The 142,639-nt window shown below is 44.3% G+C and overlaps 7 protein-coding genes across 11 annotated transcripts; 2 read left to right on the top strand and 5 right to left on the bottom strand.

The window, feature by feature from the left end:
* Positions 1–74,801: 74,801 nt before the first annotated feature.
* cdk13 (cyclin-dependent kinase 13) lies at positions 74,802–83,398 on the bottom strand. The gene is made up of 14 exons (XM_047023337.1): positions 81,377–83,398; positions 79,929–80,504; positions 79,644–79,802; positions 79,370–79,509; positions 79,071–79,241; positions 78,767–78,956; positions 78,545–78,601; positions 78,184–78,285; positions 77,921–77,998; positions 77,653–77,769; positions 77,405–77,536; positions 77,067–77,263; positions 76,504–76,950; positions 74,802–76,357 (listed from the first exon to the last, which is right to left on the bottom strand). The coding sequence occupies exons 1-14, from the start codon at positions 82,498–82,500 to the stop codon at positions 75,660–75,662; spliced, it is 4,188 nt and encodes a 1,395-aa protein (XP_046879293.1). The 5' UTR covers positions 82,501–83,398; the 3' UTR covers positions 74,802–75,659.
* A 309-nt stretch (positions 83,399–83,707) lies between these two features.
* On the bottom strand, positions 83,708–88,632 carry ralaa (v-ral simian leukemia viral oncogene homolog Aa (ras related)). Of its 2 annotated transcripts, none has more exons than XM_047023340.1 (5): positions 88,460–88,632; positions 87,059–87,308; positions 86,718–86,926; positions 86,404–86,578; positions 83,708–86,256 (listed from the first exon to the last, which is right to left on the bottom strand). In XM_047023340.1, the coding sequence occupies exons 2-5, from the start codon at positions 87,170–87,172 to the stop codon at positions 86,134–86,136; spliced, it is 621 nt and encodes a 206-aa protein (XP_046879296.1). In that variant the 5' UTR covers positions 87,173–87,308; positions 88,460–88,632; the 3' UTR covers positions 83,708–86,133. The 2 variants fall into 2 exon arrangements, with proteins under 2 accessions (XP_046879296.1, XP_046879297.1); XM_047023341.1 differs by having other exon boundaries at positions 87,059–87,214; positions 88,460–88,618.
* A 535-nt stretch (positions 88,633–89,167) lies between these two features.
* zgc:111976 (uncharacterized protein LOC553663 homolog) lies at positions 89,168–93,996 on the top strand. The gene is made up of 16 exons (XM_047023338.1): positions 89,168–89,223; positions 90,717–90,792; positions 90,889–90,949; positions 91,118–91,250; positions 91,347–91,375; positions 91,457–91,528; positions 91,650–91,724; positions 91,816–91,892; positions 91,974–92,039; positions 92,113–92,224; positions 92,348–92,472; positions 92,605–92,735; positions 92,820–93,015; positions 93,132–93,227; positions 93,333–93,435; positions 93,578–93,996. Exons 1-16 carry the CDS (start codon positions 89,221–89,223, stop codon positions 93,960–93,962), a joined length of 1,740 nt encoding a protein of 579 aa, XP_046879294.1. The 5' UTR covers positions 89,168–89,220; the 3' UTR covers positions 93,963–93,996.
* A 1,335-nt stretch (positions 93,997–95,331) lies between these two features.
* On the top strand, positions 95,332–110,353 carry LOC124470201 (F-box/LRR-repeat protein 7-like). The gene is made up of 4 exons (XM_047023970.1): positions 95,332–95,756; positions 97,624–97,713; positions 108,058–108,663; positions 109,489–110,353. Exons 1-4 carry the CDS (start codon positions 95,720–95,722, stop codon positions 110,223–110,225), a joined length of 1,470 nt encoding a protein of 489 aa, XP_046879926.1. The 5' UTR covers positions 95,332–95,719; the 3' UTR covers positions 110,226–110,353.
* An 86-nt stretch (positions 110,354–110,439) lies between these two features.
* On the bottom strand, positions 110,440–115,654 carry LOC124470202 (TNFAIP3-interacting protein 3-like). The gene is made up of 10 exons (XM_047023971.1): positions 115,377–115,654; positions 115,152–115,285; positions 114,565–114,670; positions 114,265–114,339; positions 114,048–114,113; positions 113,699–113,827; positions 113,432–113,560; positions 112,999–113,067; positions 112,569–112,694; positions 110,440–112,460 (listed from the first exon to the last, which is right to left on the bottom strand). The coding sequence occupies exons 2-10, from the start codon at positions 115,271–115,273 to the stop codon at positions 112,320–112,322; spliced, it is 963 nt and encodes a 320-aa protein (XP_046879927.1). The 5' UTR covers positions 115,274–115,285; positions 115,377–115,654; the 3' UTR covers positions 110,440–112,319.
* Positions 115,655–116,474: 820 nt separating this feature from the next.
* Positions 116,475–121,788, bottom strand: LOC124470039 (ADP-ribosyl cyclase/cyclic ADP-ribose hydrolase 1-like). Of its 3 annotated transcripts, XM_047023712.1 has the most exons (9): positions 121,376–121,788; positions 121,144–121,199; positions 119,525–119,592; positions 119,290–119,425; positions 118,763–118,845; positions 118,205–118,278; positions 117,745–117,831; positions 117,330–117,413; positions 116,475–117,210 (listed from the first exon to the last, which is right to left on the bottom strand). In XM_047023712.1, the coding sequence occupies exons 1-9, from the start codon at positions 121,585–121,587 to the stop codon at positions 117,153–117,155; spliced, it is 858 nt and encodes a 285-aa protein (XP_046879668.1). In that variant the 5' UTR covers positions 121,588–121,788; the 3' UTR covers positions 116,475–117,152. The 3 variants fall into 3 exon arrangements, with proteins under 3 accessions (XP_046879668.1, XP_046879669.1, XP_046879670.1); XM_047023713.1 differs by lacking the exon at positions 117,330–117,413; XM_047023714.1 differs by lacking the exons at positions 117,330–117,413; positions 117,745–117,831.
* A 385-nt stretch (positions 121,789–122,173) lies between these two features.
* LOC124470182 (ADP-ribosyl cyclase/cyclic ADP-ribose hydrolase 1-like) lies at positions 122,174–125,857 on the bottom strand. Of its 2 annotated transcripts, XM_047023948.1 has the most exons (10): positions 125,683–125,857; positions 125,096–125,148; positions 124,813–124,936; positions 124,551–124,677; positions 124,182–124,320; positions 123,663–123,745; positions 123,377–123,450; positions 123,156–123,248; positions 122,895–122,981; positions 122,174–122,741 (listed from the first exon to the last, which is right to left on the bottom strand). In XM_047023948.1, exons 1-10 carry the CDS (start codon positions 125,805–125,807, stop codon positions 122,648–122,650), a joined length of 999 nt encoding a protein of 332 aa, XP_046879904.1. In that variant the 5' UTR covers positions 125,808–125,857; the 3' UTR covers positions 122,174–122,647. The 2 variants fall into 2 exon arrangements, with proteins under 2 accessions (XP_046879904.1, XP_046879905.1); XM_047023949.1 differs by lacking the exon at positions 125,096–125,148 and having other exon boundaries at positions 124,813–124,894.
* Between the last annotated feature and the right edge of the window lie 16,782 nt (positions 125,858–142,639).

Below are 142,639 nucleotides of genomic sequence, written 5' to 3'. Positions count from 1 at the left end.
AATCACTTCTTGGACGTCCGTTCAGGGAGAGAATCAACAGACTGCAGTGCTGACTGTGGTCGGGGAAGGGTTAGGGATAGATTATGGTTGGATCAGATTAGATTTGGTTAGGCTATGCTAGGCTAGGCTTGGGTTAGGGTTAGGTCAAATTAGTTTAGGTTTGGCATTGGATGTCGATGTGCTGATGATGCTGTTGAGATCAGAGCTACAGTTAGTTATACTAAAAGCACTGCCACCTTAAAAAGAAACACATTGCATTTCACCCCACATATTTTACTTTACCACTTACCTCCTTGAAGTACATGTATTGTTTCTTGGCTTGGTAGAATGGTTCGATTAAAGTGCACCACCTGTGTTTTGAAAGAAAAAAGAAAAACCTTGACCTTCTGTCTGTATTTGAACATGCAAGTAGTTAAAGATGGTGCATAACTCACCTCGGGTCTCTACACTCTAAAGGATTATCACTTGAAGAGGTTTACAGTATTTTCTTGACACAGGGGCAAGGATTATGATTTGTGATTGAAGCTTGGGTTTGTTACCTTGCAGAGCTGATTTGGGCATCTCTGTATAGGAATCCAGATTCAGACATGCTCAGGACAAGACATGCAATAATGACACTTGACATTCAGTGGTAATACCAAAATACAGTCATCTGATATCTGTTTTCATTGAGCATGAAAACATCCTTGAGTGAAAATACCTGCCTGAGGGATGCCACATCTGTGAAGAACACCGTGTTATTCATAAGAAAAGTGACTGTTGCTGGCTGTCATGCTGGGTATAGTTTTTGAATATTTGCATCAGGCTTGGCCCGGCTCTTGCGAGACAAAATGCTGCCAGGTAAATATCCTGAAAAATGCTGCACGGATGTTCTAAGTGTTGTATCCCACAACATTGGTTGATGACAGGCCTTTCACAACGGCACTGTGAAACTTGACGAGGACGGTGTTTCTCAGTCCAGCTGTGTTTCTTTTCTCCCTCACAGCCAGTTTGCTGAGAAGGCCCAATTACAGGTGTTTCTCATCCTCTCACTTCGCGCTGAACATATGCTGCCCTTTGTGTGTCCCCAACTGCTAGATCTGATGTGTCGAAGAAAGTAAACCAAAGTCTGTTCATTATAAAAATGTGTTCCCCTCCAAGAATGTGCACGTTGGTACACAGGCATACATTCACACACCTTTCTCATTAGGTAAGCTTCACCTTGCCAATGTACTGACTCCATGCCACACTTCCATCTCACATAGCATTTCTCCCATCCAATTAATACAAAAACAGAGGAAGCTCAAGAACAGGAATTGGCCTCTGAGTGTGAACCCAATTGTACTCAGTGACACAGAGCTGGGTATATAACGCACTACGTTATATTCTGATGAACAAAAATAATTAACAGCGTACGCAAAAGGTAAACAGAGTCACATTTACAAGGTAACCATGCCGACACAAGAATACTCTCTCTAGAATAGTCTCTCTTTATATAAATACGGTCACATCTGCCGTGCTTCTGTTGACAACGACATTCATGTGAATCTGCCAGATCATACTGGTGACATTCACACTTGTGGCTGTTTCAGCTACGCCTGCCTACTGAGAACCGAGGTGAACTGGTGACTGCTGACCATCTCATCACACAGCTGGAAGTCTTGCTTGATGTCAGCCAGACATTTAGCCAGAAGAACGAGAGAAAGAGAATAAGCACGAGCGAGAGAGAGAACAATCCATTTTTATCTCACAATGTAAACACACACACACAAGCATGCCATGGCGTCACACGGAGAAATGAGTCTCTACCTTCGTCCCATTCTGCTGTCCTTCCCTCCAGCGCAGCCAGGAGCAGTGGGCAGCTACATCAGCCACATCACAATCCAAGAGCTCGCCTGTGCCCTGGCCAGATCTGCCAATCTGTTTAGCATGTTTGTCAATTATTAGTGGAGGGAACCCATATGAACAAAAGTCCCAGCAGAGCACCCTCCTGAGCACCGACAAGGCCCAAAAGAACATCAATTTTCCCTGGACCCCGACTGCAATCTGGACCATGTGGACCTCGTAATGGTTCAAGATAATGAGTGAGATGGAGTCACACTTAAAGAGATGACAAATGCACCGCCATCAACGATAAATGCCTTGTTTAAGTTTTAGGCACAGATGCTAAACAATTTAAGCACTTTGTCAGGTCGTAGGAGCATGAAATTGGATTGACAAAGACTTGGAGCGGAATTAATTGGGTGTGGCTAAAACAATATCGGTCTGTTGGCTTTTAATGTGTTACTTAAAAATCTGTTTTTTAAGTAACACTTAAATGTGCTCCTGTATGTTTATATTTCAATAATTTATTTTACCAAACACTATATTACATGAAGAGTTCATGGTCATTATGTAGTATTTTCTGAACGCTCTATGAAGCAAGGCACTCTCAATTTTGTGAACATTTGACGACTTCTTTGTCCTATCCCATATCTTTCCATCAAGTACATTAAAGTCAAATGAAATTGTGTACTGTTTACATAATACACCTGAAACCCAAAGTGTTCTGTTGGCCCATAATGCACCAAGAACAACATCACATTCTTCTCCGCACATGTTTGGAGATGGAGATGCATGCCGTTCCTGATTTGAGAAGCATTGTCTTTTTAGATGTGAAGGAAATGACAATTGCAGTACACACTATAGTTACCTGCTTTAATTTGATTCAAAGGATAAAGTGCATGGTGTCAGATGAACGACAAGGGGGATCTTTTTAAAACATTTAAGGATAGCATGAACTATAGTTTGATATGGTAATATACATTGATGTTTAAGAAAGTGTGATGATCTTTTTTGATTGGTTTCATAGCTAACTCTCAGTTAACATATAATGTTCTTTTTATTAATCTCAATATCCAGGTGATGCCTTAATGTCCTGCAAAGTTGAACTCGTACCTTGAGACTAACGACCCAAAAAAAGCCAATTACTGGAAAGTTAAGGAGGCACTTTTTTTCAATTAGCAAGAGCATTTTCTCATAGGTAATTAAAAACTAAGCTGAATTATTCATGCAATTAATCAATCATAAATGTAATTATGATTCCTCCTAGTACCTGGGGCGTCACCAGACGAAAAGTCTGTACAAACATAATTGTGAGCCAAATGTATTCAAAATTGAGTTGCAATGTACAACACTTGATTGAAGGCTGTGCTGTTCAAATGATTTTCATGCAAACCTCCAAAATAACTTGGATTAGTGGTATGTGATACACATGTCAAATTACGTTTTACATTACTACTATTATATTACTATTCTAGTGCATCTGACCTGATGGGTGTCATAGCAAGTGCCTTGGATTTAATTGAATGCAAAGCCTTGGTTTGATTTCTTTATTGCCGTCTTCTTGCAGATGAGAATGCAGTGTCATTGGGTTCACTTTTCTGTAAAAGTCTGTGTTTTGACGATGAATAGTTAATAATGTCAAACATACTTTAACAGACATTAAATTGTAGTTCTGACTACCTTTATAATAAAAACAATTTTTCTTCTATTTTTGTTATGGTACATACATTTTTACTGTGGTGTGACTGTAACAAACTTCTTGTCATGTCAATCTCAAAGCCAAAGCCAGTTCTAACTGCCCATAATATTCACTTTTAAAATATTAATATTCATACAATTATGCACTGCACATTTAAATGACAAAAGACACTGCAACGCTACAGGGATTGAGTTTGTCTCCAATGTTAGGCACAGGGACTGGCTTTATTAGGAGTAGAGAATGTATTGATACTAATAGCAGAATTCCCTTACCCAGTCTGACTAATCACTAATGAGTAGATATTCTCTATAAAAAAGTAATCACTCTTGAGGAAACAGATGCTGAGAATAATTGTTTAATTTCTTTTTTTGCATAAGTTGAGCAGCACATTAAAACATTATTCAACAGAGAGTTAAGTCTATAAAGTGCATTCATATTTTATTTTTCTAAACACTACCATACCAAATACTTCCATGTCACAAGAGATGTGGATTGGGTCTTATGTTTCTTTCCAGTTAGAATCTCACAAGTATTCTCTGTAACTCCAAAAGTGAATCAGTGAGTAGACTGTTAGACAATGCAGCTTTTAAACTAACTTTACTGTAGTTTTAAAACAACTTTGACCCCAGATTTAAGAAAAAAAATAAAAACAGTTTTTGCTATTTCTACATTGTTTAATGACAATGCCACACATGTGTAAATGAACCATTTACGATAAGTGCAGTTTAATGCCAAAAATCTTCTTTAAAAGGATATTCGGCTTTTGATGACAGTTGGCAAATTGTAAACAACAAAACAAATAATAATAATAAAATAAAAAACGTTTGTTAATTGCATAGATAATTACACAAAGTAGGCAGAGATAGAAACACTCTTCCACATTCCCCTGAACGTGACCTGGATGAAAGTGACTTGCCTGCAGACTTGCTCTGATCGTGCCTGTAAAGCAGCATTCTTCAAAGGAGATCACAGGTGCAGGAAGGTCGGGTAATTAGATCTAAGAGCTACGGCGACCATCACTGTTCAGTCAGCCCTGCTAAGTCAGGGTACTTACTGCTTCCACTTCTACTTACACAGTAATTGCTACCAAAGGGAGCATGGACAGTTCTAAAATGATCTATTTCTCAACATTTTGAGAAGACAGTAATATACTGGATCTCAGGGGCTTACTGTGAAATACTAAGTCAGTGTTTATCAAAAACATTTAGATACTGTGTTGGATTGACAAACCAGCCCATCGGTAATGTACACAGTTGCCAGTTGATGATGGCAACGTATGTATTACCATCCTTGCAGGAAGCTCTGCAGACTATTGATGGAACTTGGAATGACCCAAGTTCAGTTTTACGGACAGTTTTACTACCAAGGACTACAGTAGATATTAGCAGTAATCCTGTACCTCGTAATCTTGACTGACAACCATTTGCTATTCATCGTATCTTGATCCCTTTATCATGGTGTAAATAGCTTTTGTTTGAAATACAAGGCTTTACTTTCTCACACAAAGGGTATTAAAAGCCTATCTTTTTTATATTCCTCCTCACTCGACAATATTCTGCTTCTCTCTCCTGGTGTTTTGTTTACTCCCTACTGGGCCTCTCCTGTGTCTTCTGCCATGATGAAACACTCATGCTGCTCTCAGCAAAAACTCCTTTTGCCTTACAATGGAGATTCAATTAAGAAGCTTTAGAAGGTAGCATGATCCTTTGACGGTCCCCACACTTGGGGAAAACTGGATACAAACATTGCTATTGCCTCCCTGGTCAACAAGGTCACGGTTAGGTTATGTCAGTTTCAAACTTTTCTTTGTCGGCAGCTATTTTAACAAAAGCTCATGTAGTCCTCTTTATGTTGTGTGAAGTAGCACAACTTAATTATTCCTCCCTCCTCTGAACCAGTTGTGGCATCCCCTGGAGAGCCAGAGCTTTTAAAGCAAACTTTTCAAGGACAGTGAAGGCAGAGCTGAGAATGAGAATAGAGAAGCCTGGTGGTCCACTGACTGTTTTGGCAATGAGACATGTAATTAATTCTTTTCTTTGTGGATGCTGCTGCTTGTCTGGCATCCCAGTGGCTCAGCACACCTTTATTATTTTGCCATTAGTGACAACTTGCTATCAATCACAGAGACTTCTTCCAACTCTGAGATACTTGAATATGGACTGCTCTTCCTCTCCCTCAACTATGAGTTATTGCCTCGGATATGCCTGGGGGAACCAGGAGTCATAAACAAATGAAAGGAATGCAGATTTATAAAGATTGCATTCACAAGTCTTTAAAAAGTCCTGCCAGTCTAGACCTGGACCTGACGCGAACACACGACAGGAGCGAAAAGGATGAAGTCCATTGTCTAAGTTTAATGAAGGTACAGAGGACCCTCTCTTGAGTCTGAAGTTTTAACTGTAGTCGCCAATGCCACAGAGAGGTAGAATAGAGGGAGTCTGTGAAAAGAGCGACAAAGAGAGAGTACAGACATATTTTTTTCCCCCACAAAGACCTAGCTGGTAAGGTTGAAAGTAAGCTGTGATAAGGGTTCTAAACGAGTAAGCCTTTGCAAGGACTGGCAATGTGATGAAAATTCAATCACAGGGGGCAGGGAAAGACAGATAAGCCCAGAATATAATCACACTTTTATTCTTGCGGCAACAACATGACAGAGGTGTCAATCTTGCCATCGCAGCTATTAATTTTTCAAATGTCAGACAAATCAGGTTTGCAAAGGTTTCAATTTCTATTAATGTCAGCAGAGGTGTCCGTGTATGGTCTTTAAAATGTCTGCTTTTGCAATATTGGTGTGCCTTATCTCGATCAGTCATGTACAACAAGGGGTTCTGTGCATGTCCTTTGTGGTTTATACCACACTCAGAGTTTTCACGTTGCCTGTCTGGGAAATAATGCACATTGTGTGTTTCAGACCACAAAAGAGTGTACAAAATGTGTTTCTTAACCAATGAAAACAATCTAAGGCAAAACTAACATCTTGACTTATTTAGAGTTTTTTTATATTCCATTTCCTTCAATATATACAAGCCAAAATTGAGATCCAAATTGCTGCAGGAATGGTGGTCAATAATAAAGTCCTTTTTTATTTATTTTTCAAAGTGCAATCATATTTCAATCTGCCACTAGGTGTGAATAAATTCAAGGTGCTTTGTGCTAATCCAAATTTAATTAGTCTGCTCCATGGTAGTCAAGTGCCAGTGCCTCGGTAGATTAACATAGTACAAACACCTATGCTACTTTCCACTTATCACCAAATTAATTAGGAAGCACTGAAGGTGTGTCCACATGTCTGACATAACAGACACAAGACAGCAAGGTCTCAGAATCTTGGGGGGGCTTTCATACAGAGTGGTGACCCAGCAATGACCAAACAGTGGGTTTGAATCAATCAGACACTAACAGGACAATTCTGCTGTTCCTCCCTGCAGCTGGTTAGGGTCTGACCCAGAATCAGCTTGGAAGGAAACTACACTGCACTCCACGTCTCTTCAAATGATGAACTTCCACAATGGGCAGAGTTGCACTTCACAGATGAATGTCAGAATTGGGATATCTGCCCATGGTTTGGTCATTTTCGAAGAGCTTTTTTCAAGTGATTTAATTCTGTACAGCACAGTGGAGAGAGAGAGAGGTCATTTCCTTAGGCTGTCTCTGGTCCATCGTGATTAGATTACAGACAATTAATGTACACTGTAGTCAACAGGAGGGGCCAGGCAGACGCCTGGGGTAGAGGCCGTCACAGCGCTGTGTGTGTCACCTCTTTGAAGACCAGGAGTGGACTGACCGGAGCTAGTTCATGGCCACATGGCCCGTCTCTATTAACAGTTAACTTCTTCTTTGGTGCCTCTTTCTGGTCAACCATTGCAGCACATGACACACATGATTCATAACTCACCTATGTATCAGATATATTTGGGAGAAAAAAAAGTGAAAAGCATTGCTGAGCAGTAATTCAATAGTTTTATATATAAATGAGAAATAAATGAGATTTCTTAATGCACGGTGCATCTTCAGTGTATCTGATGTCATCCATGGAAGATTTGTATACGCTACAACACAGTAGCTAACTTTCTGTACCCTCCTGTAGCTTGCTACACTTGCTTGTGGAACTTGTCACCTTTGGTGTGTAGAGTAGAGCAAAGAATCTGCGGAGGTTGTTTCAGGTTGGCAGGAAGTGCAGAGAGTTTCAGTTTACCTGTTTGACGGTCTAAACACAGGGTTCAAACAAAGGCTTTTGTTACCAGAAACCTGCAACTCAACATCCGTGTAGCATGTCTATTTAAACAGGCAGTGCTATTTAAAAATAAAGAGAAAACAGCCTGGACAGTAGGCCTATAAATATGGTCTTAGATTTACCCTCTTGTAGGTTTCCTCTCCAACCCCAGTTGTAACAAACAGGATCCAGCTTGTCAACAAGCTAATCAATAAAAACAGGTGTGCTGCTTATAAGGGTTGGAATGAAAAGCTACAGGATGGTATAGCTGTCAAGTAACATGGTTGGCAAGCCTTGGCCTGCATAGTTTAAATGTTTAAACTCTAAAAGATTAAGTCAGAAATGTAAATGTCTGGATGCCTGATCCTGAATGTTTACTGCAGATGGGAGCTCCAGCTGTGCATGAATTCTGGCAAACGATGATGCATTCTGACACAGGACAACTCCACACTTTCTTGGTTGCATTTATCACCGTTGCTATATTTACACAGTACGCGAGTCGAACAGCAAATCTTTGCTTCCTATCCTAGTCAGGATTCTTTAGCACCCAGCACTCCGTATCTCCATTTGTTTACATGCATCAGGGCACGTCTCGACTCCGGCTTTGTGCGAAGCGCCAGTGAACCTTGCGCTTATTGCTTGGCGGACTTGGATCCTGAACGACCGTCGCATGTCTGCCAAGCCTACGCCTGTTCGGCGTGGAACTATAATGAGCTCAAGAGTTCCCAGAGAGGGTTGTCATAGTTGCCTTCCAAGCCGTACACCTGGGCTGGAGGGTGGCACCGAGGCCGGGGGTAGCTGGGCGGAACACCGGGGCTCGGCAGAACCGGATGCCTGCAGACCATCAGCAAAGTTTAGGTTGTTTCAACTGCTCAGCACCACGGCACAGGAATACACACACACACACGCAAACACACACAAATAGGCATACATACACACTCACACAGACACACACACAGAGACAGGCACACACACACACACCAGCCAGCCAGCCGGAATGGAAATAGGCAGGCCGCAGCCAGAGAGATTATTGCACAACCATGAAACATTGGCCAGCGTTAGCTGTCGACACATTCGATCCAACAGAGGCTATCTATGAGTACATCACATTACCTTTCGCGGATGTTGTTTTTTTTGGATGAATAAGCCTCTGTCTCGGGGGACACATGCTATGTAAAATCTGTGTTTCATCAGCATCACAAGACAGTGCCCACAAAACTATCCGTGGCATCAAACAGACTAATTCATGAATGATCTAATGACAGACTATGGACATCTTAACTCAATTTAACAGGATCATGGTTAGATGTACATTTGGGCTTGGTGGTGCAGGTGGACGGTGTGGTATTAGACTATTCATCGTCTATATTTCCTCTCTCTTTCCTCCCCCACTCCTTCACATGAAAATATGTTGCCCCCTCCCAATGTTGGCACCCCCACCAGAACAAAATGAAATTATAATTTTACAAGACTCTTAACAATGTGGTCAAGTGGTAGAGTATTGATTGAGGAACTGGCACACTTTAATGACTTGGCTTTCCTCATGTCATAATCATGAACTGCCTCACCAGTCTTCCGTACTCCCCAATACAACGACAGCATGCTTTAGTGGCCTGAAACAAATAGGTACAACATAAATAGGTACCATCTGAACCTTAATAAAACAACACAAGCATACAGTGTACTTAATAACATTTTCCACAAGACAAAGCGGATGTTTTCTTTCCTGGGCCAGGACAATTACTGTTCCGAGTGCAACAAACGTGAAATGACTGTCAAAGTAATTAAACTGGGAAAGTATGAGATTTTAATTTCAATACTGTGTGTTTCAATCAGCCATTTGTAATGTAGTAGAAAAGCAATATGCACCAAAAGCATAACAGCAGTGAGATAAAAAAAGTAACTTGTTTTCCGTCCTTTTTTTTCTGTTCCTCCGAAACAGGGACCCTGAAACGGGTTCCTTGTGTCCACATGACAATGACCTTTACACTGGCAATTTGTTTCCGTTGTTGTCTCCTATCTTCTCTCCACCTGGTCATGAAACATCATGCCAATGGCCTTTTCCTTCCAAGCAATACTATCACCCTCTTCCAAGACCAACAAGATTTGTCATTCACCCTTTTTTTCTTTCATTCCTTTCCCGTTCAGTGCTAAATCCTTCCATCTGGCCTAGGGGTGCATGTGAAGAGAAAGCCAGAAGTGAAGACAAGCATCCAGCTATGTCAACCTGCTGTGCCAACTGCTTTGTGCCAACTAAGACAAACCAGAAGGTTCTCATGTTATGTTAAAGTGTGTTCCCATAGCCTTGCTAGACCTTTTATGTTATTGACATGTTTTGGAAAAATGTTATGATAATGTTGTCTCACATCCACCAAAAAACTAAATTAAGTTAGTTTTGTTTGCTTCTGATAGAAAGTGGATGCATGCAAATACACATGTCAGCTATTAAAATGTCTGATGAGAATGATTTAATTCAGCAATTCACCTTAGGGCATATAGGATGTATCTTCAACCTATAGTAAAGTAACATGATCCTAATGTTGTAATGACAAATTGTCATGCAGGTGATATTAATGCTTGGTAAAACCTAAACGTACTCTTTTTTGTCGAAGTCAGTTTGATGCGGCAGATGTCAGCTCTCAAGTCTTATATACCTCAGCCAAACGTTCCAGGAGGGAATTTTTGCACCACAATCACGCAATCAAGTTTGTTGTCTTGCACCAGGTTAATGTGCCCTTCAAGCTTACGAGATGCTTGTTAGGGAAGTTTGATGCCCGAAGGATGGTGGTGGGGACGGGACGGGGGTGGTCGTTCTATAAGTCCTTTGGAAGCAATTAAATCACCTTTGGTTGAAGAGCTTATATAAAAGCTTATACGTTACCGTGGTGGATGAAAATCCAGTTAAAAGTGTATTAAATTTCTGTTGTGCCAGCTTCACATTTGCTATATATTTATCATTCTCCATTGAGAGCACCAATCAATCTTTTAAATCCACATAGATATGAATTAATTCATCTGGCGCTGATGAAGGTGATACAAACCTCAAAAGAGACTTTCATGAAGTCAGACTTTGAAATATCACCTTTTAACGTCCATATTCAGACCCAGGTGGTAAAAACTGAAAAAAAGTATACTCCACTGCCAACAAAGTCACTAATGTTTTTCTTTCTAATAAAAATATTTATTAATAAAATCTTTGCTCCACTGTTTTTACACCACCAGAGGGAAATTTGCTTTGTCTCCATTTTGCTAAGCATGCTGTCAAGAGAGTACAAACACTGTAGAAAGTAGCAACAATTATCTCCTTACAGAGAGGAGAGAATGTATACACTGAAGTCAATCAGAGTCCAGGTAATTTGATTATCTCAAAGCCATACATTTTGTGTAAGGAAAGTACGGTAGTTATAAGTATAATCAAAACCATGTTTAAGTATGGTCCTCTTGACCTATGCTTCACAGATGAGAACAATACCTCTCCAGGAAAATCATAATCATAATTAAATAGAAAATAAATGTTCTGTTCTGAGGTGTGTTTGTATGCTCTTAAAAAAAATGGCCCTTTCACATTGGACAGCCATATTATACTTACTGTGCCGTGAAAGATAGAAAACATACTTAGTTTGTTTCTGTTTCCAATTATTGCACTCTTAACCGATATCCCTTAGGAATTGATCTTTTGTTTGACTGCTAACTAACTCAGACCTAAGTGACCTGAACCTGAACCTGACCCCAAAATACTCTCTGCTTGAATTCTTCAGACAATACTCTTACTGACCTTCAGCAACTCCTCATGGAGGAATTAGCATGACCTGTTGTTGTTGTGTTCTCTCTAATCAAGTCCTCATACATATGAATGCTGAATATGAACGTCCTTTGTGTGGATATGTATTTCATGTTTCATGTTTATTCAGTATTCTTTGCTTAGAATGTGAATTTACTGACACTGCAGTTCTTTCTACTTCAAAACACAATATCAACAAAGATTTAATTAATTTGGGTGGAGGGAATCACCTCGTCCAGAGAGACAGATGCAACTCATAAGAGAAGTGAGATTAAAAGAAAAACAACTGCATTACACAGTCCCACCCCTAAGGAATAAAAATAGTTTGAATTGCAACTGTACTTTCAAAACACAGTGTTGTCTCCTTTCTAACTTGGGATTTGCTCTTTTCTTTCTAGTGCTTGTAGAACATATTCATGCCCATTCTTTTGAATATTTCAGCTTTACATCTGAACTTCTTCTTGCTCATACAATTTAGATTCCATTACCGCCAACACTCAGACAAATATTCTTTGTAATGTAATCATTTACATAAACAATAGAAGTGTTTTGTAATTTTCAAGCTTTTTGACTTGCAGTAGTAATGTGTGAAGAATGTGTGTTCCAGAAATGCATTGTACTGTACTATCCTGGGTTCTGACACATTGCATGATGTATATTCAGATTACAGAAATGTAATCATGCTTGAGTTACCCTGTGGGATCAACGTCAAAATACATACCTGTGTACATAAGTTGTTCTGCAACATGTTATTATAATTCATAACAAATAAAGGCTTGTTGTTTTTATGCTCTTCAGATTACGCTGAGGTATATCAGTAGAGACATTACGTAAACAAGAGGATGTACAGTAGGCTTTAAGCTGAAAAGCGTCATGTAAAAATCTTGCTCAACACTTTACACAAAGCGAACATTACCATGCAACGTAACAATAGAAAAAACATTGCATATACTTTGGAATGGCTATGTAATTAATGAATGTTAGTGTTATAGGTGTGCTAAAGAGGGGTAGGAAGGGTAGGTGGATGTTGAAACAGGGGCAGTTGAAGGTTGTTACCAAAACAAGATTATTGTTAACATCCACTTACGTAAACCTCATGCTCAACTCCCCCCATACCAAGTTTTAGCTCTATAATATACTGTAGAGTTGCGCTCAACCATATTGAAGTGTAAATGGTAGTTAATGTAACCTTAATGTAAAGCATTGTCAACTGTTGTTTGAACTGATTACCCTACAAAGAGCTATTTCTTCATTATTTTGTCAACAAATATAAACTACCACTATATTAAGGGAATACCGTGAGCATTGCTCTACTGTCTATGTACTGTACTTTCTTCTTCTTTGCCTCTCTCTCACCTCTTTTCCTCCATCTCTCTATGTCCTCCTCTCTCGCGTCTCCACTCATCTCTCTGTCTCTCTCTTTCTCTCTCCCTCTCTCTCTTTCCCCCCCGCCATCGCTCTCTCATTCTCTCAGGGTGTCTCTCTCTCCAGACAGACTGATCTCTCCTGGTACATCAGTGCCTGTCTGTTAGGGCTGTCTGTCAGACCCTCCTTCTCAGCCAGTTCTGTTATCTCCACTGAACACATGTCCACCAGCACTATTACACACTGACTGCTAATGGAGCACAAGACTGAGGACCTCCCTCTCTCTCCCACTTTTCCTTTCTTTCTCTCACTCTCTTTCTCTCCACCCCCCCCCCCTTTTTCTCTCTCCTTCCTGGCTCTGTGTGTCAAAACCACTCCACAAACACATGTATACACCCTTGTACACAGACGCACTCACATCTCAATGGGACAAAATGTGCCTTTGCCATGGGACCGTGGAATATGTTTGCTGAATTATAAAATGTTATTTTCATGTAATCCAGCACGATTCTCTCTTATTTTGGTCGAGACAAATAAAACCTAGTCCAAATCCTCAGCGACGCATCAGAGGGGCTGGTCTCCTAAGGTTGGGACAGATTATTTGTGGGTGTCACCATGACCTCGGTCTGAACCAATCAATCAGGTTACACTGGGCCTGCTCACTGTCACCTCGTCATAATCTAGCAAGGAGAGCTATGGAAACTGGACCACAAAGTTCCCCTTTCACAAACCAAAGCCCCAAACTTTACAAAGCTTCCGAAAAGGCTTAGAGAGTCAACAAAGTGTCAGACTGGAGGCAGGAGCAGCAACTGGTAATTTGTTTGTGTGGATGGTGTGGCTGAGGTGAGAGAGAGAGCTAGAGAGATAAAGAGAGAGCGAGAGCAAGAGAGCAAGAGAGCAAGAGAGCAAGAGAGCAAGAGAGCAAGACAGCGAGAGCGAGAGCGAGAGCGAGAGCGAGAGCGAGAGCGAGAGAGAGAGAGAGAGACAGAGAGAGAGAGAGAGAGAGAGAGAGAGAGAGAGAGAGAGAGAGAGAGAGAGAGAGAGAGAGAGAGAGAGAGAGAGAGAGAGAGAGAGAGAGAGAGAGAGATGATAGAAAGACAGAGAAAAGAGTCTTTGATGTCCAAAGAGGATATGAGGTACACTGAACAAGGTACAGAATATTAGCATTCCGACATGTTCAGACTGCACAATCCTGTATTTCACAACGGATGCTTTCCCCATGTGAAACCTGAACTCAAATCATGCCATTCAGGTTGAAGTTCGGGGTCCTCCTCATTTTGCATCTTTACAGTAGAAGAAATAAACCATTGTTGTAGACTTCCACAGGACTGTGTTGTGAGTTAGCAACAACCTATGCTTGATACAGCATAACTGTAATACAGTAGGATTCATCCTCCTGTTTTCTGATGAGCTCTCAGGAGCCCCCTGAAGCATTACCCACAGGCTGGTCTAACCAAGGCCTTTGTTGTGATGCAACTCTAAACTACTAATTTCCGTGTTGAGCTCAAACATTTATCTGCATAAACAAACGTTTCTTCATTGAATCATTTGAACCCTGTAATGGGAAGTTGTGACTGGCTCCCAGCTGATCAGGTATCAGGAGTGTAAACAAGTTTGCTTTATTTTGTGATTATTGCCGTTGCAATAATAATAGCAAAGAATGACATTTTCCGGGAAATGTATTCAAGTTTAACGAAGTGGCACCAGGTTAGAGTTAGGGAGGAATTCAAATGTCTAACCCATAGCTGAACAAGAAAAATACCATTCCAGAATACCAAGTATTTCACCAATGGTGAATGCATCTTAAACATTTTTTTAAAATGCCAAAACTCTGCAAATAATTTGCAAATGATCCACTTATGTTATCCAAATAGCTCTGCTTGTAGAAATTCTAGTTGTTTTGGGACTGAATTGAATGACTGTTTTATGCATTCTCTCCACCATGAATAATACAGATGGAAGGGTCTTTTCGCTGCTTTGAACACACAGGATTGACTAATGAGCCTTCTAAAGGAGAATAACAAAAATCATTCTTTTGGGCCTGGGATCTCCACAGTGAATATGGCCGCTTGCACTACCCCTAACCCTTTGCATCAATACTGATGCTAAGTTTTGTTGCTTCATCTCTGAAGCACACAGTCAGAAGATACTTTAAGAGAAGTCATTCTCCGCTCCATTGGCAGTGTCTGCCAAACGGCCTCAGTTCCAGAGCTTTCCATGTCATAAAAGGATCCTTTATCCTCAGATAACTCGGTATGCCCTCACAGTGTCTGTGTGAAGCCCGAGGTGGAGAGTGATGAGCCTGTGGGACAGTACAGTACTGGATGCAGTGCGGTCTGGAGAAGATGGTTGAAGTCACTCAGTTGAAGGACATTAGTCTGCTCGTGCTGCAGTCTCTGACTGGGGGAGCAGATAAGTCAGATGGAGATTCATGGCTGCCGCAGGGAGGAGAAGTGGCCATTAGTTAAGACATGATTTCATCCGGAGTGTCAAACCCATTGTGCAGACAATCGGAAAAGCATCGTTGATCAGCATTATCCTTGATCATTCTTCCATTCGGAAGGCATCCCACATCTTCTCCCTAAAAAACAATGAAAGTCCACAAATCAAGGGTTGTCTGTAGTGCTATTTCAAGTAAAGAGCGTTGGACATGTGGTTTAGGGATGGGGTAGCTCAGTGGGAGAGCATTTGACTATAGAACAAAAGGCCACAGGTTCAAATCTCCTCTAGATGTAACTCAGGCAACAGTGTTCAAGGTTCAAGTCTTTTATTGTCAGGTACACAGAACAACACAGACTGGGCACTGAAATTCTTAAGACAAGACAACGCAAGCACCTGGCATAACGTAACATATAAGTACACAGAACATAATCTACATCTATGCTAAGCTTAAATAAGTAAACTTCCTAAATATACAGATAACAATAAATAATACACTATACTAACGCTAAATACTAAAACGTCCTTAATATACAGATAACAATAAATAATACACTAAACTAACCCTAAATAAACATAAAACCGATTAGAACTCTATAACCTATTCTAACCTAGGTGGAGTACAGTGAGTTTAATAGTGCAAAATTACAGATAGCGCAACCAGCAGCTGAAAGTGACAGTGTGTAAGTAACTATTAAGAGGTCAATCAAGGACTATGTTGATGACCATACAGGAGCCTGATGGCGAAGTACAGTGAAGTACAGTAGTGCAATGTTACTGATAGTGCAACCAGTAGCTGAAAGTGTCAGATAAATTAGCACATTTGAGGAATATACAATGAAATATAACAACCTCTTAAAAAGTTACAAAAACATTTGGGCAAAAAATGCCCCGGACCCAAAAATGATAAAAGTATGCAGTACCGTTGAAAAATAGCCTACACGTCGGAATGTGTTCCTGTTACTTAGCCAAGCTGCTGTAACTTCAATATTGTGGATGTGGATGGTTATCCACTGACCTTCCCGTGAACCTCAACACACTGAAGGGCAAGAGCACTTTAACTAGATCCAAGCCATGCTATCAATGGAGGAATATGTTTTTATGATGGCGTCCAACATGATTTAATGTTCCCGTAAATTTGTTCTCTGAGTGATATTGTGAAGCACAAAAGAATCTGACACAGCCCCCACTCTGAGTGAGCTGTTTGTCAAATATTCCCATAACTCTGACATGTATGTGCGTCACCGGATGAGTTATGACTAGATGTGATGGAGATAAAAAAGCTAGTGGGGGTGGTCTCCCTCCTCTAAATCATTATACTAACGTTTCTACCCTGAACAATACAATAGCTTCCCTCTCTGACTTGCTGAGTTTGTACACAGAGAGATTTGTCTGTCACTATGTTATTTTTGTTTAAAAAACAAAGTTGAGCCTTTCAGCCTTTTTCACTGACCCTTTTGTCACTCTGTCTTGCTCCCCTTCTTCTTCGCCTGTCTCTCTCCCAGTCCATCTTTCTATCTTTCTCTTTGTCTCCCCTGCTTAAACATTCGCACAAACAGAGATGAGAGTGGATGTTGTGACAACCAATGATGTAAACTAATTTTTAGCTCACACACAGAGACAGTTTACATGCAATGGCAAATATGACTACAGAATGTAACTGTTGACTGACTATACTGTGCTATACTGTATGTATAACAGTTAATTGAGTGTGGAACATTGAAGTATCAACATTATGTAGTTCTACACACCTCGCTCCAAACAAACCCCTTCAACAGGAAAAGCTGTTCCCTGCCCTAGAATATATGTTACAGACTGGTAAATATTTATGATTTGGAGCATACTGTGGTGGTATTGGCTGTCATGCCGCTGTTTGTTAGTCAGTTGTGTTCCTGCGGGTGATGATAACAACAAGGCCAAGTGATTCTCTCTGGCAGCTGGGGCACTACCCCTTTCCTCCTTCTCCCTACTCCTTCCCTTCCTCCCTCCATCACCTCAGTATATTAAACCACCCTCTGGTCCTGGAATCAGGGGAGAATAGATTTGGGAGACTGTATGTTCTCCCTGAATGAGATCGTGACTGAGAATAATACTGTTCAGTGGTGCGCTGCAGCCATCTGCACTGTTGTGCGCAACCATATTGATTAGTTTATTCCGTGACTAATGACCACTTCCCCTCCCTGCGATGACTAGCTGAATCTCTATCATAGAGTCATACTCTGCCTTCCGCATGCCTTTGACATGGGAACGGGGAACCCAAATATGGCTGGACCATAGAGGAATTCTCACAGATCCAGTTTCAGCCACACAAAACACGCTAGCGAACAACTTAAAGAACCGTTTCTGCATACAGTACACATCACCTAGAGACACCATCTCCAGGGTGTTAACCATCCAATCATACACAAAGAATACTAACGAAGTTGGACTAGATCGTGGTGTTCTCTCTGTGCTCCCCGCACAGTAACCTGCTCAAGAGCTCCAGTAAGATCAGCATACACCTACAACAGCTCTACAATCCCATGTCTCTTATGAATGTGTTTTCCAGACTTTTCCTCCCCTTGACACCCAGCAACCCTTAGTGAATCCCCCCAGGGCATCTACAGCACTTTGACTCTGCACCTCTGCTGTGATACCGGCATTTTCACCCGCTTGCATATCTAAAACTAGTCTGGTGGGTGAGAGAGGGAGGGAGAGCGAGAGGGAGGGAGGGAGTGAGGGAGCAGAGGGAGAGCGTGAGCGGAAGTGTAATTGTTGTGTTTTTCACTTCTGGTTCTCACATCATCACTGTAAATGTGTTAGCTGCTGATTTAAAATCACAAGTCTTTACAGATGTACGTTCCAACTGTAGACATAGAGCCCCAGGGGAGAGAGAGTTTTCCTCTAACTGGTTGATTGTTTTGTGTCCGTCTGCTCTCAGTTTTTTTTGTGAGCCGTGTCGCGTTGGTTTCACACACTGATCTCTATACAGCTCACATGTTTGAATAAGTTGGTTTAATGTTTACATACACGTCTATACTAACACAAACACGCTTAGTCTCCACGAGACAGATGGGTGTTGACAAATTAGAATCCTTTGCAATCTGATGAAGTTTTAATCACAACACCAGTGGTGCACAACGGCAGAATAAGAAATGAGTTCTGATTTGAAGGATGCTCGCCTCCCTTTTCTGTGACGAGGGAGAGAACGAAGCGGACAATCATACAATGGTGTTGATAACTGACTGATGTGATGGTGATGACCCAGTCTGTGTCATCAACCCTCCCAGCACATCTTAATTCACAACGTTCAACAAATCAGTTGATTAGTCAAGGGGACACATTTGCGTTGGCCCTGTCTGTTCTGTGTGGTTGTTTTTATCTTGGCCCAGTACTGCAAGGTGAAGAACAAATTTTGAAAAGTTCAACTTTGTACTTTTTGGGGGTTCTTGTTTTGTTCAGACCTATCTCTCTCCATCATCTGCTATTACTCATAGTAATGTGTGTCTAGTCCCGCCATCTGATACCAGTACAGTAAATCCATACTGGTGATGCTGTGCTTACATGCCACACAGCTGTAGCGATCCAATCTACCCCCAGTTCTAATCAGATAAACCCGAACCGCCATCTATGCACACAATGCCTCCTGGCCAGGATTTGAGGTTCTAATGGGCTGCCAACATTCCAGAACCATGAGGCCCGGAACACCCCACATAGTCTGAATGCTGTCTTCACAAGGTGCTGCAAATATTGACGGCACCCAACAAGTTTGTTATTCGACTCGGCCTTTCCTATTTTCTCGACAGAAAGACATACACTCAATGAGGGCTGTGTGACGTTGCTGGCGGGTAACCTAAGCCAGCCAAATCAGGTTCACTTCCCAGATCAAAAACCTGGCTCAACTTGGTGCCGTGTATCCATCAGAGAATACAGTGAGTTGAGCCTCTGCTTAGGAATATCTGAATCGCAAAAAACACTTTTATCTGGATCTCTGGAGCTCTCCATCCCCCCAGCCGTCCTTCCCCCTCCACAACACACAAACACACACACACACACACAAACACACACACACACACACACACACACACACCACCACCACCACCACCTTGTTTCCTCATCCATGTAATGCCATTCTCGCATAATCAGTTGAGGATTTAATCTTGCCGAAAGGTTTCAAAACAAATGGTGCGCCAGCCGTCTCCCGTTCTCCATATTCATCCATCTTCCCCTCTTATTGAAAGTCATTCTGTGAGCCCTCTCCACTCCCCTTCAATTCAATATACATTTAATTTGCTGTTCCTCTCTATGCCTTTAGAATCTTTACACAGACTCCCAGACAGGTTATTTCAGCGATAATGCATTCATTTTGAGAGGAAACTATCAAATCAATCACAATTCCTGATAAACTCTTCTTCACCTCAATGTGTTTCTGGCTGTCAGCTGTGCACATCAGTGGGTTCGTAATGAAAGGTGACAATGAGGAAATGCTGATTAGGAAACAAAGGTATATATAGTCAAGTGTCAAATCGAATGAAAGGTAGATTGGTGTACAATCACAAATTTCTTGCAATGCTGATATTCACTTTAAGAACAGAATACAACACAGTTTTCCCTCAGGCACGACCCCTCGCAAACACACTATTTAATTGTAATTGATCATGGTTGTCAGTATCTTAATGTTGGTCAGAAATAACCTCATCGGAAAAGCTTTATGTTAAACATCTGTAATTTTTTTTATCTTTCTTTCACACTTTCTCTCTAATGCACATACACATATATACACATACACACACACACACACAACCCCACACAGTTAAACTATGTCTCAACATTTTTATCTTGAATTCAGCACTTGACAACCCTTTATATCTATCATCCATTCTCATTAAAACATCATCAAACACTAAAGTCTCAAAAAACAAAGACATTTGAAAAATGAAATGCCATCTGCGAGTGCAGTTGAAAACATTACGTTACATTCCATGGCTAAGACAGATTTCACTAAACTCATTTTGGGACAGATATTCAACTCTTTCAGGCTTAATCACATATCAGCACTCAGCAATGGTTGTGCCGTCTAAGATTTTCCATATTAATTATGGATTTCATGGTAATTTCCCTAATTACAAAAATGCCTGTAGTAAATCTTCATTATGGTTTCTGGGTTTTTGCATGGTTATTTACTACCATCAAAGCAGCTCCAAACACTGTTTGTCTCTGCTAAATATTTAAAAGTTTAACTAAAGTGCATATACCGTCTACAAATGTCTTTTATTAGCAAGTTGGGTGTGTGTCCAGTCTTAGATTTTATTAAACATTCTGAATCAAACATACACTGGTTATGTCCCAAAATGTTAATGTATATTTTATTTTCTCTATGTATAGTATTCTAAACTGGTAAGTCCAAGCTTACAAATATTACCAATTTTCCAGGACAGTTTATTTACATTTACATTTATTAATTTAGCAGACACTTTTATCCAAAGCAAATTCCAAGAGAGAGCTCCAAACATCACGGGTAGCCAAAACATGAAGCATACATTGTGAAAAACCAAATAAGTGCCAAAGGCAAGTACCACAAGAGCATGAGTGTAAATGTAGAAAAGCAAGAAACAATAACATATTTAACAGTGAGTACAATAATTTAAATCAGTTACAACTAACCAACAAGAGCAACAAGTTTATTATCATACACCACAAAAGAATCATGCTTTTAATACATTTCACAAAATCACCATTAATATTGGAACTAATGACTACTCTGATAATAATTACTATAAGTAATGAATGCCAAAGTGTTGAATATGGAAATTAAAGTAATTTTTGTTTATGCAAGCGCAGAGTAAACTAGGCCTGTAAATGAACATGAGCACATCTATAAAAACAATTTAGGATTTGGTTGTGTAGTATTGTAAGTAAGTAAGTAAAGTTTATTTGTATAGTACCTCTCGCAAATAAAATCACAAAGTGCTTGCATTGTGAGCGACAGTTTAGGGATCCGTGAAATTCTAGTCAAATTTGAATAGTTTGAATGTCCCTTCTTAAGGTAGGCCTACCGCTACCAAACCTGTATGGACTCTTCACAACCTACTTCGCTTTCACCTTCTGAAAAAACAAATGGACAGATACAGATAAAATTCCTCTACCCAACCATAAACTCTCTTCAAAAGTTAAGTTTCTTTAATAACGTGCCACAAGAGTTTCTGTTTTACTTTAGGTGATTCTTTGAAACTCATCTCATGATGTTTTTTTCTGGTTCATGGTACAAGATAATTAGATGTTGTCGCCGATCGGATTTGAGATAGTTTGATAGCGTTGATGATGAGTTAAAAGTGAATTGAATACTGTACAGTTGGTGATGAGTTTAAACTGATAAGAGGATCACAAACTTTATCAGATGTTCCTTCCTGATATTGCTGGTGTATCGACGTGTGTCAGAATCTAATCATAGTGTAATGGTGTCTCATGAACAGCAGACTGATTAAAGACGTCTGCAATGAAACGTTTATAAAATCAATTAGAGAAATAGACTTAACTCCAAATGAAAATTACATGAAGCCTGTCTAAGCCGTGACTACAAAGCAGCTTTGATTAGAACATGTCCTCAAATATCTCCTGAAAAAAGTGTCAGACTGGTAGGGTGACACGTCAAATGAAAAAGTATCCTACAGGTTCGGAAAGACACTGTGGATAGGCAGGCAGCAGGTATCAGCAACTAGCAGTTAGCAGGTAGCAGGGAGCAGTTATTAGGTTGCAGTTAGCATGGAGCAGTTAGCAGGGAGCAGGTTGCAGTTAGCAGGTTGCAGTTAGCAGGGAGCAGTTAGCATGTAGCAGTTAGCGGGTTGCAGTTAGAAGGTTGCAGTTAGCAGGGAGCAGTTAGCAGGGAGCAGTTAGCAGGTAGCAGTTGGCAGGTAGCAGTTACCAGGTAGCAGCTGGGAGCAGGTAGTTGTTAGTAGGTAGACCTGTGGCTTGTGTAGGCCCACACATTAATGTGTGTTGTTCAGCCAGAGTTTCCAGTAATCCCCATTAGCCTGGCCAGGTTGATCTAGCACAGCACATTCCATAATGTATAAAAACAGCCAGCAGAAAATAAATCGAAATTATTGTTTTCTCAGCCAGTTTTCATGCTTCTGTTCCGGTTTTAGTATTACTGGCAAAGGACACGATACATTATTATCGGAGTTTGTATAATTGGGACCTTCTCATTGTTTCATCAATAAGCATGGTAAAATCTTTATTTCTTATTAAGAATTGAATCTGTGAATTTAGAATGAGGTTATAGCTGCAGGCAGTAAGTCAAGATGAATATGCTGGTTAGATTAATTTTAGCAGACCTGAGCCAGGAAACAGAACAAATTGTCAGTACATTTAGGTGCTTGCTGAAGACGGTTTCTTAGATTCCATTTTGTAAATCTGTGCTACACTTTACAGGGGTCCTCTATCCCTACAACATTGGACAACTGAATCATCGTAAGACGTTGATTTGTTTGAAAAGTAATAGAGGCATAAACGAAGACGCAAAGGGAGGGAAGCCAGGCAAGAAGTAAAAGAAAAAGAAAGAACCCCGGAACGAAAGACGAACGAGTTCTGGAAAGAAAAACAAAACACTGATGTGAAGAAAGACAAAAGGGATGGAGAGAGGGGTTAAGAATCATCGGGGGATCCAGAGGAGTGACAATCCTGTCTGATCCCAAACGCTGCCCTTAGATCACTCTCCCCAGCTGATGTCAGCGCATTGAAAACACCAAAACCTCCACGGGACCACGCTTCCCACTGTGATCCTGAGGGTTGGTGGAGACGGAGGGAAGATCTGAAAACTGCATTCACAGAAGAGAGAGAGACAGAGGGGGGTGGGATAGGAGAGAGGGGGGAGAGAGGAGAGAGAGAGAAGGGAGAGCTCATTTAACATGCAGAGCGTACAGTAACTGAATAATATTGTCATCAAAGGGCCTACCACTGGTCTTTTTAAATGCACGGTACCACCGCTGATAGTGAAGGGGAAAAAATGATTAGTCTGCATAACATTTTGAACGTGTGTAGGGTCAATAATACACAGTTAACAAGGATTTTATGAACTAATCCTAAACTTATTCTTGAGCCAGGATCACCACTGGATGTGTTGATGGTTTGCAACAATATGCTTGAGTTATGTTATTGCACAGTGAGAGAAGGTAAGAGAAGGCCAGTGTATATTGTGAGAGTGTTCTTACACAGAGCCAGTGTCAGGAGAGAGAGAAAGAGAGAGAGAGGGGGGGGGGGGGGGGGGGAGAGAGAGAGAGAGAGAGAGAGAGGGGGGGGGGAGGGAGAGAGAGAGAGAGAGGGAGGTCCTCAGTCTTGTGCTCCATTAGCAGTCAGTGTGTAATAGTGCTGGTAGACATGTGTTCAGTGGAGATAACAAGACTGGCTGAGAAGGAAGGTCTGACAGACAGCCCTAACAGACTGGCCCTGATGTACCAGGAGAGATCAGTCCGTCTGGAGAGAGAGACACCCTGAGCGAATGAGAGAGCAATGGCGGGGGAGAGAGAGAGGGAGAGAGACAGAGAGAAACAGAGAGAGAGACAGAGAAAGAGAGAGAAAGAGAGACAGAGAGAGAGAAAGAGAGAGAGAGAGAGAGAGAGAGAGAGAGAGAGAGAGAGAGAGAGAGAGAGAGAAAAGAGACAGAGATGGCGGGGGAAAGAGAGAGTGGGAGAAAGAAAAATTGAGATGCTTGAGAGAGATCAGTCGGTCTGGAGAGAGATACCCTGAGAGAAAGAGACGGGGAGATGCGGGGGAGAAGAGAAAGGGTAGAAAGAGATACTCAAATGTAAAAGAGGGAAATTGCCTGTTGTTAACATCATTACATTGTTACATTTGAAACTACTCATGTTCTCGGACCATCACATTGTACAGTACAACAGCGTCATATGAGCGCCCCCAAAAAAGCTGTAGCTCTAAATGCAGCACCTTCTGCCATTATCGGTCACAAACATAAAGAAACATCGGACCCAGATGGTTAATGTCAAGGGTAGAGGCAAAGTCAGAGGGATGATTCGGGATACTGTAAAAGACGCCATTTGTCACTGTTCCGCATCCCATTACACCAGCTCCAATCTCCAGCCACAGCGTCGCATTCTACAGGGAGAGGTGGAAATCCTCTTCTCTACAGCCTATTACAGGCCACATAATCTCTCTCACCACAAAGGCACCATGCAAAACTCAATTTCTCTTCTCACAAGCGCCTTTCCAAAGAAGCACGGTGGAATCCGTTTTTTTTCTCTCTCAATATTCTCATGATGTAATCGACGATATCTCGTGAGAGAACATAACGTGCTCGTGTCACTTGGGAGATTCAAATGTTGTCTGTTTTTGTTCCTGCGATACAGGAAATCCAGCTGCATCACAAGTAATCCCGAACAGCACAGCTCGTCTCTAACTTAAATTATTCCCCCAGAAATGTTAAAGTTACACTCAACGTGGCCAAATGAACAACTTGAACACTAACAGTGAAAGATCCATGCCGTATTGATTTCTCCTAGCAAAACAGCATTACACATGTAGATTTTGAAACAAGTTTCTCACTGGTCTCATGTAGAGCAGTTCAGTCTATTGAATAGGACCCGATCAATGGGCAGATAGAGGCCCTTTGTGCCTGCAGGCATTGGCATAGCCAGGGAAGATTCTCTGATGCAGCACTTTCCGTATGAGGAGAACAATGTTGCTGACAAGTGTTTACTGTAAAAGGGCAATGACATATTGGATTTTAGGTAAACGGTGATGTAGCACTCTTTAAGTCAGTATTGGCACTTTGAAAACCGTTCTTCTTTACTCTGTGAGTTCTTCATAACACACAAAGAGGCGGCACAGAAGTGGGTTCCTACTCATCAGGGTTCTATTGTGTCAAGTGTCTTGTTCTTGCAACATAAAGTGACTGACCAGTCCATTGACTACTACCTACTGTCTCCATTTGCATGGAAACATAACATCACATAATTTACTAAACAACCTTACAGCTATCATATTATATTTGGTGATGAAGTACATCCAAATCCTTTTTGTCTTTCAGACAGAACCATTGGACAGACTGATAAAAAAAACTACGGAACGGAACAAAACTAAAAACAGGGAAAGACTTATCTTGAAGATAAGGGAAGCCACACTGGTGAGGAGCAACTTCCAAACATTCCAGGGCACCCTTTCTTGTTGAAAATGTAAAAATGTTGATAAACACTTATCTTGTTGCCACATGGATTTGGATGGATTAAGTCAGTGTGTTATTGCTGGCTTGACTGAGGCTCAGGCCACGGAGGTTTAAAGGACAGGTGTGGAAAAGATAAGAGGACAGACATGGCACTACTGGCCTCCTCAGCAGACAGGTGGCCATGAGTGGAAAGGTCACTCGTCCTCACATGGTGAGTCTCCTGCAGGAACGAGCCAGGGTCCTTCCAGTTTGGTTAGATCGAGAGAAACCTTAAATTGAATGGATAATGTCATATATTTTCAAAGACTGTTCTTCAATCCTTTAATAAGGATGAACTTTGATAGCACATACCAGGTTCAGACAGACTGCGTGGCTGCTCCACAGCGTCCAGACTTCTAATCCTTCCCACTCTCTCATCACAGCAGGTTCCAAAATCAACACCGTTTTCATCTTTGTTGGTGTTGATTAGGTAAGTTGGATTTTTTTCCCACACTGATGAGATGTGGAAAAAAACTATAGAGCAAGAAAAACCTTGTCCACATCCCCATTGACAACTCCCTCACACAAAGACAAGAAAGAAATATCAGAATTAGCATGCAATGTTTTTTTTTTATCCTTCTATTATTTACTAAACAATCCTGTTAATGTGTTTTACATCCCTATCCTCCTTAAACAGGATGGCTGTACAGTACAGGACTTGCAGTTTGCCGCTCAGCTAATGAACCACCATCAACAGCAGAGTTATACATCCTGTTTTTTTCCATTCAGTGTGGTGTGTGTATGCCAGTGCTGAACAGTGGAGGAAGCCTAAGCTGTGCTGATGGATCACAGGGCTGCAGGCGTCCGGGGCTGCAGAGCCCCCGCGCTGTGCTCCGTCCTCTCATGCCCTCAGCCCATGGGCATAGGAGAGTGCCACTACCAGAGCTTTATTGGAGATTTTATCGTCTCCGATGCACACACACACACTGACAAACACAAACACCGACACACACACACACACCAGCATATACTGGCACACACAAACACATACAGACTAGATCAATCCTAGTTCTGTAAATAGGACTATGACTTGACTGGTGGCATATTTCCGGCATGATGAAAGCTTTGTACAGCATTTGTATTCTAAAATCCCTCATCTTCCATAGAGGAAAACATGTGTTGTTTCAGTGGTAAGATTCATCTGGGACACAGGGTGATGGGAATTGGAGTTAGACTTGGTTACGGCAAATGTTTCCTGACAAAACAACACAAGGCTGCCCCTAGCTTTCAGGATCCCAGTTTTGTGGCAGAGAACGAGCTGTGATGTGGAGCTGCACTTGAATCAAGCAGTGTGTCATGGAAGGCCACGGAGGATCATGCATGTTTAAGGCTCCCATCGTAGTATGTAAGAAGTCGCACGGACATGTTGGGCACAAGAGGTACTGGGCCTTGGCCTCCATCTTATTGTTTTCCATTCAGCTCTGAAAGAAGGTTCCTCATCACCAAATGCAGTTGTTAGGTGATTTATAACACATCTCCAAAGCCACTTTTGCACTAAACCTAATGGAACTCCAATGATCCCTATGGACATCCACATTTAAATTCCCCTTCGGGTGATTGAAACATCTCTTTGAATCTTTTTTTGTTGTAGTCTTGCCAATTGAAACAACGCCAACCTGTAATTCCCTGCTCTCATCTAGATTGCCACACTGACATCAAGTGAAACAAGTCCATCACTACTGCCTCCAATGGAAAACTGCCAGATTATTCTATTATAGGAACACAATCCTGAAGGAAGGAGTACAGATGACGCTGCTGTGCCTCACTTGCTAGGGAAAAGAAACAAAGTGGTGAGCTAGCAGTCCAGGTGTAAGACTGACCGCTATACAGATCATGCCGTGATTGTACAAGGAAATGTAATTGAATCATTAATGTTTAAGAAAGTACTGCAGAATGATTTGAGAATATACTGTCTACTAGGGATCTTGGTTGTTAGTAGTTCATTAAAACATGCCTTTAGGTCATTAGCTGGAATCAGTCTTTGTTTATACTGTCCGTTGTTACAATCAACCAGAGCCTGAAATTACAACCTCTCTTCAAACGTGAAATCCCAAGCCCAGAATAAGCCAAAGGCTAAAATATTAAGAATACTTGGCAAGGTTGCCTTCCTTGAATCAATCTGAGATACCCACAAATTTTCTTGCAACTTGCAACTGTAAGAAACCCCCAAATAAAACAAGGTGTAACTGAAGTATTGATGAAACCAAGAGAACCTTCCAAATTCAAGCTGCTGAGTTCAGGTGTGTCCATCTCGCCTTTCTTCCAAGGCCCTACCCTATGGTGCCTTCAATATCTCTCAGTGAACTGTTATGGCAGGCCTTAAATTATAAGACTTTAATACCAAGTACAGACTTCCTAAGTGACAAGTTTTCTCCAATCAGGGTGTGCCATTCCACTACAAAATCAAAATCAAAGCTATGGCCTCTACAACAAACACGGTGTATAGTCATCCTGCGTCACATCTTTCTGAAGCTCAATTACAATTCAATGTGTAGCATTGAGACCAACAGAAAATATGCAGTGGAAATCTCAAATTTGTGCTAAAAAAACTAAATAACAACAGGCATAGCAGCTTTACTTCCTGTAATGCTTCACTTTTGCTAAAATGACAGAGTGAAAGTGTAACTTATTGGTTTCCATCCAAACCCTCACTTGGTCATCAGATGACATTTCACGCTGTGATGAGAAACGCCACGGATGCCTCGTTACCTCTGCAATTGATTGAAGTCCACCGTTGGCCAGCGCTGAGTCACCACTCTGTGGTGAGAGCCAAACAGATTTTTCCGAGACCTTGTCGCCCCTTTCAGTCCACTTAGTGTCTTCAAATTGTCAGATATTCTTCTCAGTTCCTGGTAGTCATTTATCAAATGATACATCGAGTGACAGTGAGTGCTTGGGTGCTGTGTAGACTTCCTTACAATTAGACATGGGTCCCTTGCTTTGTGAAATCATTTTAACTTAACATAGTGTGGGCTGAGGAATGAGCTTCCTCTCAAAGAAAATGTGCCCAAATTCTGCTACTCTATCGCATGAATTTCTACAGAATATAAGTCAAATAAAATACTGTTATGTTAAATGCATACTTGACCTCAAGTTATAGTTGTCACTTACAGTAATCCAGATTTGTGTGACATGGCCAAACAAATGAACACATTTAGTATTATAATTAAGCAGGCAGGAAGAAGGCAGGCAGGAAGTGCATCATAATGAACACTTATACATTGGTTTTATGTGTTGTCTCAGGGCTGTGAATGAGAGTTTGCTGCGAGCTCTCTCAGTGTTGACAGGTGGGGGTCAGTTCTCCGACACCCCTTCTGGATGGTGTCTGAGAGAAGATAACACCAGATCTGCTCTCTCGTCACCAGACCTGCGTTGCTGCCAGTCGCATGCTGTGCTAAAACTCATGCCTGAGAAGACACACATTTTTGCATATGCTTAAGCGAGATATTGACGTTATTAATCACGAGGAAGAAGTTATTGTCTTGTGAGGATGCCCTGAGGGTGTGGACAACCTCTGGTGTCCTGCTGCAACTCATCAAAAACAAACACGCTGATTTGTATTTATTTATTTACCGTACATCACTAAATGTGTTATGTCAGTGAGTTAGCATCATCAGGATCAGAATCAGAAAACACACCATTAAATCTTAATCTTCGAAGTTAAATCCATTTGTCCACTTGCATCATTATTTTTTTGGATTGTCAATCTGTTTCACATTTCTACATCAAAGTAATTATGAGGCTAAAACTAAATGTTTTGACGATACACCATAAAATGTAGAACTTATAAAGGCTAGATTAAATATAATGTGAAATCTAACATACTCTTTTATGGACGACAACCTCAGATTTCATCTAATCAGGAAACCGATGGGTGAGCAGCTTTAAAGTATCTCGTCCCACAATAATTGTTGAAACATTTCTTGTTGAAATGGGGGAGATTGGAGGTTGTCAAGAAGCGTCTATATGAATAGAAATATGATTATATTCACAGCTCATCACGCTGTCATCTGGCTCTTTGAACAGATCGTCCTCACTTTAGATGTCCTACATTTAGATTCCTATCAGCTTTCAACACTCGCCCGCCTCTGTTAGGGCCTTTAACTTAGCCTAGCAGCTGGATGCTCGCTCTCTGTTTATGTTGCTATCTCCCAGTTATAGTCTCTGTTACTCTCTCCATATCTCTGGATCTCTGTCTGACTGTCTGTCTGTCTGTCTGTCTGTCTCTCTCTCTCTCTCTCTCTCTCTCTCTCTCTCTCTCTCTCTCTCTCTCTCTCTCTCTCTCTCTCTCTCTCTCTCTCTCTGTCTCTCTGTCTCTCTCTCTCTCTCTCATGCTCTGACTCTCTCCAGTATGTTGTTTGACAACAACCGTTGTAAGAAAAACAAAAATACATCTAAATTCTGAGATGAATTCTGCTGTGTCAAAACATTACCAGATCAGTCTTCTGTTTGAAGAGAACATTTACATTTTATGATCCTTCTGGCAGAGCTTTGGGTACCATCAAAGCAACATTGACAGTTAGCTTGCTGCTTCTGTTTCCAACAGACATGGTCAGATCTACGTTTCTTGATTTACTACCGATACTATCTCCCAGAAGATCTGAGATAATGATCAGTTTCCTGAAAATAGGATGAGCAGTTTGTAATCAGGCTGCTTAGAATGAGGGAACTTACCCTGTGATTGATTGCGAATCTTCCCTGATCGCTAACTAATAAAGTTTGAGTCATCATAGCCACACAGGATTTCCATGAAACAAATCCTATAGCGTATTTCTAAATATGTCTAATGCACAATACTTTACAATAGGAGAGAAACTATGAAATAATACAAGCAGTCATGTTTCTCATGGAATTTCCCTCCTTCACCTGATGAAGGTCAATTTTAAAACCTCCTGTACAAGCAGAGGGATCGTTACATCTCTATCAGCCTCCGGGGTTACAATAAAAACTGCTTGTTTTCATTAACCTCGCCCCCTCCAAGTGTTGACTGGGACTAACCTCTGTGTCACGACCTGCTACTTCAGTGGGTGACTGTATTGGCGCGGCACTTGTGAATAATGCATGCAGGATGTCAGGGGGCACAGAGGAGGCTTTCTGCTGAGAACAGCAGGTCCGTTTCATCATCACGGCATCCGAACCAGGAACGGCACAGGGGGGAGCGCTCCGAACCGACCAGGAGACGGAGAGCACGTGTGCTTGAAAGGAGAGAGAGTGCATCCATAATATGGGGGACGAGGCAGAGAGAGAGATAGGAAAGGAAAAGGGAGAGAGAGGAAAAGAGAGAGGAGACGCTCGGAAATACAATTGAAAGTAAATCACCCTCAGGGAAATTACCTGCAAAATGAAGTTTTGAGTGCACTTTACTGATAGAGGACTTGGAAGTGGAACATTTTGAGAGCGCTGGAATGGAATTGAAAGGTGAAATGGTAGTATGCTGATGAGTAAAACAACAGTATGGGTTTGGGACCAAAAATGAAATCCTGAAATTACGTAAAAGAATGGTCTCAAAAAAGAAAAACACTTGAGCAGTAATTAAAATCTAGCAAAAACTGTGCAAATCAATGCAAAATAATGATTTGAAGAAAACAAAGCCTTGTAGCTTTGCTTTTTAAAGACATCCACAAAGCTGCACTTATGAGCTGCAGAGTTTCGCTTAAACTTTTAATCACCCTGAGAATTCCCTTTGATTTCTTTTTAACCGGGAGAAAAGGGAGTGAGCGAAGAGAGAAGACTCCCTGACTTCACATTTGAAGAAGCCCATCACAGAGAGCCCCTCAGTCTAATTGAGCAGCCTTCCACTGTGATTTGCTTTGAAGCTATATGCCTCACAGGCAAGATCAGAGTGTGTCCACAGGCAAAATCACTTAAACATTCAATTCATGCTCTTACTGTAACAATTCTTAAAACTTTGGCGGATTTCGCTACAGCTCATTGGTTTCTTCACTTTTCTCTGTCCATCAGAAGAGATATAATTCAGGTGAAGGTCAAGTACAGTGAAATAGACTTGTCTTCTGAGTACACTTAGAGGCTTGTTCAGGCCTTCAGAGGCAACATTTGTGAAACATCATGTCTGAGGAAGTGCAGAATTACTTAAATAGTATTATGGAAACTTACAACTGAGGTTACAAATTTCATGACCTTTTGTAAACGGTCTCCGACATTTACTCTTGGAAACCTCAGAACCGTTGCGTTCGCTGGGACTAGACGTTTGTCTGATTTTCTTATGGATACCCCAAGGACACGTATTATATACAGTATTTTATTCCGTTTAAACCTTATCTTATGGAACATGTCGAATTTATGCAATTCATGTTAGCGTTACTGAGTCAAAAATTCTGTTTTTATTTCATCCTTTCATACAACCTTGGATGATGCTACTAGTACCACTTGACAGAATAAAAAAACCCCAGAGTGGTGATCCGAGAGAGCTGAAACCTTGTCCTCTATATTAATCTCCAAGAAATCCAATCAGTCTCTTTATTATTTCCTTCATCGGTTACCACGGAAACCACAAGGCCACCACTCCAGGAAGGGGGGTGAAAAGGCATGAAGACTTGAAAATGACAAGGATGAACAGCACTTTGATGTCACAACGAGGACAGGAGAGACCAGATGAGGACTTTTGTTCCAGGGGCTTATGGTCAGAAGCCAGTTGACATCATTCGACTGTATCAATGTTATGAGAACATCCAGGAAATGTGTGTGGAACATATGAGGGTGTGATGATTGTACCATTGCATTGCTGAACGAACTGTGGAAAAAAATGATTCAACCTCTGTTTTGCTGCACCTTATAAAACATACTTCAGAACACTTTAGTTGTGTGTTTTGTATGAGTGTGTGGTTACGATGAGGTGATGTGTTGTTGTATGTCGTCGGAGCTGGCACTGTTTTTGTTAGCATCATAGTCGTCTCTTTATCTGACGATTGCTGAATTGGATGCAATTTCTGAAGGGATTACAGTAAGAAATATATCTATATATGATTCACTCACAAGTTACCTGGGTGCCATTACTAATGCCGAAAATAACAGTGACAACAATGTTACAGACAAAGAAGAAAGTCGACTACAGACTAGTCCTGGAGGAGTGGCCATCAACACTGATTTTCCCTCTGTACCCAGCATTCTGCATGTTGAGACTCTCACTCACTTTAACCCTATTTCTATGGAAGCATTCATCAAGCTGATAGATTCCTCGAAACCCACTAGCTGCCTTCTCGATCCCCTCCCTGCCAAACTTTGTAGGGAACTTCTCCATATTATTGGACCGCCCATGCTTAGTATTATCAATGAATCTATTGTAACTGGACAAGTCCCTGACGATTTCAAACAAGCTATTATCAAGCCCCTTCTTAAAAAACCAAACCTGGATCCAGGTTGTCTTAGCAATTACAGGCCCATTTCAAATTTGCCATCTCCAAAATTTTGGAAAAAGCTGTGGCAAAACAGCTCACTGAGCACCTCTCCTCAAATCAGCTCTATGAACCTCTCCAGTCTGGATTTCGTCTTCACCACAGCACTGAAACTGCATTAGCCAAGGTAGTCAATGATCTATTATTAGCCTCTGACGCGGGCTTTAGCTCTGTCCTTGTTCTTCAAGACCTAAGTGCAGCTTTTGACACTGTAGATCATGAGATTCTCCTGGAACGTATGGAGAACTATGTTGGGATTTCTGGTACTTCACTTCAGTGGTTCAGATCGTATCTATCTGATAGATCACAATATGTCCACTATGATGGTTGCTCATCCAGGAGCTCCATTGTAAAATACGGAGTACCACAGGGTTCAGTTTTAGGCCCTCTGTTATTTTCACTCTATATGTTGCCTTTAGGAAACATAATTAGAAGTTTTGGGGTAGATTTTCACTGCTATGCAGATGATACTCAGCTATACATGTCTATAAAGCCGGGAGAATTTCCACATGCTATGGAAACCTGTGTTTCCGGGTTGAAAACTTGGATGACTGCAAATTTCCTTCTTCTTAATTCGGATAAAACCGAGGTTCAAATTTTTGGCCCGAAAAAACACAGAAATAATTTATCTCATCTAACCTTAGACTTAGACGGCGTCAAAGTATCTCAAAGCCAGCTGGTAAAAAATCTGGGAGTCACAATGGACCCAGACCTTTCGTTTGAGTACCATATTAAGCAAATCACCAGAACAGCATTTTTCCATCTACGTAATATTGCCAAAATACGAAAATTCCTCTCAAAGGATGATGCTGAAAAACTAATACATGCTTTTGTTACGTCCCGATTGGACTACTGCAATGTGTTGTTCTCTGGCCTCCCAATTACCTACCTAAAAAACTTACAGCGGGTGCAAAATGCTGCTGCTAGACTATTGACTAAAACTAGAAAGTTTGATAATATAACATCGACTCTTATCTCTTTACACTGGCTCCCTATCCAAGCCAGAGCTGATTTCAAAGTTCTACTACTAACTTACAAATCTCTGCATGGATTGGCACCACTGTACCTCTCCGGTCTCCTTGCACCCTATTGCCCCGCAAGGACTCTAAGATCTCAAAATGCCGGCTATCTGGTAATACCCAAAGTTAAGAAAAAAACTGCTGGAGGTAGGGCGTTCTCATATAGAGCACCTCTTCTTTGGAACAAATTACCCATCTCAATTAAGGAAGCTGATACTGTCTCGACATTTAAAACTAGATTAAAAACGTTCTTGTTTAGTCAATTCTATGATTGTTAAAGGGAAGTATGTGTGTACTTTCTATGTAAACCTGGGGTGTGTGCTTGCCTATGTGTGTATCACATGTAACTTTTAAATTTTAATTATAGCTTATGTTCACATTGCCCAGCTAGATGTTACAAATAAAGTAAACCTGTTACTGTATATTGTTAGTATTATTATTATTATAGTTCCGTTGCTGTATATTGTTACTGTTATAGTTTATTTTATTATTAGTTATAATTGTTTTTACTAGTTGGAGACAACGGGGGACTGGTTGTTTTCATCCTTATTCGTATAAGTATAACCTACTTTAGAGTTCTTTCCCCTGGAACAGATTTCATGTTCCAACTGAGGGGGGCTGTCGTTGTTTTGGTGTGTGGGGCTGCATCAAATACCCTTTTTGCTCTGTTAAATTGCTGCACTAGTCCACACTTGACCGGTGGGGATCTCATTCTATTATGACTGTAACTGTTAGCTGCTCCTGGCATTCTCTAATCCCTGCTCTCCTCTCTGTCCCCCCCCCACACATTCCCTGTGGTGTGGGGGGTTTGAGCTGTCAGGACCTGCTTGGTCGTCGGTCTGCCTACGCTGAACCAGGTCGTCACCCGGAATCCAGTCTCCATGACGGCCAACAGCGAGTTTCCCGGTCCCATCCAACGTCTATAAAGCCGAACAATGGATTTTGGTGTTTCAAAACCCATTGACACTGTATGACTATGTTTAGCTTGTGTTCTGCTCCTCTCTCTTACCAACCGTCTCTGGAGGAGGGGATCCCTCTCTGAATTGCTCCTCCCAAGGTTTCTTCCATTTTTCCTCCCGGTGGGAGTTTTTCTGGGAGTTTTTCCTTGTCTTCCTTGAGGGTTTAGGTTGGTTGAGGGGCAGTTCTATGGGCGCATGTGAAGCCCTCTGTGACATGCTTGCGTGTAAAAAGGGCTATACAAATACATGATTTAATTAATTGATTTGATTTGAGTCGAATGAGAAAGACAAATAATGCCAACTGGAGTGGTTTTATTGCTGTAGAACTCAGAAAACAGCTATGATGTGCAATTTGCCTTAAATCAATTGAATATGTTCAGACCTTTTACTGGAGAGGTGAGTGACAGGGCTAGTAGCAAATTTAAGCCTGCTGTATCCTGTCAACCTATCATCATCAAGGAAATAATTGAGTGAATGAACCAGTACAGTGGATGAATGGATGGGTGGGTGTACCAGGCAGGAGACTAAGTGTAGAGAATGAGTCCTTGGGGTCATTGGAAGATCAACCCCTGGGGTGCCTGGATAGGAGAGAGAGCTCGAGAGCGGGGGAGAGGTGAAAATGGAGGGTGGGAGGGTTGCTGGAATGTGAGAGCACAATGGCAGGTGGATCTGAGGTGAATGTATTTGGAGGACAATTTGTGAATAGGGAGGAGTTGAGGAGTGGTCTTCTCCTCCCAAACCTAACTTATTTTTGAACTCCATTAAATGTAAAATATTTACACAATCTATCAGAAACAATTCATTCAACATTTATGGATCAGTGAGCCTATTCAAAAGCCGTGTTTAAGGCTAATTCAAATGTATTTAGGTCTACCGTCTGTATTCACAGTCTACAAACAGATTTGTTATCTGTTATTTCTCTATGGGACTAGTAATGTGTTGTCTTATTTGAAACACATGACTTGACCTCACACCAAGGTATGCAGTACCGTACAGGGCTGGATTCAACATGCTTGGATGAATCCATGAATTAACTTTGAAAGGTCACTTTCCATACTTCCAGTTGATGGTCTTCGTAGGGCCATGTGGGTGAGAAGGCTATCATAGAGATAGCTGGCAATTAAGTTGATCTTAATTAAATAAAATGATCTAGCTGTCTCAGATTGTGTGGGTGTAATTGCTTTTCAAGACTTTTCTGTTATGGCATGCTGTGTGTATGTGTGTCTCTGTGTGTGTGTGTGTGTGTGTGTGTGTGTGTGTGTGTGTGTGTGTGTGTGTGTGTGTGTGTGTGTGTGTGTGTGTGTGTGTGTGTGTGTGTGTGAGCACCTTTACAGCTGAACTCACAACCAATTATTTTCAGAACGTGAAGCAGTAGAAGGTGTTTTAGGGAGCCTTGCATTGTCACTGCTGAACTTCTCAAGCTCTTCATTCTAGAAAGCATTCATCTGAAACCGTCAACTGACAGGTGGAAAGGTAACGGATGTGAGCACTTAGGCTCTATTTCAGAAAGCGCTACTTCCTTGTTTATTTTTCTGAGCAAAGGCGAATAGATGAGGAAAACATTTTTTGTCATTTTATTTAACTTAAAATGTTTTTTGGCTTGTGGCCCAGGATGGTGGATGCCATTTCATCTTATTTGCGTTTTAATTGCAAACTAAGGACTTTATGAAAACGTTAATCTAAAGTAAGGCATGTTTATAGGATGGCATTGTTTTGTTTATACAGTTTAATTGTGTGGGTATGATTGATAATCACAAACAATAACACCCCCCTCTGTCTCTCTTACCCTCTGACTCTCTTCCTGTCTCTTTCCCTTTCTCTCTTTCTGCATATTTACTGGCTTGACATCGCCATACCCACCTTCAGCAGGTGTTCCATGTCAGATATGAACGGAGCATAATTCACATCTGTGTGACAAATTAATTATTAGTGTTCTTGTCAGTGTTCTTCAGAGGATGGAACATGGAAGCTAGAAGGGTTCCCAACGTTCCAGTCGTAGTGTACACACTGCTGCTGTTCCCACCTTTGTACCCTGAGAGAACATGGATTGAAAAACCACATGGGAAATGGGATTAAATTGCTTTGTTAAAGGGACCAATATCTTCAATGAAATGAAAAACTGTGCTATGGAAGGGGTTGTTAAGTACTGTACAAGTCACAGTCTGGACACATGGAAGTCGACTATATTCCCCTAAGGATGTTTAGATGCCTGATAGATTATTGCGTTATTAATAGAGACCACAAGACCAGGAAGCCTTCATCAGGGATGCACACTGAAGCTAGCATCAGAGTTTCTTAGGCAATAAGACCTTGCAGAACACTCAGTACTTTAGTGGAATAAAGTACACTGCCCTACTGTGCTTGATGGATTGAGAAAAAAAAGGTTCAAATAAATGAACACCGTGTTTGGTGGTGTGTGTGGGGGTGTATGCTTCATAACATAATTTAGGATCAGCCTGATTTGTTATGACAATGCAAGTTTAAAAGGGTATTGGTTTTCATCACATATGTATTTGTATGACCTTTCTTCAGAAGTAAAACCAATCAGCTTTCATGACCAACTCTATCAGTCATGAGGATCAATTGTTTTTACAGTAATAGCCTGTATGGGCACTTTGGAATATACTTACTAAGGTGACAGGAAAATATTCTGCAGGTGATTGGGCAAAGCAGTGATGTCGACAAACTTGGAACACAAGATGGACACAAAATGGCTCAAAATATTAGACATTAAATGAATAAAGTAAACTGGTGAAACATACACCTGTATATTATAAAGCACGAGTTGGAGATGCTATCTCTTTTATCTGTTGTGAACCGGCTACACATAAAGGCAAAAGAAATGCTAGGCTAAAGGCGTTTTAAAACAAAATCTAAATTGGCTCCTCTGCTAACTCAAATCAGTCAAGACGTTCCACGGTACTTTTGTTTTATAAGTCAGCAGCATTATAAATATAAGCATCGGCACAGAGCTTCAAGAGATCTTACATAGACCTGTCAGCATATGATTGGCTGTCATGTTCTGTGCTTTCACCTGTCTGTCCTATGACAAGAAGAGTGGTCCCTACAGAAGGAGATGTCCTCACATTTATGTCCCAGCTGACAAGCACGTCAGGAGATTAGGGAACACTAATGCAGATGTACCCTGTCTGGCCTACTTGGGGGCTGAGGGCTGAACATTCCATGCCCAACATCAGAGAAAGTTTCTTCACTGACAGTTCATAACGGGGTCATTGAAACAAAAAGGGATGGAAAGTTCTTGTGTTTATCCAACGCACACTACCTATATATTTTTGTTACGCTTCGAACATGCCAGGTTTTTATCATTCATTCTTTCTGTCGAGTGATCAGTTTTTTATCTGGATCTTTGAGACTGAACATTGTGGCGAGAATCCCAGCAGACAACAGTGTGCATGCTTCTAATGGAAAGCGGAGGGGTCGAGAAACTGTATTCTTTCATAAAAGCAGTGGGCACTTTGAACAATGTGCTTACAAGGACATCGGACGATGGCAAAGCTTTTTTCTTCTGGTGGCATTGAGAACGTCACATAACACAGTTATGAAACTGCTGTTGAAGAGTGAACGGTAGCCAATGTCATATGAACACTTAGCTTTTGTCTGTAGACCTGCAGAACCTTGAACAGGCCCACTCAAGTAAATAACGTGTTATATAAGATTATAAGGAGCAATTTAGTGTGCTGGTTTTCAAATGCAACTTTTACTCTTACTCTAGTGGGGTAAATCTCTCTCTCTCTCCATTTTTGAATTTCTTCCTCTCCCAATCTCTCCTCCTGTGATGAGCCCTACTGGCAGACTAAGACTTTCCTCACGCAGTCTCTGAGCTCAGGTCAAAAGCATGAAAGATTTATCCAGCGAAATTAATCTCCTCTCCTCAATATGTCGTCGACTCACTCAATTAACAGGCCGCTTCTCCACGCCGTCGGTTTGACAAAGTGCAGAGGAATAACTAACGAACCAGTCGCCCTTACACGCACCTGAATGGAGAGAAAAAAAGCAGAGGGAGATACCGTTGGGTTCATTTCCCTGTCCACTACGATAATAGATTTGGTTGAACTGGTGAGCTGCAGCTTGGATAATCGCGCCACCTCTCCCCTTTATCTTATTCATATCTCTGCCCAGCGTCATTCTTCTCCCCGGGGGCGGCTCCGCACTGCTCAGCCATTCCGAACCTTGTAGCCCTGCTTAGCATATTCACAGCACTGGGACACACAGATGGCCTTGTTATAGGATTTATAATATAGCGATGTGCCTACAATGGATACTGTAATGGAAAATTCACAGGTAGTGGAATCTAGAGTCATTTCCCATTCAAATATATCCATTAAGTGGTAGGCTCTATGCAGAACAGAGGAATTTCTCTATGGCTCTGTTGGAGTGTCAACCATGCTGGTGACAGGCTTCTATAATGCATTCACTCTAGTAGTTCAGAGGCATTGAATCAACAATGAGTCAAGCCTGAAAGCACTACCCTGGCACTGCATTAACATTTCATACCTAAACTCGGTTGGCTAGGCCAGACACAGTATTCCCCCATCCCTTACATGTTACAATGACTTCCAAAGAAGATTGAAAATGACAGGCCCAGTAGGCTATGGCGTGACACTTCCCCCCCCCCCCCCCCCCCCCCTCCCATCCTCATGTGTTGGAGTTGAAGTTCAAAATGACAATTGTGTTTCATATAGATGAGCATCGTCCAGATGATTTAAAGATGAGAGGATAGAGGCTGCTCATGTTGAAGCACATACCACGTCCCCATAGTTGAGCATCTGGGTTCGCTGCACACTTGGCCATCTGGCTCTGATGGCCAGCGCTCTCCAGAGCTCCGCCCTCCACCGTCCCCTCCACAGGGTCGGGAGCGGATGAGCGGAAGGTTGACCAGCTCAGCCCAAAGTTTGTGGAGTAGCTCCGGGAACGCTCAAGGCAATGTACCCACAACCACACACTCAGGGGACGTGAGTTTGATGTGTCGACCGGCGTACAAATCCATAGTTTTCTGCCTCCAGTTCAATTATACACTCACATTATGTTAAATTCATTATGTTAAAAATGTTTTCCTATGTTTTTTAGAAGGCACTTGACGGAAACGGAATGTGTGGGGGAGTGTTCATTTCATACAAAGAGTCACAAATCCTAGGCAACAGCCGGTCTGACCACTAACCTCTAATTGGATAATGCATTTCCCAAGTGTATCTGATGGTAATGCAGAGAATCAATCTCTTGCTGCAACTGGGAAGGAAATTAATTAAATATATTGTTTATTAATCAAAGCACTGGGAGCTGACACATTATTGGCAAATCCTACTATGACGAAGGGAATTCATACTGTAGCCTGCATCTTAATTTACAATTACAGTAGGTAGATGGAACAACAGGAGACGTGAATTCGAAAGGACAGAGAGCATGATATGAGTCAGGGAACTATAAGGATCGATAATTTTCTGGGAATCACTGTCATTCATACAAGTGTTTCTAAGCAATAATCTACTGTGCAATCTGATTGGCCTGGTTACACCAAGACTAAACTAATGTGCTAGGGTAAACCGCAGATGAATCGACTCAGTTCTGTAATGGAATGCAATGTAATTTGTCAGAGATAGGATATCAGTGGTGCATGTCCGAAAGCGAAGCATTAAAGATACTACAATGGCTACAACCCTGGTCCTATTAAAGAAACTGAAGTTCAATACAGAAAATGGCTGTGTTTTCCATGTTAACGCTTCTCGAGTGTGGTTGTGATCGAAAGCGGCCTTAAAGTGGAGTGAAGAATAGGAATCCATGTTTTCGGTGGACACTGCTCGTCTGCGCCAGTGGTCTCACTTTGAAATACCAGGTTTGCAGCCAGGCCAGCAAACCTCAGACACTTTCTCAGTGTTGGAAGGTGTATGACATTTTGATAAAAGTGTACCTCGGCATTCTGACTCCCGCCAGGCGTTATGATAGCCTGTATTACTCCCTGTGGTGTGGTGTCTACCCTCCAGGATGCTTCCCTGTTATCTGGGCCCAGCCAGCCTCACAGACCGGAGCTATAAATGAACGCTGACAAAATATGATATTTCATGTGTAAAGATACCTTTGCTCTCATGAATAAAACATCATGCAGGAAGACATGTTTATCATGGACAAGTGTCCCCCCCCCCTTTTCTCCTCCTTGGTCTCTGTTTCTCTCTCCATATCGACATTTTACATTCTGACAGAATCATGGTCCCATATTTTACGATAATGGAACACGTTCATCCCTACATTAATAAAGATTGAATTCCAAAGGTAAAAAAGCTTCTTTTGTATTAGTTTCTTTTTTTCAATGAGGGATTTCAACTTTCTAGTTTATTCTTTATTTTATGTGTAGAGATAAACAGATTACCTTTGGCTCGACCCATTCCACTCTAATAAGCTCTAAGTATCTCACAGTCGCCCTTTTCTGGAGTGCTAATTTGATAAGTGAGGAGATCTCTCACTAAGTAATCATATTCTGGACAATTAAACCTGAATGTGAAGAATAGGGCCAGTATGAAGGACGCTCCAGAGTCAATTACATGGAACCATTTCAGTTAACTTATCGTTTCTATCTTACATATACATAACTCGTCCTTTAGTGTTTACTACTATTTTAGAATCGTAGTTAATACATAACTCTCAAAACCTAACATGTTGTGTTGTTGTCTAATTGTATCTTCTTAAATGTTTCTTAAATGCCACTTTATGATCCCACTTTAGATTGAGATTCTGTGATAGGCCTACTGACGTCTCAGGCCCTCAAAACTAGTAAACTAGTATTGTGTCCAGAATCTTAGTGTTTAACCAAACACGATCAGATCATGATTCACTTAGAATACAATAACATTTCACAGGCTATTTCAGCAGCATCCCATTCAAGATTGGGTCGGAAATTCACTTTAGACAAGCCTATCCCTTGTCTCACATTGGGGTGCACAAGCCTATCCCGTATGCTTTTAGAAATGTTTGTGTTCACATTTGCCTTTGCAAAATCCCTCGTTGTTTGAATGACTGAGGCATTCAGGAAGACTTGAAAGTGACAGTTGCTGCTGCCACTATTCACTTGCAGACCACTGTGGAGAGGTTGGACAGCCTTAACCTGTGATCATAAATAATAGCACATTATTGGATGTTTCTAAGAAACACATTGAGGGAAATAAATATTTCTGCCAGCTGGACATATTTAAAAACATTTTGGAGGTCATATCTTCCACTTTCATGAATTGCTCAAAAGAAATTATAATATTTTTGTCATGCTGTCTTTAGATGGTGGTAATAATAACATTTCCTGTCTGTCTGGGTTTCAACCATTATTTGAAGAGGAAAATCAGTGGGATCGCATTCTTGGTGTTGATGGAAACCATGATTGTTTTGGACTCACATGAGTGCACACAATAGAAATGCCCCTGACACCTTCCTGCCTTCTGTGTCATCCAAAGAAAAGGTGCAATGTGCTTTTTCTTCAACACTTCTTCCAAGCAGTCCACACTCTCCTAAACCCTGTATTCCCTCACTGCAGGTCACTGGAAAATATGTTGTTGAATCTGTCCTGACCCCACACACCACTCACAATAGATTTGGATTGAAAGGTTGAGAAAGGGACACAATCCCCATTCATCGGGCCCACATGTGACATGACTAAGTGACTGTGCGATGTCTAGCAGTGACTCTGGGAGAGAAAAGCAAACAAACCAAGCTCCAAGGAGACAGAGGTAGTGTGTGGCCCCTCCAGAGCAGGTGGCAGAGCCCTCCAGATGCTGCAGAGAAGCAGTGAAGCAGATAATGTCCTCCCCAGATTACCTCCGAGACCCCTCCAAACAGGACCAGCCCCATCTGGGCCTCGACCAAGCTGGTCCTGCTGGCCTCAGCTGTTCTGATGGCTTCTGTTGGTCCCAGTTGGGCCTCGATTTGTCCATAAGTTTAAAGTTAGCATAATGACGTTAACAGAGTTTAAACCGTGGCTACTTTCCGACGATTACTACGAACCGAGATGAGAGTGAGAGAAAAGTAAAGAGAGGAGCGTCACACTGCCTGATTTCCAAATCCGTCTGCCTGTGTCTCTTGCTGCCGTGTAGCGTTGATCAGGCCACGTCATCTCTCTGTGTCACGCTCTGAAGACATGTCATTGCAGTGCCACACAGGTCAACGCCCCCTCTCTCAGAGTCCTGCACCGTCTGTCCAGGGCTCATGGTGTGACCTTCTCACAGCCTCCATTCTTGAGTATCTCACTTAGTAACCCTGGAAGATCCGAGCTGGACCCATCTACAGTACTCTTTCTCCACTCAACCAAGAGGCATTTAATGTCAACTACCAGGCTGAACCGCTCCTTTCTCAAGTATAAACCACTTGTCTTACGTAAGGTAGACACTTCCTGTCTATCATCTGCAAGCTGTTTGTGTAGCAGCGCTATACAGTACACTGTAGTACTGCATGTACCTCTCACAGAGTCTGATAAACAATGTTTATGGCAGACTTTAAAAAATGGGACACAGATATATTCATCAGGCAACCATATTCTGACCCATGGTGAGAGGGGACGAATATAAACAAGTAGAACATTTCCTAGAGCAACAATAACTCGGAATGGAGACGTCTTGACTTATCTCTCCCCGTGAGGATCGTGAGCTCCATGTCCACCCCCCAGGATAACAGTGGTGCATTTATGAAAAGCCAGCGCTGTCTGATACGTTGTATTGTTTCTCTACTCATGGCACAATCAGCCCACGAACCAACCGTCCCCTGCCTCCAGTCTTCCTGGTTCTCAGGGCTGCTGTGTCATTGAGTTTGGTAGGGCCTGGAACAAAAATATGACATCTCAAATATGCAGGATTCGCTAGAATGCAATTTTCATTCGGAGACACAGGAATCTCGTTGACATCTTGGAAGAAGGCTAAGTCCATCAAGTGACATGCCTGTGACTAAGTGTGACTAAAATTCTTTCATTGATTTTCGTTCTGTTTTGACAGTTGAGGAAATGAAGGTGCTCAGTGATGTGAGGCCAGCAACCATCAGAGCATTTATTGGTGCTTCCTCCCCAGTACACAGATGCAAATATCAATAATTAAAGTCAATTAATATACTAACATATTGATTTGTTTCTATGAAGAAAACTATCTCTTGGATATCATCTATGAATGAGTATTTAACCCTTTCAGTGAACTGTTTGGTCAGTAGCTGTATACCTCTTTCAACAACTATGCTTCATCCCCCCTCTGTGGGTCTGTTGGCTAAACAGCCAAGCAGTGAGTGACTTTCATCTGTTCAGTTGAAACTGAAAATCTGTCTAAATAAATGGACTGTAAAGTGAAGGACACCTGTAAATTGTATCACAAGAATATTTAACCCATCAATCTGACACATTACAGATTCAAATGCCGTTAATTAGCCTGAAATATTGCTGAACAATTACATAGGTGGATTAAACCAATAATTGTGAACCTTGTTGGGTCATTCAGTGCACAGTGGCTATTTGAAAACAAAAAAAAGTATCCATGGAAATATTGAGTAACTGTGGCATTGCCATCTCTGCAAAATAAATAAATATGTATGTTCAGGAAACATATCCAAGATCAACAATCTGTAAACTTTACCTCATAAATATTGGATCTGTGTGACAGTCATGGGTCTGGAATACTCATGGTCAGGAACATTCAAACTGTTAAAGTTATAGTCTAGAGGAGAATACAAATAAACTTGATATTCTTCTCTGGTCTAAATCATTTCTAACGCGGCTGCAACCTACAATACAATACAATTCTATACTCCGGTCCGATCCATCCGATAGCATGCTGTACTATACTATACTATAGTATACTATAGGGTCCTGTGCTATAGAATACATTCTTTTTCACACTAAAGCAACATAGGGTAGTTCTGTAATATACTGTACTCTACAGGCAGGTTCATTTTCCTTTGGCATTGCTCCCTTTCCAAACCATGAATTACAGCACTCTCAATTAACTGGGTGGGTCCTTGTATTTTATCCTGCAAACATTTGACTCCCTAAGTCATGAATCAAGTTAGATTAGAAGAAATCGAAAAGGCCAGGGCCAAATGTGGAAGTGCACCTACATCAAAATGCGTTTGACATTTTTTACATCCGTTCATTTATCTGCATTCATTTTCCACTTCTATTTTGGCGTAGCTTGATAAAGATTAGTTGCGTTGGATGCCTCGAGTCGGCTTATGCTCAGCTAAATCATTGATTTGCTCCAATTAAACAGGCCCCTTTTTTCTGGTGTGCATGCACCATCTTTGAAACAGCTGCAGTATTTGTTGCTGATTAATGTTGTTTGCGAGCAGACGTTAATTTGCATGTTTGAGTCCCCTCGTATTTTCCTCGCCTCTAAAACCCAGCTTGGATGAGCCTCAATATATGGCCTACATTCAATGTGGATAAAGCAGCTCACATTACATTTCCTGTTGTTTGTTGAGAGGCATGTCACTGATGCTATCCACCAAGGAAATGCAGATTCGAAACACCCCCTGCAACCCCCAAGCACTCCGAAATATGAATGTCATTTAAAACATCGACCCAGCTAAACCCACTGCGGGATCGGCCATCTTCTGGGTGACCTACAGGATTGTGGGTCGACAGACCATCCTCACATGCTATCTGGAGATTCGTCCCTGTAGGTTATTTCCCTCTCCAGGCTTTATCATTGAGGGGTGTCAGACCTAAAGCGCCAGCCTGCTGAATACTATCAGAATAATTCAATCAGATTGCCCAGAGATCTCATTACAGGACCGGAGCGGGCTGCTAAGTGTTGGGCTTTGCATTCTCCGTTGCTGACGGAGGCCTTCTGAAAGCAGCAGGCCGAATGATTGACAGACCGAAGGTTCTTTCAGGGTGAGTTCATAGTTAAATTGCCTTTCACTTCCAGTCCCTGTATCTGTGCTCAGTCATTCAGGCCCACACAGGATTCCGATACCTGGTATCTACTCTGAAGGCTTGTGGCTATTACTGTGTCTGTCTGTATGTGTGTGTGTGTGTATGTGTGTGTGTGTGTATGCATGTACCCCTAGGACTACGCGTACACTCTGTGAAACTTACATAACTGAGACGGTGAATAAGCAGACACTGAAGGCTTGAGGCGGTTGGACAAATTGCAAAAGGGTGCACACACATTTCCAACAGCAAACCAGAATCCACTCGTAGTCTTTAATTCTCAGTTAGTACACAGGTGTGGAATACAAGATAACACCACTAATTGAGCACAATTACTTTTCAGAAGTCTCTGTGATATCTTTCCGCCTTCCCTATCGTTGTATGAATCCACACCTCATTAGAGACACCTGAACAGCTTGTCAGCCACTGTGCACAAGTGCTTGATGTGATATTCGTACATTTCTACCTACAAACTGTGCTTACCCAGACGAAGGATCTGGAGAGTTCATTTGATCACAGAATCTTTGTTCTCACGGAGCTCCTGTGGTGCATTTACTGTGACACTTCCTGAAAGTATCTCAAGGGCGAGGCATGTATTGTACTTTGTCGGATGAAAGCAACACAACATTTCACTAATGAAATACAAACCACTGTGGTTTCAAGGCTTTTCTCTGAAGTCCCACATTGTTAGCTTATGAAAGAAACGTGGAGCAGGATTCGGGAAACGTCTTCTGTTTGGCAGCTACGGGGTTCTCGTCATGTTTGTCTTACAAAAAGCGAAGGCTTCAAGGAAATGGATCAAAACCCCAAACCCAGTAGAAGAAGAGGCTATCCAATGTGATTGATATGTGACTGCAGGCTCATGGGGGACTGCAGGCTTAATAGAACATCCCCTGTTTTCCCTCCCCTACCTTATTTTTCCTCTTATCTCCCCTGTTTCTAGAATAAAATGGCGGAAGCATTACCTTCTGTCCGTAAATACATTCCTACTTTTAGTGCTTTGCTGTACCTTTTCAGATTTTACCATTAAGTGCCCCCCCCACCCCCACCCGCTCCCCTTCCCCTATTTCTTTACCAAAGAGGCAAACCCAGATGCCGTCGTGTGTGAGGTCAGATAAGATTGTCACATGGGAAACTGGATAAAACTGAATTGACGTACGTCAGAAAGCATGTCCAGGCCACGGTGTGCCCGCCACGCGCGTGAGTGGCTAGCGCCCAGCGGGTCAGCTGTCGGGCTGACTAACACGGAGGGGGATGTGTGACAGGCAGAGAACCACGACCCTGGCCTCGTGGGCATTCAATCTCACCTATCTCTCCATTGTTAGCGAGGGCGCGATCCGGATTGTTCCTCAGAAGCCACTGCGGAAAGAGCAAAGGATCAAGCGAGTGAGGAGAGGAGACGAGGGGGGGAAGGGCCCTTCCTGGGCACTCTCTGTGCCAGTCCTTCTCTGCCATGTAACCCCCCCCCAGCGCCATCGCAGCGTCCTCACCGCTCATCACAAGCTGTCGTCAATACCCCCAAAAATGCCCGCAAGGCTTGTCGTGTGCTGTGGTGTTCCTTTGCCGCCACATCCTCCCCCCCCCCCCCCCTCCGCCACCCATTCTTTGTTCCACTTTTCTCCTGCTCGTCCGTGAGCATCAGCAGCTGCTGTTACAGATGGTCGAGTCCGGAGCAGACCCCACGCTGATAACACTATCTCTTTCCACGTCAGCAGACAAACACTTGGGATGAGCTTGGTCCTCCTTGTGAGGCTGGGAACCTATGCATCCTTTTTACCGATGTGTGTGTTGGTGTGCAACGGGGACCCTTGACGAGGACAACCAAGAGATTGTGAAATTTCGAGTCACAGTGATTATGGAGATTGTGGATATATACAACCTGATACACGTTCAACTGTATTTGAGTTATAAACCTGGTGTTCTTTTCATTCTTAATGTTCGTATAGCTATCACAATAATAATCACAATATGTTCAGCCACACAAACTCCCATGTTGTGTTTCGTTTTACTTTTCAGTATCTCCTGCACCAATTCTTTCCCCGGTGATGTTTTTGAATTCAATACAATTTTCTTTCTTGTTCAATTCCCCCCCTTTTCGAGAGTCCAATCTCCACACTCTTTGATGTTGACGAGAAAGCCTTTAGCTTCAGAAGCGGAGCGCAGTGAGACACAGGAGACGTCAGTTAAAAGACCTTTGTAAACCTCAGCCTTCAATATGGTGATAACATCAGATAGGAGAGCAGACAGGTGGCTTGTGTGTTTGAAAACATGTAGCTATCGGATTCCCTTCAATTCAGAACACAGGTGCACACTCTGACTATAAAACAACAGCACTGGTTGGTGTGCCGGAGGAAGATGGGATAAAATACTGTTCAGGCACCATAGCTATGAACAAGCTATGAAGCTATGAAGAGCACACACTACATCAGTCGTATATTTTCGTTTTTCGTTTTTAGGATTATTAGTAAAATAATATGTAGTAAATTGATGGGTGAAACAATCTTTTGATGGGAACATTGATGGTTCAAAGCAAGTCTTACATAGCTACATCATTTTTATTTCCTTTGAGACTCAGCTTTAGGGTTGACTCGAGAACTAAGTTGCAACTGCAAACTAATGGATCGAGAGAGAATGGAACTAAAAAAAGAACCGAAAGGAGTGAATATACCAGTAATTATCTTCATTTTGTCCTTGATGTAGGTAAATTGGCTCTGGTCATTCTTTGACCTTCTGCTTTTAGCAGCACACGTCTCTTCGTAGACCCACTCAGGGGTAATACGCTTCAGAGTGGAGGGAAAGAGGACAAAGTAGTCCTAAGAATACGGCACTGGGTATGCATCGCTTTTGCGGGGAAATGTTCCATATCAAGCTGAGGAGATGGAGACATTTAAACCCATTAAGATCTTTAGACAAGCAGCCCACTCTACTGGACCTTAACTTTGACACAGCAAATGTGGCTGTGACATTTGACAGCCCATAATAACAGAGAAGAGTCATGTCAAAGAAGGCAATCATAACCGATTTGTAATTGCCTAGCGATGATGGTCACACACCGACTAGTGCTTTGGAAGATTTGATTTACAGGCTTGTGGGTGCGTTTGTTCATGCGTAATGAGTGAACCCGAGTGGGACAAAGTGCAAGTGAGACAGTGTGACTTACACTCAGGTGGTTTGGTGGATCTCCCTTGCAAACAAATCTTGGCCTGACTCACGTGTAGGGCAGCCCTGGAGGACCGCTAATGTTTTAACCATCTTGTTCACTCTGAGCCGCAGTTTGATGTTTTCTGCAGCTTGACTGGTTGTGTGGCTGCTGAACTGGACGCTGTGCCAGGAGACTCCCAAAAGTGTGCAAAGCCTGTCGAGGAAACAGGTATACTTTAGGCAGTGGATGGCAGCGTGGGTTTGGAATGTGTCTCAATTAAGGGGATTTGGTCCAATACCAGAAGGAATCGTGAAGGTAGAACCAGGATCTGGTTAAAGGGGGATGAGGCGATGAAAAGACACAGTACAAATTGACAGTGAAAGAAGCCATTGGGCAACACAATCTCTTAGCAATAGAACTTTACAACTGGCATGTATATGTTGATATTGAAAGACTTAAACAGTTGTGGTGCTCCATTGTCAATGTTGAAGCTATTGAGATGCAGATTTTTTGGGTTTAAAAAGTTTTTGTAGAGCATTTCAAGAGGCTGGTTAATACATGTAAACATCAGCTATGCAGCTAATTACCACATCCCACTCCTATCCAGCTCTTTGTTTGAGATACAAGTACCTATCCTGCAACATTCAAATATAGTTTCAAAAGTATGCAGCCTGAGGCTTGATTGCCTTTGCAAAACTCATTAGACTTTTGACCTATCAAAACTTAATCTTTGGTAACGGCAAACGAAAAGGAGTATGAACATTTGTGGCCTATTAATTATGAAAGTGGAAATGCTGCCCTTTTTTTTCTCCAAGATTATTGGACTGTGTTTTTTTCTTTTGGTGGCATCCTTGGAGGAACTTGATATCAAATTCACAGCTAATTGGATCCGTGGCCTTATGAATTGTACATTATGAAACCATCGTAAAGGATGAGAAGTTTTAAGCTATTAATTAGTGTGACACATACAGTGCATTGGACAAACATAATGCTAATTATTGCGAGAATCAATGCATTATTTATAAGATTTGTATTTTACTGATGTAGATTTTCTCTTTTTCACCCATCTATATGAGCAGTAATTATGTAACCTACAATCAAACAAGATTCATATTTTATTCATCAAACTTCATTTGAGGCCTCAAATACTCTTTAAAGAGGGGCTGAGAATGAAAACATATCAATACTTTCAAACGTTGACAGAGGGATGCTGTTTCAAACTTAAAAGAAATCCATTGTACTTGTTTGCCTATAACCTTGGTTGGACTCACAGCAATACTCTTATCTGTTTTGTTATTAAAAGTTTTCTTTTAATATTTAACAACAGAGAGACCACAAATAGGAATCCTATACTCACAACACTGAGCAATTGATTTAAATGGAAAATTATATGTATTGCCAGAGGAACGGAACAAAGATTTTCTTTTCATAATGCAATTTAGCATAAATTATGTTTGTTGAAACTATAAAAAGAGTATATCACCCAGGAATTGAAACTTTAAAGGATCATTTGAGCCTTTTGGTCATGGTTAACGAGAACCAGATTTCTTAGGAGGATATCTCAGGTCAGCTTTTATATGACTGCGATTGACTGGAGTCTAGATCTGTGATAACAGTTCAAGTCCATTCATTACATAGAGCACACATGGATATGAAGTGGACCTGACTTTGGAGTCTTGAGCAGACTGGGGAGAAGAGCTTCAACTGGATCAAGAGTTATTACTAACTCATAACCACTCATCTCCTGAGTGGCATGTTGAAGGGGAGAGATAGACACTTGTCAAAAGAGGATTACATGACATGGAGGAACAGTATATGTCTTAGCTCAATGCTAGACATGATGCTCAATATTTGGACCTTAATGTAAATTGGCTTCCTAAGTTGTTCTCCATGTAATGCGACAACTTGTCTTTCATGCACAGTCATTTATTTATTTATTTACTTGTTATCTCTTGTTACGAAACCGTGATTTCACAAATACTCTCAGGAGTAAAGCTCCTGTCAGAGTATTTGCTTCTCAATGACTTATTATTGCACAGAGTAACGAAATAATTGAATAAGACTCAGGAGGAGAAAGCCCATATGAATCTTTTACAGACTTTTAAATAGATCTGGCAGGGAGATATAGATCTGAGTATTTCCCAGCCTCGTACAGTCAAGACGTGTGATCTCTGTCAGGCAGTCCTGTTCACAGGAACCTGCTCAGGGCTGTTCCTGAGCTGGAGGTGAGAAGCTCACATCATCAGAAACATGTTTATTTTTAGGCACACTCCCGAGTGCTGATTGTGTTGTGAATGATTTAATAAGCGAGGAGAATTGACTTTGCTGTGTGTGAGGCGGACCACCAGAAAGGTTAGCTGCACGAAGCACCCATTAGAGTAGGAGGAGGGAGCTGCCTCTATTCTCTGGGCTGATTGGCAGCTAGAAGTGGTCACCTGGATGCTGGGCTAAAGTGGGGATCTGGAGCTGTTTGATTGGAGCCATTGTGGACTCCTGTCTGTCTGGGGGAGAAAGCCTGATGATAATCACGGAGCCTGCTGTTTGTGACAATTACACCCGTATGTGCTGTACGATCATTAAAAACAAGCCTGTCATACGTTTCCGACATCCAACCCACACAGCATGTATCTGTCGGCCATCAGTGGCATTAACATGTTTTCATCCTTCTTTTTTTTTTATCGTTGCCTCGTTCAAGCTCCCAAAGGACAGATTTTCTGCCTGCTCCATAGACACAGATGAATGATTGATATAATGACATTTGCGTGCCTGGTGTGCTGGGACCCAGGCAGTGGCCATCCAGAAATGCCATATGGAGTTGGTCAGAAATGTCAATATTGTCTGTGCTCCCCTGCCCTGTGCTCCATGCTTCAGGGCCATGGGCCCGTTGCACTGGAGAGACAGCACAGCTAACACTGATCCACTTCAACACATATTGATTCCAAAAACTTCAACACTAGCCTATGGAGACCTACAGAAAACCATACAGTATAGACTGCACTGCAGGATAAAATATGCATACATATTCTATGCTGTGTATACTGGATAGTATTATTAAAGGTGCTGTAAAGCAAATTCCATGATTTGCTTCTCAGTACATTAAAATACGGGTGAAATGTGTTGCTGAAAGCATGTGCAAAGCTCTAAAACGTTGTTGCACTGAAATGTGGAGTTAGACCGTTGAACAGTTTCTCACCCGTTTTCAGCTCAGGTTTTGTATAGGAGGGGCAAAACCCAACCTATCTACGTCACAACCACCTATCTACGTCAGATCACACAGACGGTTTATATAACCTGCATTCTTTTACTCAGCTGGTTCAATGCAAAGACAAAGTCATTAACACATAAAACGCAGGTAGGTCTGTTGTGATATCTGCAATTGATTTAGCTAGTTGTTGCTGTTGTTGCTAAATTCAATAAATTCGAGGGGGCAGAGCTTCAGCTCCTTCAGGCGACACGCCCACCCTGTATCAAGCAGAGAAGATTGCTGATTTTCTCACAATTTCAAAGCCTAACTTAACATAATTGTCAGTGTTTTTTTCATTCTAATTTGGATGGGTAGTTAATGACACATTCTTCTGTGGCCTGATGAACTTAAAACGAATTTTCAGTTCTGCTTTACAGTCACTTTATAAACTGCAGGGACAATATTGATCAACTTGTAAGCCATAAAATAAACAGCTTCATAATTTTTATACATTCTGTTATGTAAGTATATAACCAAATATTTTGGATTTTAAATGAGAGACTAGGGAATACTATTGATACTGTCTATGAAAAAAGTTTTGGAATTAGTTCACAGTATTTGAGTGTTTGCTCCAACTTTCTCCCTGGAAAACTTTCTTTTGAGGCAACTTTCTGTTCATTTATCAGTGACAAACAAGCTCTTCACAAACTTTACTAGCGCTGGGGAACACGTGAGACATTCTAAACCCCATTTTAGAATTCTCTGATACAATCATGGTGGAAAAGACACAGCTTCTTTATTTCAGCACAGAGAGCATCCATCATCTAATGATGTTATAAAAATGAGTAGCTGTGTGTGGTGCAAGATAATGCAGTTATTGTCCTCGCAAAAAGTAAACAATTCTAAAACACATAAAGTCAGCAATGGTCTGGCAAAATGGCTTGTCGTGCATAAAATAATAAGAGCTGGACAAATTGACCCATTCTTAGACTGTACACATCTGAGATAGGAGCACGTGTTTGGAAGTAGTTCCGTAGTTTAATCCTACATGCAGTCCTTAGAATGTTAAACCATGCGGTACAGTATCCATGACTCAACCTGTACTGATCTCCATCATTGTCTTCCACCTCCCCCCAGGTCCTCTCAATCTCTTCCTTGATTAACTGGATGTGCTGCCCACCTCCCTTCCAGAAGATGGCTCCCCCATCACTGCACTGGGCAACTGTGGGAGTGGGAGGCCTCCCAGAAGGACAGTGTTGTTTCTCTTCTTCAATCCTTCAGTTGCTACACCGGAAAATAGGACAAAATGATGTTGCATCAGTGCAACAACCTCAGGGAGTCTCTCTTTCTCTCTCTCTCACTCTCTCTCTCTCTCTCTCTCTCTCTCTCTCTCTCTCTCTCTGTCTCTCTCTCTCTCTCTCTCTCTTTCTCTCTCTCTCTCTCTCTCTCTCTCTCTCTTTCTCTCTCTCTCTCTCTCTCTCTCTCTCTCTCTCTCTCTCTCTCTCTCTCCCTCTCTCTCTCTCTCTCGCTCTCTCTCTCTCTCTCTCTCTCTCTCTCTCTCTTCTCTCTCTCTCTCTCTCTCTCTCTCTTTCTCTCTCTCTCTCTCTCTCTCTCTCTCTCTCTCTCTCTCTCTCTCTCTCTCTCTCTCTCTCTCTCTCTCTCTCTCTCTCTCTTCATCCCCTGTTATCCACAACTGCCTGGAAACCACCCTAACACCTGGCAACCAACTAGCCATTGGTCTACCTTGGATCCATTCAACACCTGATCCCCAAGTGACCACACTAGGTGTTTCAGACCACTTTGTCGGGTCATTTACACATTTTCTCTCTCCCCCATCCTCAAGATCGCCAAGGAGTTTCATCACACTCTCTCCCACTCTTCCTTCACTTCCTCTGTTCGCTCCTGCGGTTACTTCAACATCCACCTTCAACTCTTTCCTCTCTCAATCTTTGATGTTCTTCACCCTTGTGTCTCCAAACCAGCACGAACATCTCCTTCACTTCCATGGCAGACAAACTTCCTCCATTTGGACAGTAGTGCAGCTGGAAAGGAAGTGCAAGAGGTCCAGATTGCCCGGCAACTTGATTTAAGACATTTCCCTGCTGACTGCTTTCATGGCTTCCAACTACTGTTTGATTGACCTAAGGGCACCTAAAGCTGCCCTGAGTAGTATTCTACTACCTGCTAATTTGTTATTTCTCTGTATGCTGTGTGAGATATTTTTTCACCACTGTCTTGTAGTAGACTGCACCTGCAAAATTGTTTGATGTTGCACTCTAGATGAGATATTGTTATTGTTGCACTGTGCCTGGGGACTGAGATGCATTTATGCACTGTGCCTGGTGAATTACAGATCGTTCCTTGACTCTAACCATCACTGTTCAAATTGATTTGAAAACCACCTCTGCAAATAATGTAGACGTTTTTGCAAGTATTTATACACATCTTGCAATATAGTTGATGTTTAATCTGAACACAGTTTGAATACAAATGTCCATGTGCCAGGTGTGAATAGGGTCATTCCCAATCAAGCAGGAATGCATTATTTATTTGCGAATTTACATACACCAAACGCATACCTTGCTGTTATTCATGTAATTTGAAAATGAATACATTTTACAACAAGTGTTTAGTCTCTGTCCTTCAGTTTCCCTGTCTATTATAAACAATCTATTTCAAAAATGAATCCATTATGGGAGAAAGTCATCAAATCTTTTTCTTCATTTTTAGTAATGGAGTTTGCCAGAGACTTACATTCATTACCAGGAGTCAATCTTGCCTCGGTGTGGACCAAGGATACAGCTGTCTAATCACCCCTCGCTCCTGATGCTGCAAACAGACAGCACGTCCTTCATTAGTGTGTTGGCTCTGTCACAACACACACCAGCCAGGCACATGTAATTGGACTGATGTGAGAGAGAGAAACAGTATTGACCCCATGACCGGATCTGAGACCAGAGACCTGACCTACCTGTGGTTTTGACCTATTACGTAAACAGGTACAACAAATACAGAACATTTGAGGTCATGACCCCTGACCCCTTATGCAAGTCCTTGTTTTGTCATCTATCATATCAAACGTCGTAAAGGTTGTCAAGAAAAATCTAGCCTAACTGTCGGAATTCCTCATTTTTCGTGCAAACTGTTATCTTTTGTCAAGAACGGGAGGTTTTCTTGGATCATCTTCTGCCGTTCCAAAGACTGACGTGATGTGGCAGGGATCCTAGCGACTAAGTTCATGGATGACAAGTCCAAGGGAGAAACAGCCAAGCCTCTTCAGGTCAACCACATTGAGTCTCTGAAATGAGACGTTTGGCTCCAGCATGTTGCTCATGGCAATAACGAGATCCCAAATGTTGCTGCGGCGCTGCATTCAATTCTCGTTCGCTTCCTTAAAAGCAGCCAACGATGCTTTACAATGAAAATTAATTTATTTGTGTGGGTTTTATATATACAGAACTCTATATATTAAAAGAACCGAATTGGTTTGTACCAGCTCAATTGGAGAATCCAGACTCCTTGTGACAGCGAGGGAAATTGAGCATAGCTTGTAAAGCTTTTAAACGATGCCCATTATGAATAGCTTAGTGCACAATGAGAGCATTTTATTCCTGCTCTGCTCTCATTGTGTGGGTAAAGTGCACTGGAAGAGAGCCTCCGTCTGGCTGAAATCTACTGGAGGTGGTGGAGTATACAAAGAGGAAAAAGAGAGAGAGAGAGAGAGAGAGAGAGAGAGAGAGAGAGAGAGAGAGAGAGAGAGAGAGAGAGAGAGAGAGAGGGAGAGAGAGAGAGAGAGAGAGAGAGAGAGAGAGAGAGAGAGAGAGAGAGAGAGAGAGAGAGAGAGAGAATCTACTGGTCATATTTCCCAACATTCTTTACAGAGTAAGGAAGCAGCAACACTAAGCTGCCTGCAGCCCTGTCATAAATATTTGGTGGTTTGATATGATGAGTATCCGGGAATAATCCTCTAGAGCTCTTTGGAGCAAGCTGGGAAATGTAAGTACATTGAATAACCATGTGTGTGTTTATGTGTCTTTGTGTGTGTGTGTTTGTCTCAGTATGGCACATTAATTGATGTAAATCCACAAATTCTGCCCTGGGTAAAGTTCGATTATATGGTACCCACTTATTGCTGGAGTATGAATCATTCATGCAAAACAACAACCACAAAAATTAATATTTACAAACCGAAGCTAAGCAAACGTTCTGAAAATGGAGAAAGTCTCTGTGACAGTGATGAGAAAACAAGTTTGTGCTAATGTACGTTGTAAGCTAGCAATTCATGAATCTTGCCTCTGATTTAATGTGCGTCAGTGCCATGGTGTGACCACAAACTAAATTATGCATTTTAGATATTTCCAGATAATGCAATTTCATATTCATGTATTTTTCCTGAGGCGGCCAACTTATCCTCCCAGAACCCTTTGCTCCTTATTATCAGGCCTATCAGCTCCTCTGTCCCTGTGTTTCTCTCTTTCTGTTTCATTATTCACAAGGTACCTCACCAAACACTCCGACTTTGAGTTATTATACTTCACATCAGGTTTAGCTTTGCATGCAACTGCAATTAATAAACTGGGAGGACAAAAACTATTTAGACCCAGGTGTGAGAACATGGTTTTAGTCATTAAAACGAATAGGGGCATCAGTATAAAATGATTACTATGTTTCTCCTAGTAGACTTCTACCGGTTTGTAAAATTAAATTACAAAGACGAAGTTAGCACAGTATTATTACCCCTATGAAGTGTGTCCGGTAAATGCATAATCATTTTAATGACTTTACAAAGTGTCTGGATAAATTGCCTCTGCTCTTAATAATAGCAGTTTCATAATTTTCACAGATTCATAAAATGAAAATGAAAAAGATGTTCTTGCAACGTCTTTTACCAAATGAGTCTGCTGTGCGTAGAGAAAATTGTTTGTACAAGGGAACTCGACAACAGAAGCCTAGTGTGTGAACAACAAGGGTGATTATTTAGATGTTACAGTAAAGAGATGTTGACATCACATAATCAACGACTGTTTAAACATGACTAGTATTACCACTTTTATCATTCTCAAGTAGATATTCTTAGCACAAACAAAATTCCAACAAATTCACAATGAAATGATATATTGGAGATTGACTCAACTTACTGTAAAAATGTGACTGACACATCTGACACATTTCCTTTGGCATTCTTTGAGCCTTTTACGAGATCTCCAGAGGTGTCATTTGTTTTTGATTTGTTTTTGGCTCATTGATTTGAATGAGAGAGAGTCGAACACCTTCATCCCCAGCAGTGTTGTCATCTGGCTCCTGTTCTCCGCTCCATGGCCTTCCTGTCGTTCTGTGGGCAGCAACAGGAAATGGTTTGATGGCTCTGTTCCCTCCTCTAACTGAGCCCCAGCACAGACCCGCTGACACTGGAGCCCAGCTGATGGGTTCACTCGTTTCATTTAATTCAACCATTTCGAATCCATTATTTCATTGAAGAATCTCAGAGCCCAGTGTCTGTGGTGGAATTGTTATCTAAGTCGATGACTGTAAATGCAGTAAAAGCGTTATTGAACCATGCATCGAGTTTTATGCAGCCAATTTATCGCAGGTTTCGCCCACTTATTATAGATCAGTTAAGATTTCTTTTTTTATATAGTAACACAACTGATCAGGGGCCAGTACCACAACTTGAGAGATCTTAAGATCATAAAATAAAATTGTTACTGTGAAGTTGAAGGGACTTCAATTCAAATATGGTTTGGTGTGGGACTGATTGTCAATGCTCTCTCTGTGAAATGCACAGTACAGGTTTACAAAAATGACTTATTTCTTCAGAATTTGTTCTTTTTTCCACCATTCAATATAAAAAGCACAAAGGATTTTGTTTCAACAGGAATTGATTTGAATGCCAATTGGAGTTCTGCCTGAGGATCTGCAGAGCAATTTATGTTCAATTAAATTAGTCATGTTGAAAATGGTAATTACTAATGTTAAGTGAAAAGATCATGCGTTTCCAGATACTGATAAGATGTGACATTGACTGTCGCCTCTAGTGCTGGTATTTTCTACGTCAAAACTCAAATATGTTTTATCATAGGATGCCTAGCCATGAAATTATTTTAACTAATGGCTTTTTCCTATCAATGTTAACATGTAAACATTTCTCTATGTTACATTTCATTTTAATCTTTCAGCACACACTTAAAACCAAACCGACATGCAAATGCAGATAGTGACTAAAGCAGACAACCATAGACATTCATGTCAGACATCTTTGTCTGAGGTCCAGAAGGCCTGAAAAAGCGATGACGCTGCCCAGCTAAAGATGGAGAACATGGCTATAAAAAAGCTCAGCTGCTATCGGTGAAGCACCAATGACTGTTTAGGAGCTCCAGGGAACTGTGGATTTCCCCCCCTGGGCTCTGCTCAGCCACACACTCCATCTGATACAATCTCATGGACTGTCCTGTTCAGCTGCCCACTAATTACAGCCAGGCCAGCCATTTACATTTAGCAGACGCTCTTATCCAGAGCGACTTACAGTAAGTACAGGGACATTCCCCCCGAGGCAAGTAGGGTGAAGTGCCTTGCCCAAAGACACAACATCATTTGGCACAGCGGGGAATCGATCCGGAAACCTTCTGATTACTAGCCCGACTCCCTCACCACTCAGCCATCTGACTCCCCATTTGTCTGATGTAGGTTTATAAGCAGCTAATTATGTCAGTCAACTACCGTACAACCAATAAAAACTAGACTGAACTTAGGGCTGAGGAAAATAAAGGGGGTGAAAGGATTCAATACAATAGACTTAAGACAAAGAACACTGAAAGGCGTACATTGCATGACAGATTCACTCATTACCCATTACCCTCGATTCAGCCCTCTCCTTCATTTCAGCTTCGCAGTTCTTCTCTGGGCCTCAATTATTCAATGCCCTGCTGACACAGAATGTACCTCAGCTAAAACATTCATACAGTACACGATAGGGCAGCTATCAAATATTGAAAGCTCCTTATTTGTGTTTTATCCATTACAAATGGAAGGGGAAGAAATGAGCCTGTGGAATAGGAGTTTCTGTTTCAAAGATAAGATGTTTTAGAAGCAAACAGTGGACACCATGTACCATGACAGTAGGAAATGGTAATAGTGTATAATAGTGTATAATAATGGTAATTTTGGTAATAGAAACTACGCTGAAATAAATGACCTCAAGAAAACGTATCTTGTGAAGCTGTTTAAATTTAATTTTCTTGTACTATCACTCTGCAGCCTGATCAATATGATAATTACAGCATGAGTGGAGGCAAGGGCTGAGTTCAATTGAGTTCAAATACAACTGAGATATTTACAGGGTTGGTTATGTGAACCAAATATCATCAAATTCGCCCTGATGTCAGGTTTCGACCTGTGATTGCACATTAGCTTGACTGATTGGTGTGTTCTGGCAGTTGTAATTACAAAAATGTCTTCAGCCAAAGGAAGGGCAATTCACCCAGGCAGGGGGCGGTCTCTGTCTCAATTAGTCTGCTCTGTTTTATCAGCCTCACACCCAACACACTTCAATAGCACTGAGAAGGACGTCTGTTTCACTCTGCTGGTGGCGCTCCATCCTGGCGCTCCATCCTGTCCTTCACAGAACAGAGGGGAAACATTATTGACCATAATCAAGCATTAAAAGGCTGTCTTTGAATTCAGACATGTTTTACTCTTCAATGTGACGCGGCAAGGAAAAAAGAAGCCTTCTGATGAAGAACTTCAGGAAACATCTAGTGCATCCTCCCATGAACACTGGCTTCTCTGATTCGGGTTTGATATCTGACCGCTTTGATGACTTACTAAGACTTATTTGTTGTCCTGTCTATTTTTTGTACATTTGTAATGAATGCTTGATTGATGCCAGTCTAGAGCCATTTGCCACAGAAGACACAAGAAGAAAAAAAAAAAATTGCAGCTCTGTTGATATTAAAAGAGCAGCAGCTAAGCTCTCCAAACGTTTATGTGTAATTGCTCCAAAAGTACAACCACATTTCCATGAATTACAATTGCTACTTCACATTAAAACCCACTTATAATGCTGTGCAAACCCTCTCCACTAACCCAACCTCGCCAAGACTTCTGTACATCCCTGCTGTGCTTCCAGAGTGACATCAGATAAGGACAACAGCCGGCAGCTCTTGGCTCCTTCTGTCCACCTCATCTCTCCTCGCCAGGAGAAATGTGTGCTGTTCTAAAAGTGCAGCGAGGAAGAGGGGCCAAACTCCTGACATGACAGGGTGCTGGGGTGTGAGCGGGGCTCTGCAGAGCTGCAGGGAAGGGCAGTTGGTGCTGGAGCTGGGTGCTAACACACAGGCCAGGCTACAGAAAGATCAGAGTCTTCAACACTTAGAACCATTGGAGAACTGGTTGGGGGGGGATCTCTGTGATGCCTGTGCAGGTATCCTGGGGCTGCATTGGAAAATGAGATGACCAACTTTGATGTTGTCAGGTTAGTCTACATGGTTCTTTTGATTCATTTATTTTGGTTGAACGTTAAACAAGTAAGAAAAAACATACAACTGGTACCAAGAGGACCCTTTTTCACTGTAAATGGAGACAAGAGGAAAAGTGCTTTTTTGCAGGAGAACGAACCCCAGTCCAAGACTGATGCTATGAATTCTGTCCGCCTCTACGCTATGGGCTCATGTAAAGTTTTTGTGATCATGCTGATAAATACAAACTTTTTATGTGCTGAGGGGTCTTTTCACCATCTTGTGGGAACACTCTCTTCTCTTTGAAGTATTTAGCTTTGCTTTTCCAACAGCCAGTTTTTGGCAATTATGTTCTTCTTTAATGTTATACTACAGTTCCATTTCTGTCTGCATTTCCCTTTTCCCATATATATATATATATGTATGGCAACAAGTAACACAGAAAGCATTCTTTAATGCTGTCTTAATCAGACTTTAGTGGGATATGAAGTGAGCCTTGTTTGAAGTGGGCTATGATGAGTGAAATACACTTCAAATAAAGTAGGCTCTTATTGGACTGAAATCACACCCACTAATGTAAATCTTCCACCCATTGTATTGTGGCAATGACAATGCAGTTATCATTTTGCCCCATTCAAAGGAGATTATGGGATAGTCAGACCCCGCCTCAGAAAAATTAAGAAGAGAGCACTAACAGGCGTATGAGCACGCACATAACACATAAGAGCGTGTGCATTGAAAAGTCTGAAAGCTTGCATAAATATGTGCTTTGGTGGAGTGCAGCAGAGCAAAGTCATAAGTTTGCATATTAGGTCATCCCTTCCACTCTGAGCTTGACTACACTCACACTGATGCTGCAATCTGTCAACACAGGTTCCATCTGGCCCAAAAAGCAGCCAGAGAGATGTCTAACTGCCAAGGGCAACCAGGGGCAAATGTTCTGCTGTCCAAGACATGGTTACAGTGGATAATGGATTGGCATGCAGTCCGAAATTCAAACGTCCACCTGAGGCCACAGACCAGGGTCAGGTGAAAGGAAGTGGGGTGAGATGTTTTGGTTTAATTGCCGAGCAGTGGACTGGTCAAGGGCAACAAGGAACTCCTTAGTGGACTGCAAGAGTAGTTCTCTTACCGATTGAAAAACATTTCTGTGTTGGAAGAAAGGATACAAAGAGGCAGTTGGTGGTTGCATCCCCTCTTTAACACACACACAAATAAGAATCATAAAACATAGCTGATTTCCAATTAATATGTATCTTTTTCTAAATTGGTGCAACTGCTATGTTGCTTAGAGGCATAACAGTCCCCTAGGGTGCCAGACTCCCAACTCCAGTTGAACTAGAACCAAGCAGGGATTAATCTTTTATGATATCTCTGCTTCTGTGTTTGTGTGCGTGGAAAATTAGCATATTTGGCATAGCTACCCTAATGCACAGCATCACCCTATTTTAGTTTGTAATTGCAAATTCCTTCTTAAAACAGTTTGGTAGCATCAATTCCCCTGTGTCACAAATCCCATAACACTCGTTGCTTTGCCTCCCCTTGTTCCCTATTGCAGGTGACTGAAGCCAAAATGAAAGATAGCTCCATTTGCTACCCAGCTAATTGGATTACTGCTCAAGGCGCTTTAATAACAGCTGAATTTAGCGAGACAGACCGAGAGAAAGGGGGAGTGGGGCGCTGAGAGGGAGAGACAATTTTCCAGTGAAATGAGCTTTGCTCCAGGTGGGGAGGAACCCTCCCTCTCTTCTACATCAGGAGCTGAACCATCGCTCTCAGACACTCAGCCATGTCATGCCTCAGAACACATCCACTGCACATTACAACAGGATATGCTTGGTGCCTGAAACGGTGACATGCTACCACACTATTTTCCTGAAATGGAGTGATAGGTACACTTCATAACAGCATGCCTCATAACACACAATACATCCCAGGGTGATAGCAAGAGTAAAAAGCTACAGCTTATTGGATGACGACTTCTGTGATAAATCCAAACTACAATACATGTGGATGATGAATTATGCTCTCTGAACTGTGACAGGATTACAAACTTATACATGCAGTTATGGTTTTTACAGTACCTTTTCTATTATTTTTTTTATTGCGAGGTGTGTGGTCTGAAAGGGGTGCATGTCAGCTTTGGACAGGGATTCTTTTTCTGTTCGACTGAGCTGCTATTTGAGGGCAGTTGCTGCCTGACAGGCTGCCTGGCAACAGAAGGAACCGGAGTCTGTGGCAGGAAGAAGAGGACGGTGGTGGAACACTACACAGGAAGTCAATTCTAGGAGTTCTATAGAATATCCTTAGGAAGTCATTGACTGACAGAAAGCCACTTCAAACTGAGCCAGCCTCCCATTGCATGGCAACGTTGTAATGCATGCATATTCTTAACCCACAAAAAATACGCACAAAACATTGAGGCGGATGCGACGTTTGTTGATTACAGGAGCCATCATTTCAATCTTCAAGGGCATTTCATTTCCAGTTGAACCTTCCTATATCCATGTAAGACAAACGCTTACTCTGTTTACATCCTCCCCCATCCCCTGGCCTGTGTTTCAGACAGCTCCAGCCCCCCTCTATCCTGCTCCTACAGGACATTTTTATGCACACTGTAAATAAAGCAAACAGTCGAATCCACAAGAGCTGTGGAGAAGAAAATCAATTAGAGTCCTGCGATAAAAATATGACCTGAAATAAAACGACGACAAGCAAAGGTGGAGTGGAGGGGGGCTCATATGACCATTAGCCACTGGTTATTTATCTGACAAGAGAGGCAATTTAACACTTCCTGTCTGATTTGCGGGCGTTCTTCATGCCCTGCCTACCAACATCAATATGGGTGTCAGGAGTTACGGCCCTAAATTACTGTTAGGCGCTCATTACGGAGCTAAGCTCGATGGAATTGGAGTGTGGGTATATTGTGTGTTTGTGAGTGTGCACGCCTGTAAGTGTGTGCTGTTGATGTGTGTGTGGCTGAGGAGTAAGTGTGATTGGACAGGCTCATCTCTCTTCTTGAAGTGCCTGTCGATGAAGGCCGTGAAGACTAAGCCAGGTAGACTGACAAAAAGTTGAATAACATATGAGCATCCTTCACAGACACAGAAACACACCCACGCACGCACACACAAACACACACACGCACACACCAACGCACACACACACACACATACACACACTGCAGGGATGAAAGACAAATCTCTGCTCGAGGACCTTTTGTCTAGGTCGAGGCCTGCACTACCTGATGAAAGCAAGCTCTTTGCGCGAGAAAAGAATTCAGTGTGAAAAGTTATCGGCATAAACTATTATGAAAGTTATGAAAACACGAAAGAAAATGTGTATCTTTTCATGAATGGTGTGCTGAGCAGCTAGAATGACTGCAGTCTTGGGTGTAATGGACGCCTGACAGAGACTCTCCTCTCTAGATCACATGGCTGCTCTCTATTTCCTGGATGAGTGAACAGTTTCCTCCCCAGTCCAGGTAGAGAACAACCCACTTTCAGAGGGAAACTTCTTTGTCACTCCATGCTGACTGACAATACGTTTTATTGATTGTATTTTGTGCTTGGGTATCAGAGCATCTTATAGGAACTGAAGTACTAACGGGATTTGACCATGTGTAAAGGTTGGCCTCCCAAGGCACCAGTGTCTACAAACCCGTTCAAGCCGTCTGGCAAAATGTCCTTTAATGTCAAGCCTATTCCTCATAACTCCACTCATCCACAAGCAAATAAGGCTCTGAAAGGTACACAAGCACTGCGGTGCGAATGGGATGCTAAAAATGCAACATCCTCGGTGTGAATGTGAGTCGAAGGGGCTTTGTGCTGCAGACTCTCATGAAAGGTTTCTTGATGCTGGGTAATCCTGACCAGCCTCGCGTTCTGTCTGCCTGAGCAGTGAGGAACTGTGAACCTCTGAGCTGTTAAGCTACCACAAAATGAATGAACACCCACACATCAGTGGCACATGTCTTTATGCCTGCCGTAAACCCCCACCACCACCACCACCACCACCACCACCTCTTCTGACCCCCTCTCTGCAGATGATAACAGCGCACAAATTCTAGAGTGCCATTTTTTCTCAAATGAACACTGACTCTGAAGGAGGGGCTAGCCAACATGGTTCATTATATATTTGACCTGCTTAGGGTAATAGCTAGCAGACCCTCGTTAGAACTCGATTAGGTGCTCAGGGGGTTGTAATGTCGGCAGGGGAATTCGGTCGCATACAGAAAGAGAGAGAGAGAGAGAGAGAGAGAGAGAGAGAGAGAGAGAGAGAGAGAGAGAGAGAGAGAGAGAGAGAGAGAGAGAGAGAGAGAGAGAGAGAGAGAGAAGAGAAACACATTTGTTCCTCTTCTCTTATCCCTTCCTGGATTATAGATGACACCTCATGTGTCACAAATTGGGGACCAATCACAGGCGGCATCCCCTTCAGTATGAACCAACATGTTTGCAAGGCACTGTTGTGGGCTTGGCCTAATGGAATCCAGTCTACTAGGCAGATATCATCACCAAGTTGCACTGCTGAGGTTTGATAAGGCAAAGCTCCTTCCACTCCTCGGAGCCATCGCAAGTGTCCTGGAGTACCCAGCAGGATGTTACATATTAATACTCTATGACATTTCAATGCGATAAGCTGTGTGGAAAATAAATATTTCCTTTATGAAGCCACTCTGCTCACTGTTTCCTCGGTTAACACAATCTCTGGCTATTTTCTCCTTATAGAACCGTATCAGAATACAAATGTCAGTGTGTTCCTGCTCTCAGCAACCTGCCGGTAGAACTGAAATATGGATTTGTGGAACCCCAGAAGAGTCAAACAGAACGCAGGCTTCTTCTGGCTCTTGCCTACCTAAGGAATCTCCGCTTTACTGTAATACCTTGTTTATGGTTTGAGTTTCCATCTACACAACCGAATGCGCAAGATATATTTATTCAGAGATCAAAATCTAACAGTGCCCTTGTAGAGAGAGAAAGAGAGAGAGAGAGAGAGAGAGAGAGAGAGAGAGAGAAGAGGAGAGAGAGAGAGAGAGAGAGAGAGAGAGAGAGAAGGGAGAGAGAGAGAGAGAGAGAGAGAGAGAGAGAGAGAGAGAGAGAGAGAGAGAGAGAGAGAGAGAGAGAAAGAGAGAGAGAGAGAGAGAGAGAGAGAGAGAGAGAGGAGAGAGAGAGAGAGAGAGAGAGAGAGAGAGAGAGAGAGAGAGAGAGAGAGAGAGAGATCACGTGTATGTGTGATTGAAAATGGCATGAAGATTTAAATTCAAAATGGAAAATTCTGGAAACAGGACTGCAAAGAGAGGACCCCCGCCACCCTTTCATTGTATCCTGCTACAGAGTGAAAAATTCATGCTCTATTGCCCGATCAAATATGAATAGGAATATAAGATAGCATTGGAAATGGCCATACCTCATGCATTCCTAATAACTTCGGAAACTTACATTTTGTCTGGCATATTTTATCAGTCCTGGCCAGAAATTACAGAGAGGAAAACACAAGAATAATCGTATTTCTACGTAATAGGATATTACATTGATAGGTGGTCACATCTTATAAATGTACTTAGAAAGAGACCTGAAGGAACGAGTCCTCTGATCAACATTATACTATAGAAATAGAATGCGACACTGAGTGAGTGCCGTGACTTCATGTTGCAGTGACGTTGTTTGTCACAAGCCACCCTAAGGGATTGAGGCAGGTGTCATATCTAGTTGAGGCAGCATTGTGCAGCCTGTTTGCTGTTCACTACTTCTCTATCTCTCGTTTCAGATCACGTCGTCGAATGGTTTCTCCCCTCCGGCTGCTAACTGACGGGGGAGGTTTCCTGCTAGGAGCCATGACGATGGTTGGCAGCCATGCTTTTCCTCCGCTGCAAATGAAGGTCATGTGAACAGACAGTTCCCTTACCTCAGCCTTCACTGGCTTGCCAAGCTTATGTAAGGAGACAGACTTTCAGCTCTGAGCCGTCCCAGCATGCACTGCACCTCTCCATGTGTCGACGCAGCGCGGTCCAAAACCCACATATGCTCAAGGAGAGGAATTTCAATTTGGGCCTGAAGACCATGATCCAGAGCTAGCAGTGTGCCACCTCTGTCTAGACACTTCTGAGGGAGGCCCAGACTTTTAAGGTTTAAAGAACAGAATAAGATGTATCTGAGTTTCAAAAAGAGCATTAACTATTCATTCAGAAAAAAATGATGTATTTTTGTGTTAATCTATGGATTCTGCCTTCCTTTGATCTTGTTTTGTTTTTTTCCTGTTTGTGGGCTCTCGTTAAGCCACTCGGCACTGTGGGTGTTCAGAGCTGCATATTGTGTCAATTCAATCCATCAAGGCTAAACCAATAAACACATTGTCAGAGGGATGTGAATTGTGATCCAGTATCTGTTTCATTAGCATAATGCTGCCAGGCTGACTGACCGGATAAATCTGGCTCTCCTCTCCATTTGGACTGCTCCATCTGTCTCTTTGGAGGGGGTCTGTGGGCGACATTGAGTGTATGTCCACACAAGATGGCTTTACCAACATTTCTATTACATTTGGTCCAAAAGTCCAAACAAAGTATTTGTGGGGGGTGGGGATGTGGTAAGGCTTCTGTTTGTTCTGTCTGTGCCTTGGTGCAGCCCACTGTCTGGTGTTGTGTGCGTGTGTGTGCCCAGGGGCAGTAGATAGTCGTCAGGGTTGAGATGAAGACTCTGGTACATAGGGCAATGATAAGGTAACATATCACACAGTTGGAGAGGCCACCAGGTACCTGGGATTTCAGATCTGGCACCAGGCTGTGGAAATAACCAGAAGAGAGGAAGAAGAGAGAGAAAGAGAGAGAGAGATAGAGAGAGAGAGAGCGAGAGAGAGAGAGAGAGAGAGAGAGAGAGAGAGAGAGAGAGAGAGAGAGAGAGAGAGAGACTCCCTGAGGTTGTTGCACTGATGCGACATCATTTTGTCCTGTTTTTGCCACTTAAATGCTTATTTTGTCCAAATTCATCTGAGATGCAATTCCTTTTAAAGGGGCTCTCACAGAGATTTGTTTTGTATTTGACAGAAAAATGCCTCATTCAGAATGGTTGAAAGCTGGAGGAGGATGTACAGAATGCTTGTGCATAATGTCCAGAGGCAAACTGAGGTCCACCCCCATGATTCATTACATTTCAGATAAGTAAAATATAGATTGCCACTCCCAATGTACTCAAATTGCATGAAGGAGAAATCGGGTTTCAAGAATAACAAACAATATCAGATAGACGAAATCCACAGTTATAACAGGGGCTTGGACCTGGTAATCCATCGTTATTTGAGGCCTACGTGATGCGTTGTGTGAGGAACCAAACAAACAAGGAATCACGACGAAGAAAGAGGACTTCTGTCTCTCGTTTCCTCTCATTGTTGCTTTTCTTTCTCTTATCTCCCTCCCTTTCTCATTTTTCTTTTCTTTTTTTTCTCCAGATTCTCTCCCTTTCTTATTCGTTCCATCTATCTTTCCTACCAGCATGTCCCCATTGCTTTTGGAACAGGAAGAAAAGGTCACACCGTTAATGTACAAAGTGACAGGATATCCATCACCTCAGCCAGTTTTTGTGCCAGAATCCCCACATATCCACACCAACTCAGTATTCCCAAATGAAATGCTTTGTGTTTTTGTCAAAAAATACCAAAAATTTGCAACACAACGGGAGAGCTCTCACTGACCACCTGATGAACTGAGTTATACTATTCTTCGTCTCGCAAGATCTTTCATCTCTTTTACTTTTTCGTTTTTTCCCAGGAGATTTTCCATACCTTTGCTACTGTAGCTTCTGAGACTGTCTTCTGTCTTGTAGGCACACTTGTAACCAGTCCAATCAGACTTTGACTGTATCAAGATGACCATGAAGTAATTAAATGATTTTCATGTGTATGTCATTATTTTCAGTTTATCAAATGTAGCTTTCTATTTCTCTCCCTTTATTTCTCCCTCTCTCCTCTTCTTTCTCTCTGTCTGCCTGTCTCTCCCTCTCTCTCTCCCTCTCTCTCTCCCTTTCTCACCCTCTCTCTCTCTCTCTCTCTCTCTCTCTCTCTCTCTCTACACTGTCACTCGTTGTCCTTGTGGGTGATTAGAATGCACCCTGGCTGTCTGTCTGCTCTCTCATTAATCACACTCTGAGAGGCTGAGAGGGAGACGCTGAATCTACAGTTTGTCCTCAGCACAGCCCTCCAAACACTGAGCTATATAATATACACTGCACATGCCAGTTCCCATGCAGAGCACGCAGATTGTACCCCAATATGATACTAGGCCACAGACTGATAAATACCGAAAAGTCATGTAATTATTTTACTCGACAGAGTTATAATGAGTTGTAATGCTCCATACACTGTGTGAGGCTTTGCAGAGCATCCAGATGTTGACATTGGTTTAGTTTTTCATTAAGTTACCTTTGGGAGATAGTCCGCTTAAACACCATTTTATATATCAAGCAATATTTGCCTTGTAAACTTGAGTGAATGTTTTTTAATGACTCGATCAATCTCTCCTCTCAAGATCAGTGCAACTGAAGCAGGCTCATTAATAAAATATACCTCTCCAGGCTGTGTGGAAAGTTGGGCTTGCTTGCTTTGATCAACCCTAAAAACATAATTGCACATGCACAAACGCACACACATAAGGATTTTTAAACTAAAACTCTTACATATGTATGTGGAGACCCTTGCAGGTTTTACCCTGGTGACAAACTGAACACTGGCTACAAATTCAGCTAAGGAAAACGGACCTGATTGGACTAGATGTGATTTGGTTTTAGAAAGAGCAGAGAGCAACAGCAAGCCAAAATAACTGGCATTAAACATACAGTATCCTGCCAAGGTGCGTACCACAAACCACATCGCTCTGCCAGTTGGTGGAGTGCCATCATTGCATCGAATTGTCTTGGGCACCTGTGTGAAAAACGGAGGAATAAAACACCCACATGGACCAACGCTATCAGAAATGTCAGACCTTAGATGGAGAAATAAGAAGTGTCACAGTACCTGCATGTTTATCAAATCAACATTTTTTTGTAGAGCTTTTTTTCGTAGATTGCTTTTTTACAAGCAATATCAAAGAGGGCTTCGCATGATGCCCATAGAACTGCAATCGAAACCATCAAGGAAGACAAGGAAAAACTCCAATGAAAACTCACTGAGAAAAGATTTAAGAAACCTTGGAATGAGCAATTCGGCGAGGGTTCCCCTCCTCCGGAGACGGATGATGACAGAGAGGTGCAGACCAAGCAGGTTTATAAGCCAGGCTGTAACACGTGTTGTCTATCACATATTCCCCCTATCCCATGACTCCTCCTCTAGACTACCTTGAGATGCCCTTATTGTAATTATAAAGTGAGTGGTTAGTTACCAGGAAGACTAGGGAGACCATCAGATGGTCCACGCACACGCACACACACACTTTTCAACCGTATGTCATATCATGTGACAGAACTCTGGAGTTTCATGACAAGCTGAAACGCTGACGTCTTTGATTTGGTTGTACTACAAGTGGATCACTGTAGCTATGGATCAACAACATGGCATGTTGATGAGTTACCAGCCTCGAGACCGCGTTGTTTAGGCTCTGGTGGAAGTACATGTACATGTTGATCACTGAAACTGATGTTTACGCTCACACAAACACATATAAACAAACACCTTTTCTCACCTCATTGCTGTTTTCAATAATACTCCCGAATGACATTTTTATATTTCATGGTTGAACTCGTTTTCCTATCTATGCTTATATTTTTATAGATATGCAATCGTTTTTGTTTACGCAATTAACTTTAATGGTCATGGAAATTGTTTTGTCATGGCCAAGACAGCTACAATGTGTCATTCAAATACGATTACATTCATTGTTATGGGTCGTGTCGTTGTTATGGGTTGAATCCATGCGTGTAGCATGGATTCAACATGGGTATCATTTTATGTCATTCTAAAACACAAAATCATCTGGCACAACACATAATTAACACATGCCAGGTGCCATGAGATGACCTTAGAAGAGTTAACTGAAAGAGTCAACAGAATCTAGGCAATAAAGAACACTGTAAGCCTACGCTGGTTTGCGATTCAACGTCTTCGGCTCACTGCACACTCAAGAAGCTGTTAAAAAACAACGTGCATGTTTCCATCCCGGTATTCTTTTAGCACGTTCTATTCTTCCTACTTCCCCGCTGTTCTCCAGCAGAGTATCTTCCACCTGGGTAGCCACTATGAGCCACCCCGGGAGATTGAGGCAACACATATTCCCTTGAGAGGACGCAGTGAGGTAAACTAAGTCCAGCATGTCCACAATGAGCCAGTGTGTATGTGAGAGGGAGTGGGGGTGGGGGGTGCAGCAGCACGTAGAACCAGCTCACAGCCCCGACAAGACAATCCTCTTACTGAAACCCTCATTAAAATTCTATCTGATCTTGTCGAACACAAATAGGCCAGCTCTGCAATGCAAACAAGCACACGGTGGATTCCAAACTGTGCACCACACTGCTGAAGTGCTGAGTCGGGGTTTTAGCAGGTCAAACACCAGCAGGCCAGCACCGCAGTTTATGGCCAGGGTCGTTCTGTCAGTCAAGTGTCCTTTGAAAATGTGGTCAGGGGTGCAGGAAGGATTGGCCGACTCTGCCTCGCTGGCTAGTTCAAACGCTCACCTAACAGAGAGCGCGGTTTATAATGGCTTGAAGAAGCCCTGCAATGTCAAAGGTAAGGTTTAAACTAGATTTGACTGGGACCTTTAAGGGAACATGGGTTGAGTAATGGGTTGGAACAGCCCCCGGTGGTCCTGGTTCAACTTAATGGAGATGTCATACACTAAACGGGTGAAAGCGCATGTCTTAGAGAAGAACATAAGAGGTGGTGTGCGTGTGCATGTGTTTGCGTGTGTGTGTGTGGTGTGTATGTGCTATCATGGGGCAGCAGAGAGACCAGTGGTGCGTGACCTTTAAACAGAGCATCCCCTGACACCACAATAGACAGACCTGACATGGACCTATGGAATGGAATAGATGCCCTTTTTTACACCAGTGGTCAGCTCTCTGCGTCGGGCTCCTTTCTCATGCCCTCAACATTAAATCCTCATTTTAATGAACCCATCTACTTTATCTCAGAGAAAAAGGAAGTGGAATGGAAGGAGTGTGGATGACATCTTAAGGCATAATGTATATTCAACTGCATGCTTGGTAGTTTCTTCACAGTCCAACAGCGCACAGACATAATTACTCTGACCCTCTTCGGTCTTTGTGTCCACACTCAGGCGACATTGGGACTGCTCTCCTAACTCTCGCTCTTTAATTGCCCGACGTTTGAACGCGGCCTCTGGAGGGGATTGTTCTGCAAGAGGAAGACCAAAATTGTAAACAAAACATTATCCAAAAACGGCAACTTAGAGCATCCCTCCGAGCCTTCGCCGAGAAGCATGCCGGCGCATATTCAAACAGACACGCAATTAGAAGCGGAGCTGTTAGCCGCTCCAGACTCTAGTCTTGAGTGTTGCTGACTCACCTCTTGGTCCGTGAGCCCCCCTCATCCACTAAAGGTCACATCATTTAACACCCCATCTCAAAGACTCAGGATCAACACCCGTTTATGTCATTACGCAAGGCATGCTCAGCTCTAATTAGTCATTGATGTTTGCTCACAGTTTGCTCACTTTTTGTTCCTGCTTATGTGTTTTTTGCTCATTTGGCGTGTGTGTGTGTGTGTGTGAGAGAGAGAGGGAGACAGAGAGAGAGAGAGAGAGAGAGAGAGAGAGAGAGAGAGAGAGAGAGAGAGAGAGAGAGAGAGAGAGAGAGAGAGAGAGAGAGAGAGAGAGAGAGAGAGAGAGAGAGAGAGAGAGAGGAAGGAGGTTTGTCTCTAAAGTATGCCATCTCTCCCAGGTCTGCTTTTGTGACACTTACATTATTAATGAGCTGTGTGTGTATCTATGGACTTCATGTTCCAGGAATAGATGAGAACTTTACCTTAAAAAATATGTTGGAATATTTAAAAAGACATTATAAATGATGGTGGTCTACACTCAATTCTCTGCAGGCCTCTCTGGTCTTTCAGCACCACACTGTGGTGAATATTGGTACGTTGTGTGTGTATGTGTGCGTTTACGAGTGCGCTACAGTAATGTACTTTTCTAACTAATAGATCCTATGTGGAACTCATTGGGGACTGTGATTGGCCCCAAACAGTACGCAACCCTTGAAAGCACCTTGAGTCCCGTAGAACATGAACTCTGACCCTCTTTGAAAGGCTCGGAGAAATATCACAATAAGAGGATTTTGGGCTGAGATTTTGGTTGGAATTCTCCAAGATAGAGATTGGCAGCCTTTTCACCTGTGAGTACGTCTGTTCCCGCAGTCAGCAGGAGCACGTGGGATCATTTTCTCCTGTATGGGTTGTTGTGTCACAATGCCTTTACTCATCCACTGCCAATTACAGTGTCTGCATGATCTCTGTCCCTCCCTCCCACACAATATCTCTCCCAGAATCCTTCTCTCTCCATCTCAAAACTCTCATTACACGGGTTGTTATTGAAGCAAAAATAATTGTTGTACGTGGCACACAACAGCTGAAGAGTTGCAGACTTGGACCCTTGCAACCACTCGTACTCTGACTCACCCTCTCTCACCCCTCAAACGCTCTCCTGCCCTCTGTCTGGATCCCAACCACAGCCCTCTTCAGTCCTTTATGAGGAATTATGAATCTGTCAGTCTCTGTGAAGCGTCTGCAAACCCACGTTGCCATCCATCATCCATGGTGTATTAAACACAGACTATCTGCCATTAGACTGGGAATTAGCTCTCCACTGTAGAGCCATGGAAAGTAATAGCTTTTCCATTACTGGGAGTATTCTTTGATACATACATTTTCTACTGAGGTGGGTAAAATAAAAGAGAACATTTTTATGTGCACTGTGAGAAATTAGTGAAATATCCACTCTTTTCTTCTTACTCAGTCTCTCGTGAAATGTCCTTCTATGGGTGTTTGCATCTGCCATTTGAGTCTCCATTATTTCTTGGGAGACGTTCTGTTGTGTGGCAGGTTTTTCTAACCCCCGCTGGCCCGTGTGGTTTTTATTATCTGCTGGCTGGTTGACTGACTGCGAGAGTGATAGCGTCTGAGCCGGGTTAGATTAGTCAGCTGCTAAGGCCTGCCTGCATAGCAATCAGCAACATTTGGATATTTCAAGTACACCCTGCCGCCATTTACACAGACAGGTGGGAGAAGAGGGGTGCAGAATGGGAAAGGAAGAATGGTCGCTGTCTGTCAAACGTAACAGATTGTTTCATCTTTCAGGAGTGTGGAATAAACATGTTAACGCCGGCCGTCTGGTGGCACCTAACGTTGTGAAACGTCCTGCTTCTAGTCCTGGATCATTGGCAGCTTTCACTACATGCACACTTTGCTTTTATTCAAAACACAACGTACGTTAAGAGGTACTGATATGCAGATTTTCTAAACATATGTGAGGTTGTCTCTTGCTGTGGTCAAGAGGTCACGTGGCGGGCCTTTGACAATACACATATAGATCAGGGAATGTGCTCTGTTCAAGCTTTGGAAAGAGCAAGATGCAGAGAATAGTACAAACAATGAGTTATGACGCATCACCTGTGTGCTGTTCCTCCTGTGCATCAACTCGTGGAATGTGTATCGTTTAAGGGCATGTTTTGGTGGTTACTATATCTGTACTGTCCAGCTCATGTATATAATGTCCTTCTGAGAGACACGTTTCTCACTCATGCTATCACTCTGTCATGGACTGATGGTATGATCCGACGTCGTTGCTAATAAAACCGAGTCAACCCTTTTCTAACTGTCGTGCCTCCTTCCGGCTTGCCTGGAGACAGAGATCTCATCCTTACAGATACAAATTGTAAGCTCAATTAAAATGGCGACATACAAACTGGTCCCCAGTCAGGTTTTCCTCTGGTGCGTGTGGGTCCAGTGTTCCTCAGCAGCACACAGTCCAAGCTGTTGTAGCACCATAGACAGAACCCTGCAGCCTGGCAGTGCAGCAGAACACCAAGTCCTGCCAGGACAGCCTGTGGCGCTGGTACCATCTCCCTGTGATCCCACGGTTATGGCTTCATCTTTCAGGCTGAAGCGAGAATGGTGCTGCCCTCTTGTGGCTAAACCTTGGTCTTGAGCTGAATGTCATCCTGCCAACACTACCACTGTATACCGTTTCCATAACGTGTTATCAAAATACCGCAGGCAAATACAACTAAATAAACAGACGGGAGTACATCGTTGGCATTTCTTTAATAAACGTTTGCCAAAGGGAAGAGAAAACAAAACATTTCAGTACAAAAAGACAGTTGCTAGTCTCCTTTTTGAACTCAGGTTACACATCTTTTTGTTTTTCCTTATGATTAAGTAGAAATTTACTGGAACACAGCCTTAACCCAATGAGTCATTCAGTAGCTATCAGTTTTACTGCAGTCATCCAAGTGGTACCGGTCTTTCTGGAACCAACAGTTCATTTAGGAAAGACGATCACCAGCCCACAGTCAGGAACCCAGTCACCCAAGTTCTTCTGGTGTGGGTGCATCCTTGGCCAAAATAGGATTTAAAAAAAAAAAATAATTGGAAAAAAAAGAAAACTACATTACTGGTCATTTTCTAACTGTGCAGATATCGCACATTCATTTCATAGCTAATAAAGATTCCGCCTACTCAAGTCAGTAGTGCAAAACATTAATACTAGTCTGCCCAGGGAGCAATTAAAGAAAGGCTGAAGGTACAGATTTAAAACATACCTGGCCTGGTAAATGTACACTCAAAAAAGGTAAAAGTTTAATTTAAAAGACAGCACTAGAATAGATTACAAAAAAAAAATATGAAAAGAAACAAACAAAAAAAAAAAGAAATGATGAGCAAGGAAAGCCCCCTCGCTCTTTAGTATTTGTTGCTGTCCTTCTGTAACATACCCCACATTCCAGATACAAGAGGAGTACAATGCTTAAACACAGATTCTTTAAATTATTACAAATCAAGTGTGCATTTCCAGATCTGTCTGGTGAGGCCTGAGAGGCCCTGGGCTCCCCTGGTTCAGGGCTGGAGTCCCTCCTCACCTGCCCTGCCAACCCCAGCACAGCCCATCAGAAGGGGAGGCCTCGCCCTCGGATCGCTGCCGAGTTCACATGGGGGACAAACCCCAGAGGAAGGGGCTGGGCCACCGCCTGGGAGGGGGAGGCCCATGATTGGCCAGGAGGGGGCCCGGGGGGCTGCGGGGGCCCTCCGTCCTTGCGGCCGATGGCGTGGTTGTACAGGTGGATGCTGGTGGGGTTGGACTGCTGCCCGGGGCTGTGATTGTACTCGAAGCGGTGGTCCTTGTCTCCGCTGAACACCATGCCGCCCCCGGCCCCCGGCCCCCCGGGCGGGTAGGGCTCCTGGAGGGAGGAGGTGGAGGAGGACGCGGAGCTGGGGGGCGGGGCCGTAGCGCTGAACACCTCCCTGAGGGCGTGGGGTGGGAGACCCGCGGCCAGCATGTGGTCCATGTAGCTGTCCCCAAACCCTGCTGGAGGGAAGGGGGGAGGGGGCGGGCGGCTGTAGTCTGCTACGTAGCCTGGGCCCTCGGCGCTGGGCAGGGGGGGGTAGTCGGGCTCAGGGGGCCTGCCCCCCTCCACCGCCCCGGCAGAGGCGCTGACGGGAGGGCCAGGCTGGGGCTCCGGGGGCTGCCGGTAGTCCAGGTCAGCACACTGGGGAGGGGGCTCCGGGGGCTCGGGGGGGCGCTGGTTTGGGGGCAGGATGGGCAGGGGGGCCGGGGGTCGGCTGGACACCGCGCTTCCTTCAGACGCTGTCAAAAGGCACAGAAGAAGAAGAAACAAAAAACAGGAAAGCAGGGTTAGGTGCAAACCCATTTAGGAAAGCTTGGGTCGTACCAAAATGTTGACGTATTCATTTTTGGCTCCGCCTGGATGGGTTTCCAGGACAGCTGGTTACCTGGGGACACCGGGCTGGGCTCCGGGGGTTGTTTGACGTCCGCGGGTGGCGCTGCGCCGGCCTCTGAGCCCTCGCTGGCTTCCTGCCGCTGCTGACTCTGCTGGCTCTGCTGGGCCTGCAGGATCTGGGCCAGCAGCATGGTCACTGCCGCCGCCGCCTCCCCCTCAGGGGCCCCCGCGGGCGGGGAGGGGGGCTTGCCGGTGGGGGGCGTGCGGGGCGCCCCGCCCGCTGCAGGGGGCTGGCTGGGCGCCGGGGGCAGGGGGGGCTCCGGGGGTCTGTCTGGGTCGGCCGGGGCCGGGGGCAGGGCTGTGGAGAGCTGCTGCAGGGTCTCGGGGTTGACCTTGGAGGCCAGCTGGGCCGAGCTGCTGGAGCTCTTAGACTGGTTGAACAGGTTGATGAGGACCGCTAGCTGCTCCTGGGTCAGCTGGGAGTTGGGCGCTTTGGGGTCTGACGGAAAAACAAACCCACATATTCGATATTCAAGCTCAGCCTTCTACGATGAGTAGCCATGGGTGACACTGCCAGTAACCCGTCAGTAAGCCCCTGCCGCCCTCCAGACTCACCCAGCAGGGCAGAAGCAGCCCCGCCCTGGGCCTTGAGGCCTCCGGGGGCAGGGAAGCCCTGGGGGGTGTTGCTGCGGCTGTCGTCCAGACCCAGCTCCTTGCGGGGAGCTTTGGGGGGCATCAGCTCCTCCGGCATCTGCTTCTGCCTCCTCCGCTTCTTGCTCCACAACTCATGACAGTCCTGCCACAGAGGGAGACTGGGGGGGGGGGGGGGGAAGGAGAGGAGAGGAGGGGAAAGGAGAAGGGAGGAGAGGAGAGCGTACAAGTTTGGTGAGTTTGGAAGTGGAATAACAGGAAAGGTGGACGCGGTGAAGAGTGAGTCATGGCTGAACCCTAACTCGGGTGGGGGCATCTTGGCCGGGTCCACGTCTCGGAGGAACTCGCTGCCCAGGGCCTGCTCGGCAGCGCAGCGCTTACTGGGGTCCAGGTGGAGCATGTGGTCAAACAGATCCAGCGCCGACGGAGGAATACTGGAACACAAAACACACCTCCTCACTTACCTCACACCCAGGAGAAGAACAGAAACGCATAAACGGGGGCGCCGCGTCGGCCGAATTCCCCGCCGAGCGCGAGTCGCAAAACTCACAAAGCAAACTCCTCCCGTAGGCGTCGGCGGTACTGCTTCTTTGGTTTCATGGTGTTGAAGTAGGGCAGCTTGATGACGTCGGGCCACGCGGCGGGGCAGGGGCTGCCACAGATGCGGCTGCGAGGGGAGCAGAGAGGACGCGTCAACACACCGCGGGGTACGGGGGAACAGGGTTAGGGTTAGAGCGCGGCTCCAGCAGCAGCCCTGTCTGAGGGGAGACGTTTCAAAGCGTCTCTCCCTGCCTCTCCTCATCCCAGACGTAACGTACCTGATGAGCTCCAACTGAGCGAGCTCCTGGTTCGCCTGGAAAATGGGTTTCTTGGTGAACAGCTCCCCCAGAATGCACCTGGGTCGGACAGGACAAGATGAAAGCGATAAAAAAACACGCCTCGGAGGAGATGCCGAGAAGAGATGTTGGAGGACACCCCAGGAGAGAGGCTGCTGTTTTCGGTAAACGTCCTCGCCAGTAATCCAGTCCAAAACCATAACAAAAGGTGTGAGAGAGAGTGTGTGTGTGTGTGTGTGTCTCACCCGCAGCTCCACACGTCGATGGCAGGCGTGTATCTCTCCTCCCCCAGCAGCAGCTCTGGGGGGCGGTACCACAGCGTGATCACCTTGTTGGTGTACGGCCGGCTGGAGGAGGACAAGAGAGAGAGACGGGCTCAGTCGCTTCACGGCCAGGAGGGGCATCATCGCGGCATGGCGTTACGACCACAACACACACACACACACAACACACACACGCACACACAACACACACACACAACACACACACACAACACAACACACACAACACACACACACACGCGTGTCCCCCGGGGGAGGGACACGCCACCCATGTATAAGGGCGGGGCCGGTGTGGAGACGAGGGGAAACTCAAAGGTGCGCTCACCTCTCCTCGGAGTTGTACAGTCGAGCCAGACCAAAATCTGCCAGCTTTATCTGACCCCTGAAAGAGACCAAGGCACACACACAGGCATCCTGTCAAATCAAAATACGTCAATAAAACCCCACCATTTTCTTTTGTTCAAAGGGAAGATGTGGAGAGAAATCGGCTTCCATTTCGTGGAGTGGGGGGGCTTTGAATTGGCCCCGTCTTGAGCGAAACACTCACTTGTTGTTGAGCAGGATGTTGGAGCACTTGATGTCCCTGTGCAGGAAGTTCTTCTTGTGGCAGTAGTCGAGGCCCTCCAGGAGCTGACGCATGAAGGACTTGATGTGGCTCTCGTTGAAGTGGACCAGCCCCGACTCCAGGAGCCCCATCAGGTCGTGGTCCATGTACTCAAACACCAGGTAGAACGCACCTAGGAGGGAACCGTCAGAGAGAAATCAACACCAGTTGGAGTGACACGACGACGGGAGCGTGACGCAGGGACCTCCTGCTGTGACGGCGGCGGCGGCGCGGGGGTGAGGCGGACCTTTGTCGTTCTTGAAGTCCAGCGCGTCCTCCTTGTCGGTGACGATCTCCTTCATGTTGATGATGCTCTTGTGGTTGAGCTGGCGGAGAATCTTGATCTCTCGGATGGCCGTGATGGGGAAGCCCTCCTTCTCGTTGTCCAGACGAACCTTCTTCAGGGCCACCATTTCAGCTAGACAAGTCCCCCCCCAAATAAAAGGCATCTTAAGTCACATTTACAGTGGCCTTCTTGATATTCATGTGTGCTTAAAATGAGTTTGACGCATGCTAGTTGAAAGCGCTCTAGTTTCAAGCGTTCACCTGTGTCTTTGTCCTTGGCTTTGTACACCTGGCCGTACGTGCCCTCGCCCGTGATGCCAATGATGTCAAACTTGTCCACGCAGCGCTTCCCCCAGTCGATCTCCGTCTCCTTGATCTCCCCGAAACGAGGGCCGCAGATCCTGGGCAGGGGGACACAGAAAAACACGTTTTGAGAAGCAGCCCCCTACAGCAGCTTGGCGGGGGTGGGGGGCGGGCAGAGCGCGAGGCCAGACAGGAGGACGTGGGGCCCGCTGTGAGGGAGGTCCAGACGTACTTGGGCCGGCGGCGCAGGCTCAGGCCCTTCTTGTCGTCGGCCGGGCTGCGGGGCGAGGAGGAGGAGAGCCCTCCAGGCAGCTCCGGGGGCAGGGGCAGGTCAGCCAGAAGGTAGCGGGCTTTGCGTTCCGGTTTCTTCTTCCCTGAGCCGTCCTTGAAACTAAACAGAAGAGAGGCAGAAAAGGATGCTTTTGAGTACGGAAACTAAAAGGAGGGAGGGGGGGGGACATTCAGGGGGAATGCTAATGACAAGAAAAACCTGGCGAGACCGTTGTCCCCTCCTTACCTGTCGGAAGCATCCAGATGCTCCAGAATGCTTGCGGGCAGTGGCAGCGCTGCGAGCGCGGAGATGGCAGCGGCAGACAACCTCTCCTTCTCCTTGCTCTGGGCGGACGCTGGGGCTTTCCTCTTGTCCCGGTGCACCGCCAGCTCCTCCTTCACCTTGCCGTCCCGGTCCCTGCTGGACTGGGGTGGGTCCACGCCCTTCCTGGAGGGCTTGTCGGCGGGGGACTGGGGCTGGCTGGACACAGGCGTCCGGGGACCCTTCTCTGGAGGAGGCGGGGAGGGAGGGCGGCCCTTCTTGGTGACATGGTTGGCCTTGGGGCTGGGCTGGTGGTGGGCCGAGGAGGGGCCCTTGGTTGGGGTGGAGGCGTTGCTGGAGCTCTTTGCCTTGGCGGCCGCCTCGGCTGCTTTGGCTTTCTTCTGCTTGCTAAGCTCGGCCGCCAGGCTGCTCTTGAAGGTGATGGTGCTGGGGGACAGGCTGGAGGGCCGGGACCGCGAGCGGGAGTGGCGGTGGCGGCTCCGGGAACGCGAGTGCCGCGAGGACGGGTACGGGCTCCGGCTCCGTGACTTGCCAGATCGCCTGAGGAGAGGGTGGCACGTGTCAAAGTTGTTTCTTTGAAAAACACAGCTGAAATAACTGACATGAGCGTGTTGTCAACCATTTTAAGATGAAGGGAACATGGTCACAGTCAGAGGAGAATTCCATGCATGTTATTTAACTAGTCTGGTTGATGATTAAAAAAAAAAAAATGTATGCCAGAATTTGTCAAAACACAATTATTCTTTATCAATTATTACATTATTAACAGGATCCACTAACTAAGTTCCTGATAAGGTGAAAGTATTTCACAAACAGATTCCACTGAGCTCAAGTTGGATTTTAATCGGGGTTTGTACCGTCTGAACGCAATGAAGCACGCACTTGGATTCATAGTAGTTACAAATCGCGCCATGAATCGCATTAAAGTCACCACCACTTTCCTTTTCGATGCACAGTTAAATATGACCGGACCTAAAACGACTATCCAATACAATTCTTGCCTATAATCTATTCTTGACCTTAGAGAAAGGCAGTTGCAGTCAGTCAGCGCCTCGTGGCCCCGTGACTTCTGCTAATCGGTGTCATAAATCTAGCCAGGAAAGTGGGCTACTTCCTTAGACTATGGATCCATTAACTGTAGATCAAACATTTTAACTCAACTTTCTAGTGATCGATAAGGAGCCAACATTGCCATGTGTTCTCCACTTGCCACATCGTTCTTCCTGTTCTAGTATGCGCGTGGGGTTATAGGCCTTCATCTCCAAGGCCTTGTATGAGTAAGCTATTCTAGGTTGCCAAATCATGTACATTACTAATTGGAAAACACAGGCCGCTAACACATACGGTGGTTAAATTAGGTGTCTGAACATGTGAATGGCAGCAACAGCGCTTTTTGGAAGACGTTCACTCACCTTACATCTGGACTCTGACTCAGTGACTTTCTATATGGACTTCGCGATCGCCTACGGTTGCCGTAGGGACTTGTACCAAGTTCTCCATGTTCATAAGGACTATGACGGCCATAACTAGGAGACCTGCGCCAGGCAAACGGGCTCCCTGGAGACCGCTTTCTTTTGTTGCTGGAATATGCACTGGGAGACTTTGAAACGTTGTAGGCACCATAAAGCTCAGCATCTCGTCCGTAGTATGTGGAACTAGGGGACAACCTTTTGTTTCCATACGTAGGGCTTCTTCTGGATATCAACTGGTTGTAACTACCGCTGGGAGACTGGTATTCATAAGAGTAGGATGTCCCATAGGGACTTTCTGCTTTGAAGCCTGGACTTCTTCTGTAGGCCCTACCGAGTTCTTCACGCTCCTCTCTGTATGATTGGGGTGCATCCCTGTATGCCGAGGGGGGCTCTTTTTCAGATCTTGTTTTACTTCTGTGCCTCTTAGAATCCCTTTTATCCACAGACACGGGGGGCAACACCGAAGCAGTCTTCTTGCCATTGCTGTCGTTGCTTCTTGCACTGTCTCTGTTGTTTTTGGTACCGCTTAGGCTATTACCACCGCGGGCTTTAGAAGAGCTTCTCTCGCGGCTCTGATGGTCCTTCCTTTTGGGTTCCTTGTCTTGTCTACTCCTCTCAGATGGTCCTCTTGTTTGCTCATCCTTCCTAACGTGCAAAATATCCCGGTCTCTGCGAGACTTTCTCCCGGGAGATGTAGGTCCGTTATTGTCAACTTCAGTAAGTCGGTCCACTGGAAACCTATCGTCTAGTTTAGGCGATGGGCTCCCAGAAAAGCCTTCTGATTGAGAACTTACGTCGTCATACTCAACCAAAGTCCGAAGTTCACCGTCTCGCTCTAAAGTCCCTTTTCGTTCATTGTCAGGGTCCTCGGGTGTATGCCATGGCTCTCTGTCCTTTGCATGTCGGTGTTTCTTTCGTCGAGATGCCGATGACCGCCTCTTCTCCCGGTGCTTCTCTCGTTGAATAGCACCGCTTCCAGGTTTACTGCGACTGTCCTGTCTTGCATTTCTCTGTGCCGAGGGGCTCCTTCCCCTTCCCTCACGAAGCACCTCCGTATTAGGCATTTATTGATTACAAATAAATGATTTACTTTAGGTAATACTCCCTTTTCCAGTGTTCCGCTTTATGTACTGTGGTTAATAAAACGAAACATTTGTAACTAACGAATTTGTTTACGATAGCTAACTGGGCTAAGAGGCTAGCTCTTGCTGTCAGTAACTACAATGTGCTAGCCACCCCAAACAATAATCCATCACTCTTCGCCAACGATACTTATATCCATCTACATATATTCTTTCTATTAGTTTAGCAAGCTAAAGATATACTGATTTAAACTGAACCATTGTAATCCAGGACTGAGCATCTCAAAAGATGTGCTGTGCCACCTAGGTAGCCAACTTAGCTAGTCGGCTAAGCTAGACAGCTAGCTTGGAACTGTGTGGCCAGCTTGACAGGGAATTGCATTCCATTCCATGCTGAGTGTAGGCCCCGATGTCTCAAAGATGTGTTCCTTGGAAAATATCACTAAACTAGGACGGGTCTGAAATCCATAAAAAAAATGGTTAAGGATACGAAAGGCCCCGCTATCCCGGAGTCAAACTTCTTCAGATAAACATGTCACCATACTCCAATCTGTAACAAGGAAGTAACTTGCACGCGAAGTAGCTTCCTAGCTAGCAGGCTGCTACTGTAGCTCGCTTTCTTTCTCCTTGTCGAGTTCAAGTCAACTCCGGCAGATTCTATAAAACAAAGCCATTCAAAAACATATCTGCTTTCACGTGTCTTCAGACGACGCTTGTCCCATTGCCATCAATATTATAAGGACAGCGATATATAGTATTTTAAGTTTTATTTGTCAAAGACTGTGTACTATTTTGTATAAAAAAACGTACGAACTTTAGTTCACGAACTAACGTTACAGACTGCTGTACAGGGCCTCTCTGGCTTTCAAACTGGAGGCCTTGTACGTCGCTGTACATCCAATGAAATGCGTAATCCAGATCAGTGGTTACGTCACCGCCAAAGGAAACCCCTGCCATGCAAACTATAAATGTAGATGTGTGGTGTAAAATTGTGATGCTTTTTTTTAATACATGCTCACAAAAGTAAATTATTCGACAAACTTTTTTTATCGAGTGGTGAACGGTCGATTATTTTAAAGTTAAAACACAAGGAAACGTCATTCTCTGTTGCTGACTTTTTAAAGAATCTTTTAAGCCCCCCCCCCACTTGATCTGACACATGAAGTTGAAAAGTATTTGTGTCAAAAAATGTCTTAAACATCACTTTATTTGTCTTTCCATTAGCTCACAAGAGAATGAGAGTTGATATGCAATTTCAACCCTTGTACCCAGTCACGTTTAGATACATTAGTGGTTCTTTTTTTTAAAGTAGTAAACATGGACACGACAGTAACTAAACAATACAGGATACATAAAACATCACATCCAAGAAGGATGTGTGGTTTGACAGACTAAATCAGAGATAAATAACACAAATGTAAAGTTAGTTAAATTATATCAAAGGCAATAAATGTATTAAAAAAATATATATACAAAAAGAAAACAATACCCGCAGCCTGAATATTACATCACACCAATTAGTTTGGTAAAAAAACGTTTTTCTATTTCCCGTATTCACAGTCTTGCTCCAACAGGTCCTACCTAGCCAGGTCAGACTTGACAGAATCCACTGTGATACATGAAGACAAGCAATCCAAACAGCACAGGGAGTATTGATATGTTTTACAGACCACGTGTTTAAGTTGTGTAGGAGCTACAAGACAAAACTGACACATTCATACTCAAACTCATAGAACATGCTTGAACACACATCATTAATGTCAGAGTGAGAAAAATAAGCTAGCACCATGGATGCAAGTAATAGTACACAAAGCACAGCATGGGCTAACTGCATCCTCTGTCAAAGGAAATATTGGTATTTTGAAATAAAGTCAATGTTTGAACCAAGGGATTAGCCCTTCTGAGTTGTTCAGGTTTCAGTAGGTTAGTGTTCTTATGACGAAGGACACGGATGTGGTGTAATTTGGTGAGTATGTGTAGTAGAACTTCCCAATAACTGGGTTCTTTAAATATGTGTCATACATATACATATTCATATACAAAAATAGGGATGATTAATCAAAGAAGGCTCTTAAAGCCTTATTCAGCAGCTACTTGAGGGAAACAGAATTAAGTAATTTAAACAGTGACAGCCAAGGCATCTAGAGGCTTTAAATTGTTCCCCAATCTGAAATACAAATTTATGACAGTGGTTCCAGTAGTGTAGTGCTCAACAATAAATCAGAAATGAATAGGACCCAATTCTTTAGACAATTGACAGAATGGATCAAATGGTTCACAGGAATCAAATGGAATAGGTATGGATATAGAACAATTCTCTAACACATCACCAAAGAATTGCATATTCTTGGCTATCTAGTAGTAGTGACCAAGGAGATGGGTAGAGGGGCTCTAGTCTGCTTGTTCACATTCACAATGGACATCAAGGCATTCGAGGCAGAAAAGCCCTCACAACCACTAACCCTACACGACCACTCAAAGGTTGCATTTGAGTCACTGAGCAGTCGTCCGATCAACATAAACAGTTTATATTAAACACAGTTGTGACACACACCAGGCTCTGAACGTATCTGCACTTGGTCTGTCTTTGGTGCCTAATTACTACCATTACTAGTAGGCAGGCAGGACCTAATCTGCTTTCAAAGCTTTTCACTATTAAAGTAGAAATAAAAGTCCAGGCTGAGAGACCAGAGCACTTTGAGATGGTTTCAAGAGAAAAGTGATGGAAAGACTGTGATTAGTGGAGCTACCCCCCCTCCCCCGCAAAAAAAAAAAAAATGAGTGCATATGATTTCTTATGTAATCATCATCTCAGTACTGTTGAGAACACATCCAATGAAAAGATGAAATGTTAGACGGAAATATATACTTTAAAAAGATTACACCAAAGTCCATTGCTCCACTGAGTGCAGGAATACAAATCTAAATGGATGGGAGTTGATGAATCTTTAGATGGGAAGAATAATATTAGTGTGCTTTTGTGCATGGCAACTAAGAGTTGACACCTTCGCAAAAAATATGAAGATTTATATGTTTCATCTTTTTCTTTAGTAAATAATTTACTATACATCACATGGTAAAAACTTTTAAATGATGCACAAATACCCATGCTATTCAGCTCATGTCCTATGAGGGATTTTCTTTTTCACACTATTTTTATCGAATTTTCAACCTATTCACTGATACAGTCATAATATTTTGGATTTTGAATCCCAGGATCAGTGTCAAATAACATGGCAACTCCCTACCCCACCACTGTCTCAGTCTTCCTGTACATCATTATAATATGTATCAACAATGTTACAATTTTTCTTTGTAACATAAGCCACACAGCCACTTCTAGTTGTGCATTTTCCTACTTCGGGGGCCCTACTCCTAGAGACAGAGGCTGCAGGTTGATGTTTTTTGAAATGTCATAGAATAAACAATCAGTAGAACAATTTATAGTGTCCCTTGACTGCCAAATCTAAAAATGTATAATTTGCCAGTGCCACTGACCTCCTGCCCAATCGGTTACTTCTGACACAGGACCAAAAGTAACGGCCAGGCACAAATCAAATGCAAAAACCAGATAAATGTTTTATGTACACCAGCAGTCGTTGCTGCACCCAGCCACTATAAAATACAGCATCTCTCTCTAATTCTCTTAGCCAAACTTTTACTTTTCTTTTTTCCGTTTTTCTCTTTGCCGTCCTCCATTTTCCTGGCTCGGATTTCTCTCATCAGGTCAAAGAACACCTAAAATCACAGATGACGCATTCAAAACGATGTTTAGCTACATGGCAATGACAATGCGTCTGAAGTAGCAGACAGAACCCATTTCTGGACTAACAACTGATCAGTGCAGGTTACAGTACATCGGACAGCTGTGGATCACAGTCTTACCTTGTCGACGTTGGCACGGGTCTTGGCAGAGGTCTCTACATAGCACACGCCCCACTGCTCAGCACGTGTTTTGGCCTCTTCAGCGCTCACCTGTCGCCGGTCTTCCAGATCAGACTTGTTCCCCACCAGGAGGAACGGTACATTCTCGTCCTCCTTCACTCTCAGTATCTGCTCTCTGCAGGGCACACACACAGTCATCAGGGACAGCTTTCTCTACTCACAAGCGATACAGGAACCTCATCATGCTTGACATGCCCTACTGGAAGACAAACTCCACAAAGAAAGAATCGTTCTGTAAAAGGATGTCACTCAACCTGAAATCTGCTGTTGCTGCGAACGACTCGAGCTCGGTGATAGAGAAGACGCAGAGAAAACCTTCCCCGCTGCGGAAGTAGTTATCCCGAATGGCGGCATAGTCCTCCTGTCCCGCTGTGTCCAGGATGTCTATCTGGACCTCCTCCCCGTCCAGCACAACTTTCTTCCTGTAGCTATCAGCTTTGGTTGGTTCATAATCTTCCACAAACTAGGATTGTAACAGGGTAAAACACATGAGTGAACTCGAAAAGAGCTGCATCACAGTCACAGTATCAAACAGGAAAACTGTCCATTTGTAAAACATGGCAAGATAAGGAAGCAAACAGGCGGGAACACTTACCTCGTCATACATGAACTGCAGAGTGAGGGCAGACTTCCCCACTCCTCCGCTGCCCACCATGATCACTTTGTGAAGGGCCAGGGAGTTCTGTCCCTTTGGCTTTGCAGCTGCCATGACGGTCAGGACTAAGCACCTGAAGTTTTACACGAGGAAAGTCTTCAAGGAAGAGTTTGGAGGGCAAAACGAAATGGTAGATTAGCCTGGTACGGTTGGGCAGCCGATTCCAACCGAGGAGCAGAATGACACTGTCCTTTGAGGAGATGAAAAGAGGCATTAAGAGAGCATGACCTCATTTGCAATGCACTGACCTCACCCTGTGTATTTAGGAATACTACCACGAGGGGGCAATCTAATGAATGTACTCCTTACCCCTGTATTTTGTTTGAGGAATTTATTAAGAAAAAGCAAGAAGTACGTAAACCTAGAAAATGCAGGCAACTATACATTCCCCACACTACTTTACATCACTTTATTAAAACTACAACACCATATGAGGAAGCTTTATACATGCTAAACTCCAGAGGAAGTAACACACCTGTAACTTCATTGTTTATTTTGGGGTGTGGCGTGGGGCAGTTTATCCTTCACCAAATAATATGCATCTAGCAGTGCTAATTTAAGTTATTTAGTCAGCAAAGTTTACCACCTCTAGGCAGAAACTAGCTGGTCAATGTAGCCCTTTATGATTCGTTCCAGCTGTCAACTCGTTAGCTAGGTAGCCTAATGTTTGCTAGCCAAAGCCACGTACTTGCCACGAGTCCCAATCACTGGTGATGATGTATTAATAAATAGCCTAAATTGCTAACTCACGCTAAACATAGATCTATAGCCCTTGTTTTATTTGCCAGCTATTGTAGTCAATTGCTTTAGAAAGGTGGGCAACTAAGTTAGCTGATTAGCACCACTAGCTAACTACTTAGCCAGCTAACTAGTTTTGACACGATTATTAGCTAATAATATCATTAGTGTCAGGCAGATACTATAGCCATCTTAACTATGTCAGTGCAACTAGGCTACCTAGTTTGCGAACTAGCTTTTCCCCATAGCACCGCCAGTAGAGAGTACAAGTAGGCTAGCTAGTTTAGCTAGAATTATGGGTTGGATAGCTAGCTTCATACATTTTATTCATGGTAAAAGACAGTGTGGACCCAGAACGATAGCTAACTAGTACGTAAGTAACAGGTCTCTATTCTATTTGTAACAGTAAAGTCCTAACGATCATCGTAAGTGTTGGCTAGTTCCACTAGTTCGTAGGCCACCTAACCTGGGGTACTCTGTTTAGCATGACAAGCTAGCTAGCTCTAGCTAGTTTAATCGTTTAATTGCACAGTCTAAATCAAGATTCAGTCCAGCGATTACCTAGTGCAGTATCGGTCAAGTGGCATTATTTAATACGCTCACCTTAGGACGCAGCTCTTACGTATTATGAGACAATTTCAAAAGCCGATCACTTGTTCTCTATGCTAGTCTTCTCACACAAACAACCAGACAAGCACTGACTGAAGTACCAGGCTGAACTACGCCCGCTTGGAGCTGTTCCAGACGAGAAGGAGTTGTCTGCGTCCCCTAGACACACTGAGTGCCCAGGGGGCGTTGGCGGGGATGTCACTCCATATAGCCTGTACATATATTAATTTATAATCAGTGGGGTGACGTGGCGTGTAGGTGATCAACAAATAGTTGAAATTGTAACAAGTAACAATGGGTGTCCAGCTATATTCTATCTGACCATCATCGTGGAAGCCAGCATCGCACGTGTGTGTCTGTCTGACTCGACTTGTGGTATCTGTTGGTATCATCTGGCCTTCTAACATTCTTGGTAAAATATCTGCAATCGATGGCTTTTTGCACAACCGGTAAACTACCACAAAATATATTTCTCACAAACAATTTCCAACATGACTAATATTGTGGGTTAATTCAATTACGCTAATGATACGAAATAGTCTTTGGTTGATTGATACCCAATCTTACATTTTCAGCTGCAAGCGCACCTTCGTCTGAAGATACGTAGGCCTACTAATAATGTGCAATTACTTTAAATGTATATACAATTACATTTAAATATATTCTGTGCACCAGGAAAGTCTCTTGTATCTGATCTTCGCTTGAAATATGCGGAGAAGAAATGGAATGAGACATTTCAACTGGTTCGTAGGTGCATGGTATGTATTCCTACTGAAAGCGTATACAATGCTTTCCACGTTCTTTTAAGTTAGATTTTTGCGGAATTAGAGCTGTATTAAACATCACACTATGTAAACAAGAGCTCGTTGGATGCTTGTGTCCTTCCCCTATGTGTCCCCAAGGCAAAGTGTCGTGTCCATTTTGCTCGTACATGGCGATATTTACCATTTAGGAGAATGTCCACATTTAGCAGGAGGACTTTAATATCCTTCGTTTTGTCGAATCTCCCCCTGGCAGAAGGTTTCCCTACCACAATTTGACCTCTCTAGAAGACATCTTAATCCGATCTAAAATGGATACACAAGAGTCAAAAACCAATGATTTGGAATAGCAAAATAACTTGTTTGTAGGCTACTGTTTTTCGAAGGGTGGTGTCAGATAGGTAAATGTGGTCTGGAGTCTCACATGCTTAGTCTGTCATGGAACTCTTGGCCTTCTTCCTGGTCCCTTTCAACTCCTCATGCTCCCTAGGGCCACTGAGACCAGACACGCATTTAGAGGAAATGAACCCGGTCCACTCTTGCCGAATGTTACCTACACGGATTGTTATTGATCTTTCTACTGTAGCCTTGTTGGTTGTTGCCCCTTTGAATGCATCCCAGAATGCTTAAGGGCCTTTGTGGTTTACCCTTGTTAATTCAAATGGCAACTGAGATGTATTAAAATGTGTGACAAGGGAATGCAGAATAGTAGATTAAGAGTGATGATCAGCTGAATGGATGGATATCTGAGGGATCATCAGTTCTAACCGTATTATGTGCTGGAAGGCAACAGCACACACACACACACACACACACACACACTCATTAGATGATTGATGTCAAGTGAGCTGTTGGGATCCCGGTTTATTGCCCTGGTTAAGACACCATATAAACTCCTGTCTCATCGCTCAGCTTTGCAGATGGAAGTCAGCAGCCACGTATACTACTTAGATGTTATTAAATTGAATTGGCAGAGCTTTATCGCCCTGTACAGGTCAATACACATTAGAGTAATGGAATCTTATTCAAAAGCACCATAAACAATTGAGCTAACCTGTAGAGAAATGCCCTGCTCTCCAGCTACCCTGCCCAGTTAGGGTTGACCTATGGTTTAGTTTGATTTGGTACGGTCGAAGCAGGGACAGAGATGATTGCTTGGCTTCACAGGAAGTTGAACTTGGCAGCGGTCAGTCTCCCGGGCCAGCAGAGGAGGGGTCAGTCAGAGGCTGGAGTTATGGGGCAGTGCTATGGGACATGTGATACGGTGTATGTGTGGGCCGAGGGGATATGGATGCTGGAACCGGGCCATGCGGATGTCTGCCAGCGATGATGTTCAAGCTTAAGTACGTTCAGTTCCTGGGGAACTCTCCTTGGTGCGGGTTTTTCCTACTTCCTATTAAACACAGAGGTCAGAGTACCTGTAGCTTTTCGTGGCTTCAGCAGACAAACATCTTAATTTAATACTTTATTTGCGACATTGTTCTTTGCAGGATAAGTCCAGAGGTGACCCCAAACCCTGTGAGCCACTGGTTAGATGTCTGAAAAGACTCCATGAAGTACTCAATGGTAAACAAGCAAAATCGTTTTGTATTTTTTTATGCATTTCTGAACCCTTGTACATTGTATGCTACGGGATTAATGAATGTATTTTTCTATTCTGAGTGTCAGTGTCCACTCTGAGTTGCATGGTGTCCCGTTTGGAGATGGTCGCCAAACAAAGAGGGTAGAGAACTATTGCTTTACATACTTTCTATCATTTGGTAAAACCACTGTTTACTCTTTTTTTTTTCCTCTGCAGGATCGAGGGACTTGATTGAGAATTTTGATGATGCTTAGTAAACATATTAATCTCCCTTATATTTAACACAGTTGTTATCTTTCTTATATTCAGAATGGGGTCCTACCTGAGTCCCAGTGAGACCACCTGCTACCTGACGGCCGACCTGTTCTACCTGGAGGTGCTGCTCCTGACAGGTGGAGGGGTGGAGGATGTTAAAGTGGCCCAGCATGGAGAAGCTCCTGTGGTAACAAACTGCTGCTTCTAGCACTTCACAGCCTGTCTGCCAGCTTCATAGAACGAGCCATTCTGAAGCTAACCTCTTGTGTGTTTTGTTTCCTAGTCAAGTGAGTCCCTTCTAAAGCTGCTGAGGTAAGAAGCGAATCCTGTTGACACGACTGTACAAATACTGTGACGATGAGGTGTTTGGTGACTACTCTTAATGTGTCACAGGTCACAGAGATTTGAAGAATTCTCGGGGAAGCTTGAAGGCCTTGCGTCCCTCTACAACATACCCGGAGACAAGTAATGTTGACAGTATAACTGTAGTTGCCGGTTTAACTGTCATTTTCTGTTGGTCACTGGTCATCATTGTTTGGGGTGTAGTCATGTTGTTGTGTGGCGAATGTCTGTGTTTGTTCGACAGTGAGACCAAAGTCAAGATATTCACATCGCTGCAGCACCTAGGGAGAGATCTGCAGAAGATATCACATTTGCCAAGGCAAGTTCATTCTGTTACTTGTTGATGGAAGTAGTGTTCTCGTCTGTGCCGTCAACTTTCTGAAGTGCCTCACTATTTTGTTTTTTTCCAGAGCACTGAAGGAGTATGATCCTCAAGTGGACATCATTCTCAATGGCAGACTTGGGTATCTGACTGTGGGCAGAGAAGGTACAGTGACATATAGAAGATACTAAATGGCCAGATGGCCTCATAGTCACTGAAACCCAATTATTGTCTTTCCCAACTTAGGCTGTCCAATGAGCATTCAGTTCTTCGTGAGTCCTTCAGACATCCTCCTGGGGTTGTTAGGACCAGGTAAAGTAGGTCACTGTCTTCCACACACACACATTCTTGACTTCATGGTCTGACAAAGTTCTCCTAATCTCAGAGAGAGAGAGTGTTGGCCAGGTGACTCTGGTGACAGTGGGACCCAGTGAGTCCACCCACAAACTCCAGATGACATCACTGCTCCCACAACCACCTCAGCTTGACTCTCAAGGGTACCCGTGACTGCGTTGATAGTCATCTTGTCATCTCAATCGTGAGGTCATCACAACAGGCGGGGTTTCTCTCACTGTTGTCTCTCGCTGGAGTTTTGAACGTTTCCTTTTCCCCTTTGACAGTGACCCAGTGTTCAGCCCTCTGAGTGAGGCGACATGTGAGGCTCTGCCCGCCTACTTCCTTCTTAAGCTGCAACAGCCGCTGCCTGTGCTCTCTGCTTTTATCAACAAGATCAACCAAATCACAGGTGTTGATCTGTTCAGGTTTTAAATGTGAACCATCCGTCTAGGTTTGTTTAGCATTTTTCTGGGCCACAGGTTTTCTGGTGTGTGATTCACAGTACTGTATCTCTCGGCGGTGTTGGCTCTCCGTTTCATAGGTGTTGCCATACCAGAACCCGACCTGCAGTGGGCGCCCTTACCCCAGTTGCTGATGGAGTTATCAGGGGCAGGGGGAAAGGACGGGGGTGAAACATTATCTGGGCCAGAGTCAGACACCTTCTTCATTGTGGTATTCCTTCAGGAACAGAGTGTACCTCTCTTAAATGAGTCATTTACCATACTGACCCTCTTTTTCCATCCTTCTCTCCCCCAGTCGCTTCCTGGCGAAGTGCACAGCTATGTGGTCCCAGGCACTGCATGGGCTGGAGGGACTGGTAAAGGGGCCATGGTGGGCAGCATCCCCTTCACCCACCCTGCCCACGTCCCTGCCCTGCTGGAAGTCCTGCGCCATCAGTGTACCATCAACACCCTGCTGGCCAGCTGTGGGACCGCGACCCGGCGCAGCCCAGGTGAGCGGCTGGCGGCCCTGGTTTCAGTGGCGCCGCGCAGCGCAGAGTCTTGATTGCGCGTGTCGACGGTAGTCATTGATCTGCAACGGATGCCTGTCGTCACATGTGCCCTTCAGGATCGGCGTGTGATCTGTACTGCGAGGTCCTTCCAGTGTGCGAGTCCAGCTTCTCTGTGACCTTTCACCTTTCTGAGAGTGACTCTCTTGCTGTGTGTAAGTCATGCCGAATGCCTAGAGATTAGGTGGCATTTTGAGGATCCATTAGAGGTTTACTTTGTAAGTTTTTATATGATCGTATCATATGATTCCTTTCGATAGTGGTTGTAAATGTGGAAGACCCCCAACATCTTAGATGCAGCCTGTTTGCGTCAGGATTAGAACACTCACCCATGGATGAATATATCTCTAAAGTCCTAAAGAGGTATGTTAGGATGTTCAAGTAGTGTTTCCCCAAACGGGTCTTCATTTATACAATCATACCTAATTAAACAGCTGAACAAACGGAGTTGCATCAGTAGTGTGTGTACTAATTCTTCACCGTCGTGTGTTGCTGGCTTTCCCAGATGTCTGTCCATCCCGGTGACCATGAGGGCGTTAAATGGGAAGCTGGACAAAAGAATGATTCCCCAGACTCCGCCCGCCCGTGTCACTCCCCTGGCAGGTGCCACTTCGTCTGTCCTCGTGTCCCTGGACGCCGTCAGCCCCAGTGTCACTGAACCCGGCCGTGTCCAGTCTCCTCCCTCCGCCACCATCTCCCAGAGTGTACCTGGAGCAGATGCCATGGCTGCGGTGTCTGCCTCCGAGTATTATCTCATGTCTGTAACCGCATCTCAGCCTGTTTCTGATTCCAATACAAGCCTTCCTGCCAACCCTTACCCCTGTGTCTCTGTGGGTGTGTGTCCTTCGCACTGGATAGCCAGCAGCAACCACCTTCCAGAACTCATCTAGGGGTCTTAGTGTGTAGCGTGTGAACCACAAAGGATGTGGGTTATAAGGCTCTAAATGATAGCTTTACATTTTTTAAGATTCTCAAATAAAAGTACATTTCTAACCAGTATTTGTTTTGTTGCTACCAATCAACATAATTGGCTCTAAAAGTGTAATTGCTTTTATAAAAGTATGATTACTAGATATTTTTGTTGTTGCTTATAATCAAGGACTTAACCCACTGGTGTGAGAAGCCCACAATTAAAGTGAAATCATTTGAACTTAGCTGTGGCAGCCCTCTCCATGACACATGGAATACATTGGCAGTACTTTCCCTGATCCTTAGGGCTTGCTTGGAAAGCACTCTGAAAGTTGCATGACTCCCATGTGAATGACAGGTTAGGCTATTGTCAGTGTTTTTAAAGGGTCTGGGATTGCAGTGCGGCATGGGTGAAAGGATGGTCAAGGTTGCTTCATTGTTTTCATAGTTCTTTGTCCTTCTAGTCAAGGGCAGAAGGCCAAATGGTTTGTCATAATTTACGGGTATACTTCAAATATGGCAGATGGACAATGGTGTTTGAACCTGAAACGACTCCTGACCAGGCAACATGTACTTAAAAATATCTAACGTAGCACTGCATTGTCAGACTATATAATAATGAAGATTCACGTGAAGTGCCAATTTTGTACATGTTAAAATGAACCATCAGATTGTGTACTAGTTAGGGGTTAGAGTTAAGAATTGGTTGGTCACACCAGTTTTTATGAGTCTGGCTTCAGATCCATCTTGTTAATTTACCTCTCACGCTCATATGCATGGAAGTAGAACACATTCTTGGTGTTCATTCCGGTGTGGCATAGATTGTTGCCCATAAAGACTTTAAGGTTTGGCATTTGACCCTGAGAGGACAGCCAAAAAGCGACTTGATTGGTACCATGTAAGCCAATCAAACACTGTAAAAGAAGATCATGCAACTTAAAAGCATCCATATCCCCAGAACATGTCTTTACTGGTATCAACACCTTACCAGTTTAGCTGCAGTTGGAGATACATCCTTGAAACTGAAATGTTAGAGTTAGGGATTATGGAGATTGAGAAGCTTTTGTGCGTTTTTAGAATAGAGTTACAGTGTAGGCTTGTATGGTGATTGAAATATGGACGTTTCGGATGGTTAGGCCCCCAAACAGTCTGGTTTAACAACCTTTGAAAGGAATACAAAGGGTGTAGCCTACTGTGAGATATTGTATTGTTGCATATTAGTTAATTATTTTGAAATGATGACAAGAGTCAATTTTACATTGTGTGAACGGCCTTGGTCCCCCAGTACGTTCTGTCTCTTTAAATCTGGAAGAGAACTGTGCGTCTCGATTGTCAAAAGTTACTGGGCAGTCGTGGCGGCCTCAAGGACTGCACGCAACCTGATCAACAGCTGCTTGCCATTTAGAGCTTTTGAGAATGCTTTTTGATTCCTCTCGATAGCAGAGTTTGTAAAAACAATGCAGTCCCGAAAAGACTCGAAATTTGACAACGCTTGGACCTAAAACGTATTGTCTCCTCTTGAAGATGAAGTAATCCGGTTAGGTTTGCGTAATGTTGAAACGTTCTTACTCCCCGTTACTCCGTCAACATCTGGATTAACCATTTGAAGTCAACGGTCCAGAAATAATTCATTTTGAATCTATTATCTTGTTCGTTGGCTCTCACGAGTGTCCTGGACTGTAATTTTTTGGGATGACTTTTCGGATGAGTTTTGCACATAGATTATGCAGTCTTTAGGATGGGTGCGAACAATGGGAAACAGTACGGGAGCGAAGGTAGGTTTTTGGAATGTCCAGACTTGGTAAAAGTATCGTGAGGTGTTTGTGATTTTAAGATTGTAGTTTTCACCTCTCTTTTATCTTGAATTGTACGTAGCTTTGGGGATTTTTCCCCAGAATATGACATGACCCGTCTGGTTACGTCCCATTATTCGAGCAAACGTCCACCCCTTCTCCAGAAAATTACAGTAATGGGCAAGTCCTTGAATGATTTGCCGAAGTGTCCTTATTAAAGAAGTTAGGTGGTGTAGGGCACTCCGTTTCCGTGATGATGCAGGCCTTTGTATTGTATGAAGATGTATATTATACATCAAAAGCTTACCTCAGTGTCAGTGACAGCTATGGTGACATATGATGACAGTGGAGTGTAGTTCGAGTGGGAAGTTACATTTACAAGACACATTTCCCACATTTGCAGGAATGAAAAATAGGTAATAGTAAGATCAATGTCTATAACACATTTCAAGCTATGTTAACCCTTCAGCATCCTATCTGCATTTGGGAATTTGGTCTTATTAGTTTGTAATCACTTCTGCCATCTTCAACACCTCTACAGCAATCAATGCCTAAATAACATCCCCTTTAACACATTAGCAAAAGCAGAAGACAGGAAGTGGGATCTTTTTGAAAACTGTTTCCCACAAATACCAGCAGGCGCCTCGACCATCTCTTCCTCAGAATGGGTCAGCAGCACATGGAGTCTGGAGATGAGCCTAATGTGTACAATTACTATGGTTTGATACAGGTTATATGTTCTTCTTTTTAAGGATATTGTTCGCATTTTTCTTCATTGTTATGCTTTATAGTTTTGACTTGTGACATGTGACATGAAAGGTAGGGAGAGAGACAGGGAAGACATGCACCTAAGGGCCCGGGCCAGATTCGAACCCAGGGCCGCTATGGTAAGGACCCTGCCTTCATGGGATGCGCACTTATCCGGTGAGCGACCGTGGCACCTCAAGGGGTTTCACTTGGTTCTGTTGGAGAGTTCTCTATAGCATCACAGTGAAGACAGGGACGGAGCTAGACATTCGTGGCTGGAGGAGCCCACAGAAGAACATCTGCCTGGACCTTCATCGAGAGGCTGTGAGTCACTTTCGAGGACTGTGGTGGAAGCCAGAGCAGATGTGCTGGCTCGGTGATGTCACCACAACAACGTTGTCTGCCTCGCACAGCAGTTTGGAGGAGAAGGAGACATACGATTTGCATTAGGCCTCTCTAAAGGGTAGTAATATACGAGTCATGCATGTATGTGAGCCTGTGGATATGTGCGCGTGTACACATGTCAAGGGGAGATGTATAGAATTTGAAAAGCACTGTAAGCTAGTCGTACGAGTGAGGAGTTCCAAGAAGGCTAAACCTTTTAAACAACAGAGGCAGGCCTCTTTTAACAGACTAGCTCTACAGACTATATTTTCTCCTTTTGTGCTTTTACATGCACACCACTCAAGTCGACTCAGTGAAAACGACTGTCCTTGATGTGTGTGTACTTAGGCGTGAGTCGTGGGTGTGACTGTTTGGGAATACCTCTTAGCCTCTCACGCTGGGCGAAAGCACTGACCTCCTGTTCTTAGTGAAGCCACAACGCTGTATTTATGATCTGACGGAGGAATGAAGAGCAATAAACAACTGCCCCACCAGCAGGCCTCAGCTCCTCATAGGAGTCTCATGGAGAACGAGTGGAACCACAACTGGGGGAAGAGGGAAACAGGACCGAATCTAAACATGAAACGTTTACTGGTTTTATTTGTTGGCATCATTTTGGATTGTTGGTCATGAGTCGGGATTGGGCCATCTTCTCAGCAGTCCAATGGTGTAGACCTCATGCCCTGACTGACTGTGTTTCTTGAATGTTCTCTCACAGGCAAAGGGAGCTCCAGCATCTCTTCTGACATTAGTTCAAGTACGGATCACACACCGACTAAAGCTCCAAAGAATGTAGCTACCACCGAAGGTAAGGCATCTGGTGTTCATTATTCACCCCCCGCCCCCGCTCCTTTTCCTCATCCCCCATCTTCCCCCATCCCTTTCCTGAACCCCCCCCCCCCCCTCTTTTTTTGTTATACTGCCTATTTTTGGAGAAACTTGTGTGTTCCTGGGATAACCCTAAATTGAAAACAAACTCACGGCTCCCATCAGACCCAAGTAGCCAAAGGCCTTTCTTGTCCGCTATTTCAAACCTCCATCCCCCTCACAGTGGAAGAATGCTTGTCCAAACTGTGGTTATATCATGGCTAATGTGTAGCCTGTGTGTGAATTCTGCGTGTATGTGTGTATAGGTTTTCAGCCGTTTAGAATGTGTTTCACATAACTGTCTTTAGTGTCTACCAAGCTTCAATCTTCTGTTCCATCATATTCAAAGGTCAGGCAATTTTCAAACACTTAAATCCTCCCTTTTTTGCATAGTCTCCTATCTTTTTTTATACATGCTTTGAGGAATGAGGTATTGTGGGATTCAGTAGACCACAAGAAAAACCAACTCATAGTCTAGCCTGTAGTTTTAACTGTCACTCAGCCAGACAGTGGAAGGTGTAGATGAGGGACAGTAGAGATGGCTGGATGAACAAGGTCTCACCATGGCACTGCGTGGAACAGCAGATTTGAAAGCAGCTCTGTTGCAAGTGTGCCACTCTGTATGAATACCTCTGGCAAAGACCTCCGTCTACAATCCAGTCCTATAGAGTGCGGTTATGTAATAACAATCAATTGCGCGAAAGGTTAATGGGTCAGTTCATAGGGACTTTGAGTTGGTGCACAGTCTGAATTTCAGACAAGGCACTGTATTGTTTTTCTCTAAGCTGTGACGGAAATGCTGACTCACTGGAAATCTGCAAATCCAGAGGCTTCTGGAACACCAGACCAAGGAATTATGGGAAATGGATCATTTGGCTGCGTGTGTCTGCTGGTAGAACAACCTGTGTGAGACAGGAGGTCGAGGCTGGTGGCTGCCTGACCAGAATAGGCCTCCAGGGTTATGACAGAAATGGGAACCTTTTTCATACTGCTAAGTGGGAGTAAATGCATGGCCTGGAACTCACACAACCACAGTACCCCACCACCCACCCACCCACCCCGCCCGCCCACTCACTCACCCACCCCGCCCCCCACCCATCCCCCCCAGCCTTCAACACACACTTATATACAGAACACAAGCACACACACAAGCCCCAAGAGCCATTTAAACGAATCAGGATGCAGTCTGGCCTGCTCGGATTGTGAGTAAGATGATCATCTGGATCCATCAGAGGTTTTAACCGGTACGTGCTGTTGAATAGGAGCGGATGGTCTCCAGTCCGTGGATCGGCTCGTGTTAAGATTCAGCAGCGATGTTGTTTTAACAACACAGCACTCTCTCTCTCTCTTTGCTCTGTTATCATGCTGGCCCGAACACGGCCTTGACTTGGTTTTAAAGAGGAGTGTCTCACTGTGAGTATCAAGTTACTGTGAGACTCACTCTCTTGCCTATCCTCTGACCAGAACATCCAGTTGTCGGCCATGTTTCTTGCCATGAAGAAGCAAAAGGAAAAGGCACCTCCCACTCATGAAACCCAAGAACAAAAGCTGTGCATTTGGGCATTGCCTCGTGATGAAGTCATCCAGCATAATTTGAATTATTGAGGAGAGCTTGCGGCTGACGTGCTTACGAGCTGCCGACTGTGCATTCCTCCGGTGGGATGAGATTCAGCAGTCGCGTCACAGTAGGGCTTCACCTCTGACCTCTCGGCGTCTGGTCGTGGAAGCCCCTGCTCCAGCAGCCCTGTACCCCAGGGTACCTCAGGAATGTGGACATGGAAATAGCGTGCGTAAAATAGACGGCACGTCAGTGCAGTCGACAACCAGGACTGGTGTGGAGACGTGTCCTGCGTCCTGGGGTTGTGTGTCGGCCTTCTTCAGGCCCTGATAAGGGAAAGAGCAAGTGGGGAAGTTGAGCCTATCACGGCCATGTTACTGTGAGACAGTATGCTCGATACAGGCGTATCTGGGATTAGTTATGGCACCAGGAAGGCAGCGTAGAAACAGGGAATGCTGAGAAAAATACACATGCCTGCTTCCTTCCTGTCTGCCGGGGGAACAAGGGACACAGGATAACAGAGTGTGTGGGGAAAGTTATGTATTAGGGTGCTTGAGAGACTAATTCTCACTATTGAAACTTCAAGAGTAATTGAAAATTATTTAATAACCCACACATGGAACTTGTTACATATCTTACCATGAAGTCAGAAATAACGTTTTTGTCCTCAGAACTGTAATTGTTCTGGTGTGTTCCCCTGTGGCCTTCCTGGGGTCAGAACAAGGATCGTCTGAGCAGTCTAAACACTACTGAGTAAAGAACTCTCCTGTCTCCAACATGTTAATATTTTGACCCTCCCAAGGGCCATAAATCCCCCGTACTTCATCTATTTGTAAACCATCCCCTTACTCTCGTGAACTTTTTTTCATCCTGTCTATGGGACTATGCACTATGAATGATTCATCTGTGAAATATGTTGTTTGTGGATGTTGTCCTGTAATCAGGACAGCTCAGCACTGCTTGGATGTAAGGTTATCTTCACAGGGGCTCCTTGTGATTTCCTTGAGGTTCATTTTACCCGAACCTTCAGGTTGCCCTCCAGTCAGATTGTGAAGTAACGCAGGTCATACAGTCAGGGGCGTAGCCAGAATAATATATTTGGGTAGGCCTAGAAAAACATGGATAGGCATATTTTCCGTTTTTTTTACCTATTAACCTTTCGATGTGCACCCGGTGCATAATTTTTTCGGATATATTTTCGTTTTTGGGTAGGCCTTAGAACAAATTGGGTAGGCCCGGGGCTACGTCCCTGCATACAGTATATCTGCCATGGTGGCGGTCTCTTCCTAAACAAACAATAACAGACGCCTGACAAACTTCACACTCGGGTAGCCGCTGTGTGTTTTCAGAGCGTTGCTGAAACGTTTCGGCCGTGCCCAAGTTGTGGGTCCAGCCACCATTTGTTCTCCAACTCGACAGCTGTGTTGAGAGGTGCTCCGACAGGCAGGCTGGTTTGTTTAGAGGAGGAAGGCTCGCTGTTTCTACAGGGAAACGTCTGGCAGGTGCCAGACTAGCCCTCAAGACCCCCGACTCTTGTGTTTGACTGCTGCTGGGGGATTACCAGGAGCAGTGTTTGAGCTTTATCCCTGTCTGGGGAGAAGAACTTTAAAACATGTTCACTTGAGCAATTCTTTACAGATGGAATCGTATATGATATGTGTGGTGTGTACAGTATTGTGTGAAGAGTTAGTATGACTGGAGACAGGAGAAGGGTTTGCCTTACAGTCTTGTTTGTTTTACAAATCTATTGTGCTTATTCAATGGGAAAAAACCTGTGAAAGAAGAAGGCCATCGCTGTATACAGTCTGCTGTATCCACCACAGCCTCTGTCGACCTCCCCTCCCCCTTCTTGCTTCGCTCCCAGAGTCAGGAAATTTGAGCGAAAAGTCACCGAAAAGGGCTGGAGCCGAGATTGTGAAAGAAAAAGAAAAACAAGTGGAAGTGGTTTACTGAAGGAGGAGGGGAAGGAAGGCCGGCCGTTGAGCAGCTTTCCATCTCATAACTCTGCTCAGATCAATGCTTATTCCTCTCCTCTCTCTCTCTCTCTCTCTCTCTCTCTCTCTCTCTCTCTTTCTCTCTTTCTCTCGAACGCAGTTGCCATTTTGCTTTCCCTCTACTGAAACCCACTTTTCAGTATTATAACTACAACATGTTTGACAGGAGTGAGGGAAAGGAAGCCATTTGGCAGGAGCACACTCCTGCATGTTAGATTTTGGCCTCGCACGGATGGTTTGGCTTGCAATACACCTGGGTCTAAGTGATTATGTGTGCCAGTATGACGTCAGAGGTGGTTAACGGGCTTTACCTCGCATTGGCTGAAAGTTTTCTGGACTTATCTCCACCTCTCTCCTCCAGGTTTTTTGTCATTACGCAGCATAGAGTGACAGTCGAGACGGAGGCAGCTGTGACCTGTGGATGAGAGGAAAATGACAGCCCTACATCCTTACACCCCTCACTGCCAAAGAGGGAGACTTGTAGCAATGTTGCCTTCCAAGCTCCCTGCCTCCTACCCCCTTCACTCTCTCTGGGGCTCCCACCACATGAGATCACTACATCGGTTCCCCATCATGACCAAACCAACTCTTTGGGCTCGTGTTGGTTTCCCCCAGTCCTCTGTGATCTGATGTGCACATGTGTGGCGCGAGGCAAATGCTACCCACGGTTTTACTGTGGCACATTTACCGGAGCTGTCACCCCACACTTGCTGTCTGTACTGCACCTCATCTAAAGGTGGCCGAACGTTCAAAAACCCCACCTCAAACTCACTCAATGGAGCGGAAACTGTTTGCCCGCGCTTGATATCCTGATTTAGCGAACGGTAAATTCTGCGTCACCTCCTTATGTTTCACAGTCAGTGCTGTGCAAGAGACTGGATCAGTCGGGTCCTGATGCAAGATTGCTTTTGGAGCCCAGAATGTCATCTCCGTTCTGGGGAATTAGTACTGTGATAAATAGACACACACAAAGGCCTCTCGCTCTCTCTGTCTCTCTCTGTATCTCTCTCTGTCTCTCGCTCGCGCTCTCTCTTTCTCCCTCTCTCTCTATGAGGGAGGGAACTATAGTAGAGCAAACCCCAGGTCTGGCGGTCTGTCGGATGTTTGAGCGCCTGCAGTCCTTGCAGAAGATTTACGATGTGAGGAGACGTGAGACGGAGGGGGAGGAGAGAGGGAGGGGGAGGCGAGGGGAAGGAGAGGATAGGAGAGAAGGAGGTGGAAGATAGAAGGAGGGGGAGAGGAGAGGAGAAGAGAGAAGGAGGTGGAAGATAGGAGGAGGGGGAGAGGAGAGGAGAAGAGAGAAGGAGGTGGAAGATAGGAGGAGGGGGAGAGGAGAGGAGAAGAGAGAAGGAGGTGGAAGATAGGAGGAGGGGGAGAGGAGAGGAGAAGAGAGAAGGTGGTGGAGTAGTAGAGAAGGAGGAGGAGAAGGAGAGGAGAGCAGAGCAGAGAGGAGGATGATGAGGACAAAAGGAGGGGGGAGAGGAAAGCGAGAAGGGGGGGGGGAGAGGAGAGAAGGAGGAGAGAGCACGAGAGAAGGGGGGGGAGCGCAGAGAAGCAGGAGGAGAGGGAGAGGAGAACAATAGAGAGAGAGGGAGGGGGAGGGATAGGAAAGAAGGAGGAGGAGGATAGACAGAGGGGTGGAGAGGAAAGAGGGAGAGGGAGGATAGGAGAGGGGGAGAGCCTATGTGTCCTTGGAGCCGACAGGGAGGCCCTCAGAGGCCCTGAGTCTGGAGGATACTCATGTTGTTTTTGGGGGTGCATGTCAGAGGTTCAAGAGGAGCCCTACTGCACATGCTCAGTGAGATACATACTAGGTGTGGGAGCCTGGGTCGGGGCTAGAGAAAGGAGAAGGCCATGGGGGTGGGAGGGAGCCAGGCATTTTGAACTCCCACAGTTTCCTGCCCTAGTATGCACGTTGTGAGTGGAACGCAAGGCCCCATTGTACTCTGAGCTTGTCTAGTGACGTAACAGCTTCCTGTAGTGAAGGCCCTTGTGATAGGCAAGCTGTTCGGCCACACTGAAATATCAACTCACACCTCAGCAACTGACCCTGCCCTCCCACCTAACTCTTAACTCACAGCACGGTTGCACAAGCATCTTGCATATACTCTTGTCAAATGTACTCAAATCAAACTGAAAATCTTGGGACATTCTGAAATCCCCCAAATCCATGTGGATTTTCTCATGACATGCTATTTTCCCCCTAGGTGGATTTGGAAAAGTGACTTGACACAAGACAATCAACTGCCAGTTAGTGTTTGAAAGTTCCCTCACTTTCCCACGGCATCCCCATGGTCACCCTTCTAGTCAGGGCAGGAAGACCTCAGTGGAAAGTCTGGAGGGAAGGAATGTGTCACAGGAGTACTGGCACTGATGTCATAGATTGGTCTGTCTTGCCAGATGCTGCAGCATTAGTCGAGGAACTTTCTTCACTGTCCTGAGAGATCTTATGAAGAGGTCCTCGGTTTATTACTGGACTGCGTCAAGGTTTGACCTTGTCTGATGTGCACTTGTCTCAGGCTCTGGTATCAGCAGCCTTTTTTTTTTGTATTTTCTTTTTACTTATCTTCCCTCTTTTTGGGGGGGGGGGTGGCCTTCTCTCACTTTCTCCCTCTTGTGGTGCTTGTGTGTCGGTTCTCTCCCCTCCGGCTCTTTTCCCTTTCGTTCGTCCTCTACGTTCGAGCCACTTTAACGGATGAACTCACCGTACCGACACGTGCACGTGCCCGGGCTCTTGTGCATGCAGTCGCCGAATCTACCGATGCTTCTCATTGATTGACTTTGGACTTCCGGTTTTAAAGAATGCTTCACCACATGCGAAGTGAGCTTAGCCTTTGTTAATGAGATCCTGCTGAGGAGAGGGTTAGAGGAGAGGGAGAACTTCAGTGGATCGTTACTGCATAAGGCATCCATGGTGAATGCTTTGGTGTGGTGACCCACTCAGAGCACACGCATTTCTTTTTTATTTTCCTCCCTGTCTCTTGTGCCCAGTCCAACTTTAAAGGCCAGATGTTCGACTGTTTCGCCTGATATCTCCGACTGAAGAAAGTTTCCACTTATCGGGGGTTCATGTGAAGGGCAATGCAGGTTAACAAACAGGTTTGACAATCAAAACAAGAAGTGTTTGTGTTTGGAACGGTCAGGATTGGTTGGTAGTTCCGTGCGAAAATAGAGAATTCAGAAGCTGGAGAAGAGTTGGACTCTGTAAATGAAGTTTTGAATTTGGTCACTAAAATTGAACTAAACTGAGTGGTTGAGCACGCTGCCAGGCCATAGCCACAAAACAAAGACTGATCTATATTGTTCCAAGATGTTCTTCTCCGTGTTTCAACCTGGGATTGTTTCTTTTTTCAAGTGATTTGTTTTGGCTGGATCCTCATGTTATGTCTGCCTTGTTGTTTATCTGCATACTTGTGTTGGTCTACAGTTCCACCAGCTTTGTTTGTCCAGGGTTGACGGTTTTCACAAGAAGACCATAATGAACTTGGACTGTCAAAAGAGACTTTGTGTGACTCCTAATGGCGAGGGAGTGTTTGGCTCGAGATGTTGTGCCCGTCTTTCGGCATCTTTCCAAGATCGGGTCCTCATGAAGCATAGAACCACAGAGGGAAGTTCAACTTTTATAACTTATGGTCTGGCTGGAGAGGTTCAACCCATGCGAAGGTTGGAGTCGACGTTTTCTCGTAACACTCTGTTTTCAATCAAAAGTTATTAAACAATTGAAACTGCTGAGAGGTCTGTTTCCTCTGCAAACAGTAGTGGGGTAATGTTTAGCAAGGGGTTTGGATCTTTGGTTCTAGTCTGTGAAGAGCAGACTTTCCGACTCAAACCACTGCTTCACACTTGATCCGTGTTTATTCATTGATAGAAAGCAGATGGCACCATCAGCCGGTTGACAAGGCCTTCTTGGTCTCCTTGAGAAATTCATCTTCTTTTTTTGGTTTTACCCATCCTTATAAACTCCGCTGGTCCTCAGAAAAGAAACCCAGGTGCTCGCTCCGAAAATAGAGTGAAAAGAACACAATGGGAAGCTGTCTTTGGTGAACTCTTCCCACCAGCTGTGCGGAGGGCGTGGATAGGAGTGATGGGAGGGAAACGTAGCCTAATTAACAGCACTGGGATTCTCTAGTCTTGGAACACTCATAGGATCAGTGACACGTGTAATTACGCCATTTGGAAAGTCGCTTCTTGGCCAGTGGCAGATGGTTGTGTCTCCTGCATACTGTGCGAACTCCACTGCATTAGCCAGAGTGTGGATCATTAAGCAGTGGCCTGCTCATCCATCACATCCAATAGATCAAGCGGCGTAGCTGTCAGGCATTCCCCAGGCAGATGTTTTCCCCCTGTCCACCGCTCCGCTTGTGCGGAGTGATATGTCGTATGTGTTTTCCAAGTTATGTCGGAGAAACATTGCCTAAACACAGGCTAAATCCACAAACACGAGGGATTAGCTGAGGAATCTGCACATATTTGTGAAGTACTAGAAAAAACAAAGGAGCTTAGAACAACTATTTGCCATCACTATTTGGACAGGAATGAACACATTTGAGAGGCATATCATTTGAGAGGCATATCCCCCCCCCCCCTTTTTTTTCTTTCTTCGGGCCACTAAATCCCCTGGGTGTTGATGAAATATTGGTCCTCTATTGAGGCTCTGTGGAAGTGATACGTGTCACCACAAATTAGATCTGCTTTCGGGGACACATCCAACCGTGACCACTGTACATGCTGGCGTTTCATGTTAAACACGTCCCATCATTCAAGTGGAACCCGCTAAGAAAGGACCACCCTAGAGAAGTGCAGCCCAAGTGTTCTACCGCCAAGGCCACCACTAGCCCCTGATAGCTACCAACCCACAACCACAGCCCAATGACATTTCCGATAGTGGATGAGATATGTTTTCCCAATATGGACTTCTAGTATGACGTAAAGATTTCAGTCCTCAAGCTCTACTGTTTATAAGTATTCTTTGGGTTTGGAGAGTTTTTGTCTGAGGCCTAGCGAGGAAGGCTGTGCCTTTTTCACCTCGTGTTTCAGTCAGGTCCAATAGCAAGGACATGTCCCCGGGAGAGGATGAGCCTGTGGATGTCATCACTCCCTGGCCAAGTCAGACTGATCTCAGGTCAGGCCTGGAATGCACATCTGCAGGATGGAGTAGCTGTCTGTCTGTCTGTTTACCTGCCTGCCTGACTGCCTGTCTGTCTGTCTGTCTGTCTGTCTGCCTGTCTGTTCACACAAATCTACATGACAGGCAGAAAGAGGGACACACAGACAGCCCAGACACAGCTGACAATGTCTGCAAGCATCTATAAATCCACATAATTGAATTTCCATGATTAACGTTAAAAGCTGCCTCTAAATGTCCTACTTGGATATTGGCTGCGGTGCCACCATATATTTTGATATCACATTACACCATAAAGTGTCCAGTTGCTGCTCGTGACTAAGGTGTGACCCAAATAATAACCAGAGACCAGCCATAACACCAATAATGTTGAATTACTCTGTAGGTCAGGATCTTGGCATCGGTTTGGCATTGGAACAGTATTTGTTGTCCTTTTGGGAATCATTTATTAATGGTGGAGAGATATATCGTGGAGCTCTTTCCCACACTCATGTTTTCGTGCAGGAGGCTTGACAGCTGAAGAAAATGAAGGTGGGGAGATTAAGACACCGGCATATTTCCCCTAAACATTTCTCCTCTTATCATGCAATTGTACGAGTGTCCCAGCCATAAGATTCATATTTCAACATGCGCTAATACCTCATTCCTAGCTGATAATACCCCTCGGCACACCAGGACAACTAAGGTGACATCACTTCCTTTCAAGGGCTTTCAGTGATTCTTATCAGTCCGAGTAACCTCCCCTGCTTTCAGGGGTGAGGAGGAGGAGACGATAACATCAGCAAAGAGCACTCAGCACCCTGCCTATGATCTTCTGGCCCCACCAATCAGATCTAACACAGCGGGCCAAAGTGGGCGCGGCCGGCCCGGTCTCACGCCACCATCGCCACGGTGATGGGATCCAGCCGGAGCCTCCTCTCACGCCTGCAGCCGCTGGCCTCCCGGCGGCGCCGTGCGGCAGGCAATCAGCCGACATCTGTCAGGAAGGAGCGCTGTTTACACAGGGCCAGCCGCACAGCACCAACCGCACCACCAAGAGCCTCAGTTGTTCACTTTGAACCAGACGGGTTCTTCTGATAAGGAGGCCCCCTCTGATTGCCGTTTGAGCGCGTGCGAGATAAACTCGACACTTCGTTTTCACACAAACATCCCATAATGGCAACATAATGACATCCATGGCAACACTAGTTTGGCCCGGTTGATGATAAAAGAGTGAATGGCTATGGTGCCATCTGTGATACAAAGGATTTGAGTTGCTTTGCGTTCTCATGGAGTAGACAATAACAAATGGCTTTATTGTTTAAAAAAAATAAGGCAGCGGTCAAGTGTTCCATAAAAATGAATGGTTAGAAAATGTTCCTCCGCAATAGCAAAACAAAATTACAAATGAAAAATGTGTATTGACTTCTGTGGGAACAATACTTCATAGTTTTCAGACTGAGAAAAGACACACATTAACACGAAAAGTCTCCTTTTTTTCTCCCTTCTACAATGCATGTGATTGATATCTTTCTCTCTGCTTTGCCTCTCTGTCTCACTCTGTCTCTCTCTTTCTCTCCCTCTCACACTCTCTCTCTCTTTCCCTCCCCTTTCTCTCCATATATTCAGGCTCCGACCCGAGCGTGCGGACCCTAAGCACCCCCAGCCCTGGCCTCATCCTGCCCCCCTCCCACTCCCCCCTAGCCCTCCCCAGCAACGGCCATGAGTCCACCTCCTCCTCCTCCTCCGCCCCAGCAGAAACAGTTGCCATGGTGCATTCCCAACCGGGCCAACACACACGCACCCGCCAATCAAAAGGCCACCACCACGCCGCCATCGACCTCCTCCCCGACCACATCCTCCTGCAGATCTTCAGCCACCTGCCCACCAATCAGCTGTGCCGCTGCGCGCGGGCGTGCCGCCGCTGGTACAACCTGGCGTGGGACCCTCGCCTGTGGGCCACGGTCCGCTTGACCGGGGAGCTGCTCCACGCCGACCGCGCCCTCCGGGTGCTGACTCACCGGCTGTGCCAGGACACCCCCAACGTGTGTCTGACCCTGGAGACGGTGGTGGTGTCTGGCTGCAGGAGGCTCACCGACCGGGGCCTGCACATGGTGGCCCAGTGCTGCCCGGAGCTGCGGCGCCTGGAGGTGGCCGGCTGCTACAACATCTCCAACGAGGCCGTCTTCGAGGTGGTGTCCCGCTGCCCCAACCTGGAGCACCTCAACCTCTCAGGTAACCTCGGGAGGCGTGTCTCTTGGGTCATTATTCTGGGAGTCCCAAGTTGTGAGTGAGTTGAATCGAAAGTGCCGGGTACTCCCAAACGTAGCAGGCAAGGTTGCTGAACCGTCGAGCGTGCTTTGTCCCCAGCTTTGTCGAGGAGTGGCTGCTACTTGACATCACAGACATCTGCGGTCCACCGCTCAAAGAGCCATTCTTCTCAGTCCTTCTCCGGCTTCTCCTGCTTCTGGAGCTGCTAAAAGCATTAAAGGAGTTTGGAGCGCTCTGCCAGCCTTCTGCTCCCATGTGGGGGAGGAAAGGCTTGCTCCAGCTCCGAGAGCAGGACTGTGTTCCTCCACACCAGCTAGTGCACCAGTCTGCTGCTTTCATCAAGGAAATGACACAAAAAACATTGACTTTGACTGGACTTTGGTGGCCAAGTGAAACCAGCACCATTAACCAAAGGAAGTAGGCTCTTTGTTGTAAAAATAGTCTCAAACGCTTGCGGGGTATTCTTAAAGCTTACAATAATGAAATGAAGATGTAGTTCTTTAACTGGAAAGGATTGATCCCCAGACACGTTTTTTTTCCCCCAAGAAAAGGGACTCGATATTGTTATATCCAAGTTGGTCATGCCTTTAGAGGAAAGTAGGCCTGTGGGTTAGGCCGTCGGCCAGATAGAGCAGGTTCTGCTATGGCACCCTCAAGTGGTCTTGTATTGCTTCGTCATCCCCAAAAAAGCCATAGAGAAACCAGTAACCATGCTCAATGAAATCACTGCTAACAGCAGAGTTAAGATCAACTCGTTAACCTCCCCGTTCCCTCCCTGTTCCCTCCCAGGCTGCTCCAAGGTGACCTGCATCAGCCTCACCCAGGAGGCCTCAGTCCAGTTGCCCCCCCTGCACGGCCAGCAGATCTCCATCCACTTCCTGGACATGACCGACTGCTTCTCCCTGGAGGACGAGGGCCTGCGCACCATCGCCTCCCACTGCCCGCGGCTCACCCACCTCTACCTGCGGCGCTGCACGCGGCTGACGGACGACGCGCTACGCCACCTGGCCCTCCACTGCCCCTCGGTGCGCGAGCTCAGCCTCAGCGACTGTCGCCTGGTGGGGGACTTTGGGCTGCGCGAGGTGGCCCGTCTGGAGGGCTGCCTGCGCTACCTGAGCGTGGCGCACTGCGGGCGCATCACCGACGTGGGGGTGCGTTACGTGGCGCGCTACTGCCCGCGGCTCCGCTACCTGAACGCGCGGGGCTGCGAGGGGCTCACGGACCACGGGCTGGGGCACCTGGCGAGGAGCTGCCCCAAGCTGCGCTCCCTGGACGTGGGCAAGTGCCCGCTGGTGTCGGACAGCGGGCTGGAGCAGCTGGCGATGTACTGCCAGGGCCTGAGGAGGCTGAGTCTGAGAGCGTGTGAGAGCGTGACGGGACGGGGGCTGCGCGCGCTGGCTGCCAACTGCTGCGAGCTGCAGCTGCTCAACGTGCAGGACTGTGAGGTGTCGCCGGACGCGCTGCGATTCGTCAGACGACACTGCAGACGTTGTGTCATCGAGCACACAAACCCTGGCTTTTTCTGAAAGAGGTGGAAAGACGGGGGGGACGGTGTTTGATTCGGGCTCTGACAAGTGGATGTTGCAACATTCCTGCTCTGGGGTTTCACGCATGAGAGGAGCAAAGTTGTGGAAGCTGGTGTGCAATATTTGCCTTTTTGTTCATTCTTTACTTGCATGGTTGTTGATAATGCTGTTCTTTGAGTACATTTATATGGAATGTATTTAACCTATTTATCTGTAAAAAAAAAAAAAAGGGAAACCATTTTTCCAATGTATTGCTTGTGTTTTTCATCAGTTTGTGACGTATTGTTACAGTATGCTACAGCAATGAGCACTGGGTACAGAGAAGCAGGTGATACCCTTCTTATTTTACTTTTATGTTTTTTTGTGCTATATCGTAAGACATTTCAAAACAGGCTACCATCTACAGTTATATCATATTTATTATAAGCAGCAAATCATTTCCAACTAAACCACTAAGAATGTAGCCACACCAGCAGGAAACATGCCTGGTAACCCTAGGGTCTTGCCTGACCTTTTTCAGTCTTAGTAAGTGCTTTTGGCATTTTTATAATGTGTACATTATGCACTTTAACAGATGCAAAAAGACTATCACTAACAATGAGTTTGATGTGTCTGACTGATTTGTTGTGCAATGTACAGTAGGCTATATAGACTCAACCAAGCTTCTCCTACCAAAGACCTGAAAAGAACAGAGTGGATGTTGTTTAAATGACCAGGAACACATTGCTGCTACAATTACTCTAATAAATGCCTTCGTAATGAACTTATTTACACCCATGAAGACTTTTTCATCTCGTCTTACAAAACCAAAGTATTCTGGCTTGTGTCTTTATTTTGACATTTATGAGCAGAATTATTTTCTTTAGAGCTAATTTGGGTTAGGTTATCAGATTACTCCAAGACCATGCAAACCCAAACCTACCTGGGTGACAAGAAGATGACAATAACTGGTATTGTGCTGTGGTTTATCTGAAGAAACTGAGAGGGATGGCTAACCAGAGGGACGTCATTAACACGTCCAGTTCACCAGGTGGATGAGGGCCAGTGTTGTGTGTGTCTGAGTGTGTTGGAGCGCTCCAGCCCACACTTCCTGTTTACTCATGCAACTGGTGGAATGGAGAAAACTCTGTCTCCTCATATGGTGTTTGGACGTGAGTCAGTAAACCCTTGGTCCCGCCCCTGGAGGATCAGGTGCGCATTTGGCACCCGTAAAAAGAATAAACGGTGTAATCTGAGTAGGTCTGTTTGTGTGTAAAGGAGTGAACTGTGGGATTGGACTTGCAGATGTTGTTTCTGGCTGTGCTGATGTGATGTGAGACACAGGCTCTGTTGAAGATGTGCCGCTCAAAGGGTTAATGCTCAAAGAATAAGTTGGCCGACACAGACAAGTGTTAGATGATGTCAATACAACAAAATGTGCTTAGTTTATTTTATAAATAACATAGCATTGATGGTGATTTTGTGTCCAAAGGAGTCAGGTCCTGTGGTCTTGGACGCCAGTACAGTACGGTCAAGGGTGCATCTTCAATCCCATCGTCTCACCTTAAACCCCACCATAACCATTCACACTGCCTCGATTCAGAGATGAAATAGATAGTGTTTTAAGGAGCCATCAGAGGGTGAGAAGCTAATTACTATTGCCATGGTAAAATTGGCGGGCTTGGCACTGATTAGTAAAAGATGACCTCGTACATTCTCATCTGTACTCACAGGGAACCCCGTGTCAGGTTCACCGGATATTTCCTGGTGTTTCCCACAGGTAGCCACATACCAGGTGGTTAAAGCGTCACAGGATATTTCCTGGTTTTCCGCCCGGTCACCTAATGGGCCTGGGCTGGTGGACTGGCTTCCCCTTGACTGCTCTGAGAGCCATCTGAACCTGGGTCCAGAACCGACTGTCAGGACTAAGGCACAACACAGCCCACTTCCTGGATGAAGTCTTGCACACAGAAACTCTCCACACACCAAGCAACCAATCAGAAGCTCTGACATGTTGAGTGTCACCAACTTATTTTTTTGTTTGGTGGCTGATAAAAAATTCAGGACTCAAGTTTGTTTCAGGTACTGATTTAGTGTCCTAGGAGGCATGTTTGGTTAAAGGTGGAGGTTTTGTTGGGTGTGGGGAGAGGGACTGTGGGCACGAAGACGGGCATCCCTGTTCTGTGTGGTGGGGTGTGCCTGGTGGGGACAGACAGAGGCAGCCAGAGGACGGGGTAAAGTTGGAGTCCATATGATCTGGAAACACAAACGGATTGGACATTATCCAGACAGTTCTGTTAAGATCAAATGGAGAACGTAGGGATCTCACAGTGAACAGGTTTGAGAAGGTGTGGCGCGACATACCTTGGACTTGAGGGCGTTGAGCTCAGTGTGCACCTTTCTGAATTTCTCCTCCAAGTCTCCGTGCTTCCCCTTCAACTGCTCCCTGTCTCTCCTCTCCTTCAAAAAGTCCTCTTTGTAAATCTGGGCCTGGCAACAGATAGTTGGCATCGATTCAATTCTACTTTCATGGTGACATATACGAGACTGTGAGACATCGAGACAGCTTCGTATAAAGAGCTGCAGAGATACTTGGTCACAAGTGTCCAGTGGTTTATTGTCATTATTAACAAGTCCAACTACATTTATTCCTGCTCCCCTACTCGCAATCCCTGGTGGGCTATCTCAACCCATAAGAAATCATCTAAACCTATAAGAAATTAGACCTAACCCATATGAGTTACTGTACTTATCGACAATATGTATAATATTCCTAAGGATTTGAGATGCCCACCTGATGCCTCCAGACCTCTTCTTGTGGCCCACAGCAAGTTCCAGTGGTCTGCAGCACCTCCTTTAGGACCTATGAGGAACAGCAAGACAATCAACAAAATGATTCAGCTCTATTCTCGTCACACATTATATGTACATTGCTTTGGAGGAAAGCGAAATGAATCAAGTGTATATGTAAATGAATCAAGTGTATATGTAAATGAATCAAGTCTATATGTAAATGAATCAAGTGTATATGTAAATGAATCAAGTGTATATGTAAATGAGCGCTATGGCAGGACAACGCGCCAGTGCGACACGCCTGCCATTTCCTGGCTTCTCCTATTCGTCCTTGTTTGGTGTTTGCATGAGTGCAGGATGTTCTTCTTCATTTGTTTCGGTGTGGTGCAAAGGGAGCTTTTGGAGTTTCCTGTTTTTAGCCACACTTGAATCACCTTATTGAGTCGTCTGATCTCCCCGTGTTGCTGCTGCCCTCTTCTGGTCAGAGTGGTGTTCTGCACTCTCAGGCGCTCTGTTTCTTGCTCTGCCCTCTGCAGGTCAGCACTGATGTCATCGTTTTGCAACTACATGGGGAACCAATCAGGAAACAGACACATGAAGACGTATTCATAGAATTCAAACCTGGATGCTCATGTAAAACAAAAGTGGAGTTTTTTGCTGAATTGTAGAGGTGTTGAGATATAAGATCACCGTTTCATTACCTGAATACAGTTTGTGTTGTCTTTGGTCTGAGGTAGATCTATGTTTCTCTTTCTTTCTTGCTGTTCCTCTTCACTTCTGTCCTCCAATTCTTGGCCATGGGACATTAGTAACATCTCCTGGTCTTTCACCTAGACATTATGAGAGTGTAGATATATATATATATATATCAGGACTAGCAATAAAGTGAACACACATAAAACACAGAGATGATAGTTTGACTCAATACTTTTCTAATTTCCACAAATTCAGTTGGAAGTTTGAATTAAGTTTAATACAATAGAGTTAAGTAGAATTGAGTAAAGTAATATTATTTTGTAGAGTAGAGAAGCACTTCATTGATCATCTTACCTTCTGTTTGTAATACTGTGTCATGGTCTGGTACTGCTCTGCCCACTTGGTGTTTATATATAGTAGCTGAGTATAACAGAAAAAGCATGAGTATCTGTGTGTGTGTGTGTGTGTGTGTGTGTGTGTGTGTGTGTGTGTGTGTGTGTGTGTGTGTGTGTGTGTGTGTGTGTGTGTGTGTGTGTGTGTAAAAAACATGTACACATGGGAATAAACCAACCTCTTGTCTCTGCTTCTCTAACAATGCTAGATGTGAATCCTCGTTTTTCCCAGTTGCAGCAAGAGACAGTCCAGTCTAAAGTGAGTCAACAAAAAAAAATGTACAGGGATAAATGCACCCAACATTTGTAATGTATGCACGGTCTGTGATGTGCTTCTTCCTCTTGACAAATAGTGGAAGTTCTTCTCCCTGGATGTTTCCAGTAACACATAGGCCTACCATTTCCCAGCACTCTGGTATTGTGTCTACAAGTAGTGTTGGTAAGAGCAAAAAAGACAGGATTTGATCAGTCCCACTCACCTGTGTTTCTTTGAATTGTATGTCGTTGCGGACAGGTGCATCCTGTGTGAGAAGGTATGATTGGACACGCTCTCTGATTGAATTGTCCAATTCAACACTCTCACACCTGTCAACAAAAGCATTATTTTTTTATGACTAAAATGTATCCGTATCTTAAATCAATTCAAACCCGACCCATAGCGCAGGTAAAAATAAAACACTTGATCGGCAGGCAACAATCTTCCACGTCTGATGTTGCGATGTATTGTTTACACCTTTTTAACATGGGTTAGGGTTATATGAGGTATCATTTTTTTCAACACCATTACGTAAACATTGCATTGCATTCTATATCTCTCAGTCAGTCGGAATATTGAGGTAATGTGCGTTAGCACACAGTTCCTTAAACCGTGTCCAAATGTTTGAACATGTTGAGTACGAATATGTGGGACAGTACAGAAACACCGCACGTGAGTTTCTTCACCGTCACGAGTTAAGTTATAAACATATAGCCTAACTATATTATAATTTTTTAACTTCATAAAAAAATTAAGTAACCTACACAATTTAAGCAAAATCCTCTGTATTTATTTCAGTGATTTAGCTACCTTTCTGGAGTCAGCGCCAATCGATGTTGTGGTGTGATGATATGCGATCTGTCCGTATTTGGGGCCCCAAGTCCCGTTATAGGTCTGTCTGTTTGTGTTCTCTCGGTCCGTCGTTTTTCCATCCTAAAGGTGGGCTGTATAAGCATTGTTTTCAATACGTTAACGGGTAAAATCACAGGAAAATGTCACTCAAAAGTAGGCCTATAGCCTAACATTTATACTCACATTATTACCAAGTAAGGTTTAGCACGTTGAGTGAATTGCCAGGCTGTCAAAAATGTAGGAGTTACTGACATGTAAGCCGTTTAAATACAGAAAAGAAATCTGGTGTATATATTTTACCGGACCACCCCTTTCAAGAAACATGTGAACCACCCTGAAACTCCTCTTGGGATTCCCTCAATAGGCTACTTCGTCATCACGGAGAAATGTGCGCGAGTACGACAAACTTTTCGCAACCGCACAGTAACCGGAACCAGGTCAATGTTGACATACAAAGTCTCGTAGGTGCTTGTTGAGTGTACAGAGTGTGCTGAGACAGGAAATGACAAAGACGTGAAGGAAACGTCATCGGCGCAGTGGGCTAGAACACTATCCATGTCCTACTGTACCGTTATCTGTTCTACATTGTAAGATTTTGTCAAACAGTCACAGTTACACTACCTCCCCAGCCAACAATTTCTGTTTTCAAAGTGCTGATTCACGTGTTACCTTTCAGGAAAGATCAAGGGGGAAATCACCGTTGTACAGTGACTGGCAACCCAGTCTGACTCATCGCAATGCCTACTGATGGGTTTCATGTCTTGTAATGTGCCTAATGTTGACATACGTAAAAGCTGTGAAAATGCATTTTTAGTTGTAATATATGTAGTCTCATGTGTTAATTTACAGTGTAGCTATGTGTGTAAACTATTGGAAAACTACAATTGATGTATTGGAATTATAGGCTTGCCCAAAAGCAGAAATAAGCATAGCCTACTTACAAGGCTGAGTTGAAAGATGAACTGAAAACATTTCCCAGCAGCAGCTGTATCACTATGTTTTTTCTGTACTGATGACACAGCAAAACTAGAAAGGAAAGCCATGAAAAAGATACTCTTAATTTCCATCCTGTGTGTGCAATCTACATCCCTTATCTCTTTTAAACCCACAACTCATGCAGTTCAAAATAGGTCCTCAAATGCAGTCGACTGGATTGGACTGAATTACATTTAAAAAGAGAGAACCACTAACCTAGATGTCATAGAAAACACTTTTTATTTGATGTACACCAATAATACTTATATAGTATAAGAATATAGTAAAAGCATTGACTACTGTCGCTCAGGTATTTTATAACATTTATTTCAATTAACACCCTTTTACAACAAAATATTTACACGGTTTTGATCACAAACTGACATTCATAGCCAACATTCAACAGTAAAAAAGCAAGCAAGCAAAACAGATCTCAGTAGGTCCATTACATCAATATGGAAAGCAAAAATGCTTCATTTACAAATAAACAAAACCATTACTGTAAGAGCCAAATTCATGGTTTAATGATTTTGTTCAAACAAAGATTGAAAAGGTAATTGTAGTTGAAGCAATATAAACTATAAACACCATCCGCTGACATGCATGCCTCAGAGAGACTAGTACCACTGTGTCTGAACTGGTCATTTTTGATGTTGAGGTGTCTGTTAAACTCTCTCCAATCAGCTGGTTGTCTAGACTTATAAACCTAATACCTAAACTGATGGTCACAACATTCTAGTGGAGATGGACAGAACTTTCTTCCACAATAACCTTATATTTCCCATAGGTTATCCCCTCCCAAATAAAATATATACACATACATTTAGTCATTTTTTTAGCACACGCTCTTATCCAGAGCGTCTTATCCAGAACATACCATAGCATTGTTAGACAGATGTAGTTCTCCACGCATGTTTCACCACCAAAGAGGCAGTTTTACATGCAGCACTGAAGGCTGATCCAGTGACAGGACAGTGCAGAGTGTTACCAACAGGCACCACAGGCTGGGTCTGGTCTCAACATGCACTCCTGGATGTTAGACCTGAGGAAACAGGGGAGGTGAGACTAAAGATTATGGAGAGAGAGATAGAGGGATAGATACATTGGCTGGCTGGCTGTATTCTGTCAAAGAGAGAACGAGAGAGAGTGGGAGGTACTTACTGAGTAACCTCCTTACAACTGTACTTCAGTTTTGGGTCCAATTCTTTCTGTAGGACCTTTAGAGAGGGATTCTCACAGGTTGTGCTAAAGCATGGACAGCAATGAGAAAATAGGTAAGAAACACCATCGTAAGCCATTAGTCCTAGTTAAACTACTATGATTAACTGAGCTGTCTTGTCCTACAATGAAGCTAACAGTACTATTCATGTCATGTACAGTGGTTTACCAATCTTCTCATATGAAGGATTTTGGATATACTTTACTCCATTGTTCGTCAAGTGTTATCTGACAAACTCATGTAGACAAAAGCCAAAACAACAACATTGATATATCTAGTGGAAGAGGTACACAGTAGACAGGCAGATAGATAGACAGATAGAAGAATAGTATCTTTCAGATCTCAATTCAAACCTACATATCGTTCTTATTGGTGACCAGTACAACATTCAGTCCGTTCATTCTGGTTGAATTGAACTGCTTGACCTCGATACTGGCAAAAATACTAAAAAAAGACAACAACAAAATAATATGTTGTTTAGACAGTCAAAAAGATGTCATTTTACACAGACCTTTTAATTGCTGGTTTAATAGCACAATATGATCCAGTGTCTATGAAAATAACAAATACTGCATGACCATAAGAACATAGTGATTTCATGCACATAAGACTGTCCTTGAAACCAAGCTTATGTGGTCTGTTTATCACAGATAGTTTGTGAACAATACACTGTAACAAAATGGACCTATTTCTTCTTTAAATGTAGGTACAGGTCCTGATTATATTTGTGCAAAGATTAAACTCTACAAATAGGTCCTCAAAAATGTTTTCCCACGATTTACTACGAAGAGGCCTGTTTGGCCTTACCTGGGCTTACCTAGCGGGGCTGAAGGGAGTGGCTATGGAACCATTAAGCATTGCTGTCACATCACCACACGCAGCATCTGCAAACTACAAACGTCGAGTGTCACGGTTTTAAATCTAGGAAAGGTCAGTGACCACCCACACAGAAATACTGCACTTACCCCTACACACTACCTTTGTTGTGCTGTGAATACTGGAGTGTGGTTATTTGGCATTGATACAGACACATACAACACGCTTGATGTGCTGAAAAGCAATCCTGATATAACTGAGAGAAGAAAATTGGCATGCTTCCTGTATGGGAACCCTCCAAAGACTGCTAAGAAACGTCTCCCTGGATACAGACACAAAGCCTCATTGATGACAGGTGAGGCAGAGGAAGCCTTCCTCTCCCAAACAGACAGACCTACGTTGGGTCTGTTCAGATGTTTGTCACCTGTTCAATGCAACAAACGTTGTGTGTGTGTGTGCTTGTGTGGGTTATGTGTGTTACATTAGGACTCCAGCTGCAGGCTGGATCTGTGAATCGTTACTCCGTCCCTTTAACCCCGAGGCCCCAGGAGACACAAACCCCAGCCGAGGCCCGGTTCCAGAACAAGCGGACTGGGTTGTTGTCACAATCCGTCCAGCCTGGACAGTCCGTGGTGAACGTTTCTATGGAAATAAAATGAGCCCACACACGCACACAGACCCGCACACACGCCCACACACGCACGTGTGCACGAACACACACAAACGGACAAAACACACAAAGCATTTGTTTTGCAAGAGGCTGACGAGGAGAAAAGTAAAGCAGAGCAAAGGTCTTTGGGCGGCTACTCTGCAAGGTGCAGCCTTGATAACTTGATATCAAAGCTCAAGTTCATATGATAACAATTGCTCTCTTCTACTAAGAGAACTTCAAATACTAACAATTTACACACTAGACAAAAAATTAGGTCTAAGTAAGAGTTTACGTTTGAATCAGTTACTGACAAAAAAAATCGTAAACAGCCATTGATAGTTGAATTGTTATCAATTGTCTGCGTTTGCGTCTTTACGTAAGTAAACTCTGAACTAATAGACCGGCTGGCTGGAGGAGTATGGGGTGGATCTTACCACGAGTGCCCTCCTTGCCACACCAAGTCAACCCATCCATGACAGAACCAAGCAGGGTGTCCTCCAGAGTCTGATAACAATCTCTCTTCTCTGTGAAATCATGGACCAGATCCTTGGTTTTGCTCCAGAACAACATCTAAAATGAGTTTCATGTAATGGTTGGTAGTTAATGTCGATTGTTTACGTATATAATGATTTATCGTGGAACATGGTTTTACTAGAAGGTTTGCCTCACTCTGTTGCATGAGGGGTCAGGGTGCATGCCTGCCATAAGAGGGTTGTAAGCCTCCGGAGGCACTGCACATGGAGAGAGGCAGCTAAATCTTTTTTTGCGTTTTGGACGTCCATATGGACGTCCATAGACTGACGGCGATGGCTGCTGATCTTTGCATGGATGGACGGACGGCGATGCTGTTCAGAGTGCCGTCCATAGAGGGAGCATATATTTTGGACGGCGTCATAGCCGTCCATACGGACGGCGATGCTGTTCAGAGTGCCGTCCATAGAGGGAGCAGATATTTTGGACGGCGATGGATTAGCAGGGACGTCCCTCGTGCCGTCCATAGAGGGAGCAGATATTTTGGACGGCGTCATAGCCGTCCATATGGACGGCGATGCTGTTCAGAGTGCCGTCCATAGAGGGAGCAGATATTTTGGACGGCGATGGATTGAATGTTTAGCAGGCTGTTGAGCTAACAGAACTGCCGAAGGCTACCATAGCATGTAGCTAGCTACATTAACTTTGGATGACTCAATCTTTTGTCAAGTTAATTTGTATGAATTGCATGTTAGTGCAATATTTACGCCTTCTGTTTTTTTACATAATCAGCAGTATGATCTCATGACAATATAGACTTGAAAAACAATATGTTATGGTTTGGGTTTGCCTATAGGCTACATATATTTTAATTATTTCGAGAATTGTTAATAAAGACTCATTTAAAATTTTAAAATTTGGAGTGTTAGGCCCATAGGCTATTACGTTTTGCATTTGTCTCCGCTCAAAGTGGTTCGTGCGCAACATTGGAGCTACTGACTGGTGGCTCCAAATCCACCCATAAAACACTTAAAACTGACGGTTTAAAAGACCTAAATGGCAATGTATTTCATAGGGTCATAACACAATGTTAACATTTTAAATGAGTCTTTATTAACAATTCTCGAAATAATTAAAACATATGCAGGCCTAGCCTATATCTCGGCAAACCCAAACCATAACATAGGCATATTGTTTTTCAAGTCTATATTGTCATGAGATTATACTGATGATTATGTAAAGCCCTAAAAGGCATTGTATTTCATAGGGTCATAACACAATGTTAAAATTTTAAATGAGTCTTTATTAACAATTCTCGAAATAATTAAAATATATGTAGCCTATAGGCAAACCCAAACCATAACATATTGTTTTTCAAGTCTATATTGTCATGAGATCATACTGCTGATTATGTAAAAAAACAGAAGGCGTAAATATTGCACTAACATGCAATTCATACAAATTAACTTGTATGAATTAAGTTCTGTTAGCTCAACAGCCTGCTAAACATTCAATCCATCGCCGTCCAAAATATATGCTCCCTCTATGGACGGCACTCTGAACAGCATCGCCGTCCATATGGACGGCTATGACGCCGTCCAAAATATCTGCTCCCTCTATGGACGGCACTCTGAACAGCATCGCCGTCCGTATGGACGGCTATGACGCCGTCCAAAATATATGCTCCCTCTATGGACGGCACTCTGAACAGCATCGCCGTCCGTCCATCCATGCAAAGATCAGCAGCCATCGCCGTCAGTCTATGGACGTCCATATGGACGTCCAAAACGCAAAAAAAGATTTAGCTCCTACTGCACATGGATCCCTGCCGACATAGGCCTGCTCAAACAGGTTCCATAACTTTTGGCAATCCCTTGAGAGGACACAAAATTGCATGAGAAAAACTATAAACGGTATTATTACTGTTCAAAGATCAAATATAGTTTGCGTAATAATCAATATAAATTCAATAAATAAATATTAATCAATTAAGCTAAATGAACACGTGTTAACCCTAACCCAACAAAGTATAGGGTTACAATTAATTACCTTGATATGTTGGTGCTCTCTACAAACTTTTCACATCTCGTAATGACAGTTGATTTTAATTTCTCACCCGATGGGTTTCTGGCTGTGGTACTGAGCACTACTCCTAGAATGATAGCAAGTATGACTACAAAAATAACTGCAGCGAGACCAAATTTTAAAAAGCGACTTCTTCGTTTCTTGCTCCGACTGCTGTACGTTTCTACGTCGTCCATGGCTTCTCTTTGCTTAAAATATGTCACTATGAATTGTTTAATCGGCCGTTAAAAGCTTGAGATTTATTTGTTATTAATCCCCGAACTTTATTGCCTCCAAGTGTCCTGCTGGTCGTGCTTAGACTTGTTTTCCGATCCTGACACAGCGCGCATTTGACGTCGCGTATACCGTTACGTTTCATTAACAGTTTCTCAACTGTCATCCCGTCTCTATCATTATGACCAACATATATAGGTTGTCTCAGTGGGCGTTGATTTGTCATGTACAATGTTTAACTTACACAACACAGTTTCATTTACAATGGGCCAATTGCATTTACAGAATACTTCAGTGTACTACAGTGTTTATTGTTTCGGTGTTGTTTGCCCTGTCGGGGCTTATTTTCCCGATAATGACCGGCGTTCAATACATTATCCCTTACATATATGGAGTTCTAAAGTAAAACAAATAATAAATAAATAAATGTATAAATAACATATGATGACCTCTAAACAATTGCATGGAGGGACATATAAAAATCGTGGTTATACCACAACATATACAGTCAAAGAAGCTCCAATTCACACACCAGATGTTGCACTTGAGCATGGTGTTTCATATATATTTTTTATTTTACACTACCATATGTCATGTACAATGTTTAACTTACACAACACAGTTTCATTTACAATGGGCCAATTGCATTTACAGAATACTTCAGTGTACTACAGTGTTTATTTTTTCCAGGCATGTGTGCTGCATCTCACTGCTCACTGTATCATTTCAGATATCAAATCTAATCAAAACTGGAAATGTCTTTCAGTTGAGAGTGGATGACTACTGAAATGCATCTGTTCTAATTGCACAATACTTCATTCCAGAGAAGGAAGTGAAAGTGAACTGCAGTTATTTTATTTTTTCACTGATTGGAAATGATGAAAGGACGTGTTTCTTAGAGACTGAGGATAAATTGAGGTGATGAACCTGCTTTCAACCGAAAGTAACTTGACACCTAAAATTATAAAAGGGCACTGGTCTGCACATCTGAGGATTCCTAAACCAGTTTAGCAGCTGTTTCACCTAAGTTGTCCTTTCTCTTTTCAGCAGGCTGTTTGAACATGTCTGACAGGAGAACTGCAGAGGGTTCTGAATGCACTGGAGCATAATCAGGGTCCTACAAAGGAGACATGAAGACTGACTCATCATGTGTCACAACACTACTGCAAGGCTGTTACAGGTGTCCTCGACCACACGCACACACATATCTCAGTTAAATGGAACTCACAGATCCTCCCACAACCACAAAACGGAGTTAGATGGAACTCACAAGTCGTTGTCTGTGCAGGTCCAATGGAACCCTCTATCTTGCAGGATCTTTATGAGGTCGATAATGGATCCCTGAGAGCAGGATTCACTGGAAGACAACACAGAGCAGGACAGCCATACAGGATGGTATTACACATAGAAAATGTTCGGGACTGTTGTAAACTTCATGAGTACGATACGGGGTAGCATGGCAATTTGCTTCATAGACTGTGAATGACGATGACACGATGACCGTCACATTATGTTTGGGGTTCTCGCTCACATGAAAGGCCCCTCCAGATTTGGAACCACTTTGATGTTGACGTGATCCACCAGCCTGGGGTTCAGACTGCCCAGCTCGACACTCGCAAACATGCTGGAAGACACACACGACACACACACGACACACACAAGACACACACAGTGACCAAAGACCACTAGCAGACCTTGGAGAAGGGTCCCTCTCAGTAAATGACACCCAGTCATCATGGTACTTCACCTCACCTTTTCCTGTTGAAGGCATTCTCAATGGATCCATTAAGCAGCACTGTGATGTTGCCACATGCCACTTCAGCAAACTGTCAAACACAAACAGTTCAGAATGACATGAACATGACACACTAAGTTTGTCAGTTAAACAGAACCTGTTCATTTTTCACAAATTTGAATTCTCTGAATTATTTGGCCCAATTCACAAACCAAGTTTATTTTATGCATTAAGTTTCAGATGGTTGATTTCCTTAATAATTGTAATTCTTAATACTCCTTTTATGTGTCGGTGTAAGCTTACATTTTGTGAAGCGCGCCTCCACAGGGAATATACAGGATGATTAACACACGCAGACCACTCTGGGCAAGAGTTGAAATCAAAGCCTGGTAAACAATAAAACAATTGTGTCTCCTAAGGCAAGTCAAGGCCGGGCACATCTATACAAAATACAACAAAGAGGATGATTACATGTTTTCAATAGGGTTATGTAGCATTTACAGAAGAGACAGTTCATTGAGTTTGTCAGTTTAGTGCAAAAATACCCGGCTGCACAATTGGGAGATTTGAACACAAAAGCAATGGCCACACACTTGTTAGTTCAGCCGTTTTATGTTCATGACCCTTCTCTCACCCTGTTTCTTAGAAAAGACAGATCAGAGTTCTGCTAGCACTCTTACCACCCCCTTACTTTCGACATCTGTCAATCTTTTACTTTCTTTTTACTTTCTCTCTCTCTGTTTTCCCTTCTGCCTCACCCCCCCCCCCCAGCCCCTCCTTCCATGTCAGGTTGGGGGTGGTGGTGGTGGTGACCCCTCCTACCTCTGTCCTTCTCCTGCTGTCCGCACCAGACAAGGTCGTTGAACATGTAGCCCACCAGGGTGTCCTCCAGGGTCCAGAAGCGATGCGTCACGGCTGCGTAGCTGTGCATCAGATCCCGGGTCTTACTCCAGAAGAGGAGCTTTAAAGGATGGGGGTGGTGTGGGGGCAGAGGGGACAATCATTCAAAACTGAAACACCCGCAGGCTCTCTCCGACTTGGGGATAAAGAGAGGCGAAAGCCACACTTGTTGACCTCCATTCAATTCGGTCAGTCTTATCATTGATCTGGAGGTCAAGGTCACCCCCGAGGCCACTCACTGTGAAGCCACTGCGCATATGACCATGAAGTACATCACCAGTGGACTCTCACCCTGTCACACGGCAAAGACTGTGGCGTGGCGCGGAACATCCTTTTGTAATCTTTGACCTTGACGTTGCAGGGAGACCGTCGCACAACTGCTTCCTCAAACTCCTTCCAGATATCTTCGCAGTCATATCTTAAAGAGATATTACATCTTTCTTTAAATCATTGTATTCCTTCATTTTAGGGAAAGACAATTCATGGATTAGTGAGTTTAGTGCACAGTACCATCTTGACATGCTTCGCTCATGAGTTGAATGTCACACATTACCTTGAGGTAGGGCTTACGAGTGTGATGTAGTCAAAGCATCGCCCAATCACTATTTGCTTCAAGTTGGGGGTAGTCCCCATTTCTGCACCCACATCATAAGTGCAAAATAGAACAATGATGAACCCTAAAATATAGAGCGGGAGGGAGCGGGAAGAGAAACAAAATGGAGGAGGATGGGAGAGGATTTCTCTGATGCATCAAGCAAAACAGTACCAGTGTTAAAAGTCCATTAAAACATGGGTCCTCATCATACATAAATACACCCAGAAGAAGAGGCACTCACATATGGCCATGCTGGTAACGTCAGGGACAAGGACTGTCTTTCGAAAAGTCACGCTGTTTAGAGGTGGGGCGTGAGAATAACACACAGGAGTGACACATTTTTACCTGCGTGTCATTGTTCACATTCTTGTACAGCAAGAAAGATTCCATAGAATTTCACATGGAAAACCCTTCAGGGCATAACGTACAAGCTAAACCCGTTTTTTTCTTTTCTTCCTGGTTATATTAAATCTAATTTGTCTATGGAATGCCATCTCCTCCCCCATGTTTGTGTCTCTTTATGAAGGTCACTGTTCTCACGCAGCTTCTCACATGAACATTACTGTTTCCCTCCAGACTTACCGCCTGACAGCGTGTTCCTTCCCTTCTATTGACAACACACGACAAGTTGTAGCCTAGTTAACTTGACAAACATCATGTTTCTGAATCAAATGTGAGTTACGTTTTAAAAGGACTGAGTATCAAAACATGTCTAAGGTCAACACAGCAAACCCGTTAGCCCCTAGTCATACCTTCCACATACTTAAATACACATAAAATCGAATTCATTATCTGTATTTGATCAAGTCAAGAAAATGAAAAGCTCACCATTCCTGACTAGGAGAGTTAGTGTCATGAACTCTTGACTCGTGAGGCAGAGGTGAGGTCCGACTCTCTTCCCAGACATAGAGGCAGTATCCGGGGTGTGTAGGGTGGGCATCCTCCCTGGGCATCCTCCCTCGCTCTGGGCCCTGGTGACTGACACAGTCCTCTTCCTACCCACAGACCTGGCTGTCGAGGGGTTTACACCCAGGGCCAAAAACAGCCTCCAGCACAGAAACAAGATCCACATGACTCTCATTATGTTGTCGTAAAACTGTCTCCAGACATGGGAGGAACGGATCTGTTTGACTGGGAACATGTGATTCCGAGATTGGGGAATGGGATGAGGGATGATATAACTAGGTACAATCATCAAGGAACTTGTGATGAAAATAACTCTGTTGAAAATTAGGATGGCGGTGATGGTTTGGGTGGTGCAGAACCAGTTGATGACCAGATGATGGTGCTAGTCTCCACATGAACAACTGAAAAGGTGAACACAGCCGATATAAACACAGGTCCCTCCTTTGCCCGCTGTTTCATCATCTCTTCCCAGCAAAAAAACAAAGAAACAATATTGTAAACAACCTTCTCATAAACTTTCTCATAAAGTTTCCAAATGCCTGATCTAAACACTGGTGGGCAGAAAGTATAAAATAAAGACACTTTGAACAGACTTTCTGCCTGGTCGCAGCAGAACTGAATCAGAGAATGTACATTCTATGGCCTCACGCCTAGCCAGTCGTCTTGGGAACAGATTACAGAGGTCGTCTATCGTGGTGGTCTTTCTCAAACTCTTTGATCTGATGGACGTTTCTGATTGGGCCGGACGAGCACCTGCACGTCCACCTGTGTGACTGATTCGAAGAGTCTGACCTCTGTGAGAGGCACATGTGGAGGACACCTGTGGCTGTGTGTGTGTACGTGCGTGTGGTTGCATCAGACTCACGGCTGAAATCTATGCCTCTGAAAAGATACCCTACAGAATACAGGCTGAATGATCTCTTTGAACACATGTTTATAGAGTGAGATAGAACTTTGCAAAGGCAGAGGCCACACCTGAGTTCTATTTGCGGCCCCTACTGGTTCAACTAATCATAGTTAGCGCACACACCGTACTTGAGAAATTGAACTGGCTGTGTTTCCAACAATCTCTGTTTTCTTTTGGGAGGACAGAATTTGGAACCCCAGAACACCATGGTTTGCTTGGAGAACTGCGTGTGTATGTGCACGCGTTCCTGTGTGTAGGAGTTTCTCTGTTTACTGTCTTCATGATAAGTGTTTTTCTTCAACCAAATCTTGAGTGAAATTCTAAGAACTTCTTTTCAATGCAGACTCAATACTTCTTCATTTAGTCTTTCTGATTGGATATAGATGTGGTAACACAAATGATGTGATGTGAAATGTCCTTCCTGGCAAATGCAGTCTCACGGCATCTTAATCTGTTCTAAATGATGGATTAAAAGGAGGCATTTCTAAACAGGTCATTCAAAAGTCTGTTCAATCTGAAATCTGGGAGTTTGTTTCACGATACACTTCACAATCTGTAGCATAGAGGCTGGATAATTGACTGGGTGAGACAGAGATTTAAAAAAAACTCTGTCTTTAAGGTTATTGGGCGATGAAGCATCGTTGAACAGTAATCCTCTCGACCTTCGGCTCAGTGAGCTAACAACGTCTGAATGAGTGGACCAACTGAGCAGACTAAACCTCATGTCTTTTCACACAGCTGTAGGTGAGTGAGGGTGGACAAACGTACTGCTGCCATCCATGTGGAACATTCTCACTGCTGCGTGACCACTGGTGAGATCAAATAGATACGACCGGTGGGTTATGTCCGCTCAAACGGCATGGACGGTTGTGTGCCTCTCTGTGATTGGTTTGACAGAAGATTTACTGTGTAAGTTGTTGGTGGGAATAGGTGGTAAAATGTTCTCAACGGGATCTGGATTGGAACATGATGATAATAATTGTTAGGTGCTTAAGGGAATTGCTCATAAACAACGTCCTGCACACTCTCAAGTCCAAAAACAAAAGGTTGTAATCGGACACTTGAGACGAAGAGCTAATTCCACCATGGCTTCTCTGATCAAGGTAATGGTTTAGGGCCATGCAGAGAAGTGTGGTTCTACCCTGGCCCAGTTATAAGCTGGGTGACATGTCCTGCCGTTCCTCCCAGGAAGAGGAGGCCTGAGGCACTCTGGGGTTAGAAACCAACACAGGTAGAGAAGTCAAACTGTAGATTTGTTCACCCCAGATACTGCGTGATGGTCAATACCCATCTGGAAGGTCAGCATTGGAGAATGTGGTCGCCGTGTGTGTGCGTGGGGGGGGGGGGGGGGGGGGGGGGGGGGGGGGGGGGGGGGGTCTTAGTACGTGTTTCACAAGAGTAAGGACTGAAACAAAGAGGTTTGTTTACTTCATCATGTCCTTAGAGGTTGCCTTTTTACTGAGGTCTTTAAATTATAGCCTATTGTGTGACATGATTACAGTGACACAAAGCCCTTTTATGTTGTTTTCGGTTTGATCCCTCCACACGATTATAATGGGGAAAAATAATGCAAAGATATAAATTGTTGAAATGGCGTCATGGTTGAGATAGCTGTAATGATGGATCTCACACATGACCGTAAACAGTGAAAGGGATATGTGTGTCCCAAGAACTATAAGAGCAAGGCTAAAATAAATAATTAAAGCATTTCCCCATGATCAGGCATGTAATGAGTATAGTGTACATTTAAACAAAAAAGCTATGTTTTTGTGCGGTCAGTTATCGTTTGGAAACTAAGTTATGGTTTAGGAAATGTAAATGTCACTACAAGCTTAACTCAACCAGTGCAGAGACAAGGTATTTTGAAATACAGTATATCAGCGTAGCAACAACACAATAACAGGCAGAATGTTGTAGCCATGTTCTGAACTAAACCGTGCTGGTGTAGCGGTGGAGTTAAGGTGATGGTGGTTGGTTGCAATACGGCAGAAATGTTTTCAGTTGTTTCTGAGGATTTTGGGGGGGAAATGCCAACTGCTCCATCCATAATGAGGTCATTTATAACCTATATAGGCAACAGATTGTGATAAGTAAGCATAGGTAACCCAGAGAGACCTGATTATTAATGTTTTGAGTTCAGTGTAACTAAGGTGTATAACACCAAATGCGGTTTTGTGTGTTCTTCTTGTGTGTATGTATCCATCCAGGATAAAATGAACATTTAATGCTCGAACCCAAAGCCCTTCAGATTCCTATAAAATAGGACAGTGTGAAACATAACACCCATGCAGGTGGTCAAAGCTCTCTTGGTGGCTGTTCTCTGAGAGCACTGATGCGTTTGTTCGCTAATGCCTTCCAGAACCTTCCAGCCAGCCTTAGACAGCAAGCCCAGAGATGATTATCTAATGTTGTCTTTTACCTCAGTCAGATCAGAATCAGAATCAGAAAGGGTTTTATTCGCCATGAAAGTTTGCACAGACAAGGAATTTACTTTGGTAGGAAGGTGCATACATTCAACATATTGGAATTTAAAATCTTAAATATGTGGTCTAACTATACTAACGCAGATCAAGGTGATTTCTATGCAGCTGTTGTGCATTAGCCTAACCTCGTAGTATGTGTGTGTTTATGTGTGCGCGCAGTGCGTGTGTGTGTGTGTGTGCCCGGACACCAAGTCAGATTCCTGCACACTGCTACAGGGGTCAGCTCAGAAGTCGTTGTGGCGACTGGAATGGCTACAAACACCAACATTGGCGCAGCCTGACAGTTGTCTCAAGAGTATTAGAGTGTGTATGTGTGTGTGTGTTCATGTGTGTACAGTCTGTGGGAATGCTCCATAAATATGATGCTGCTCTCTCCCTTCATCTCGGGTAATTATTTCGTAGTAACCTCCTCCTTTCTGCCCCCCCCCCCCCCCCCCCCCCCCTCTCCTCTTCTAATTCGCTTGTTGTGCCGCCACATCTGCTTTCATTCAGAATGTTTTGGAACATTCAGTCAGGCCGCGTGTGCACAGGCCTGCCCTCGGGCCTTCATCGCTTGGAGAATCCATATTTACAGATTAGGAAGTGGCTGTGTAGCTGTCTGTTGTTTGACCGCCCCAGTACCTGCTGGCAGAGAGAGGCGGAACAGCGACTCCCACTGTTTGCTTCAAAAGCTGTCGGAGGTCACTGTTGCGTCACTCCATTTAATGGGAGTATCAAAACCCTTATTGCTAAACTACACGTACTAAACATTTATGAAATGTTTGTATGAGATACGTGTGTATGTTTTTTTGGGGGTATAAACATGTGTATGGATTTTTTGTATTAACTACATCTGCATGGATTATTAAAAGTACATAACCCTTTTCCACACATTTACTACTACTTACAAAGTCTCTGAGCGTCAGGTTGGTCATTCCATAGCATCTGGACTTCACCCACTAACCACACACAAGCCTAGACGAGTGGGTGACCTTATGAGGGTGAGTGTGTTTGTGTGTGTGTTTGTTTGTGTGCGTGTTTGTGTGTGCGTGCGTGCACAATCCTTTCCTTGCAGCTGCATCTCTTCTTCTCCTGTAAAGATGCCAGTCGACACGTTGGCGGTGTTTAACGGAGGCACTCGCGCCAGGCTCCGTGCCCAAACAATACCGCCGCGATGAAAACAACAACCGCCTTACTTATTGACGTGTGCTTTGATCGCACCCTGTAAACACACTGGGTTCTGTTGACGTTTAACAAGACAGATTTTCCCAACATGTGTCAGAAAGTCTCTTCTAGAAAGTCTACCTCACTGATGAATGCTTCCATCGAGACAGTAAAGGGTTTATTTGAGCTGTTGTCTCAGGTCTCTGTGTGTGTCTGTCTGTGTATGTGGTGTTTTGGAGAGCCTATAGACATCTTATTTTTACCCATCCTTAATCAAGTCTAACTTGTGGTGATCTCTGGAGTACATGGTTTATCTAAATACAGAAGTCGGTCCTGAAAGGTGACTGTCTGTCTGCCGGTATGACAATCCGTAGGCCTATCTGTCCCAGCGCTGTCCTGCTCAGCCTAACTGTCCCTTGCTGTTGTTCCATATCTGTCCTGAAGGGGGAGCTGATCATCTACAGAAGTACCAGGAGGACACTGTATTCTCACTGAGATGTTTGACCAGCCAGCAAGAGACAACAGGTGAGCTCACTGACAATACTCAGCCCCCTCTGGGGAACTCCAGGTTGAAACTCTAGACCAGAGAGAAGTCTGCCTCAGCTACAAAGAATGGACCACGGGATAGGCTTGGAGAAAAACACGCCAGAAAGAAGAGAAAAAAAGCTGAAATTGAATCTTTGTTATTGTCCGTGAAAACAAGTCATCGGTTTGGCTTAAAGTCCGGCCACAGAATGGGCCGGAGTCAGAATGGGATTCTTTCAGTGGTTTTGGGCTGTTCCACTTTTAGACTAAATTACCGTTCATGCTGTCTTGTAACTGTCATGGGAGGACAGCTTCTATGACAGACTGTATGGCCAGCCAGGAGACATCACCGAGTCTTACCGAGGCAAGTTCAGCCCTGCTTCATAACGTCCTGGTACACAAGCATGCACACGATGACAGGTCCTCTGTACTTCCACTGCAAAGACCTAGGGTCTAGGACTGGCAGCGAGGGTGTGTGGAGACCTTACGCGGTTGACCTGAACTGCTTAACCCATCCATCTGCATCCCTCTGCAGGAGACAGACACTGTCAGCCACTTGCTGAAAGACAAACTGACCGGGAGTAAGGGATGAGAGGAGGTTCAACTAAGGATGAGAAAGAAGTTGTGGGAGGGGGGGGGAACGGGCTCTTGTGTTTCCATCAAAGTGACCTTGTAAGAGTGGGATGGCCACAAACGCAGTCCAGACACCATGGGTTGCTGGGAAATGTTTTTGACCGCACCCCTGCAGCCTGCCATTTCCAACCTGCTCTGTTTGGGTCTAAATATACTCGACTGGGTTAAATATAGCAAGCCGTACCAACCAGAGGCTGGAGCCTGGCAATTGTGGCTCAAACGTGGCTTGTCATAGCCGCTTTCATAGCTGTTTTTCAAACGGGGTTTGTGACTTTGTGGCGAGGGATATTTGGCGACCACAGATGAATGGATGTAGCAGAGATAGAGACAACGGGCCTGTTGATGTCATCTGTTAGGTATAGCCTCTGATGTGTGTCTGCGAAAGAGACGGAGAGAGAGAGAGAAAGGGAGAGAGAGAGAGACAGAGAGAGACAGAGAGATATAACACTCAGCCATCATTATCCCCCCCACCACCTGTCTCCCTCCTTCCTTCTCTTCTTCTCTCCTCCTCTCCCTCCTCCCCCCTCCCGTAGTGTACTACAGTATTGGTGACACGTGAAGGGCAGCCTGCAGAGTGTCCATTGGTGGAGAACACTGTGATTATGTGGAGACTTCATGATCATTAGAAGGTAATGAGGGGTATGGTTGGGCTTCAGTTCATACACGGTTAGCTGTGTCTAAATATAGGAGCACTGGGGCTCTAATCACACAAGCCCGGGCCTTGTCGACATCCACTGGGGTTGACATTTGCCGTTAAGTTGTATCGGATCACGTCAACACACAAACACACAAACACACGTGCACATGGAATGCCCGCGTTTGTCACCACGCTCCGCTCTAGTCTATATTTCAGCTGCACACGCACTTAACTTTGGTAAGACATCAAACACACACAGACACGCGGGTTTTCCGCGTCCTCAATCGCCTCACGGGCTGTGCCACTCACACTGCCATGAAAGAGAAGAGCTCTTCCTGAGAGGCTGGTGATTATAAGGAAACTCAGGATGTGACAACCCACACACACACGCGCACACACATGAGCACACACACACAGCTTCTCAACTAGGTGGAGCTCCTGGACGCAGGCCCAGTCCTGGCCCACCGTGGCGTGTCAAATTAAATCGGACTCAATCACGGAATTCTGACCCATTTAATGGCCGCTCGCGCACCACAAAGTAGAGGGCACTTCCTTCTCTGTGAGGCAGCCGGCAGCTAGCCCTGTATGGGGGAGGTGTGCTGTGTGTGGTGATCTGAAAACTGCTGTCATTCGGTTAATATATACCACTTTAGATGGCTGCAAGGCTTGGCAAGGCCTGTGCTCGTAGAATGGAAATATAGATAGACATTATGGTTATTACTGTAATTGACCAAAGTTGTCTTTATTTTATTCCGTAGCCTGTTAAAACTCCTTTGGTTAAAAAACGGTTTGGGCAGTGATGTTTACTTTGGATGTAATAAAGGTATAGTCTACAGTATGAGTCAACTTTGGTTTTGGCAAGAAGTGTGCGCAAACACACACACGTACATAGGACATGAAAAATCAGAACTTGCAATCTAGAAGCTAACCCCATGTGAAAAGACAGTTTCTCATATACATCCACAGTCTAAGCCCTGAACCTCCCTCTAAAAATCTCGCTTTCTCTGACCACATAGTATTGATCAACATCCATCACTCACAGAGAGAGCTTCCACACACACACACACACACACACACACACACACACACACACACACACACACACACACAGCCCAAACATCTGCGTCTCTAGGGGTGTCTGTGTGGACCTGCAGGTTGCTTGCTTTTACAGCACTGTGGAAATGTAGGGATTTTCATTCACACCCATACAGTAACACATATACAGTATCTTGGCATGCGGTGTTGAGTGCCAGTAATAACATTATTAAGTGTGTGTGTGTGTGTGTGTGTGTGTGTGTGTGTGTGTGTGTGTGTGTGTGTGTGTGTGTGTGTGTGTGTGTGAAACTTTCTCATAGCTCTATCTGACAGGTGTTGAAAGGCCTGGTGTAGCCTGGGGGAGACTGAGGACTGCAGACTGGGGTTGGCCCTGAGAAGCCGAAGGACAAGCTCTCTCTGAAACCACCGTGTTTACACACACACACACACACACTCATACTTATAAACAAGTAAAACATATATATTTCCAAATCCCCCATCCATCAAAGTCACTGGTTACATCCTCCCTGTGACAGGAAATGGCCTCATCAACAGGAAGTGATGTCTGAAGAATATTCAGGCATCTCCTCTGTCTCACTTTTGTCCTGTCTAATTCCCATGTTAGCTGCCAGTCCCGGCCTTTTGTGTGAAACAGCGGGTAGATCTGTCCGTAGGGGGACGGGCCCCTTTCACAGGGGTCAGGGGTCAGGGGTGAGGGCTGGGAGGACGTTAGACACTGGAGTCAGCACTGTGGCCCCCCACAACCAAGTCTTGTTCAAATTACCCATACACACTCAGGCATAGATGTACTGTATGCTTACACACACACACACACACACACACACACACACACACGCAGTTGAAAATACAAACACTCCTAGCACCCATTTCAAATGTGGTTAAAACCTACACTAACGTTGAATTTGTTTCAAGTCAGGGAGAGCTGGAAATATGGAAGAAGACCGTGAGGAAGAGAGAGAAAGAGTTCCTCAGTTTGTGGTCCAGCCCTGAGGCACCACGAAAGGCTGTCTCATCATCCCAACATTGGGCCCATTGTAAGGCCTGACAGTCTGGTCCACCATGCTAAACGTTGTGTTGTGCTTTTCCATTAGGGAGTTTGCATCTTCGCTAACCAGATGTCCAATGCTTGACATAATGGTTTCTTCAGGACATTTTCACTGAGAGAGTCATTTCAGCTGCAGGTGTGGCCTGTCACGACTGGTCTTCACAGACGGGCAACAACTGTGTCTGTAGGCCTGTTTGCACCTCATGTTTTAGCTGCACAGAGATTGTATTGTTTTCAATGTGTAGACCTACTGTGAGTCAAAGCATTGGGAGTATGTAAATTTGGTATAAGGTAGGCTTTTATTCTTTTATTGGGTTAGTGCAAAAGTTCAGTGTTTAGCTTTGAAGAACATTGTTGTGAAACAAAAAAGACGGTCTGCTGACTGCATTTTGATGTTTGTCTTCAAAATTAGAAATCCGTTTCATTCCCACCACTCTCGGTGCATATAACGTACATATATTCATGACAAAGTCGTTTTCAAGATAGTAGGCTAAATCCATCTATCATGCCACTGTCAATCTAGCCCTCTTGTGACCGGTGAGAGCGACGCCGCAAATACTTTTTTCTCTTCTGTGCGCATGCGCTGTGTGACCATCGGGCCATGTCTCCATCTCCGCTGCTCGGCCTGGTATATGAACGGATCACGAGAAGGGAACCGCAGACGCCGATGTTGCCAACGGAGAGGGTCCCATGGAGCTAACAGCGGCTGCCACACAGTTACATTTGTGTTTCCGTTCACAATGCACTTTAGGATTTCAATAAGATGTATGTGTGTTTTAAGATAATCAGTTTTGTTCTCGCCTTCAACTTCTACGATTTGGTTCTTACTCAGGGTAAGTCCCACTTTGCGCTTGTTCCGTTTCATACTGTAATTGATACCTCTGTGCTTACGATCGTTTCTGGGTTTTGATGAACCAGTGCACTTTAATATTTTTCGTTCAGTCCATTGCTAGTGCTATTTATGTTGCAAATAGAGTGGTGATTTAAGTTTTCAGTGCGCCGAGATACAACTTGTTGCTTCGCATCTACTCGCATCCTGTAATAGAGTAGCCTAACGTTGTAAACTACTGCAAAATATATCTTAAACATTACACTTTGCATAAGCACTCAGCTACATAGGCTATTATACAACAGTTTACACATAACACAACGTTCACAGCTTTAGGCTACATTGTAAACATGAATTATAGCCTACTATTTTCTGAACATCAGGCGAGGAAGGAAGCGGATTCGTAGCGGATAGCAGTGCCTGGGGAACAGAGGGTTACCTCATAACTCTGTTGCCTAGATTTTAATTTTCATTCATGCTGTCCACCCTTTTCAACTGTCAATTGGTTCAATGGATGGTAAATAGATGCTCTAAAAAACAATCTTTGTACATATTCCACGTCGGCAATTTTCCACGTATAAAAGTTGAAAGCGTTAAATATAGCCCAGGCGGTCACCAACTTTAACTAAACTTCTCAAACAAATTGCATGGCTTGATAATTGGAAAAAGCAGAACATCAATCTCGCACATAATGAAGTGTGTATAGCCCTCTAATAGCCCGGCGTTTTATTGCGGTTGTAAGACAACACTCCGTTTGACTTTGCATTCTCATGTTAATTCCTACAGTCAACACAACCTTGTGGCTTTTGCCATTTGGCACATTTGTTACACTTTTCACCCGTTTGGCGCTGCTTGTCAAGTAGGCTGCATTGCCAACCGTTCCCCGCTGAGGCTATTGATTTCTTAATAACATACGTCCAGCACTCCGCTACCCAGCTGAAACCTATGGAATTCCCAGATCTGAATCTTTGTGGAGGGGTTCTGGATACGGGTGGTGCGGCTATAAATTAGCATCTGGCCGTGTGAGGCACTTTGATCTTTAGGAAAGTGCTTTAAGAAGTCCACATGCGCTCAGGATGTGGATTTAGCCGGGGTAAATAATACCGCACTAGAGTTTCTGACACGAGACATCTGTCACAATGTGTGCTACTAACATGAAAGACGGGGCACATTGCCATGAATTTAGTTGGGACACACATTGTCCATGGCCAACATTAGTTTGGTTATTTTCAGATTAGTTGAACTTTCCGTTAGTCGTGGCGCTGCGTGCGCGGCCTCTCGACAACATCTGGAAAAAACATCAGTCCAAGGGTTACCAACGCGAGATAACGGTTTTCTTCTTTGTCTCAGTTCCTCCGTCAGGCGACTTGCAAATTCCACCTATTTAGATGACATGGTCGCTGTATTTTCGTTTCTTTTTATTCGGCATCTATTGAAGCTATAGACTTTCCTGTTTTCAGAATGCATCTGTAACCAATTAAGGTCCTCAAAGCCAAGCGTTGAGGGGAACTGGGCAAGGAAAACTGAAGCAAATGTCTTTGCCTCAACTGAAATTTCGACAATGTCCAGTATGAACTGAATGCACGTTTTGGTATATTCATAAACCCCACAAACATGATAATTGTTCTGCTCAAAGCCTCAAGCACATTTAGCCGCTTTTAAATGATCGTGTAACATGTTCTTCTGGCACAAGGCTAGGTTTTAGGCTGCAAATCTTCAACATGTTGCATTGCCCAACGCAACATCATCATATATAACCAATACATAACTCATTACCTTCACACAAACCTAAACAGAGCATAAAAGTACGGTAACAAACGGCTGAACATAATTTTTATTATATGAAATAAAACGACGAAAAAAAAATGATGTCTAGACAGGAATATCATCTTACCTTGTAGGCCTATGTTGCCAAGTTTTAGATCCAAGATGTTCACTTTATTAGATTATGGCCATGAGGTTTTTTGCAGTGTAATGTATATTGTATAAATTGACACAACTACTACAAGTGTATGTGTGTGTGTGTGTGTGTGTGTGTAAATCAGGTGAGATCAGATCATCTGCTGCAACAAGGGAATATCCACTGCCATACATTTATTACAATCCACACTTCAAAGAGTCCATATCGGATCAGCCATCAGTGCTCTAGTCAGAGTTGTAGCTTACACAACCATGGAACAACATGGCCATTTGTAACGGCAGGACCAGCTGCACTGAGAAGCCCCACGTATCGCTCTGGGTCTCCAGTGTGTCTGTGTTATGGTGTGCATGGAAGCCTTGAGGGGCCTGCTTCCATCATGGCGTCCCATCATCAAGCCTAAACCCTTACGACACATATATGAAGCCATATAAAGGCATGTGGCCCTGCAGAAAGGCCCCCAGGGATTGTGGGTAGTGTAGTACTCTGAGCGGCCTCAGCTGGCAGGCCGGTCTCTGAGAGCCCCAGGGGAGGAGGACAGGAGGACTCCTTATGGGAGAGAGGGACGTGCACTCCTCCTTTCATCCTTTGCCAGAAAACAGATGCCCAGACTGGAGTTGATTCTTTCCCCCAGTATTCGTCCTCAACCCCCACCTCAACCCCCACCTCAACCCAAACCATACCTCTCTTCCTCCCCCTTTCACTCCCCCCTTTCACTCCCCTTCCACCCATCCCCTTACCTGGACATATGCAAGTCATTACACTGGTTCATTTACTTTCCAATCACAGACACACACACACGCGGTCCTCTTCAAAAGCAGTTGTCCAGGACAGAAGAGGCTTGTTTCCTGCCCTGTTTGATTTCTTCTAATTGAATATGAAGTAAGGGGGAGGATCAGCTTGGCCATCTGGAGGTGCTCTCTTTTTCACACACACACACACACACACACACACACACACACACACGCACACACGCACGCACGCACGCACGCACACACATCTGGTCTCTCCGCCCGCTGATGGTGTTCAGGTGCGCCCGAAACGTAGCTTACTCATACGTGCACGTCGCTTAACACCTGGTCAGCATGTGGGAGCTCTGGACTGGGCTCCCTCTCAGCTGATACACAACCATGGGTACCACACACACATGCACGCACACACATGCACGCGCACACACGGACATACACACTCGTACGCGCAGGCACGCACACCACACTCACCACGTGGACTCCCACGAAGGGCACATGTACGTCGTAGACGGTCCTAACTATGGACATGTAGTGCCGGACAGAGACTGTATGTGCAGTAGTAAAACCTTCAGACTGTCCATTGTCCATCACAGCGATTAGCACTTCACAATCAAGGTGCCAAGAAACTGTTCTTCACCAAAGACATCGACCGTGTCACAGATCAGCGTCGCCTCTTTTATCCGTTCATTTAAAGCTGATGATTGTATCAGCGGCCCTTCTTTTCGTGCCCATTCGTCTGTATCCTTCCGTCTCATCCCTCTCTTTCTGTTCCTTTCATGCCTCAGTCTTTCCCAGATGGTGGACAGAGTGAACAGCTGGACGGAGATGTTTGTCCCTGCCAGGCCTTTAAGTTTCCCAAAACCCGTCGCTTCACTCCTCCTCTATCTCCCCGCAGCCTCATCACAGGACAAAGTTTGAAGTGTCTTCAATGGAGAGAGAGAGAGAGAGAGAGAGAAAGCCTTTCTAGATGTGTGAAAACATTTGAGGCCCTTTTAAGTTTAGGCGCAACGCGTGGAGTTCCGCTCCCATAACGTTTCAGATCTGCCTTGATCTGCCTTTAATGGCAATACAGATTCACGTTCCAGTAACGAATCCGTTTTGTTAAGAGAGACTCGACAGCGTCTTTGTGATTGAGCGCCTGCCCCCTCTGTGTCACGGGCAAACTTCAATCACGTTAAATTGAAACTCTAGTCAATAGAGCAAACAGCAAAGTTTACTTTATAAAAAAATAGTTGTTTAAGATCCTATAACGTTATTGATAAAAATAATCTTGCTTCAATCTTCAATGTTAAGATTCTCAAAAAAAAAAAAATATATATATTTGAGTGGTTAAGGGCTTGTTTTTAACAATGACATTGGTTGGACTTTCCTCCATTCCTCTGGCCTGTTGGGGTCAGCTTGTCTCCTCTCGCGGTGAGCAGGGCTGGTAGAGTCAAGGCAGGAAACAGAGCACAGGTCAATCACTCGTGCCTCTCAGACCATACCTCCACACTTCCTCTCCCTTCTCTCCTTCTCTCCTTCTCTCCTTCTCTCCTTCCCTCCTCCTTCTCTCCTTCTCTCCTTCTCTCCTTCCCTCCTCCTTCTCTCTTTCTCTCCTTCTCTCCTTCCCTCCTCCTTCTCTCCTTCTCTCCTTCTCTCTTTCCCTCCTCCTTCTCTCCTTCTCTCCTCCTTCCCTCCTCTCCAAAATGTTGATCCCTTAATGCCTCACTGCCGATGTCAGATGGCAATTAATTAATACACAGGAAGTGACCTTTGACCCCGAGGCATTAGGCTCTCTCCCCCAGAGGGTCGGGGCTCCCACCAAGGAATGCAGGAAGGAACGTAATATCAGACAGGAACCCGCTTCTCTCCAGCCCTGTGTGAGAGTGTCTGTCTGTTTACGCTCCCACCAGACATAGACATTGTATACATTATGGGAAACGAATATGAGAGGTTACAGTCAGACTTCAATGTTGTTATGGTTTCTGTCTCTGCTTGTGACCTAGCTGCCTTTCTCAGCTCTGACAGGGAGACGTTTGTTGGTTCAAGTCTTCAGGAGAGGAATGAAAGGACGACAGACGAGCCAAACCTGATGACTGTGTCCACTGTCCGTACAGGAAGTGGACTAGCTGGGAGGCATGGAGGTTTTGGGCTGTTGTAGTTTCTCAGGTGGGAGTAGACAGCATTGACATTCCGCTTCTTATCGACAGCCCACTGCAGGCTGCGCTGCTATTTCCAGCCTGTTTGTCATTGTGTGAATATTTTTGTCCGTTTTGTCCTTCAGTTTGAAGCCCTCTCTGTGTGTGTTTTATTGTTGAGAGGAAAGGAAAGTGTCTGAAGGGAACTCACAGTCTGCTTGCCAGACCTCTCTTCCTGGCTAAACCTTAGATAATCGTCAGAGCTGAGCCAAGTGAATCCACAAATCGAGTCACTTGAACAGTCGATTCAGTGATTTGAATCATTTGAATCGGCAACTTAAATCAACTTTCACAGTGGACTTCAATGGTTTAGAGCGCAGCCAACTTGACTCAGAGTCGACTTACAAAACACCACCGCACCTACATCTCTAAACCTCTCTAAATCAAAACAGAACATGATGTTGTCGTGGAACGTTGACACGAAGGGGTAACGTTCCGAGCCAGCATGTGCGTTCTCATGGCAGTTGCCGTGGACGACGGTAATGGTTTAAAGATGGCCGTCTGTCGATCGGCATGCGTGTCTATCAGATCTTCATTTCCATACATGTCGGACGGCAGCAGTTCACGTCACTGGTGTGTCAGCAACAACTCTGGCGCCTGCGGTTCGTCGCCCTCGAACTCCCCCTCCCCCCCGTTCACATGACTGTGATATTACACTCTTGTTGTTGTTCTTTTGAATCTCTTTTTACTCCCTCCTTTTCTCTCTCCTTTCTAGAACACGCCTTTGTACTGTGGCTGTCAGTCAGCATTTGCACGTGTGTGTGTGTGTGTCAGCCACCAGGTGATGGATCCTCTCAGCCCCCTCCCCCCCCCCCATTGTGTTTGCTTTGTCCCCTATTGGGGAACCATATGTGCCCTGGAGAGGCTGAATGGATCAACACACATACACACATACACAAACACATGACGGACGGGTCAGTATGGGGTCTGGATATGTGTGTGTGTGTGTGTTCTTATCTCTTTCCCCCCTCTGTTGCCCATCTGTCCCTTTACTCACCTGTCCATACCCCTGTCACCCCCCCAATAGGCCCTGCATCTGCTTGCAAGCTGTTCCCCTGGCCTGTAATACATACACACACACACACACAGACAGGGGCATGTGTCTGATCTGGACTGGACAGTCTGTACTGCTCTCTGTATGTGTCCATTGTCCTGTGGTGTATGTATTGAGTGTGTGTAGGAGGTGGGTGTGTGTGTGTGTGTGGAGTGTTCAGTAATGGGCTCTCTCTACAGCATGCTCATTAGCAGCAATGGTCGTCTGACTGTCTGTACATTACTGAGTATCCCCCCTCCCCGCCATTCATCCCTCCATCCGTTCTTTTGGCCCACATTCTTTCCCTCTCCTCCACTCGCTGTCCTGTACATTGTTAAAGAGCCCCCTCCCTCTCTTTCTCTCTCCCTCCCTCCCTCTCTTTCTCTGACTGGGCAGTGTCTGTCCTAGTCTATTACAACTCAATACAACACCAGAGGACACTCCTCCTTCTCCCCCTCCCAGCCCTCCTCCCCCTCTCCTCCTCCTCTCAACCCTCCACTCCTCCTCCTATCCTTCTCCTCCCCCTCTCCTTCCCCTCTCCTTCTTCTCTTCCTCTACCTCCCCCCTTCCCCCTGCTCCTCTATCCCGATTTGCCACAGTCGCTTCCTCCAATGCCAGCAGAATAGACATGTCGTCGCATTTTGTAGTATTCTAGCTCCTATTGAAGCAGACACATGAACAGAGCAACCGGTGCGGTTGCCATGGCTTTTATCAACTGCCCTTGGCAACAGTCATTGGTTTGGCCTGGAGGGACCGTTCTCTCTCTGTTTCTCTGGATCTCCGGGGCTCTGTCGGCTGGGTTCCCCTCAGCGGAGGCAGAGGGCGGGTCCCCGGGCTGCCGAGCTGAGAGGCTGAGGCAGGCTCGTGCTGCAGAGCTGATAGGCTGCCGAATTGAGGAGGTGTTGTGCTCCGCTGCACTGGCCGTTGGGTCATTAAAATGGCAGCTCGTTAAGAGAGGGGCCAGGAGCTAGCCTTGTGCACGGGCAGACTGACGACCCTGTGAGGCTGCCTCCCCTTCCTCCCTTCTCCCTCCTCTCCCATTGACGGTGACTGCTCCACTTTTTCCGTTTTTTACCCCTCCCTTTTAATTAGGATCAGCCTTATTTTTGGCCATTCCACCCCCTCAGCGCTCACCAATCTCCTCATCTCCCCATTCCCCCACCCTGTGGGAGAATGTGGCTGTTCTGGCTTCTGGCCCCAGCGTTAGGGACAGTGAATACTGTACTCTTCTCCTGTACTGTTCCTCGCTCCCTAAACTGCCTCGTCCTCTTCCGGCTGGACACACACACACACACTCACACACACTCTCTCTCTCTCTCTCTCTCTCTCACACACACTCACACATTCTGAGAGCCAGGGGTGGGAGATGGGCTCTGCTCATCCTCAGGACGACACTTTTTCACTTTGGAGCCAAAATGGATTCCAGAAGCTGTGTTGTGGCCAGGGGTTGGGGGAGAGGAAGGGGTGGGGTGTCTTTTGTAACCCCCCCCCCCCCCCCCTCCTCCCTTCTCTGTCTGCTTCTCGTTCTTGTTTGATCCACTCCGTTTGCCAACAGGGCCTGTCAAGTGCAGCTTTTTTTAAGTTCTTGGGCCTTAATTCCTGCCAGAGAAACACATACGTAAAACAAAACACGCACCGAAACACTCAAAAGTCTCACACGCGCAGAAGAGACTGACATCCATCCCTCCTTTCACACCACACAACTCTGGAGGCTAGTTTGTAGTTGTCCCAGGCCGCAGGATGG

Source organism: Hypomesus transpacificus, chromosome 8 (genome assembly GCF_021917145.1).
Source record: "Hypomesus transpacificus isolate Combined female chromosome 8, fHypTra1, whole genome shotgun sequence".
In the NCBI taxonomy this organism is placed as follows: domain Eukaryota; kingdom Metazoa; phylum Chordata; class Actinopteri; order Osmeriformes; family Osmeridae; genus Hypomesus; species Hypomesus transpacificus.
This window is presented reverse-complemented; position numbering and strand designations above follow the sequence as displayed.

Excerpts from the sequence above, each read along its gene's own strand:
- cdk13 (XM_047023337.1), bottom strand. The coding sequence starts at position 82,500 with ATGCCTAATACGGAGGTGCTTCGTGAGGGAAGGGGAAGGAGCCCCTCG. Across the intron at positions 79,510-79,643 it reads AGCCTGCGCCGCCGGCCCAA|GATCTGCGGCCCTCGTTTCG; the intron begins GTACGTCTGGAC and ends CCCCCTGCCCAG. Across the intron at positions 79,242-79,369 it reads AGCCAAGGACAAAGACACAG|CTGAAATGGTGGCCCTGAAG; the intron begins GTGAACGCTTGA and ends GGACTTGTCTAG.
- ralaa (XM_047023340.1), bottom strand. The coding sequence starts at position 87,172 with ATGGCAGCTGCAAAGCCAAAGGGACAGAACTCCCTGGCCCTTCACAAA. Across the intron at positions 86,927-87,058 it reads TGCAGTTCATGTATGACGAG|TTTGTGGAAGATTATGAACC; the intron begins GTAAGTGTTCCC and ends TTACAATCCTAG. Across the intron at positions 86,257-86,403 it reads CCCGTGCCAACGTCGACAAG|GTGTTCTTTGACCTGATGAG; the intron begins GTAAGACTGTGA and ends CTGTGATTTTAG.
- zgc:111976 (XM_047023338.1), top strand. Across the intron at positions 91,376-91,456 it reads TCCCTTCTAAAGCTGCTGAG|GTCACAGAGATTTGAAGAAT; the intron begins GTAAGAAGCGAA and ends AATGTGTCACAG. Across the intron at positions 92,040-92,112 it reads CCTGGGGTTGTTAGGACCAG|AGAGAGAGAGTGTTGGCCAG; the intron begins GTAAAGTAGGTC and ends TCCTAATCTCAG.
- LOC124470201 (XM_047023970.1), top strand. The coding sequence starts at position 95,720 with ATGGGTGCGAACAATGGGAAACAGTACGGGAGCGAAG. Across the intron at positions 95,757-97,623 it reads GAAACAGTACGGGAGCGAAG|GCAAAGGGAGCTCCAGCATC; the intron begins GTAGGTTTTTGG and ends GTTCTCTCACAG. Across the intron at positions 108,664-109,488 it reads GGAGCACCTCAACCTCTCAG|GCTGCTCCAAGGTGACCTGC; the intron begins GTAACCTCGGGA and ends GTTCCCTCCCAG.
- LOC124470202 (XM_047023971.1), bottom strand. The coding sequence starts at position 115,273 with ATGGAAAAACGACGGACCGAGAGAACACAAACAGACAGACCTATAACG. Across the intron at positions 114,340-114,564 it reads TACAATTCAAAGAAACACAG|ACTGGACTGTCTCTTGCTGC; the intron begins GTGAGTGGGACT and ends GACTCACTTTAG. Across the intron at positions 112,461-112,568 it reads TCAACGCCCTCAAGTCCAAG|ATCATATGGACTCCAACTTT; the intron begins GTATGTCGCGCC and ends TTGTGTTTCCAG.
- LOC124470039 (XM_047023712.1), bottom strand. The coding sequence starts at position 121,587 with ATGGACGACGTAGAAACGTACAGCAGTCGGAGCAAGAAACGAAGAAGT. Across the intron at positions 119,593-121,143 it reads CTATGTCGGCAGGGATCCAT|GTGCAGTGCCTCCGGAGGCT; the intron begins GTGCAGTAGGAG and ends GCCTCTCTCCAT. Across the intron at positions 119,426-119,524 it reads CTGACCCCTCATGCAACAGA|ATGTTGTTCTGGAGCAAAAC; the intron begins GTGAGGCAAACC and ends AACTCATTTTAG.
- LOC124470182 (XM_047023948.1), bottom strand. The coding sequence starts at position 125,807 with ATGCCCAGGGAGGATGCCCACCCTACACACCCCGGATACTGCCTCTAT. Across the intron at positions 124,937-125,095 it reads CGTTACCAGCATGGCCATAT|GGTTCATCATTGTTCTATTT; the intron begins GTGAGTGCCTCT and ends TCTATATTTTAG. Across the intron at positions 122,742-122,894 it reads ACCTGCACAGACAACGACTT|GACCCTGATTATGCTCCAGT; the intron begins GTGAGTTCCATC and ends TCTCCTTTGTAG.